Genomic DNA, 144,179 nt, shown 5'->3' on the forward strand with positions numbered 1-144,179 from the left:
GTTACGACTTGTAAATTCATTCTCGACCAAACCGTCGCGCATTAAACACGTCTACTTTTGTTTAGTTAAAAACGCGTGATTCGATATAAATCGTCTTGGAACGTTCCGAAAAAGACCACAGTATTTTCAGAAGTGGGATTGGATCGGATTTGCTATGATCGGCGCGTTATCGTACACGGTAAAAAATATACACGTCCATGTGAACTGTTCTGCATTTGAATATGCACTACTTTGGAATCAAATCAATATCAATAGCTGAGCTCATCGCATTCAAAGACCACCACTTCCATTTGACGTGCACAATATTTTGAATATAAAGCAACAAAATAAAAAATAGAATTGCCTCAACTCAGATTTGAATAACATACCTTTTGATTGAAAGTCCTTCGTCTTACCATGACTCCATCTCACACTTCGAAAAACCTCTTGCAATAAGCAGAACAGATGAAAGAACTGTCATCTATTTTTAGAACAACACCAATATCGCTCCACTCTTAAATCAATAGCCTTGAACCTGTGAATTCAATAGCATAGCACTTTCAATTCTAGTGGAGACATCATTGGTGCTGATCGAAGTGCTAATCATTTCAACATCCAGTGAGTAGCACTTTGATCAATCGTGTTGTTGTTATGGAATTGTCTGCATTCAACACACTTGTGAAAGGTGTGACACCACTTCAAAATCAAAGGAATATCATTTTCAATAATAGTGATTGTAAAGTTGATCATTCAATAGATGGAACAGTTAAATTGAGCGTGTTGATTTTTTACCGTGATCTCCTGACAGTGGCGCGAGTGAGAACGGTCGAGATCCGAAAGGAAAATTGCGGATTCCAACACGTTTACCGGGATCCAACAGCGGGAAGTTCCGTCAAGCGAAATCGGCGAGAACTCCAGCGAAAACGGGTGGCGTAGGGCTAACCCCAGCGTCCGAAAGCAGCAGCAGTTTGAGCAGCGGAAACATGCCGAAAGGAAAACGTCGATCGCATGTTCCGAGCGAGGAGAATCAGAAGAAAAATGGCGATGACGAGCACGTGGAGGACGACGAAAATGAAGACGAAAACGGAGCTCAAGATGGCGGTCGAATTAGCGGTGAAAGGTTTTTCCATCCGGAGGAGCTGAAACAGTTGATTCCTGTTTTTCGAGAAGGTTGTGGCGTTATGGACTGGATTAATTCCATCGATCATTATCAGCAACTGTATGCCTGGAGTGATAAATCGACGCTGCTGTATGCAACATGCCGTCTAACAGGTGCTGCTAACCAGTGGTTTTTGGGTGTGCGTCAGCATATTTTAAGCTGGAAGGATTTCAAGGCGACGATTCTGTTGGCTTTCCCAGATCGTGAAGATGAAGCGGATGTGCATCGGAAGCTATCTCGATGTTTGAAGGACACGAAAGAAACGTACGACAACTATGTGTTCCGGATGAATGCGTTAGGACAGAAGGGTAAACTCAGCAGTGCGGCTATTATCAAGTATGCGATTAGTGGCCTTTCGTACGATGCGCTCTACCCTAGCATCGCGTCTCGTCAGTACGGTAGCATCTACGAGTTACTGGATCATATCCGGTACTGTGAAGCCAATCAGGAGCTGTGTAAACGTCGAAGTTTTCCGTCTAGGAGCATCAGCCAGAAGCAGCAAATGAATAATCCGATACCGAAAAAGTCACACGAGGAAAGTAAGTCGTCCGGAAGCTCAGCGACTTCGAACAAGCGGAGCGACGAGTGTTTTAATTGCCATGGAACGGGACACATCTCGATAAATTGCCCCAGCCACAACGACGACCAAGGTGCCAAATATGTCGCAAAGTGGGACACGACGAGCAGCATTGTTTCAAGCGAACCTGAAACGACCGTCAAGCGGCAATCGACGAATCGGAAATGAACCAAGCAGTCGAAGCTAGGAACGAAAGCACGGCGTATCCAATCAGCAAGCAGAACGACCTGATACCGACGACTGAAGGGAAGTTTCTCGAAGTTAATTCCAACTCGATGGTGGCGTGCAACGTCATCATAGGCGGACAAGTGAAGGCGATGCAGGCGTTGGCAGACTCAGGTTGCCCGGTGAGTCTGATTAAGCAATCTTGTATTTCTGAAAGCATTAAGCTTAGTAGGGCCAGCGATAGGGATCTAGTTGGCGTGAATGATTCGAAGATACAGATAGTAGGGACGTACTCGACAACCATTTTGATTGATATGTCTGTATATGTAGCTAACTTGACTGTAGTTATTGCGCATAAGCCCCAAAATTTTATTCCCACCTTTGGGTTTCCGCGCCGAGCACTCAGCGCCAGACTCGGCGACAAGGAGATAGTCGTCAAGTTGGTACTCCTGATTTTTTGACAACTGATGTCGATTGGTTGTGTGAGTGCACCGGTGTCAAAAAATAGAGCTTTTAGCTAAAAATTTAATTGTCAAATGCACATTTTGACAGTAATATAGATGTATGAGTGAATAAAATGTGTAAATGCTCTATCGCGGAAGCAGTCGCTGAAGACAAGTGTCAATGATTTCAGTGACGAAACGAAAAGTTTCAATGCAAAAAGCAATACTGATAACACCATGAAAGTTGACTTAATCGTGGGACGAAGATTTCTACAAGACAATTGTTTTCGCGGATTAGCTTTTCTTTCCGATGATTGTTCGTATGATGTCGATGCGATGAGGAATGTTTTTGATGGCGACGTAGCAGATGCAAGCATTTTTTTTGTCGATGCAAATGTTGAGCTCGACATCGGTGATACAGTCGAGACCAGATCGTTGGAAGATGACGTTTACGAACTTTTCAATCGTGATTATTTAAACCGCGCGAAACCCCTTGAGCCTTTGATAAAGCATTGCGTGGAGATAAAGTTAAAAGAAGATCGTTACTACAATGCAACTCCTCTGCGTCTCAGTGATTACGAACGTAAGCAACAAAATAAAATCGTACAAGACATGTTGTCGAACGGTATTATCCGCGAAAGTGAATCTCCATATTCCAGTCGTGTCGTTCTTACTCGTAAGAAAAGCGGCGAGTATCGCCTATGCGTGAACTTTAAACCGTTGAATAAGTTGGTGGAGCGGAATCATTTCCCATTACCGATTATCGAAGATCAGATTTCGAAATTGCAGGGCCGTAAATATTTTACGTCGCTCGATATGAAGAACGGTTTTTACCACGTTGACATCGCGGAAAATTCCACTTGTCCTTTGTCACGGAAGAGGGCCAGTTTGAGTTCAATAAGTTACCGTTCGGTTATATAAACTCCCCGTCGATATTCGCGCGATACGTAATGAAGGTATTGAAGGAGTTCATTGACTCCAATGAGATTGTTGTTTTTATTGACGACATACTGTTAAGTACTGTGACCGTTAGCGAACACTTTGATCTGTTGTCGAGAGTTTTCCGTACCCTATCCGATAATCACATTAATCTGAACGTAAAAAAAGTGTTGTTTTTCGAAAACCGGAGTGGAGTTCCTGGGTTATTTCGTTATGTTTAACCAGATTCGTCCGAGTGATAGGCACATAGAAAATGTGAGTAGTTTTCCTATACCAACAAACGAAAAAGCGCTTCAACGGTTCTTGGGATTGATGAGTTATTTCCGTAAATTCATTTATCGGTACAATTACATCGCGAGTCCATTATACGAGTTACAAAATCGGCGCGGCTCGGATTTTAGATTCGAAGCGAAGCATTTCGAATCGTTCGAAAAGCTCAAGGAGGCGTTAACCTCGAAACCGGTTCTGAGCATTTGCAGCCCGAAGCTTGAAACGCAGCTTCACACGGACGCGTCGTCAAACGGTTTCGGCGGTATTCTTGTACAGCGTCAAACGTATGACAATCAGTTTCATCCAACTATGTATTTCTCGCGTAAAACTACAGCAGCGGAATCGGTACTTCATTCTTTCGAACTTGAAACGTTGGCTATCGTTTACAGCCTACAACGGTTCCGCGTTTATTTGTTCGGTATCCGTTTTACAATTGTGACCGATTGTAATTCACTAAAAGCGACCTTGGATAGAAAAGACGTAAATCCAAAAATCGCGCGTTGGGCACTTTTCTAGAACAATTTGATTACGCAATCGAGCATCGTTCCGGATCTAAAATGCAGCACGTGGATGCACTGTCCCGTATGTACTGCCTAATGATTGACCAAGCGGGAGAATCAAGCAACGTATTCGAAAACGCGTTGTACGTGAATCAAATAAAAGATCCAAAATCATAAAAATAAAGTCAGAGTTAGAGCTGTCGGAAAGTAAAGAATACGAAATACGCGATAATTTGCTTTTCCGTAAATACAAGAACCGACTCCTCTTGTATGTTCCGGAGAACATGGAAGATTCGGTGATTTTAAATACCACGATAATCTTGGACATTTCGGAATAGATAAGGTTAGCGAGCTTATCAAACGGTCGTATTGGTTCCCGGTTTGAGTGTAAAGTTGAAGGAGCATATCGCGAGATGTGTGACGTGCATTTCGTTCAACCCGAAACAGAAAAGACTAGATGGTCCGTTACATATTGTTGACAAGCCAAACGATCCATTCGTGACGATCCATGTAGATCACTTGGGTCCATTGGACAAGACGAAAGGGAAGAATGAGCACATTCTGGCAGTGATCGACGCGTTTACGAAGTTTTTGAAACTGTATCCGGTAAAGACGACAAATACACGCGAAACTTTGAAGCATCTTAAATCGCATTTTATCAATTACTCGACTCCATTTGTCCTCGTGTCGGATCGAGGCTCCGCGTTCACATCGGAACTATTCAAATCGTTCGCTAGCGACCATGGATTTTGGCCCCAGCTTGTGGCTACGGCGTGTCCGCAGGCGAATGGCCAAATCGAACGCTATAATCGCACTCTTATTCCTTTGCTTAGTAAACTCGCCGAGACTCGGAAGCAACAATGGGATACTGTTCTCGTTGAGGCAGAATTCCTGCTGAACAATACGTTGAATCGTTCTATTGGTGATATACCATCGCGTTTGCTATTCGGTGTGCTTCAGAAGCGCCATGTTTCTGATGAATTGACTGAATACGTGGAAGAGTTGAATGCAAAGTGCGATCGGAATTTGACCGAAATCCGAGGAAACGCATCGCGATCAATTAGTAAGCTGCAGAATTACAACAAACAGCAGTACGATAAACGTTGTAAGGTTCGAACTCGTTACTCCGAAGGCGATCTTGTGTCGATTCGTAACGTGAAACAAGTAGGTGTTAGAGGAAAATTGCAGCCGAAGTTTAAAGGCCCTTACGTTATCAGGAAGGTTCTTGATCGCAATCGTTATTTGATTTCCGATTTAGACGGATACCAAGTATCCAACCGACGTTTTGAAGGCATATTCGATCCCATGAATATGAGACTTTACCAAAAGGCCGACAATGATGAGGTTAACGATTTTACAGACTCAGAGTTCGAGTATGAAGAAGTCGAATTCTTAGACAAAGAATTCCAATGACCAAATTATTCTACGATAGATCTAAACACAAGCTGTATTAGTATTGGTGAAGAAATAGCTGTAAGAAAAAATGTAAACAATGTATTTGAGCATAAGCTTTTCTCTAAACTGTCGCGGCCGACAGCAGTGTCAGGATGGACGTGCTGTAGCAACCTGATGTATACAATCCTCATCCTCAGTAGAGTACTACCCCTCAAAAAATTTGTTTGCGTTAAGCTGTCATTTTGACACTCTGCGTTTATGTGTATCCGTTAGGACTTCTGCAAGCGGGAGAAGAACTTCCGTTACGACTTGTAAATTCATTCTCGACCAAACCGTCGCGCATTAAACACGTCTACTTTTGTTTAGTTAAAAACGTGATTCGATATAAATCGTCTTGGAACGTTCCGAAAAAGACCACAAAATTTACAAATAAATTTTATGTATGCGTTTATAACCACTCGCTGTCGATACATCTCTCGTCTAGGGTCTCCTTCAAAATTGGTCTGAACTACACTGCTAAAAATAACTATATATAAGGCTTGCTGACGTTAATCATCTTTCTCTTGCACGCGCACGGAGGAGATAGGATTTGTTTTCATCGGGAAACACTTCCGAAGCATTTCCCGATGAAAACAAATCCTATCCAGTATGTGCGCGTACAAAAGAAAGATGATCAAACGTCAGCAAGCTCGTGTCGCGATTATATTTATTTTGCTATTGCGCCACCCTAATATAATCGATATGGATCCACACATAAATCAAATTAGGCCCGATGCCCACGTAGCGTATTTTCAACGCTGCGTGGACACGGCGTTAAAAGGACGCATGTGTGCATCGGGAAAAAGCGGTAACGCAGCGTCACCGCACCGATGCACACCTGCGTTTTTTCAACGCCACGTGCACGCAGCGTTGAAAAAACGCTACGTGGGCATCGGCACTTATTGCTTATTCTTGACCACACATAAAGTTTATTTCTATATATTTTTTATAAGTGATTTTGGTGAAAAATGGTTATGTCTGCGCTTATATACATCATAACTTAAATCTATGGATTTTTGTCAAAAAATGTATGGATTTTTGGTACTATAGTCTGAACAAAAGATTTAGCTGCAAGATAAACATTGTCGCTGTCGTTGCTGTTCGGAACATCTTTTGCTGGCGAGGATATGGGATCTAAATGTCAATGAAGGAAAAATACATACGATTTGACAGTTAGGTACCACACATGTTTCGGACAGCAGAACAAAGGGAACCGATAAGCGACAATCTTTATCTTGTAACCAAAATGTCTTTTGTCTGAACATAGTACAAAATATAAAAGTTGACCTAATGAATAATTGCATTAATTGTTTTGTATTATCGGCTTGTGCCTCTATTCGCGGTCAGAAATCTCGTACAACATACGGGACTAACCTATAAGTATTTATATATTCGGTGTTTCAGGTTTCTTCAAATAGAAATGAATCTTGATCTATTTCGGTTTAATAGCATAAATTTAACATACCTGATACAGTGCTTTTATTAATAACATAATTCTAATTGTAAATATAAATCTATACATCTTTTAAGCACAAATATAAGCAATATAAGCCGTGGGTCAGTATTATTCAAATATACTCTTTCGAAATATCACCCTAGATTTGCATCAGAAAAAAAGATAAACAAAAAGTGACATTCGTTTTTTATTAATGTTCGAAGCGACAGTCGTGATTCGTGAAAAAAGAAGTCACGGAATGTTTTAGGAATATTTTTCGTCAGTCACGGGCGTCTCAAAAATACTCAAGTTTAGTTCGTGATCCACGTAATTGTTGGTTCTTTTTATCGTTTTCACGTCGTCGCGGGTTTGTTTCGTAGCGCAAAAGAATGAGTGTAGTTGGTAAAAAATTATCCGCAATTACGACAGCTCCCTCAGCTGCAGGAGCAGCATCTGGTGAAAGTTCTACGAGCGGAGCTACACCCACTGGCAATCCGCCACCACCGAAAGTGATCACCCCGGAGTATGTGCTGAAGCTGAACAAAATTACCGATGATTACCTGTGCTCTCCGGACGCGAACGTTTACGACATCGATTTTACCCGCTTCAAAATCCGCGATATGGAAAGTGGAGCAGTGCTTTTCGAAATTGCCAAACCGTCCGCGAGTGAATCGGTCCAAAACAGTGAAAACAGCAGTGGCTCAACAGCGCCACTGGACGCGGGTGGTAGTGCTGGGAGTAGTGCCGTCGGTAATGAGGACCATGCTAATGAGGAAGAGGAGGCCCTGGAAACAAATGCGGGACGATACGTTCGCTACCAGTTCACCCCGCAGTTTCTGAAGCTGAAAACCGTCGGAGCCACGTATGTCATTCTCGGTGTTGATAATGTTGTGTCTGGGCAGGGTGCTAATTTGCTATGTTCATTGTATTGCAGAGTGGAATTCACTGTGGGCAGCAAATGTGTAAAAAATTTCCGGATGATCGAGCGTCATTTTTTCCAGGATCAGCTCCTGAAAACGTTCGATTTTGAGTTTGGATATTGTATTCCGTACTCGAAGAACACCTGTGAACATATTTACGAATTTCCCACCATCCCACCGGACCTAGGTAAGTAAAACTTATGTCTTATTTACTTAACATTAGAAATAAATAGATATGATGTGGTGCGCTAATGCATCTTTTAACATAACAGAAGTAAATATGTTAAATTTCCAGTTTTTTTTCAAATTTATTTACATCAAAATTGATAACGTTTATTACTCGATTACTCATGTCAATGTCAATTAATATCGTGACATTTTTTAATAGTCTTTGAAAATATTTTCAAGCAAATCCGATGATGGCCGAGTTTGATGCAAAACATATTTGGCGTGGAAGCGGTTATATAGCTTTTCATTTTTCTCGCACTTTACATTTATTAGTATGTAATTAGGGAGAAGGACCACTTGGGTTGGAGCCCACTATTCCTGTCCGCAACGTTAGTGACTCGTGTAAAATGTTTATTTTGTGGTTACTAGTCTACCTTATTAAAAACAAGTTAATTCGGTTGCAATGCGCTCGAGTAATAAACGTTATCAATTTTGATGTAAATAAATTTGAAAAAAAAAACTGAGAATTAAACATATTTACTTCTGTTATGTTGAAAGATGCACAGTAACGCACCACATCATATCTTAAGGTTGTTATCTTTCAAGAGTGATTTTCGAGAAAGACCTTAATGTCGAGATCAGCAATCATCACTACTATCCCTACCCCAATGTTAAGGCAAGCACAAACTAATAAGTAGCGTTTGAATTATGTTTCCATCAAACAAAAGAAGCTCAAAAAGTTCGTTCAATATTTAATTAGTTTATCATCATACGCGAGAGTCAATCTTATTGTAGTTATGATCCCATACCTTGGTAATGATGCTGGGTCATTAGGCCGAATGGTCATTAGGCCGAATGGTCATTAGGCCGAATGGTCATTAGGCCGAATGGCCATTAGGCCGAATGAGAACTGGGGAGTGAGAAGTGAGTAGTGCGCAATGAGGAAGAAGTAGAAAGGAAGAAGTAAGAAGGCGGAAGAAGTAAGAAGGAGGAAGAAGTAAGAAGGAGGAAGAAGTAAGAAGCTTCAATCTTCTCGCGGTTTTCAGCATAACATTCTGTATTTAATTCTACAAGAACTGAATGAGTATCATTGTTCTTGATCGTAAATTGTGCCGTCCAACTGCAAATCACTGTTTTTGGATGTTTCTGCATACAACTTCCAACGAGTTTAGCACCGCCCAAACGTTGACCGATTTGGCTGAAATTTTGTCCAGAGCATCAGGGCATCAAATAGAACCGAATAAAAGGGCGGAAGTCGATTTGAAAGCGAGCGGAGGGCAATATTTGTGATGGCACATATCGCACGACCTTCCTTCTGCCAAGCTCCCGTATGAAGGGGGAGGGAAGAATGTCAGTGTGGAAGCTGATATATCTCCACTGGCACAAGGAAGGTGGTTTGACTTGCTCATATGCCATCGCGTGCGGAAGGATTTTCTATCGACGAGTACTGTCTCCAAATTTCTAATATGACATCAGCATTTAGTCGAATAGGATTTTTATTGCACAGTTCTGTTTTCTCATTGCGTCCGTCTCGTCGCAACCAACTTGGCTGCCTCGGAGAGAACAAAGCAGAGAAAGGCACTGCTGCTGTACCGTCGACCAATAACATTAAAAAAGTGTTTTTTGAGCCACCCTAAGCCACATACATACGTTCATGAATCAGCAGCTCGACTGTTTTTGCCAGACAACTAAGAATCGAGATTGGACGATTGTTCTCAGCATTATGGGAGCTACCCGCTATATGAATTGGAGTAACTGCTGATATTTTCCACTCATCTGGAAACACTCCTAGCGCAAGCGACATGTTGAACAAAATGCAAACTGGCAATCCTAATACGTCAGCACATCGTTGAATGAAAACAGGAGGTAGTCTATCTGGACCTGGACCTTTCGATGGATCGACAGCTCCTAATGTTTTTGAAATTTCAGCTACGGAGAATGTGGGGCGTGGAAAGTTCATGTTGAATGATGGAAGAGAGTTAAGAAGGTCTGTCGAATCTGGAGGAGGATTCGTATTGTACACCGACTTGAAAAAAAACTTGCGAATAGTTCAACAGATTCAGCGATATCGTTTGATGTAACATCAGAAAAACTCACAGTGGATAACATCGCATGCGATTTTTTCCTGGTTGTGATGAAGCGCCAGAAAGCTGACGGGTTCTATTTAACTTCATGTTGTACACGGTGAACATAGAGTAGAGTGGGGCAAGAGTGCGCGTGGGGTAAGAGTACGTTTTCGATTCTAGCAGCACTGCATCAGTTTGACAGGTATTCTGGGCATCTATTATCATGTGTAATTGTAAACGATTTGAATAAACAACAAGGGAGATATGGAGTTAGATAACTTTTTGGCCATTTTGCTAAAAATAATTGGGTTTCCGCAACTAGTATTTCTGTTACGGTATCTCGCGCCGATCCCTCACTACCACTTCAGCGGTCGTGAGTCTTAATGTGAAACGACGTTGTCAACGAGAGAATAGGAGAAGACGTTTGACAAGCAATGATAGCGAAAACGTGTCTAGCATATCAACAAGCTATAGTGAACATTTTCAATTAACTTTGTCTGTTTAAAGTAAATCAATTTACACCAATAATTACCGTGAGTAATTAGGCAAAATCAATGAATTCGAAATAGTAAATCTAACATTATATTATTGATAGGTGGATCTATATCCCACAAAAGTAGTCGAGGATTGTATGAGTAGCCTTTAGACAGTTTGAGGTTATTCGATTCGTGAGTAAATAATGAAATTATAAAACCTTAAGTTTGGTTCAACTTATTAATTTATAGCTGTATCGGCGATTATCGACTACTCTTATGTATTTAATACTTGTTGGGGACCAGACGAAACTAGGGTAACCGATGTAAGAAACTATAAATAACGTAAAAACACATTGGAAAACTAATAAACTTAACTAGCTTTCAGCGTGAATTAACACCCCAAAACCTGAGGCGTCACAGCTCGAAGGACCCCGAAAGTTTCCCCAACAATTTCATTACCATATATACGTTCAATCAGGTAAACATTATACCATTTCGATAACCTATTGTATAGAGTACTTTATGGTACAGAACACCAATCCGGTTGGTTTTCCAAGAAGTCAAAATCATTACTTGGATAATTTTTGGGACTGTAGGGTAAAAGTACGCAGGAACTGGTGGGGCAAGAGTACGCATATAAATCTTCAAGTTCTGATGTCAAATCCGTATCTCCGGCCGAAATAAGACTTCTTCCAAAGCGTAAAGATCCACAACTAAGAAAAAGGGACAGAATTGAAATTATCACAAGTTTTAGGATAAATTGAAGTAATTCGGTGTTAGAAAGGACTTAGTGAACAAAGCACAGATGCGAAATAATGAAATTGTATTAGGACTTGTTGTACACCTAAACATAGTACGAAAACACAATTTCTTCTAAATAATAATTTCATTTAATCAAAAGAAACATTCATAAATTACGCAACGTTTAGCTGGGAGGGGTTGCGAGATGTGTGACGATCCATATAATTTTTAGAGGATTCATACAAATAGTGTAAGATAGGGGGGAGGGGTGATGAAATAGCCAAAATTTACGTTACGTGATTGGTGGACTTTCGCGAAACCTGATATATATTTTTACCTCTGTAGTTTTTTGTATACATAAAAAACAATGGTTTTTCGTATGAAAGTGCACATTTTTGGGACCCCCTTTAAGAGTTACGTAATCTCTAAACATTCCTAATATATGCTCATTAAACATCAATTAAATGTTATTAACTCTTATTTGTGTTAATATATACTTAAAGCACATGATTGGATAAATGCGTACTCTTACCCCACTCGATGCGCACTTTTACCCCACCGGTGGGGTAAGAGTGCGTTTTCACTGTCTTGCAATAAGGGTTCTACTAAAACGAATCTAAATAATTTAAATATTTTTTCCACTGGGTAACATAAAGGAAGAGTATATTAATCATCGACACTGATTTGATATGCAGAAGCTTGCTTCATAAGGGCCACATGATCGATTGAAAACTAAGTGCGTACTCTTGCCCCTCTACTCTACTCACGAAAGGTAGACGACATGAGGTTTGCAGAAGAACTCTGTTTGCCGCAGTCCTGTTACGGATAAACCTGCGACGCGTTTTACGAAGTATGTTACGTCGATGCTGTAGTTCACCGTTCCACCAGAGTTGCTTGCAAGGATGTTATCGATCATTTAGTAATTTTCGTTCGATCATTTGGTAGTTTGTCAATAACTCATTTCAGAAGCTGAATTTCAAAACGTGTTGTATGGTGAACTTCTAGTGCGAAGGTTTTTCTACAACTCTGCCTAATGGTTCGTTGTAGGATTTCAACTAATAACGGAGTTAAGGCGCTAGTTGTAGTAACTCAAACTAAATGATTGGAATTTTGTTATCATTTAGTTTGAGTTACTGAAACTATAGCTATAACTCTGTTACTAGTGGAATTCAAACAACAAATCATAAAGCAGAGTTGTAGAAAACCTTCGCACTAAAAGTTCACCATTTAACACATTTTGTAATTCAGCTTTAATGTTGAGTTATTGACAAACTATTAAATGATCGAACGCAAATTACTAAATGATCGATAACATCCTTGGTTGCTTGTACGTCCTCCGAGGTAAAGATCTACAAAGTGGAACATACCTGCTAATCGTGTCGAAGATCGCGTTGTAGAATGATGTAATCGAGGTGTTAATATCGTCTCCACTGAGTATCTGGAACCAATCTAGTGAATTAAGCTCGTTCTTCACAGCCTCGTAGTCACAGCGAGAGAAGTCAAAATCTAAGTAAATTTCTTCTACTGCAGATTGGAGATAATGAACCGAGTTACGACGAGTCCAGACGTAGAACGAACGGTTTGTGGTGGCGGTCAGGGCTTACAATTGAATATGGTGCTTCAATAAGCTCAGCTTCGTTACTGTCGCAATCAAAGTTTCAGTTAACTCCTGCTCGGAAGAAGCGTTGGTGGGCAAGTATCCTTCCACTTCGTCATCATATAACCATTCGAGCCGAGAAAGGTTGTAATCCCCAACTACGATTACGGTGTCACAGGGGGTAGCTATATTGACAATTTGATTTACACAGTTGGAATGCGCAACAAATTTATCGGGATCACTGCTCGGCCTCAAGTAAATGTCTCAGATGTAAACGGATTTATTGGTGAGCATAACCTTCACTACAACCTGCTCAAGTGTTTCACTCTCCGATAGGTGAACCGACAAACTTGGCAGAGAGCATTTAACTGCGATGAGAGTTCCTCCACCTCGAGACTACTAGTTATCAGCAAGTTCGGTGTTTTTCACATCACTTCTGATCCAAGTTTCAGTAATAACTATATAATGTCGTAATCGCTGGATGCAGCGGCAAGGAAGAATTCGTTGGTTTTCGTGCGCATTCCACCTACGTTCTGATAATAAACTGTTAGTGGTATGGATCCTGCACCCGGTATCGGCGACGTTGATATTGGTAGCAGTATTGGCGAAGTGGTCGATGATTGCGCTCCAGTCAAATTAGAGATACAGTGACTGAGATGAGTAGGAGCCGACGATATGTTTTGTTCATTGGGAGCAGAAATTAATGCTGGTGAACAGTTTTCGGGGTCTCGTTGTTGACAGCGTCGTTGGCCTCCAAAAAACCTGTCTCGTGCACCTAGGTCTTCAAATTCTCAAAACCTAATTTCACGGGGCAATGTATCAGCAGCGAGAGCAATCAATTTAAAATCGGAAGGATTCCGATTTTGTACAACCTGAAACTTAAAGGAACTTACGTCTTTTCATCGAGCAAAAATTTCACAGCGCGTAAGTCCGTAGTCCCTAGCTTCGACTGCAGTAATTGAACAACTTTCTCCTCCGGAACATCAGATATGATACCGGATAGGTTAAGCCAAAATCTTTCAGGATCGGGGTCTGATTTTTCAGCAGCAACCAGATTTGCGTCCGCTGTTCCAGTTCCAATACAGCACACAGTTTTAACGGGTCGACGGGTTTCAGTATCGACGTCACCGTCGTTCTCGCGCCGGCGTTTATTGCGGTTCGACATCGGAGGACGTGTGCGCGTTAATCCAGGCGTAGATGGAACGGAGTTAATTAGAGCTTTGAAACTGTGGCGTATTTCTGATTTAACGTCCAACAAAATGCTGTCCCTTATTTCAGTCTTAATCAATTATTTATTCACAAGCTTTGTCGAGTGACACAAGTGAATTGGAAAAACGAGCTTTGGCCAGCAGATTTTTGCAACAGGTACACATCCACACGAGATGTGAATTAGCTGCAATGGAGGCGTACATATCCTTACCTACGACTGAGCAGCGCAAGCATACGATTCAAGACCTGTGGCGCAGCGGTAGTGACTGGGATCAGAGGATCAATGATGAAAGCTGCGAAAAGTGGTATCGATGGATCAGGCGGCTCCCAGAAACAGAAAACGTGAATACTTCCGTTATTACTTTCAACAATCAAGCTTTGTTCAATACAATACAAGCTAGCAAAGATGCGTATGATGCAGCGGCATATTTTGGGGTCTCGACGGACAATGGCCCTATTTGCTCATTGGTGATGATAAGGTTGAAAGTCGCTCCATTGAATATGATATCAATTCCAAGATTGAAATTGCAGGTAGCGGTGATAGGATCGCAATTACTGCAAACAGTAGTCAATGCACATTCTCTAGAAATAACAAATAGGTTCATCGGGTCAGATCCAAAACAGTTATTTCGTGGATCCAGTCGGAGAAGCGAAAATATAAACCATCCGTGGCTTTCCGAATCGGAGAGATTTTAAGCCTCACGAAGGACGACTTCCGGCTCCGCATCTCCAAGAAATCCAGAAGGAGATCGTCCGGCTGAAAAACAACGAAGCCCTGGAGTTGACCAACTACCAGGAGAGCTGTTTAAATACTGTGGTGAGGTACTGACTAGAGCGCTGCATTGGGTAATTACCAAGGGTGTCAGGCCATTAGGCCGAATGGACATTACGCCGAATGGACATTAGGCCGAATTAGAAAAAAGAAGCAAGAAGTGAAAAATGAGAAGTTCTTTCTTCCCCTCACCCCTTCTTCTTTCACCCTTTCCTTGTTTCTTCTTCCTTCTTCCTCCTTCCATCATCCTTCTTTCTTCCTTCCTCCTTCTTCCTTCTTTCTTCTTCCTTCTTCCCTCTTCCTTTTTCCTTCTCCCTTCTTCCTTCTTCCCTCTTCCTTCTCCCTTCTTCCTTCTTCTTTCTTCTTTCTTCCTTCTTTCTTCTTCCGTCTTCCTTCTTTCTTCTTTCTTCTTTTTTTTCTTCTTCCTTCTCTTTTTTCTTCTTTCTTCCTTCTTCCTTCTTCCGTTTTCCTTCTTTCTTCTTCCTTCTTCCTTTTTCCTTCTTCCCTCTTCCTTCTTTCTTCTTTCTTCTTTCTTCTTTCTTTTTCCTTCTTTCTTCTTCCTTTTTTCTTTTTCCTTCTTTCTTCTTCCTTTTTTCTTCTTCCATCTTTCTTCTTCCTTTTTCCTTCTTCCTCCTTCCTTCTTCCTTCTCCCTTCTTCCTTCTTCTTTCCTCCTTCTTTCTTTTTCCTTCTTCCTTCTTCTTTCTTCTTTCTTCCTTTTTTCTTCTTCCTTCTTTCTTCTTCCTTCTTTCTTCTTCCTTCTTTCTTCTTCCTTCTTTCTTCTTCCTTCTTCCGTTTTCCTTCTTCCTTCTTCCTTTTTCCTTCTTCCCTATTCCTTCTTCCTTCTTGCTTCTTTCTTCTTCCTTCTTCCTTTTTTCTTCTTCCTTCTTTCGTCTTGCTTCTTCCGTTTTCCTTCTTCCTTTTTCCTTCTTCCGTTTTCCTTCTTCCTTCTTCCTTTTTCCTTCTTCCTTCTTCCTTCTCATTTCTTCCTTCTTCCTTCTCATTTCTTACTTCTTCATCCTTCTTACTTCTTCCTCCTTCTTACTTCTTCCTCCTTCTTACTTCTTCCTCCTTCTTACTTCTTCCTCCTTCTTACTTCTTCCTCCTTCTTACTTCTTCCTCCTTCTTACTTCTTCCTCCTTCTTACTTCTTCCTCATTGCGCACTACTCACTTCTCACTCCCCAGTTCTCATTCGGCCTAATGACCCAGCATCATTACCAAGGTATGGGATCATAACTACAATAAGATTGACTCTCGCGTATGATGATAAACTAATTAAATATTGAACGAGCTTTTTGAGCTTCTTTTGTTTGATGGAAACATAATTCACACGCTACTTATTAGTTTGTGCTTGCGTTAACATTGGGCTAGGGATAGTAGTGATGATTGCTGATCTCGACATTAAGGTCTTTCTCGAAAATCACTCTTGAAAGATAACAACCTTAAGATATGATGTGGTGCGTTACTGTGCATCTTTTAACATAACAGAAGTAAATATGTTAAATTTCCAGTTTTTTCAAATTTATTTACATCAAAATTGATAACGTTTATTACTCGAGCGCATTGCAACCGAATTAACTTGTTTTTAATAAGGTAGACTAGTAACCACAAAATAAACATTTTACACGAGTCACTAACGTTGCGGATAGGAATAGTGGGCTCCAACCCAAGTGGTCCTTCTCCCTAATTACATACTAATAAATGTAAAGTGCAAGAAAAATGAAAAGCTATATAACCGCTTCCACGCCAAATATGTTTTGCATCAAACTCGTCCATCATCGATTTGCTTGAAAATATTTTCAGAAGACTATTAAAAAATGTCACGATATTAATTGACATTGACATGGCATTTTTAATAGTCTTTGAAAAAACAACGTGAAAAATGAGAAAATTAAAGAATGGTCATTGGGCCGAATGGTCATTGGGCCAGATGGTCATTGGGCCGAGATGGGAATGAGTGGTGAGGTGAATGCTGAAAGAAAATGAAAAGGAAAAATGAAGGAAGGAAAGGAGGAAAATGAAGGAGGAAGAATGAAAGGAGGAAAATGAAGAGAGGAGAAATGAAGGAAGAAGAAATGAGGAAGGAAGAGAAGAGAAGGAAAGGAAGAAGGAAGAAGGAAAGGAAGAAGGAAAACGGAAGAAGCAAGACGAAAGAAGGAAGAAGAAAAGGAAGAAGGAAGAAGAAAGAAGCAAGAAGGAAGAAGGAATAGGGAAGAAGGAAAGGAAGAAGGAAGGAAGAAGAAAAAAAGAAGAAAGGAAAAAGAAGAAAGAAGAAGGAAATAAGAAGAAGAAAGAAGGAAGAAGAAGAAGGGGGGAAAAGAAGGAAAAAGGATGAAGAAAGAAGGAAGAAGAAGAAGGGGGGAAAAGAAGGAAAAAGGATGAAGAAAGAAGGAAGAAGAAGGAAGAGGAATGCAGAAAGATGGAAGAAGTAAAGAAAGATGAAAGAAGGAAAGAAAAAGGGCGAAGAAAGATGGAAAAGAAAGAAGAATGAAAAAAGAAGAAAGAAGGAAGAGGGAAGAAGGAAGAAGGAAGAAGGAAGAAGAAAGAAGGAAAACGGAAGAAGGAAGAAGAAAGAAGGAAGAAAAAAGAAGGAAGAAGAAAGAAGAAACAAGGAAGAAGGAAGACGGAAGAAGAAAGAAGGAAGAAAGAAGAAGGAAGAAGGAAGAAGGGAGAAGGAAGAGGGAAGAAGGAAGAAGGAAGAAGGGAGAAGGAAAAAGGAAGAGGGAAGAAGGAAGAAGAAAGAAGGAAGAAGGAAGAAAGAAGGATGATGGAAGGAGGAAGAAGGAAGAAGAAACAAGGAAAGGGTGAAGGAAGAAGGGGTGAGGGGAAGAAAGAACTTCTCATTTTTCACTTCTTGCTTCTTTTTTCTAATTCGGCCTAATGGCCATTCGGCCTAATGTCCATTCGGCCTAATGGCCTGACACCCTTGGTAATTACTCAATGCAGCGCTCTAGTCAGTACCTCACCACAGTATTTAAACAGCTCTCCTGGTAGTTGGTCAACTCCAGGGCTTCGTTATTTTTCAGCCGGCCGATCTCCTTCTGGATTTCTTGGAGATGCGGAGCCGGAAGTCGTATGTCCTTCGTGAGGCTTAAAATCTCTCCGATTCGGAAAGCCACGGATGGTTTATATTTTCGCTTCTCCGACTGGATCCACGAAATAACTGTTTTGGATCTGACCCGATGAACCTATTTGTTATTTCTAGAGAATGTGCATTGACTACTGTTTGCAGTAATTGCGATCCTATCACCGCTACCTGCAATTTCAATCTTGGAATTGATATCATTTTCAATGGAGCGACTTTCAACCTTATCATCACCAATGAGCAAATAGGGCCATTGTCCGTCGAGACCCCAAAATATGCCGCTGCATCATACGCATCTTTGCTAGCTTGTATTGTATTGAACAAAGCTTGATTGTTGAAAGTAATAACGGGAAGTATTCACGTTTTCTATTTCTGGGAGCCGCCCGATCCATCGATACCACTTTTCGCAGCTTTCATAATTGATCCTCTGATCCCAGTCACTACCGCTGCGCCACAGGTCTTGAATCGTATGCTTGCGCTGCTCAGTCGTAGGTAAGGATATGTACGCCTCCATTGCAGCTAATTCACATCTCGTGTGGATGTGTACCTGTTGCAAAAATCTGCTGGCCAAAGCTCGTTTTTCCAATTCACTTGTGTCACTCGACAAAGCTTGTGAATAAATAATTGATTCTATTAAGACTGAAATAAGGGACAGCATTTTGTTGGACGTTAAATCAGAAATACGCCACAGTTTCAAAGCTCTAATTAACTCCGTTCCATCTACGCCTGGATTAACGCGCACACGTCCTCCGATGTCGAACCGCAATAAACGCCGGCGCGAGAACGACGGTGACGTCGATACTGAAACCCGTCGACCCGTTAAAACTATGTGCTGTATTGGAACTGGAACAGCGGACGCAAATCTGGTTGCTGCTGAAAAATCAGACCACGACCCTGAAAGATTTTGGCTTAACCTATCCGGTATCGTACCTGATGTTCCGGAGGAGAAAGTTGTTCAATTACTGCAGTCGAAGCTAGGGACTACGGACTTACGCGCTGTGAAATTTTTTGCTCGATGAAAAGACGTAAGTTCCTTAAGTTTCGTGTTGTACAAAATCGGAATCCTTCCGATTTTAAATCGATTGCTCTCGCTGCTGATACATGGCCCCGTGGAATTAGGTTTCGAGAATTTGAAGACCTAGGTGCCAGGAGACAGATTTTTTTGGCGGCCAACAACGCTGTCAACAACAGCGATTCTGGACGAGACCCCGAAAACTGTTCACCAGCATTAATTTCTGCTTCCAATGAACAAAACATATCGCCGGCTCCTACTCATCTCAGTCACTGTATCTCTAATTTGACTGGAGCACAATCATCGACCACTTCGCCAATACTGATACCAATATCAACGTTGCCGATACCGGGTGCAGGATCCATACCACTAACAGTTTATTATCAGAACGTAGGTGGAATGCGCACGAAAACCAACGAATTCTTCCTTGCCGCTGCATCCAGCGATTACGACATTATATAGTTATTACTGAAACTTGGATCAGAAGTGATGTGAAAAACACCGAACTTTCTGATAATTACATCTATCGATGTGATCGCAGCAGCTCGACTAGTAGTCTCGAGGTGGAGGAACTCTCATCGCAGTTAAATGCTCTCTGCCAAGTTTGTCGGTTCACCTATCGGAGAGTGAAACACTTGAGCAGGTTGTTGTGAAGGTTATGCTCACCAACAAATCCGTTTACATCTGTGACATTTGCTTGAGGCCGAACAGTGACCCCGATAACTTTGTTGCGCATTCCAACTGTGTAAATCAAATTGTCAACATAGCTACCCCCTGTGACACCGTCATCGTAGTTGGGGATTACAACCTTTCTCGGCTCGAATGGTTATATGATGACGAAGTGGAAGGATACTTGCCCACCAACGCTTCTTCCGAGCAGGAGTTAACTGAAACTTTGATTGCGACAGTAACGAAGCTGAGCTTATTGAAGCACCATATTCAATTTTAAGCCCTGAGCGCCACCACAAACCGTTCGTTCTACGTCTGGACTTTCGTAACTTGGTTCATCATCTCCAATCTGCAGTAGAAGAAATTTACTTAGATTTTGACTTCTCTCGCTGTGACTACGAGGTTGTGAAGAACGAGCTTAATTCACTAGATTGGTTCCAGATACTCAGTGGAGACGATATTAACACCTCGATTACATCATTCTACAACGCGATCTTGGAGACGATTAGCAGGTATGTTCCACTTCGTAGATCTTTACCTCGGAGGACGTACAAGCAACCAAGGATGTTATCGATCATTTAGTAATTTGCGTTCGATCATTTAATAGTTTGTCAATAACTCATTAAAAAGCTGAATTTCAAAATGTGTTGTATGGTGAACTTATAGTGCGAAGGTTTTTCTACAACTCTGCTTTATGATTTGTTGTTTGAATTCCACTAGTAACAGAGTTATAGCTATAGTTTCAGTAACTCAAACTAAATGATAACAAAATTCCAATCATTTAGTTTGAGTTACTACAACTAGCGCCTTAACTCCGTTATTAGTTGAAATCCTACAACGAACCATTAGGCAGAGTTGTAGAAAACCTTCGCACTAGAAGTTCACCATACAACACGTTTTGAAATTCAGCTTGAAATGAGTTATTGACAAACTACCAAATGATCGAACCAAAATTACTAAATGATCGATAATATCCTTGCAAGCAACTCTGGTGGAACGGTGAACTACAGCATCGACGTAACATACTTCGTAAAACGCGTCGCAGGTTTATCCGTAACAGGACTGCGGCAAACAGAGTTCTTCTGCAAACCTCATGTCGTCTACCTTTCGTGAGTAGAGTAGAGTGGGGCAAGAGTACGCACTTAGTTTTCAATCGATCATGTGGCCCTTATGAAGCAAGCTTCTGCATATCAAATCAGTGTCGATGATTCATATACTCTTCCTTTATGTTACCCAGTGGAAAAAATATTTAAATTATTTAGATTCGTTTTAGTAGAACCCTTATTGCAAGACAAGTGAAAACGCACTCTTACCCCACCGGTGGGGTAAAAGTGCGCATCGAGTGGGGTAAGAGTACGCATTTATCCAATCATGTGCTTTAAGTATATATTAACACAAATAAGAGTTAATAACATTTAATTGATGTTTAATGAGCATATATTAGGGAATGTTTAGAGATTACGTAACTCTTAAAGGGGGGGGGGTCCCAAAAATGTGCACTTTCATACGAAAAACCATTGTTTTTTATATATACAAAAAACTACAGAGGTAAAAATATATATCAGGTTTCGCGAAAGTCCATCAATCACGTAACGTAAAATTTGGCTATTTCATCAACCCTCCCCTGCCATTTTACACTATTTGTATGAATCCTCTAAAAATTATATGGATCGTCACACATCTCGCAACCCCTCCCAGCTAAACGTTGCGTAATTTATGAATGTTTCTTTTGATTAAATGAAATTATTATTTAGAAGAAATTGTGTTTTCGTACTATGTTTAGGTGTACAACAAATCCTAATACAATTTCATTATTTCGCATCTGTGCTTTGTTCACTAAGTCCTTTCTAACACCGAATTACTTCAATTTATCCTAAAAACTTGTGATAATTTCGAATTCTGTCCCTTTTTTCTTAGTTGTGGATCTTTACGCTTTGGAAGAAGTCTTATTTCGGCCGGAGATACGGATTTGACATCAGAACTTGAAGATTTATATGCGTACTCTTGCCCCACCAGTTCCTGCGTACTTTTACCCTACAGTCCCAAAAATTATCCAAGTAATGATTTTGACTTCTTGGAAAACCAACCGGATTGGTGTTCTGTACCATAAAGTACTCTATACAATAGGTTATCGAAATGGTATAATGTTTACCTGATTGAACGTATATATGGTAATGAAATTGTTGGGAAACTTTCAGGGTCCTTCGAGCTGTGACGCCTCAGGTTTTGGGGTGTTAATTCACGCTGAAAGCTAGTTAAGTTTATTAGTTTTCCAATGTGTTTTTACGTTATTTATAGTTTCTTACATCGGTTACCCTAGTTTCGTCTGGTCCCCAACAAGTATTAAATACATAAGAGTAGTCGATAATCGCCGATACAGCTATAAATTAATAAGTTGAACCAAACTTAAGGTTTTATAATTTCATTATTTACTCACGAATCGAATAACCTCAAACTGTCTAAAGGCTACTCATATAATCCTCGAGTACTTTTGTGGGATATAGATCCACCTATCAATAATATAATGTTAGATTTACTATTTCGAATTCATTGATTTTGCCTAATTACTCACGGTAATTATTGGTGTAAATTGATTTACTTTAAACAGACAAAGTTAATTGAAAATGTTCACTATAGCTTATTGATATGCTAGACACGTTTTCGCTATCATTGCTTTTGACGTCTTCTCCTATTCTCTCGTTGACAACGTCGTTTCACATTAAGACTCACGACCGCTGAAGTGGTAGTGAGGGATCGGCGCGAGATACCGTAACAGAAATACTAGTTGCGGAAACCCAATTATTTTTAGCAAAATGGCCAAAAAGTTATCTAACTCCATATCTCCCTTGTTGTTTATTCAAATCGTTTACAATTACACATGATAATAGATGCCCAGAATACCTGTCAAACTGATGCAGTGCTGCTAGAATCGAAAACGTACTCTTACCCCACGCGCACTCTTGCCCCACTCTACTCTATGTTCACCGTGTACAAAATGAAGTTAAATCGAACCCGTCAGCTTTCTGGCGCTTCATCAAAACCAGGAAAAAATCGCATGTGATGTTATCCACTGTGAGTTTTGCTGATGTTACATCAAACGATATCGCTGAATCTGCTGAACTATTCGCAAGTTTTTTTCAAGTCGGTGTACAATACGAATCCTCCTCCAGATTCGACAGACCTTCTTAACTCTCTTCCATCATACAACATGAACTTTCCGCGCCCCACATTCTCCGTAGCTGAAATTTCAAAAACATTAGGAGCTGTCGATCCATCGAAAGGTCCAGGTCCAGATAGACTACCTCCTGTTTTCATTCAACGATGTGCTGACGTATTAGGATTGCCAGTTTGCATTTTGTTCAACATGTCGCTTGAGCCAGGAGTCTTCCCAGATGAGTGGAAAATATCAGCAGTTACTCCAATTCATAAGGCGGGTAGCTCCCATAATGCTGAGAACAATCGTCCAATCTCGATTCTTAGTTGTCTGGCAAAAACAGATCACAACATTATTTTCATGGTTACTATACGGTCGTTAAACTCTAAATTTGATCTATAAGAGTACAGGAGGGATGAGATGTAGTGACTATTAGGATACATGAAAATTGTAATAAATATTACTTTATATGGATTGAGAAAATAAGGCTTATCAAATATATGATTACAAATAAAAAAAACCCTGATTAATCCACCTAGCGGTGATGGTGCCTTTCTCGTTCATTATAAAAATAGTATTTTGGCCATATCTCTTGAGCCCATAGTCCGATCTGGCCAGTTTTCAATAGGAAACAATGGTAGAGTATCCTGTGTCGAATGCAACTTATTGCGAGTAAATAGGTTAAGGATAAGTGCCTGAAAAATGAGTGACATTTTTTTTACCCAATTTTTTAATAAAAAGGTGGTCTTTTGGCCATAACTTTCGAGCCCATAGTCCGATCTGACCGATTTTCAATAGGAAACAATGGTAGAGTATCCTGCGTCGAATACAACTTGTTGGGAGTAAATCGGATAAGGATAAGTACCTGAAAAATGAGTGACATTTTTTTGGGTGAGTGCGCACAGACACACACACACACACACACACACACACACACACACACACACACACACACACACACACACACACACACACACACACACACACACACATACACACAGACATCACCTCAATTCGTCGAGCTGAGTCGATCGGTATATAACACTATGGGTCTCCGGGCCTTCTATAAAAAGTTTGTTTTTGGAGCGATTATATAGCCTTTACCGTATACTTAGTATACGAGAAAGGCAAAAAAGTATTTTGGCCATAACTTCCGATCCCATAGTCCGATCTGACCAATTTTCAATAGGAAACAATGAGACACTTTTCTGCGTCGAATGCAACTTGTTGCGAGTAAATCTGTTAAGGATAAGTGCCCGAAAAATGAGTGACACTTTTTCACGCGATTATTCCGTAAAAAAAGTATTTTGGCCATAACTTTCGATCCCATAGTCCGGTCTGGCCAATTTTCAATAGGAAACAATGAGAAACTTTTCTGCGTCGAATGCAACTTGTTGCGAGTAAATCAGTTGAGGATAAGTGCCCGAAAATGAGTGACACTTTTCTACGTGATTATTCAGTAAAAAAGTATTTTGGCCTTAACTTCCGATCCCATAGTCCGATCTGACCAATTTTCAATAGGAAACAATGGGACATCATTCTGCGTCGAATGCAACTTGTAGCGAGTAAATCTGTTAAGGATAAGTGCTCGAAAAATGAGTGACACTTTTTCACGCGATTATTCCGTAAAAAAAGTATTTTGGCCTTAACTTCCGATCCCATAGTCCGATCTCGCCAATTTTCAATAGGAAACAATGGGACAGGATTCTGCGTCGAATACAACTTATTGCGAGCAAATCGGTTAAGGATAAATGCCTGAAAAATGAGTGACATTTTTTAATCAAGTTTTCTATAAAAGAGGAGTATTTTGGCCATAACTTCCGATCCCATAGTCCGATCTGACCAATTTTCAATAGGAAACAATGGTAGAGTATCCTGCGTCGAATGCAACTTGTTGCGAGTAAATCGGTTAAGGACAAGTACCTAAAAAATGAGTGACATTTTTTTTTGGGTTGGTGCGCACAGACACACACACATACACACACACACACACACACATACACACAGACATCACCTCAATTCGTCGAGCTGAGTCGATTGGTATATAACACTATGGGTCTCCGGGCCTTCTATAAAAAGTTTGTTTTTGGAGCGATCATATAGCCTTTACGTATACTTAGTATACGAGAAAGGCAAAAATAAATAAAAAAAAAAGAAACAAAAAAATAATAAATAGATTGAAAAGAAAAAATAAATAAATATTGATTGCGCTTAAAAATTATTAGTAGTGTACTTGAGCTTGCGATGTTATTCTCCAAGATATAAATCCAGCCATAAAAGTAGCTAGAACACAAACCACAGTAATAATTTATAGCTCTTATAGCAAATCAGAATTTGGTGATTTGAATTGAAATCCAAGTAGTCCAGGTTTTTGGGATAAAGTACCACGTTGAGATCGAGAAAAATGACTGGTCATTCTTGAGACTATGTTTGCAACGGTAACACGCTGAAGTAGTTCCCGGAGTAAATTTAGAAATTGTAAATCTATTACATTAATTTAATCAAAATGGAAAATCTTGATCACCACACTGCTGATTCATGAACATATGTATGTGGCCGCTAAACCTGTTATCTCTGAGTACCAACATGGCTTTGTACGAAATCGCTCAACTGTAAAAAACCTGCTGACCTACACTAGCATGCTGAGTTCTAACCTGGAGAAGAGATGTCAAGTTGACAGCATTTACATCGACTTTTCGAAGGCTTTCGATAAAGTTCCTCACGGATTAACTTTAAAGAAATTAGAACGTTTGGGATTTCCTGACTGGATTGTCACTTGGCTGTTCAATCCTTCGTTAAATTAGGCACTGTCTCATCCAATACATATCCTACGCCATCCAAAGTGCCACAAGGCTGTCACCTAGGGCCACTGATTTTTCGATCATTGACCGATTGTCTTGCGATGCAACAAGATCTAGATGTCATAGCCAATTGGTGTTGTTTAAATGGTATGGATTACGGCGGAACTACCACCGAGTGAACTGGCAGCGTTTCCAGCAGTGCGTCGATAACACTGTCGACTACGAGGTGCGTCCGGAGACGCCAGAAAGTATCGACCGTCAGCTGTGCGCTATCGAGGAGGCGATCACGGCGGCCCGAGAGCAACACGTACCGACGGCTCGGCAGGTAAGCAACTCCTTAAACATCGATACACTCACCAAAGATTTGATTCGATTGCGGAATGTCACTCGCAGGCAATTTCAGCGTACTGGACTGCCTGAGCTTAAGGCACGCTGCAATCGAATCACAAAAATTATCAAGGCCAGAATGGTGGACCTAAAAAATAACGACTTCTCGAATAAGATCCGCACTCTCCCAGATTATGCTAAGCCGTCCTGGAAAATAACAAAATTTCTAAAATCCAAGCCTTAGCTCATTCTCGCTTTGATCCCATTAGGCAATAGTGGCTCTAAGGATAGCTTGATAACTCCTGCAGAGAAGATCGATGAAATAGGTCGTCACTTCGTCAGCTCACACAATCTTGGGCAGAACATCGTCAGTCCACACGAAGCAGCCGTCAACAAGCATGCTAACAACATCCATTTGATTCCCAACGACTTCTCGGAGGAGTTGGAGATCTCAGGTGGCGAATTGACGGCCTATATCAAATCGTCGAAGAACATGAAGGCCCCAGGCTTCGACAGCATCCTGAATCTCGAGCTCAAACACATGAGTGCTCCGTTCTTTGAGCACCTCTCGCTGATCTTTAATCAGTGTCTCCGGCTCAGCTACTTCCCATCGTCCTGGAAGTCAGCGAAAGTCATCCCCATCCGGAAGCCTGGGAAGGATCCTTCCTCACCCAAAAGCTATCGTCCCATCAGCCTTCTCTCAGGATTATCCAAGCTATTCGAAAAAGCTATTCATCACCGGTTACTTGAGTCTGCCGAAAATCTCAACATCTTGCTCGAGGAACAGTTTGGTTTCCGACGCGGTCGGTCAACTGTACACCAACTGACCCGAGTTACCGACGTCCTCAGACGGAACAAGTTTGTCTCGAAAACATCCGCCATGGCCTTACTCGATGTCGAGAAGGCATTTGACAATGTATGGCATGATGGCCTGGTGTACAAACTACAACGCTACAATCTTCCCAGCTACCTGGTGAAAATCATCAACAATTACCTATCGGCAAGGACATTCCGGGTCTCAATCAGCGGAGCGAGTTCCAATGCGCACAACATCGTCGCAGGCGTCCCCCAGGGCAGTATCCTCGGGCCCCTGCTTTTCAATCTGTTCACCTCCGACATGCCAGAACCTCCAGAAGGCGGCATTCTGTCTCTGTTCGCAGATGACACATCCATCGTCTACAACGGTAGAGTGATCAGAGCGCTAGTGGCAAAACTCCAACGAGGCCTGGATGCCCTGACAGAGTACCTCACCAGCTGGAAGATCTGTATCAACGCGGCGAAGACCCAGGTCATCATTTTCCCCACTCCAAATCCCTAAACTTGTTCCGCCTGGGGACTGTAAAATCATCCTCAATGGCACGACTGTGGAATGGGCCAATTAGGCCGACTACCTTGGCTTGACCACCGACAGCAAGCTTATTTTCAGGCAACAGGTTGACAAAACGGTGACAAAGTGTAACGTCTTGTTGAAACTACTATACCCTTTGATCAACCGCCGGTCGTCATTGTCCCTGAAAAATAAGCTTGCTGTCTACAAGCAAATCATCCTCCCTGTGATCGAATATGGCATGCCGGTCTGGGAGAGCTGCGCTAAAACCCACCACCTCAAACTTCAACGGGTCCAAAACAAATTCCTGAGGATGATCCTCAACACCCCTCCCAGGACAAGAACATCCGAGGTCCACCGTCTGGCCGGAATAAAAACCTTACATGAACGCTTTGGTGAGTGTAAAGAAAAGTTTAGGGTCCGTTGCTTGCACTCGGACCAACAAGCGCTTAGGGCGCTAGTTCCAATCTAGGTTATCAAATTTTTATTTTAAATATTAGTGTACATAGTAGTTAGGTTATCAAATTTTAAAAAACACTAGCGCCTATAATCATAATAATAACAATAATTGAAATTGAAGTTGGAGGGCCAACCGGCCGATCACTGTACATGTTAAAATTAATTGTAGAACAAAAAATGTTTTAAATAAAGAAGAATTTTACTACTACTTACTACTACTTAAATGGTATGGAGATAAATGCGTCGAAATGCAGCTCAATAAGTTTTACCAGATGCAGAACGCAGATAAACTTTCGTTAAGAGCTGAGTAGAATGGATACGTTTGCGTACGTTTTGACGGTTTTCCCTTGGTAAAACTGCTAAAACGCACGCAAACGTATCCATTGCACAATGGATAGCTCTTTACTCGGCATGCGGAAACGAACTGAATAGTGTGGGATCCATAAAAGACCTCGGAGTTACGTTTGACCGCAAGCTGAATTTTATTGCGCATATTGCAACGACTACTGCCAAGGCTTTCGCCGTACTAGGCTTCATGCGCCGGAACGCTGCAGATTTTGATGACGTTTACTCTCTGAAAAGACTGTATTACTGCCTCGTGCGAAGTATACTCGAATATGCTGTGCGGGTGTGGGCGCCCTATCACGAAATCCAGATGACGCGAATCGAAAGAGTCCAACGCAGTTTCGTTCGTTTTGCCCTCAGGCGATTGCCGTGGAATAATACTTCAACGACAACGCGGAGATTTGCAGAGGGTTTTTGCATTTGACATAATAAACAACCACGTGGACTGCCCTGAGCTCTTGCAGCAAGTTAACTTTCACGCTCCCGCCAACGTAAGCTCTTCCAGTCTGTCCGACACCCCACAATGTTTGGGAAAAATCAGCCGCTTGAACGTTGCTTCAACCTCCTCAACGACATTGATTGGTTCAATTTTAATTGTAGCAGAACGATATTCAAAACTAGATTAAGGCAAATTTTTAGTACTGAAAATGAAGATGAAAATAAATAAAAATAGCATTTTACCATAGATTAAGAAGGGTGCCAGGTGGTGCCAGCATTCCCAGTGGACCGAAGAGACTTATAACGCTACCCATCAATACTCTTTTTGTCGGACACCGTTGGCATCTAAATACGGTATCAAATCGATCCGATGTTGTGTCAACGTGAATTTGTCGCTCACTGGGTTCCACACTATTCCAAGAACTGGTCGCAGTGATAAGTGTATTTAACACCGAAAAAAATCCAAGAACTCGCTCAAAGTTTGACTCCTTATCCTGCAGTATTTGGATACTCGGATCGGCTGTTTTCTCACCAATACCTTGGAAGAATTCTTCGGATTTAGAAATCCAGTTACGGATTTCGAAGCCGTCCTCAGCGTTTCTTGAGTTCACATAGTGGTTGTTTACTATTGCTTTGGCCGCATCTGGAAACTGCACTGCATATTCTTCCGCGTTACGGTTCTTCACGAATTGAGAGCAGTGCAGGGGGCGCAAATCGATCCGAACATCTATAACGTAAATCTTTGTCGATCTTGTTGGACTTCCTCAGAAGATAAATCTCGCTCGCTTATCAGCATTGCACACCCGTACTTGCAGACACATCTCCTTTATATCGCCACCGAAACCTACCACTCGCTCTCAGAATTTCGCTAGCACATTTGGAAGTGGAGTCAACATGTCTGGTCCCTTCAAAAGTTTCGAGTTCAGCGATACTCCATTTACCGCCGCCGCCGCATCGCATATTAGACGAACCTTTCCCGGTTTATTCGGATGCACTACCACGCTAAGTGGCAAGTAGCATATTTCCTGAGGTTCGAACTTTGCTAACCTCTGCTGCGTTGCTACATGAATACAGCCCTTCGATATATAGTATCTCATTAAATCTCTTACCTTCTGGTACAGTTCACCGTTTTAGCAAGCCGTCATTCTAGTCCTTGGAACCGTTTCATCGCCATCGGATAGCTGTCGGGAAATCGCATATCATCCTCCTTCCACAACATTCCCGTCCAAAAAAAAACGCGTACAGTCGTTTTGTTGAGGATCTCCTTCACACGTTTGTTTGATTCCGGCAGCAGCGCTGCAGATATCACCGACTCTTCTAGCTTGTAGTGACATCTCAGTAGATAATGCATTTGAAACGGTTTCGCTGTTATGGTATCCTATTCCTCCAGTGTCCGATCCGCTTGCATAGGAAGGACCGTAAGCTGTCGGAGCTCAGCTAAGCAAGATGGGCCTGAAAGTTGTGTGAAGATTTCGAGAGAACACTACAGTTCGTTCGATATCCGCCGGAAATACGCCGAAATATTATTGCCCAAGATGGTGCCATGCGCGGAGAGCCGGGGTACGATTTTCAACAGATCCAACCATTCAGTTTCACGGATATCAATAGGGCAAGAGCCGGACAGCAACCCTGCAAAGATGGTGTTCGCATCCGATCCGGTAGATGCAATAAAACGGGAAGCATATCGTGCTACATGCGATCTGGTGAACGTGGAGCCCAACCTCGAACCGTATATTGTGGCGTCAATCTTCTTCATAGACATCCGAAATTACTTCTGAACTTTTTCAAATCTTCCTTTATATGCTACTAGAAATGTTCACACTTTTAGGAACTTATGAATTGGAATCGAATTCTAAAAACGGGATTGGTGGTCATATAGCTATCGCTTCTGCTTCATACGCAGGAGGTCGTAAGTTCTAGAACTAGAACTAAAGATGGACTTCATACCGTTTCCATCTGCTATCCTACACCTACAGCTACAACTTCACAAGTTATAGCAGAAAACTGTTTGAATTCGGAATGATCGAAATGCCCATTTCATGAATGTAATGTTTCCCTGCTTTTACTAATCCTGCAAAACTTCTTTTTTTTTCAGTTAATGAAATGATCACGAATCCATTCGAGACACGCTCGGATAGTTTCTACTTTGTCGATAACTGCCTGGTAATGCATAATAAGGCAGACTACGCGTACAACGGAGGTCTCTGAGCTTAATCATCCGGAAATTTGGTGTAAGTCGAATTTATTTATTTATTTATTCATGAAACACTATTTCTAGCGAAAGAAAGAAGGGAAAGAAACAATTACAGATGCTAAGCAAAACGATGTTCAAAACGATTTTAGAATGGTATTAATCTAATGTGTTAAGGCGGAACTGACTGGATCAAATATTCGCAGTTTTTAGTCTTCAATCATCTTACGATTCAAGGATTGGAAATGATTTAACAGAACTCATATAATTGATGTAGAAGAAATTATGTTCGTGGTGTACCGTGATGTATTCGGTCAGGATTCGCCTCAAGCGAGAACAAATGAAAAAAGATCATTGAGAGGAAAACAGGATCGTCTAATATTAAGATAGATCACATAAAATTTTGTTGTCTACTGGAATATTAACAAAATGAAAACTAATCAAATCACCTTTCTTGCCTTAATGATTTGTTGTCACTAATTAGGAGTAACGTTCTCATTGCACACAAAATATGAGTAGTTTTAAAGAAAGCAAACGAGATAGTGCTTAATGAGCTGTTTAATTTCCTTTTAGTTTTCGATCGCTCGTTGATAGTGGCATAAAGTAGAAGAGGAAACAGAATAATGAAACTAGGCTAAAAGGCAAACATCCTCATGGCATTATTTTTCATCAAGGACCTTTCCCCCCAATAATGTGACGACGATGGTAGGAATGAGTAGGAGGGTTTGAATGTGCATCTGCATTCTGCACTGCACAAAAGTGGACCAAGAGAGGCACATCGGACGGAGACACAACTAAACGGAGCATACCGCGCTGCGACTTCAGGTGATTGCTTTTTTTGCGCTGTTGTTTTACAATTTCCCTGAAGTTCTTATTCTTTGTTTGTTTTTTCATTGGAAGAGGGAAAAAAGTGCTTGCGATAGGTTAGGAGTAAAACCAACTTAACCCCCTTACGTTGAATTTGTACAATCTAAAGCTGGTCCTGAACGTCGGGGAATCAATGCAGCAAATTGTGCACCTGAGCAATCGTACGCTCTTTCCCGTTTATGGGCAATATATATGGGGTTTATTTTTGTTTGCATTGCCTTTATGGGAACACGAGGATTTCCTATGCTGTTGAATATTAATTGCTAAAATGTTTATTGGATCAAGAAGTCATGTACTAATTACGTTAAATTATGTTCGTGGAATGTGAAAGATTTTGACAAAATATGAGAATGAAAAAAAAAACAAATCTGCAGTGAACTTCAGAAAACTCGATTCTCATTGGTCGTAGATTTATTTTGTTTCGTAAATATATATTTTCCGCGGTGTGAATGATGGATGGTCCTCACCACAGCTCGCCTTCTCCATGTACTGTCTTTCATCTGCACTCTACCATAGGTACTACGCACTACTTTTCTTTTGAAGACTCCAAGTGCACGTTGGTCATCCACCAGCATTGCCCAGATTTCGTGTACTGTAAGACTACCCGTTTTAGCGTTTTGTAATAGTCAGTTTGGTACGACGGCGAACTCTGTTCGATCGAAGTGTATATTTTCGATGTAGTCGATGGAACCAAGTATTTGAATGAGTCTCGTAAAAATCACACTGTTCTCTGTTCTGCGTATTACCCCTTTAAAGTAAGGATATGACAAATTTCAATGTCAAAAATGCAAAAAAAACTCAAACCCTCAGAAAAAAAATAATAAAAATAATAAAAACTAAACTTATTATGGAAGATCCATTAGTTACGTAACGCAAAAATTGCCATTCACAACTTTCCTCTTCTTATTTCACATTTTTTTATGAAGCATCTGAAAATTTCGTATGAATCATCACACTTCAGACTACTCCCTCTCTCTCAGGGCGATACGTAACTTATGGAAGTTCCCTTAGGAAAATAGTAAATTTTTCATTGAAATCGAATAGAGATGGAATTATTTATCTAAAACGGTTAAGTTCTTTTGCTTTTGACGGATACTATGTCTGAAGGGAAGGCTCAGGTAAGGATGTAAAACGGAAATTTCCAAATCCGAGACCGCCACGAAAGTGTGAGAGATTCGGAAACTCTACTATTGAATATCAACGTTAAACTATTAAACATTTCATTTATTTCCAAACACGGTAAAAAATTCAGAATTATTTAATCCCGTTCATGCATCCCCAACTTCGACATCAGATTGATGTAAGGTACGGGTCGTGTTTAGCGTGCGTGCGGAATTTTCATTAGAGATTTATAAAGGGCGGATCAAGGCGTCCGGTTGTCGGCGGGTAGTTGCAAGAATTTATTCACTAAAGTGACGATTTGGATGTCCTCAGCACAAAGTGAAATTTTCCTCGCAAGACTCTAACTTTGGTTTTATTTCTGTTAGTGATTAAAAATGAAATGGGTTCCGAGATAAACCTTATTCAAATCGCAAAACTTAATCGCTTCGCAATGGCACAAAGTTGCCGTCGGTATTAAAATTCCATCGTTGTCGAGAACCATATTCACCGGGTCACCGGGTTACTATCCGACATTCTGGCTACTTGCCCAGCCCACCGCAGTTTTCCGATTATCGCGTTGTGAACTATGGATGGTTCTCCCAGCAGCTCATGCAACTCGTGGTTCATTCGCCTCCTCCACGTACTGTCAGCCATATGCACCCCACCATAGATGGTACGCAGCACTTTCCTTTCGAAAACTCCCAGTGCGCGTTGGTCCTCCACGAGCATCGTCCAGGTCTCGTGTCCGTAGAGAACTACCGGTCTAATAAGCGTTTTGTAGATTATCAGTTTGGTACGGTGGTGAACTCTATTCGATCGGAGCGTTTTGCGGAGTCCAAAGTACTCCGAATTTCTCTGCTGGTATCGTTATCGGCGGTCACCAGTGAGCCCAAGTACACAAATTCTTCAACCACCGCGATTTCGTCACAACCGATAGAAACTCGTTGACCTCTCTTGAGCCTCTTCCTATCATGTACTTCGTCTTCGACGTGTTGATGATTAGTCCAATCCGTTTAGCTTCGCTTTTCACTCTGATGTAGGCTTTCTCCATCCTCTTAAAGTTAAGTCATGATATCAATGTCGTCGGCGAAACCAAATAACTGGACGGACTTCGTGAAAATCGTACCTCTCAAATCAATCCCTGCCTTCCGTATTACTCCCTCTAAAGCGATGTTGAATAGCAGACACGAAAGACCATCACCTTGCCGTAGCCCTCCGCGCATTTCGAAGGAACTCGAGAATGCCCCTGAAACTCGAACTACGCACATCACCCGATCCATCATCGCCTTGATCAACCGTATCAGTTTATCCATAAATCCGTTTTCGTGCATTAGCTGCAATAGCTGGTCCCGATCGATTGTATCATATGCGGCTTTGAAGTCGATAAATAGATGATGTGTGGGTACGTTGTATTCGCGGCATTTCTGCAATACCTGACGTACGGCGAACACCTGGTCTGTGGTAGAGCGTTCACCCATAAATCCCGCCTGGTACTGCCCCACGAACTCTCTTGCAATTGGTGTTAGTCGGCGGCATAAACTTTGGGATAGTATCTTGTAGGCGGCGTTCAGCAATGTGATTGCGCGGTAGTTGCTACAATCCAGCTTATCGCCCTTTTTGTAGATGGGACACACGACACCTTCCATCCACTCCTGCGGCAGAACCTCATCCTCCCAAATCTTAGTAATCACCCAGTACAGCGCTCTAGCCAGTGCCCCGTGTTTAAACAGCTCTCCTGGTAGTTGGTCAACTCCAGGGGCTTTGTTGTTTTTCAGCCGGCCGATCTCCTCCTGGATGTCCTGGAGATTCGGAGCCGTGCTTCATCACCATACCGCCACCGTTGTCTGCCACATCGCAATTCAGGTGCTCTTCGTAGTGCTGCCGTACCTTTGGATCACTTCACGCTCGTTTGTAAGAAGGTTCCCGTTTATGTCCTTACACATATCGGGCTGTGGCACGTGGCCCTTACGTGAACGTTTATGTCCTTACACATATCGGGCTGTGGCACGTGGCCCTTACGTGAACGGTTTAACTTCTCATAGAACTTTCGTGCGTTATTAGCGCGGTACAGTTGCTCCGTCTCTTCACGGTCTCGATCTTCCTGCTGGCGCTTTTTCCTCCGAAAAATCGAGTTTTGTCTGTTCCGCGCCCGTTTTGTATCGTGCCTCGTTTGCCCTCGTGCGATGTTGCAGCAATCTCGCCCATGCTGCATTCTTCTCCTCAACTAACTGCTCACATTCGCCGTTATATCAGTCGTTTCTCTGATCCGGGGCCACCGTGCCTAATGCAGCGGTTGCGGTGCTTCCAATGGCGGATCGAATATCTCTCCAGCCATCTTCAAGAGATGCTACGCCTAGCTGCTCTTCAGTTGGGAGTCCCACTTCGAGCTGCTGCGCGTAGTCTTGGGCTAGTTTACCGTCTTGTAGCCGCCCAATGTTTAGCCGCGGCGGACGACTCCGACGCGTGTTGTACACCATCGAGAGTTTTGAGCGCAGCCATACTGCAACGAGGTAGTGGTCGGATTAAATATTCGCACTGCGGTAATTGCGTACGTTCGTGATGTCGGAGAAGAATTTACCGTCGATTAGAACGTGGTCAATTTGGTTTTCCGTTTCTTGATTAGGTGATTTCCATGTGGCCTTGTGGATAATCTTGCGGGGGAAGAAAGTGCTGCAAAGTTTATGCACCGTTGTCCGTTGTCGTTCAATACGGTATGTAGACTATCCGGTCCAATGACCGGTCTATACATTACGATTATACGATTTTGACGTTCCGCAGTGGGCATCCATCGTATGTCTGCTCCAGCTGTTCATAGAACGCTTCTTTCTCGTCGTCGGGTCTCCCTTCGTGTGGACTGTGCACGTTGATGATGCTATAGTTGAAGAATCGGACTTTTATGATTTGATGATGATTTGATCCTGGAACGGTTATTCCGGAAACAGGGCCTAAATTGGCCACAATCTCATTCTGAAGAAGCCCTGGCAATATGAGTATCAAAATTCATGAAATTGTTTCGGAAGTATGATCTTATGTGTAATTAGGTCATTCGATGGTTTGACAACGGACCGGTCAATGGAAATCATTGTTGTTTGCGGAATAATTTACAAGAATAAAAAGAACGACTGGGGGTGACAAAATGGGTTAAAAACGTGACAAAAGCGGGACGTGATAAAATCGGGTCGAAAATGTGATAAAATCGGAGGTAGACAAAATCGGGGAGTGACAAATGAACTATCTACTACAAGGCTTGTTGTCACCGTGATTTAAAGAATAATTAAAAAGTACGTTTGATCTTCGTGAGGACTCAATCTAAACTGAGCTATCAGCTTTATTCATTTCATATCATCAATTCTCTTCTCTTAACGTTATTCGAAAACATCGCAGATGGTATTCGTTAAACATCGACATCAGAATGCGTTATGTCGATACACGCAGAATTCAAACACATCAGCTCTTCCCTTTTCAAGAATGGAAAGACTGTCAATTCATAAAGATTATTTTCACTTACGATTAAGAACTATACATACATAATAATAACAACTCGATTGAATTCATAATTCAAAGAAAAACAATATTACAATTCAGAACGTGGTCAATTAACACTTTAACGATGACGGTATACAAAGTCACCATCGTTTACTTGTCGACGTATTCTTTTCGAACGCCTCGGAGCGTCTTCGGTTGACTTTTCAACCTCTTGCATCGCTTCATCAAACTTCATCTTTCGCTTTCTACTTTGCCTGATTTCCTCCTCCGGAAAGCCTTGAAATTCCTCGTCGACGGCATCTGGTTCCGGCTGTTGCCGGCGGCAAACAACATTTGGTCTTTCATAGGATTCCCCATGTTTACAGATGCGTAGCTGCCCTCGATGAGCTGTGGTTACCACGTTTCCAATTTATTCAAATAATCCATAACTTTGTCCCGTAAGCGGTAAGGCACACCATAAGCTTTCTTGAATATAGGTGCTTCAGATTTTAGGATGAGATCAGCTTCAAATCCTTTAATAGGTTTGGAGAAATCTTTAATAAACACCTCATTATATTTAGCCTTGATTTCGCTTACTGATACCTGGTTCAACTCATTATCATTAGAGATTGCGTTCACAAAAAAATGTCTCCATTTCGGGAAAAATATGTCCAGCCATGGTCTACCAAGCAAAGGAGTAAAATTATTATCACAATTTAGTACCAGTAGCTTCAATTTTCTTGAAATTCCTTTGAAGGTAACAATCACATCTGCTTCACCTTCAATGACTAAAGCTGTCCCATTTACTACGACTAAGTTTCTATTGCTCTTCACTAAAGTTTTGTCAAAATGTTCAAAGAATTGCTTTTTTCCCATTACAGATACCGACGATCCACAATCCACCTCCATATCCAACACAACGTCATCAATTTTTACACTTACAAGACAAGGATCACTAATTTTACTAACTGACGATACGTGCATACACTCAAGAATATTTGTCTCACCATTATCCTCATTTTCACTGTCCGAGTCTGCTCGCATCCTGTTGACTAAATCGCTTAAATATTCGTCCGTATTTGATCCTGGAGTGTTCTGATTCACCATATTTACAGCATCCCTATGCATGTTTTTCAATTTGAAACATTTCCGTTTGATATGACCTTGTACCCCACAAAAGTCACAAACGATTTGGGAATAATCTGGCCGTGTCGATCGGCGATTTCTCTCATTTTGATCCTGCCCCCGATTTGGCCATTGCCGGTTCTGCCACTGTTTATTTCTCCAATGCTCTCGGTTATAAGGCGTATACCCTAACCTGCTTCTTACTGGTCCTCTCTTTTGCTCATTGTTCCCATTACTAAAACTTGGCCTAGCTGCCAACTCTAGGGTTGCGGCTAATTTATTCAACCTAGCACCATTAAAACCTGAAGCTTTCAATGCGGCTATCTGTTCCGCATTGCTGCTGTAATCCATATTCTTTGCATTATTCCTGGCAATTTCCCAGGTTGCTATGAGTTTTTCTGCTGTCTCCAGAGACAACTTTTCTTCATTCAATAGCCTTTGTTGAAGAGCTTTGTCCCGGACTCCAGCAACAATACGGTCCCGGATAGCCATTTGTTTAAAATTTTCAAAATTGCAGAATTCTGCTTGAAGCTTTACAGACAACACGAAATCCTCCAAAGATTCATCCGGTTGCTGTACTCTTACGTTGAACTTTAACCGTTGCACTAAATCCGACTCAGTCTTGTCTAGTCGGGCTTTTAGCTTGTCTATCATTTCAGTGTAAGGAACATCTGCAAGACTACTGTTAGGGTACAGTAGCTTCAGTTCCCTGAAAATTATGGGACCACTAAGCGTGATAAAATGGTCTCGTTTTTCGGCTTCAGCGACTTTGTTCATGTTAAAAAAGAACCCCAGTCGCTCAACCCAATCTCCAAAAGAACTACCTTTTCTAAATGGTTCCAAGGTACTATTAATGTTAGACTGCGCCATTTTGGCACAGATCAGTAATATAAGGTAAAACTATGAGCAAAAAGCTAAAACGAACGATGTAAACTTACTGCTGGTTGCACTTTATAGTCTCCTTACGATAGAAATCAAGGTAAAAACTCACCAGAAACTCCGTCAGCCTTTGCCGATGCTTTGAGGGGTCTACTCGGGGTCAATCAACCACACACGAGCCGTCAGTTGACGTATCGGGCCGCTGATACCTGCTTGGAATCGCTCTCTCGGAAACTCGAAATCCCTCGGATCGAAATTTAGTATCAGGGGAATAGCCAATCAGTCGTGACTCACACCATTAAACCAATTTCAGCGATGGCGAACAATAGCTGTCAGGACACAATCACTTTTGAATCACAGGACTGGAGCTGAACAGAAGAAACTGGATACCGGTTTCTTATCCTTCAATTGAGCAACAACTTGTCGATCGTCTTCCGAAACTTCAGTAGATTGTCGCATGCAGGAGATGGCGTCGCGCCGGATTGAAGCCAAAGGTCTTTGTTCGTTTATAATGCCGCTTCAAGATGATTCAACTTTTCCTCGTCGCCAAACTGAACTATCTACCACAATGCTTGTTGTCACCGTGATTTAAAGAATAATTAAAAAGTACGTTTGATCTTCGTGAGGACTCAATCTAAACTGAGCTATCAGCTTTATTCATTTCATATCATCAATTCTCTTCTCTTAACGTTATTCGAAAACATCGCAGATGGTATTCGTTAAACATCGACATCAGAATGCGTTATGTCGATACACGCAGAATTCAAACACATCAATAAAAAAAATTTCTCTTTCCAGTTTTTACTTTTAACTTCTCACTACTCACTTTTCACTAATCACTCCTCACTTGTCAGTCGACCTAATGACTATTCGGCCTAATAGTCATTCGGACAATTCCAAAAATTTTGATGCCAGAGTCTCTTATAAATGAGTTTGTGGCCAATTTAGGCCTCACGGAAACCTGTTCCAAGATGTCCGTTCTGGTTGTCATTGTTCCAGGATGACCGTTCCGGTTGATATCCATCCTATGGTCTAAACTACATGGAAAACATGTTTGCGAAACAACTCAAAGGATGTTGATACCCATATTGCCAGTTTATTCTAAATGAGTTTGTAGTTTTTATGGGCCCTCCGGTAACTTGTTCCAGAATGACCGTTCCGGTTGATATCCATATCCATCCTATGGTCTCAACTATATGGAAAACATGTTTCCGAAACAATTCCAAGAATTTTGATACCCATATTGCCAGGGTTTATTCTATATGAGTTTGTGGCAGCTATGAGACCTCCGGGAACCTGTTCCAGGATGACCGTTCCGAGACCAAATGATCAGGTGCTCCTAATACGTTGTGAAGTCATAATCCTCGAATTTTCTACGAAACTGGTAACCCAGTTGAAAACTGACGAAGTTATTGTCATACCAAGAACGTTTACGTCGGACGGTCGTGTCTTGTACACAACCTTGCTGATTTTTATTTATATTAATCTTTTGCTTTTTTATAAATCATACGAATTTAAGATACTGCGTGCACTATGTTTAAAAAGAAGTGTTCAGAATAGAAGTCCTGTTCGAAATTGAAATCAAAACGTAATTTTATTGTTGTTATCGTATAGACGCTTATGCAGAGACGGAAACCTCTATCGATGGGGATCCTCAAAGCAAGAATGACAAAAGTAAAATTTAGGCAAAACGGACATCCATTGCCCCAAGAACACTATTCCCAGAAAACCATATACCAGAACGGTATAAAGCACATTTAGTACCTATATGAACATTTCTCATATGCTCGGCTCGGTTAGTGCAGCTTTCATTTGGTATTAAACTGATTTATAGGAAACTGTTTTCGGTACGAGTGTTATAGAACCACATCGCAATAAAAATGATCCTTTTTCTTTCGTGACAATCCAGTATTCATCATTCGCTTGTTTGCGTCTATTTTCTGTATCCAATGTCCATTCCGTCATGTCGGTACATGCGCTTCCTATGAATGTATGTACGTACAGTACACGGGCTGTATATCCACCCATCCCCGTGTGCCATCTGACTGGAGTGATAGATTGCTTTTCAATGCACGAAATGACGAGACTAATTGAATAACAACTACAATCTGGTCCTGTTGTTAGTCGCTGATGGCGTGGCCACTGGTCGCTGTCACAAAAATATCGACTATTTGATCAATCTCTGCCAAGTAAAAAAACACGATGAATCCGCTAAAGGTGCTTCTGAAAACGAGTTTAGTGCATAGTAAAAGCAATAACAAATTTTCTCTCGTAAGGTTACAATGCTCCGTTTAGTGTGTCTAATTGAAATAATAGTTAAAACCCTCTTATATTTGTTATTTTTGACACTATTTTATGTAAGAATAAATTGTATTAGGGAATTTTTGTTCAAGTAGATTTTTTATTTACGTAACATTTTTTTTAAAGTTTTCCCCCGGTTTTGTTTGCATTATAAAGTATCTCGTCATTTATTAAAACCACTATCAAAAGTTTAAATAGTTTTAAAATAATTTGGTTTACAAACCACCAAATGCGTTTTCAACTAAGTGTGAGGAGACTTCTTGTTTATAAGTGTATCTAAATGTAGTAATTTATCAGAAAAATCCCACCATCCTAACTACTTATTTATGTGCATTCCATCCAAAAGTAGCATTTGATCTCATATGCCAGATCTCAGTTCTAGCCGTATTCATTTCAGTTCAAAATAGCATAGAAAAACTACTAAACAAAACCGGTATTTGTCACACTACCGTAGATGTAAGACGGTGTTAGAATAAAAATGTAGACAATTGTTTAGATGTGCAGCACTTAGTGAACACAAACATGTAAGCAAATTCATTACAGAAGACAGAATTGCACGATTGCAAATTTCAATATCAATAATAGAATAACCCAGAAGATAAACACAGACAACTGATTAAGCAAATGATATGCACCGTTTGATGCAAATTATTACAAAGGCAACCTTAACTAACGAAGAATCGACCGCCCACGAGGAGAAACAATAACATTACCAAAGCTAAAATTAGGCAGTTTGTTATAATAAAAACACAACAAGGATGCAGTTTCTGCATTGATGTATTTATTATGAAAAAAATCTAAAAAAAAAACAATTTTCGAACCAAAAAATACAGGAAAATCAAATTTTTCGGTAAATACGAGCAAAAATGTTCCTAGTCAGAGGCGAAAACTTAAATTTGAAAAAAAAAACAACCAAAAACAAATGAATCACACTCTCACTTGTTTCATTCACGTTGGTACATTTTATTTTATTTGAAATATTTTTGTCTCGCAAACCGTTATATTTTTGAAATAGGAATATCACTTGTTCGGTGTAAAATAAAAAGCGCTGTATTTTACTTTTACCTATATCCGAACATCCTTGACAGCATTGGGATTCTTCTTCCACCAAAGATGATATACCCCTATTGTGGCTTTCGGAATAGAAAATGTAAATTCACCAGGGTTCCATTCATGATTCAGTGATAATATATTAATGTATCAGTCATACACCAAATAACAACAATAATTTATTGCTAAACAACAAGATCAACTTTGACTATGTTTATTACAATCACATGCAATGTTTTGTCACCACAAATATAATTTCCGTAACCTCCCCAAAATCTAGCACTCCCATGCGCTGAAGCGGTCCTTCCACCTTAAAAATTTCATTCCTTTCGTGTTTTACTTTTGCAAGTTTACTCTTGAGGATCGAACGTCTGTCATAATGTTTTATTGCTTAATATGGAATCTGGTTTTGGTAATACTGGATCATATCATAGGTTCTAGTACGGAAGTTCTGATACGAATTTCTTATAACGCCCAGCATGTGAGCGGCCGCTTCCTTATTATTTTTCGTTGGCACGAATCGCTGCTTCAGCAGGGTTATGGTTTGCCCCCGGAAGCAAGGTAATCCCGTGTCCAGCATGAGCGAAACTAACGTTACGATTGCATCCTGATAGGGGCGAATGGCCAGGAACGATTGCACGCACAGATCACAGAACCATTTGAATGGAGCTGCTTCCATTTTGCCACCCATCACCATCACCATCTCGTCGGTCAGTTTGAGATCCGGCTCGAAACCGATGTTGCCGCCGGGTGAGGATTCGAACATGAAGCCAAAATCTGGAAGTGTAGGTTAGGAGAAGCAATTAGATTCCTGGTTGCACGTTTTGAACAGAAAGCTACACACCAATGTGAATAATGTGTCCATCCTTGTCGATCATTATGTTTCCGTTGTGACGATCTTTGATCTGCAGGAGATAACCAATCACCGAATAGGCGGCCATCGATTTTACAAAGTTGCTACGCGCCACTTGGAATTCCTTCGATGTTTCGTCCCCGTATTGATGCAAGAAGTACTCGTACAAGCCGGAATCCGTCTGTCGTCCTAGCTGATCGCGTGATTTCGCATTGGGAACGCACTCGATGACACCACACTGTATGGAATATGAAAGAATTTATTACTGTTGATAACGGGAGGTTCCATTTTTCCTACTTAATAATTTGGTATTTTTTTCCTATAATTCTTATGTTGTAGCAATCGATACAACTGGAATGGACTTCATTCCGCTATCATCTTTCATCCTAGCAGTAACTTTTAGAATAAATCATCCTTTCATTACTATCACATTGGCAACCCGAAGAAAGAAAAATGAATAAAGAAAAAATAAAAACAGAAAAAAAGGAAGAAAGAAGAAATCAGGAAAAAATGAAGAAAGATGAAGGAAAAAGAAAGGAGAAGAAGGGAAATGGAAGAAGTAAGAAGGATTAAAGAAAAAGAAAGGATAATGATGGTAGAAGGAAGAAGCATAAAAGAATAAAGAATAAAAAAAGAAGAACCGAAGCCGAAGATCTGGTATCTATTTAAGGTCTACATCAACAGACTACTTATGTCCTAATGGTGGTAGTAAAAAAATAAAAGTATACATATCGTCAAAAACTTTAAAAAAATGGACACAAACACTAAAACAGCTATCTATTGCGATGTGAAAAATTCTTTGAAACTTCGACGCAGCGTCTGACGAGGCAGGTTGAAGTCGAAAAATGTAGAAACACTGTAGAATATACGCTGTAAACCTTCAATACTACCGTTCATACTGTACATTAATATTAATCTGTTCCAAAATGTCACTACAATCTATTCGGCCTTGCAAAACGTCTGCAACAAGTACAGGTCGAGCTTTGACACGGCGTTCTCTTAGCGGCTCCAGATCGATAAGCCAACAGCGGCCTTTATAACTTGGTAGGCATAATGGATCTCTCCACGGTAGTCTACGCAGTGCAAATCGTAGGAAGCATCGTTGGATTACAAACGTGGGATTCCAAACCGCAGAGCGATACTCCAATACAAAGACTTTAGACAGTAAATGTCAGAAAATTCTTTAGCCATCCGAAAGATAAAGCCCAGGGTTTTGGAAGCCATACCCACAACGTTTGAAATATGCATTTTGTACGTCAGCTGGGAATCCAAAGTTACGCCCAAGTCTTTGACATGGCTCAGACGTTCTATGCTGGTATTCGAAAGCGTGTAGTCGAATCTAACGGGATTTTTAATCCGAGAAAAAGTGATCATCGAGCATTTTACCGGATTGACTATTATACGGTTGACGTTGCACCAATTGGCAAAGGATTCTAACTGACGTTGAAGGAAATAGCAACCGTCGATGGATTGGATTTGCAAGAACATTTTCAGGTCATCAGCATACGATAGGCGGTGAAATTCGAGTACAAAATTCACGTCATTGAAATAAAGTAGGAAGACTAACGGACCCAAATGACTTCCTTGGGGTATTCCCGATGTAGCGACGAAGGAATCAGATCTGCAGTCGCCAATAGCAACCGTTAGTTGGCGGCCGGATAGATATGATCGGAACCATTCCAATAGAGTGCCATTTACTCCTAACTTTTCTAATTTGGCAATAGCGATGCAGTGGTTTAACTTATAAAAAGCAGCTGACAGATCTGTTTGAGCTCTTTTCGTCATGCTGTTCGTGATGAAAGATGTAAGGCACAATAAATTAGTACTAGTGGAGCGACCGGCTCAGCATGGAGTTTCAGACAGATTCTGCTTGCTGTGGGAAAGCAGAGGTTCCATCACAACGAGTTCGAACAGTTTTGATATTGCACTCAGCGAAGTTATTCCTCGATAATTGTCCACGTCACGTTTGTTCCCTTTCTTGTGCACAGGAAACATTTGTGCAATCTTCCAACATGAAGGAAAGTTGCCACTGGATAAGGAAAGCCGAAATAGGAAGAGCAACGGATACTGCAAACTGGAAATGTGTCTTTTCAGGAAATTGGACGGAATGCCATCGGGACCAGGTTTGATCGATGACTTTAGTTTTGATGCAGCAGAGAAGATCATCTTTTCGCTGATGTCGATAACACCTAGTACATGGCCATATAGAGAAACATTGTCTGCTGCGTGATGTACTTCGTTGTCGGTAAGCTGCTCATCGGTGAAAACGTCAGCGAAAACAGTCTACAGATCTCCTGCAGTTTCGACCTGAAATGTCATAGAGGAAGGGAGCCCAGATTTCCCGCGTTGCTTGTTGACATGATTCCAAAACAGTTTAGGGTGCGTTTTGTGATTTGTTTGGATCTTATATTGATATCGGGAATAGTATATACGACAGACCCGTTTATAGGCGTTGTTGAGTCTGACGTAGTGATCCTTTAAGGAAAACGTGCGGTATTTAGTGTATTTCCTTAAGGCGGCTCGCTTGACAGTTTCAAGTTTTCTTAATTCCCGAGTGTACCAGGACGGATGAGAACCATTCTTGTGTACTTTTTTGGGAACATGTCGGTCAATAACGTATGCCAATATATGCGAGAAATTCAACGCAGCATTTTCGACATTATCGGCAAGTATAGCGTCCCAACGCATACCAGATAGTACGTCGACAATGCTTTGATGATTGGCTTTCTGATGAAACGGAAGCGGGAAATACATTGAACTCGTTGGCCAGGCTCACCGGAATTCGGACAACTAAAGAAGGGTGATGGGGGACGAGCTTAACCATAGGAGCTAGAGCTCCAACGATGAACGGGCGACATTTTGCTTGCTCACAAAACATCCAAGCAACGTTGATTCTCATTCGCTACATGATTGATTTGAGATAGCATCGCCGTGCTGTAGTCATCGAGAATATGCAAAGCACCCGAGTGAAATACTGATCGATGTCCATCGGGATAGAGGAAACCATTGTGAGACGGTCTCCACGAAACACCGGAAAGATTAAAGTCGCCGATGACAAGAAGCTCATCCGCCGCTGCCATACCCTAGACTACAGTGAAGACGGAACGGCAGTGGGCATCTAAATAGTCAACGTCACGTGTTCTATCTGGAGGTATGTACACGGCACAAAGGAAAATGGCGCTCTTCTTCAATTGGATGGATATCCAGACTTGCTCCAAACATTGCCACATTGCCATGTTACCCCGTTTGGTTGCGGAAAAGTCGAATGGGGACGCCGATTGTCTCGATCCAAGTACCCTTGGTGGAAGCCAATAAAGTGCTAGATAGGGGAGACTGGGTAGACTTGGTCTGATTTTCTGATACCCTTTTCTGATTTCCGATGTATCACAGCCAAAAATAAATAAACATACGCGGTTTCCACACAGACTCTCTAAGAAATATAGTATTTAACTATACTGATGTAATACAGTCCTTAAATTATTGTTGTTATTGATACGCAATCGATTTTTTGGAGTGCTGTCAAAAATCTACTTTTTAAATTTTCGGGGGAAATTGATCCCTCTACAAGAACTTGCTTTGATAAAATTAAAAAGATGCCCTCAGATTATTAAAATATTTTTTTTTCAAAATACGCAGCATTTTCGAATTTCTGTGCGTATACATGAACGATTTTTGTTATTGAATTCGACAGCACATGCAATTTTGAAATTTGGGGAGACTTGATCCCCTTTCTATGATATCTACGCAACCAATATTTTTTCCTGCCAAAACTTCATCAAATCTGTCAAATCTACAAAAAATTAGAAGCTTGTATACAGATTTATATTTTTTTTTGAATTTTTTCGCCAAATTTTTGTATGGTTGACTAATGGGGGATCAAGTGTCCCCATATTGAGGCAATAACTTCAAATCCAATTATCCTAAAACTTTGATGAAATGTTGACATTTTTAACAGTACAGATCATTAAGCATATTTTTGCCTTGTGCTGTGAAAAAACGAAAGCATATGTTCATTGTTATGAAAAGTTGTTCAAATTTTGCTTGGCCAATAAAAAAATCTTTAGGAAGGTCAAAACATACAAACCGCCCTGCAGAATAAATAAGGTTGTCAATCCAAAAAATAACTCACCACATAAGTGTCATTTGTTTAGAGGATCTATACTAAAAAATACGCTAGAACAAAACTACTTTAGTTCTCGATAAAACAGGGGGTGATCAAGTCTCCCCGGGGATCAAGTCTACCCACCTTCCCCTAAGGTCAGACTGAAGGTATGTTGGGCGGCATACCCGGTGAGCACAAAACAACTACCTCAGGCCTGTTTCAAGTGCTTCGGCTACGGTGATTGATCTTATGACTGTAAAGAACCTGGTCAGTGGCGTCGCGCAACCACTGACACAAAAAAATAAAAATTTTGATATGAAAAGCAGTGGCGTCGCGTAACCTCATTTTTTACCTGTGCACTGAACCAAAAAAAGAAAATTTTGATATTTTGGCAGCCCAAATGGAAAAGAAAATTATCAGAATCGTTTATACTAATCAAAATCTAGTTATTCTAGGCATTTCCGCACACAAATTCCTTAAATTTAAACTCAGTGCACAGGTAGATTGAGGTTAGGGAAACGCCACTGATGAAAAGTAAAATTAAGAGAGTCAAATGTCAAATGCATTCCGCACCAATTTCTTAAATGGGCTTTTTCCCGCTCCAAATAAAAAAAAAAATAAATCCAGTGCGCAGGTACAATGAGGTGAGGGAAATGCTACTGGGCCTGATCGAAGCAGCTTATGCCGGATGTGGAGCTTAGGGTCATCAAGCTCGCGCCTACCAGATCGCACCTAGGTGCTTGATCGCGCTACCAGCGTAGACAACTAGCACCTTTCTAGTGGCGAGGGAAGTTGAACCTAAACAACTGTGGAACAGCGCAGGTGCTGCTAAAGAATCGGTCAAGGAAAACAGAACTGATTTTGCTTTGCTATGCGGCCCGTACCGCATTCCTACTAGAAACGATAGCTGGATTGCGGATGAGTCCAGAACTGTGACAATCTGGACGTGCGGGAAATACCCCATATCGGAGACAATATCATCTCCCGACGATGAGGGTTTTGTTATATTAAAAGTAAACGGAATCTACTTTTGCAGCTATTATTTGCTACCAAGAAGGTGGAGGAAGTAGCAGTTTAGTAGGGTATTAGATGTCAATTGTAGTACAGTATGGAGCAAAGACCCCGGGGTGGAGAGTTCACGAGGGTTATACGTCGAGCGATCACCAAGAAGTTTGCTTTAGTATAGACTACAGCTCCCACGGACTTACAAGGCGGATCAGTACGGCTTATCCAGAATAGACAGTTTCACAGTTCGATCCAGATCTACACATTACATTTGCCTTGGCTGATACAATTGTGGCATACACGGTTAAGCAATTCCGTAAGGAACATTCAGTTTCGGTTGAAGCGTTTGTGGTTCAAATATTACTAATGATCAGGTTGGAATTGTTTTACCTTAAATTGACGCCTTCGTTTCGCCTTCGCTTAAACCGGTTTCCGGATATAGCGAAAAGTGGTCTCAAGTTGTAAACGGCATCGATTTCGCACAGTGTTTTTATTATTTTTCCAAAATTTAAGGTCTCATTCCCTGCCACTCGTACGTGTCAAGGTATCTTTCCAGGCGTCTCCCCCAGACCACCGAACTCAAGCGAGTCTGACGGAATGAAGTGTAACCTAATATCCTTCATGTGGAAAAACTGTACGATTTTATCTTCGTCGGACTGATTTCGGAGAATCTATGACAAAAGATCGAAAGTCAAAACACCAAAAGAACAAAAAGTCGAAAGGACAAAAGATCGAAAAGACAAAATATCGAATGAGGCAGACGGTCGAAAAGGACAAAAGGTACAAGATGGAAGAAGGAGGAAAAGATAGAGAAGAAAGAAGAAGAAAGAATAGGGAAGAAAGATCGAGAAAAGAGGAAGAAGAAAGAATAGGGAAGAAGTATCAAGGAAAGAGGAAGAAGGAAAGGGGAAGAAATAATAACGAAGGAGAGAGAAGAAAGAAGGAACAAAGTCAAAAGGGACAGAAGATCGAAAGGATAAAAGGAAGAAAGTTGATAGGGATAGAAGGTCGAAAAGGCAAAATGTCGAAAGAGAAAAAAGGACCTTTTCGACCATTTGTCCTTTCGAGAGTTCATGTTTTCTCTTGTTTCGGATTTCACGCGATCTGCCAAATCCCCCGTAACGCTGGGAAGACACCTTTGCTTGGTGTAAGATCTACCACGGTCACATTGTCAGCTACAGACAAATCCTGACCCAACGAATACCTTCCCCAATATCCAACTCCGTGGTACTTATGAGGGTGTCACTGAGTCGGGGGCCTCTCGTTAAGTAAGTACTACATCAACACTTCCTCTCCCAAATTACGGTGAAGATGGGCGTGGCCAGAAGTAGTAATCCTCATGCTTTTGTGATTTTTATCCTAGATTGAAATCAAGGGCCACAACCACCTTGATTTCTGATAACAATCTGAATAAAGATTTCAAAAGAAAACATGAGTATCACTAGTGTCCAATCTACGAAGTACACCGTAACTATGCTATGGTATTTGTCCCTTCGAAAGTTCGTGTTTCTCTTGTTTCGGACAGCAGAACGATCGCGCGATCTGCCAAATTATTGTGTTCTGCATTGTGCAGCCGGTAATAAAGTTAATCAGTTCAGTGCGTGTTTTTTTCGGAGTAGCTATCAAGCAAGCGTTGTGCAGTGCGTGTTTTAGTCGTCGCAAAGAAGTTAAGATATCGAATCGGTCTCCGGGAAAATACGTAAGACACGCGTTGCTTTTCCGTTTTCCGTCGTTCAAAAGAAATAATTAGTCGCTTACCAAGGCGATTGCCAATATATTTCCTTCCCAACTAACATACTATTCCTTCCCAGTGCGCTCATGGAGATGCAGAGGATTCCTCGGTCTCTTGTAGCAATGAGAGTCGAACTAATTTTCCTCCCTTATCCTAATTGACTGTAAGGACGTGGCCGGCATCGTTATTGGAATTAAAGAAACTCCGAAGCATGTACAGTGAGAATAGCTTTCTAGTCCCGAGAAACTATTCAATTGGTGAGCTGTGCATTATTTGTTTTTTCTCTGCCAATCACGACTATCAACTAACTACGATGGGTACAATCAATCAAGCTAAGCAAAGCTCCAATGTGTTGTCCCTATTAGAGGCCTGAATAAGAGAAATGCGGATAGAAACTATGACTCAACCAACACTGCATTCAATCTTCTTCATCAAAGAACAACACATGAAAAGGAAGAAATAGTTTATGTAGATAAAGTCTCACAGTCCTCTATTTTATGTGTGCACATCACATAACAATAGAATCCAATGAACAATGGAATTTCATTTCATAATCTATAAATGAGTTGCATATATTATTGCAAACTAATGTAAAATACATTCAATTTTGTTCATTTAGAAATGGCATAAAATCGAATTTAACCGTTTTCAGTATTTGAGCCAACATTTTGGCTGCTTGACAGGTCTCCTGCTCGATTGGCTGCTGTTTTTTGACGGTTCGATTGGCGGCACATACCTATCCGTGTTTCTTTTATTCAGGCCTCTAGTCCCTATTGACTTTTTGTCATCCTCGACCATTTGTCTCTATGACCTTTTGTTCCTAACTCGATTTCGGAACATCTCGAATAAACGGTGAGGCTCATTATTAGAACCATAAAAATTTGAGGCATTATCAGAAACAACGGACCATAAAGCGTTGCAAGGTGGCAAGAAATGCGTCGGTGATTAGATTGAATACCAACTCCAAGTGTACGGCCTTCGTTTCCATACAAACGAACACCGCATTGTAAGTTTTGACGACCTTTGGACGATGACTTCCTTGATTAACAAGTATCGGTCTAACATAGTGCACACCAGTAATGCTGAAGACGGGGGATAGTGTCACTCGTTGTTTTGGAAAATGGGAACTTGAAGATATAAATGATGCATGAATCGCTTACAAACACCAAGTCAGGAAGTTCACCATTCACGATCAAATAATTATTAATCTGATGCAATCCGGAAGATCAAAGGACTTCTAATTTAATTATGGATGTGGATGCAATTCTAGACTGTTCGATGCACCGAGTATGACCAGATTGGGTTCCAAAACGTCTGATACTAAAGTTAGTTCTAATATGCTCAAGAAATTAATTTTCGAAGGTCAATTCAAAAGATCCAGAGCTTTTGATTTCTATTCTTAACAAACCCAACCCAACGTTCTTAATCAGTCATTCTCAGTGGCCTCTAATGATTTTTTTGTTGAATAGCAAAATTTGGTTGCCGATGGATGGCGCAACGAAAAACATTCGGGGATCAATCTGAGAAGACAAAGCAACCTCATCCCGCTCAAGAAAGCTCTTCAAAGCCGGTCTGTTGTTAAATTAGGAACCGGTGACAAGAATATAGTCCTAATACTTTGAATAAACGTAAAGCACACATCACAATGAACACACTTACCCCTGGCGCCGTTGCTACGACACGATACGGAAACAGGAACAGCTCCAGTCCGACTTGTTGGAAAATATTTTTGAAAATTGAAATCACTTGCAATGCCAACATGTCCTGGCGGACGTCATCACCGACTTTGAAGATCGCTGCCTGCCACGTTTCGGGTCCCATTGAAGTCAACTTCGGCCCATCGAGCTGGCTGTGGGGATTGTTTGACACCTCCATTGCCATTGTTTCCAGCTCGTTTATACCGCACCGGTGCACCCGGAATCGTGCCAAATATGGAGCCTTCGCTGCACTCTGCATCGGTGTTCCGCTGTTGTAGTCGATGTCGAGAACCATCGCTTCCGGATTGGAAGGCAGGTAGCACCCGGCCTGAACCTTGATCCGACTGAGCGCATCCAAGCAAGCTTTCTTTCGCGCTTGGCCCTTGGGGAAGGAACGAATCTCTCCGCTGACGGCTGTTTTATATAAAAAATAGCAGAAGTGACATTTTAGTTATTGTGAGATTATGAATCAGCCAAAAAGGCAAGTGTAACCAAATAGTTGAACACTATGACAAATACCTGTGATTTTGCCGAAGAAGTCAAATTCACGCTCGTAGAATCGTTTTGCCGGTCCAGACAAGGATGCGATGATGTTCTGCGACAGGGCTTCCAAACCATCGTACAAAACAGCTAATTAACAAAAGAACGTTGCATATGAGAATATTACATAGAAACGAGGACTTGAGTACTTGATCACTTACGATCTCTGTGGTGCATTTCCTCGTCGATATACATGTTGGTTTGCATGTTCCAAATCAGCTGATGAGCAACAATCTGCGACCGTTTGGAGATATGTTTGATAAACTCGACGACGTAGCCCATCTGCGAATAATCAAGTTTTAATAAAAAATACAGCCTTGAAAAGATTCTCATCAAGTTTACATACCGTATCATGCCGCAAGGCCTGAACTAACTGGGGAATATAAGGAAGAACGGCTTCCGCTGGGTACGAGTTCAAAGTGGTGACGGCGTACTGTGCGGTCAATGGATGTGTAGGGAACTGCCGCGAGAAATAGGATAGCGCTTGTATGGGATTCACGCGAGCCCACGTCAACATGTAGACCAGTTCCGGGGCCTCGTTTAGTAGGGTTCTTGTGGTGACAAGATATTTCAATGCTTCCGGAATGTTGATAACTGCAAGTGGGTCAGAGCAAACCAGGCGTGTAACTTCGTCTTCGATTGTTTCAGCGTTTCGTATTCGTTGCGGTAGGAATATGGCCAAAGCAGGATTGTACGACCACGCAAGCCTTGTGTAGTCTCGCCAGACATTCAACTTCATTGGACGAGCTCTCCACTCTGCTACGGCTTCTTCGCCCGCTATCTGGAATTCTGGAGTTGATAAAGGATTTGCCCAGATGATCATAAATTCTATTTCGACGGCCAGCAATTCCAGAATCAAGTTCCGTTTCTTCATGTAGTCTTTATCGTATGCATCCTTCTGATAGGGTGGGCGCTTGATACGTGTCGATCGTTTGGACAGGGTTGATGTTGAGTGAGGAATGGTGTTATACCAACCTGCGTTTCCACTACTAGTAGACCGCGCGACTTCACTTCCCGCTAACGAGACTGTATCCAAAGACTTGTTCACCGACAGATTTTGCGAAGTGGGATGTAAATCGTAATCACTAACTTCTGAAGCAACCAAATGTTTCTTCTCGCTTCGCATCGTTTGCCAAAACTTGAGTAGAATTGATATATCTTCCAGTAGGGCCTCTCTCGGTTGACTTGGACATAGTTGTGGGCCGCAGAAGTAATCCAACGCATTAGCGTAGATACGTTCGCGCAAAATATTCCTAGCGAGTGATTTTGGAATGGTATTTCCCTGCAGCAAAGATAGTCCACACTGAAGAAGCTTAAATCGACAGCCAACTGTTGAGATATGCCTCGTCATATTAAAATCTCGACTAAATGGTAAACAACGGTGCAATAGCATGCAGAACATCTCAACTTTATCACGATTACAATACTTGGCGGTATCCACCATTTCGGAGAGAAGTTGCAACCAGATCAAATGTGGAGCAACAACGATTGGCTTCGGGACTAATTTGCAACTCTCGTACGCCGCCAAAGGACTGGTAATATCCACTTCTTCGGTAAACAACCCAATTCTCTTATCAAAGGTCGTCTGCCAAGCCGTTACCATCTCCTGAATAAAACAAAGCTCGAGATCTTGTCGTGCAGTCAGAATCCACTGCCAACATTCCACGGCTGTTTCCATAGCAGATTCCGTAAATAGTTGAACCTGCGATGAAGATATTGCATGCAGCAGCTTTCGATTTGCGCTTGAACATAGAATCAGATAAGCCGTAGCCCTCCAAAGAGCTCCCCTATGTTTGGCATCGCTCTTTTCGCCACATGCATCCCAGATGTCCTTCACCAAGCGGTCAGCCAAACCCTTCTTCTCCTGGTCCTCCAAAACCGACAACAAACCGGAAATTTCTCCTGCGTATTTGCTACGCAAGCACAATACCGACACAAACTTTGATGTGTCACTGTTGACGCAATGTGGCCGTTTAGATGCACACTGAATACTGGCGTTGGTAACCCATGTGTGGAGTATAGAATCCACCGCTAGTGCCAATCCACTGTGATTTGACAAACTGGTCGTTGGAACCTGATTCGGATATTCCTGTAGATGACTGCGGGTCGACTTTGGAGCCCACTTCATTGCTTCACTTACGATACCTTGACAACGATCAGCAAAATCCTTGACACGGCTTTCCCTAGCAGGCAAGCTATCCATCAACTGCAGAGTGTATGGCGTAGAAGCAACCCTTAACGTCGGAGTTTCTTCGTTTGGATCGAGAGTCAACGAGAATGCAAGCAATTGTAAGACATCCAACATACACCAAAGTACTTTGCGATTCCACAACAAATGAGGAAACTTATCAACCAACTGCGATAAGTACTGATCTGCAACAAGCTGTATTTGCTTGTGAATGTGGTTGAAATATACCAACAGCAACATTGCTTGCGACTCAAGAACCTTTTCGCGCACCGAGTCCTGTGCAAGAAGCACGCTCCTAAATTTCTCGAAAACCTGATCGCCAATACATCGGATACACTGCCACATGCCGTATTTATCCTTCAGTAACGCATTATCGCACAGATAATTGAGTATTGGTTCCAAGCTAGGTTCCGATGCGTTCTCCACCCGCAGAATTTCCAACCAATATACGCTCAACAGATACGTACACTGCGCGAATGTCAACTTGTTTATGCACTGCGTAATCTCCGCCGGAGGATGATCCAGCAATACCAAAATTTGGCTGCGCAGCTCGTTCAAGCTGACACTGTCCGAACGGATCGCCGATGTGTAGTTCAACTCACGCATCTCCGACCGGTGAGCTATCTGAGATATCAACAGCGGCGATTTGGCTGCAATTTGTTGCACTCCTTGATACCAATCCGATGGCCACAGCCGGGCATTGGTGAAACCCATCACCACACAATACAGCCAAAAGTCTTTGAACAATTTATGAAGTCGCTGCTTTGGATTTTTAATCGGGGGTAGACGTCTTACTAGAACCTGCGAAATTGATTAACAATTCGTAATTCAATACACAAGCCGTTCCATTACTAAAACTCACCGCAATCACGGGGATCAGCATTCCCAAATTACCGGCACTGGAACTAGCTTTCTGCGCACCGGATGTGCTATCGTACGATCGTTCACCTTCCAGTCCAATCTGGACGAACAGCTCCAGCAGCTTTCCCAGCAAATCCAACATCTCCAGCTCCCCTTGAATGTTGGCGGCTATATTGGCCAACGCGTTGACTACGGCATCCGACACGTGATGGTACGATTTCCTGTAAACACTTTTGAATTTAAGCCAACCAAAGAGGGGGAAAGGAGATTCCGGAAGTCGTGTTTTTTGTTGTTGTGGGGGCATGTAACGAATTTGTGTGTGCAACAGTGGATATCATTTGGTTGGGGCGCGAAGACAGAGAAAACTTCAATTAGAAATATCCTCAGACGAATTAATACTTTTAACACTCGGGTACAAACTATGAAGATGGGAAAGATTTCAGGAATAGAGTAGAGGACACCGCGATCTGCGCATTATGTACAATGTCTCGGTGGTTGTGAACACATGAGTTGTGGGTAAGGTAGATCACATCGGGAGCTGCGCTGGGAAATACTATAAAAATGTTGCTGAATAGATGGGGCATGCGTTCTAAAAAGGTAGAGATTTGACGGGTCATGGCATCACTATAGTGCTTGAATTAGTTAGTTCCACATACATATTTCGGAGGAAGTGTAACTTTGATGTGATAGTGCAGCGTAGATTGGGACGTATAGTGTGAACCAAAATGGAATTCAGTTTATCAAATGCAATGCGAATCTTAGTTAGTATTCCATGATATGAGCAAACACGGAGGTTTAAACATTCTTGGTATGACAAATAACAGTAAAGGGATGAAAATCCGTAAAACAATCAAATCATATACATGGTTGGAGCTATTTACAAAAATCTAGTGATGTGCCACCGTTGCAGCCTAGAAAAATTCACGGAGAAATATTAGGATCATTTTGCCAGTTCAAGATCAAACAGGAGTAAAAGAACCATATCCAAAGCAGTGAAAATAAGTCTTAGCGATAAAAACAAAGATCAATCGATTTATAAGGGAAAGTGAGAAAAGAAACGTTCGTCTTACCTCTGCTCTGGGTTGGTTGAATAAGCCAATGATGCTGCCTGCACAGTCACTCTAGAGAACATTTTCATGATTTCTTCGAAAACCTGCGGTTCACACTTGGAGATGATCATGCAGCCCAGTTGGTCTACAATCAGTACGTTTTGCTCGGATGGTACCTTGCAGAAGCGTTGGATAAAAAACTGTAGAATGTTGTTTGTGGTCTTCGGCGTATCCTTCAAGGCAACCGCTACGTGTCCCAACATCACAATGATATTCAACGATACCAAACTGGATTCGCTTTCTTGCTTTTCCACGGTGAACAATCGATTCGAAACGTTGGCCACCAATGCTGGGACGCAGTACGGGTCGAGGACGTGGGCGGCCTTTAGTGCTATGGAAAGGTTTTCAATAGCGGCATCTCGTAGTGCTTCGAATGCTTCATGTGCAGATTTGGTGAGACCCTTCCGTTGATTCGGTTGCTGGTCGAACGCTTTGAAATCCGATCCTTGAACTGCAATGTTGGAAAGTTGAGAAGAAAGCATTGTATGGGTTACACTGTTGAAAATTTTTCGCATGATTTTTTTCTAAGATCAGCTAATGAACGAAATTGTTTTAGCCTTTTTCGGGTTTCATTAGACTTTTATGCATTGCGAATAAGCATCATAAATTACCAACCATCCTTCCATATAGCAACGTCAATAGCCATATCAGCTTTTGGATTTTATTGAATTAATCGGTGAATCATAAGATCGCTTAAGAATATTATTTATTATTCATTGTAAAAAAACCCAAATCGGGTCAGTTAAAAAGAATATGTCGACTCGTAATTTACCGCCAGCTGATTAAAATTTTCAGATGTTTTAATAATGGTAACACTGTGCATCGCTGACTCCCCTGCTACAAAACTTCATTATTTGGATAAAGCGCTAGTGGGAAAGGCTCAAGGTGCAATCGATCAACAAACTATTAATGATAGTAACTACGCAGGAGCCTGGAAGAACGTTTCGAAAATCTTCCGATGGTGCTACATGGTCATGTGATGAAGCTTTTGAATCTTAAGCAAATGACCAAAGAGTCGTCGCACGAGTTGAGGACATTGGTCGATGACTGTGAGAAGCGGGTCAGCTCGTTGGAGTTTCACAAGCTCAAAATGGATGGAATGGCTGAGGTAATTGTTATTACATTACTAACCACGAAGCTAGATTCTGAAACCAGAAAGTGCTGGGAGTCGACTATTGAACACGGTAAAATGCCTACTTATAAAGATACGGTCGCCTTTCTACGGAAACGGAGCTATGTACTTGAGCGCTGTGAGCAGATGTCGGGGACATTGAAGAATAGAACAGGAAACGAGAAACTGAAGAGCACTGTAATGTCCAGTAAGGTGCATTCAGTGGTGGTGCAGAAATCTGACGAAAGTTGTCCAGTTCGTGAACTAAGTCATACTGTTGAAAGGTGTGACACATTCAAGAAATTGAAAGTCGACGAACGCTATAACAAAGCAAAGCAAGTAGGATTATGCTTCTCTTGTTTAAAGAAGGGACATCGAACGGCGAATTGTAAAATAATTATTTATTTATTTAATCAGACTAAGGCCGAAGTGGCCTGTGCGGTATATAAGAGTCTTCTCCATTCGGCTCGGTCCATGGCTACACGTCGCCAACCACGCAGTCTACGGAGGGTCCGCAAGTCATCTTCCACCTGATCGATCCACCTTGCCCGCTGCGCACCTCGCCTTCTTGTGCCCGTCGGATCGTTGTCGAGAACCATTTTCACCGGGTTACTGTCCGACATTCTGGCTACGTGCCCGGCCCATCGCAGTCGTCCGATTTTCGCGGTGTGAACGATGGATGGTTCTCCCAACAGCTGATGCAACTCGTGGTTCATTCGCCTCCTCCACGTACCGTCCGCCATCTGCACCCCACCATAGATGGTACTGATGAGAGTCAGTAAAAGACGTCTGCTTCGATTAAACGTTAGACAAAGAATGATTTTATTATACTCCATTAATAACTACTAATTAATATCATGGCATGCTACTTCCGTTGCTACTTCATCACTCCTCCTCAACGTGAAGTCCGAGCTTACTCCGAAAATACTCAAATTTTACACGACCAAGTGGTTTGGTAAGGATGTCAGCAACCATTTTGTTCGTTGGAATATATACAACATCGATAGTTCCATTTTGGTATAGATCCTTTATGAAGTGATATTTAGTATCCACATGTTTAGACCGTTGCCTAATAGAATCTTGTGTGAACTGTTTGATGCAACTTTGATTGTCTTCTCCTATTACCACCGGATATTTCACTTCTTGATAAATTAATTTAAAAGTTTCAAAATCCAGAGTAGCTCCTGTCCACTTTCCGCAAGAGAAATGTATTCCGCTTCTGTACTTGAAAGTGCTACACATGACTGCTTTCTCGCTGCCCAAGTAATTGGTGCTCCACCAAACAGGAAAATAAAGCCGGTATTAGACTTTCTGTCGTTCGCATTGCCTGCCCAATCTGCATCGGCGAAACCAGTCAGTTTGTCATTGGTACTTTCAAGTCGTAGCTTCAGCTTGCATGTCGTATTTAAATAGCGCAACGTACGCTTAGCTTCATTCCAATCCGCAATAGTTGGACTACTTACTTTTCTTCCAAGAATCGATGCAGAAATAGCTATATCTGGTCGAGTATTGACTGCGATGTACAGCAGACCACCAATCAAACTTTGGTATTTGTCTTTGGATGGTAATTGTTCGCTCTCCTCCTTCTGCTGAATAAAGCCAGGTTCCATCGGCACTTTCGAAGGTTTTGCATCATTTAAGCCGAAACGATTCGCTATTTTCTTTATATAGTTCTCCTGGCTCAACGAAAAACCTCTTGCAGTGCGCTCGATTTGTATCCCAAGAAAAAGTTTCACATCTCCAAGCACCGTCAGAGCGAATTGTTGTTCGAGGTATGATAGTAGCTCGTCGTATTCTTCTTGACTAGGGGTAATTAACAGCATATCGTCCACATACAATAGAATGTAACTGGTTTTTCCAACCTCCTGGCGCACATACAAACATGGGTCAGCAATTGATGGTTTGAATCCTATTCGACGAAAAATAGAATCAATCTTCCTATTCCACATTCTCGCAGATTGCTTGAGACCGTATATGCTTTTCTTGAGGCAGCAAACTTGTCCAGTGTTAGTTTCAAAACCTGGAGGCTCCTGCATGAAAATCGTCTCATCTAATTCACCATAGAGATACGCTGTCTTGACATCTACGTGCTTCACCAATAAGTTCTGCCTTCCAGCAACTGTTAATAGTAGCCTGAGAGTAACTTGCTTTGCAACAGGTGCAAACACTTCATCATAATCACAGCCGTATTTCTGAGTATATCCTTGTGCCACTAAGCGCGCCTTATAACGTACAACTTCACCTAGATCATTTTCCTTTGTTTTGAAAATCCATTTGCACCCTACGACTCGTTTTCCAGCTGGCAAGTTCATCATACTCCAAGTCTTGTTACTTCTTAGAGAATTCATTTCATCCTCCATTGCAGCTCTCCACTCCCTCCAATGTGGACTGTTCTTAGCTTCCGCGATGGTACGTGGATCTTTTAAATGTGCTGCTAATGCCGCGTCACGGTATCGAGATGGCAGAATACCTTTGTTGCTTCTCAACGAACGCCTCAAACTGCTTTCCGGATTTTCTATTACATCCTCCTGCTCCTCCTGAATATCTCTCTGGACAGCAGTATCTTCTTCATCTGTTGTATCCTCCATTGTTATTGTATTGTTCCCACTGGAAAGATCGAAATACTCTTCTTCTAGATCTGATATAACGCTCTGAGATTCTTCTTCAGTATTATCCACATAATTATAATCATTTTGCTCAGGATTTGGTGATTCTTGAAACTGGTATTCGACAATGACCTCATCTTCATCTATACATATCGTTTCATCCGGAACAAATCTTACATCACGACTTACTACCAATTTATGAGACTTTGCATCAATTAAACGGTATCCCTTGTGACAGTCCGAGTATCCAACAAAAATCATCTTTACTGCTTTGGGCTGCAACTTCGTCCTTTTTTCTTTGTGAACAAGAACAAAAGCTGGAGTTCCGAATATTTCCAAATGCGCCAAATCGGGTTTCCTGTTGTTCCAGAGTTCATATGGTGTTTGACTTATAACAGCTATAGGAAGCAGATTTTGCAAATAGTTGGCCGTATTCACTGCTTCCGCCCAGAACGTATATGATAGCTTAGCATCCAGGATCATACATCTTGCCATTTCAACCAACGATCGATTTTTCCGTTCCGCGACTCCGTTCTGTTGAGGAGTGTATGCAGTCGTAAACTGTTGTTGTATGCCTTCAGATTTGCAAAACGATTCCATTTCAAAGCTCTTGAATTCTCCCCCTTGATCGGATCGCAGAATTTTCGGTTTCCTTCCTAAACGATTCTCCACAGCGCGGACGAATTGCTTGAAATAATCAATAACCTCTGATTTCTGCTTCAAAAAATATACCGTCGTGTATCTACTGAAATCATCTATCAGCGTTAAGAAATACCGGCATCCTCCAGGAGTTTGAGTATTCATTGGGCCACATACATCGCTGTGTATTAAGTCCAAAATAGCCTTCGATTTACGCTTTGCTTTCACTGGAAACGGCAATCTCGTCATCTTTCCTTCAATACAACATTCGCACGTACTTCTGCTTGAATTACAATCACGGATTCTGATACCAGATGCAAGTTCGTACTTTTCCAGTTTCAGTATGGCCTTGTTGTCTCGATGTCCTAACTTCCTATGCCAACTATGCAGGCAGTCAGACTGATGACAAACCTTCATGGCCTTCGCCGCAGTGTGAATGTTATTCACGTAATATAAACCGCCTCTCGTGGTAGCTGTTGCCGCAATCAAACCCCCCTTCTCGATGACACATCCGTCGGTTTCAAAGATAACCTTGCCCCCTTTGCTTGTGAGCTTCAGAACTGACATCAAGTTGACTTCTAGGTCCGGCATAAACAAAGTTTCGCTTAACTTGAGTGAGTTTGTGTTTCCTTTTTCATCCATCGATTCCATCAAGCATGTCCCAATACCTTTCGATTTGATTTGCTTTCCATCAGCTAAAGTCACTTCTACGACAACACTTGAATCAATATCTAGAAACTTGGATTCTTCGTTACACATGTGGCAGGATGCACCAGAATCAATTATCCATTGTGGCTTTCTGTATTTGCTATCTCCAGGTCTAGATAAAATGCAAACTCTTTGCTACCTTTCTCCGCTACTTTTGCTTTTTGCAGATTTCTCGATTTCTGGACAAATTTTTCATTTACTTCCACCGCTTTTTGCTGTTCCATCCACTGACGACAATCTTTGCGCTTGTGTCCAGGTTTCTGACAGAAATGGCATAATATTGGTTTTCTCTTAAACTCCGTTTTCAATGCTGATTCTGCTCCACTTGAGCTTCTTCGTCGAGTAGCTTCATCTACTAGCTTACCACGCACGAATTCCATCGTTAAATCAGCATCTGGACGACCCTCCAAAGCAGTGATCAGAGTAGCGAACGAATCCGGTAGACTACTGAGCACAATGTTCACCTTCAGATCCTTACCAAGCTCTTGACCAGCGATCGCGAGTTTCTCGAAATGATCTTCCATCTGGCTAACATAGGTCCCAATATCTTCACCTTCGACGTACTGCATTCGCATTATTTTTCTGAGTATCGTAGTTTTGCTTGTACGTCCCTGCTTCTCATGAGCGCCACGGATTGATTCCCAAGCTTCCTTTGCGGTCTTCGTCTTCTTAATGAGGATGTACTGTGTAGACTCAACTAGTAAACCGATCGTGGCTCTTGCTCGTTTGTCTCCGTCATCCCATTCGGCGATATCCGCTTCATTGCCTTGAGCCATCGCTGTCGTAGGTCGCTCAACAGGTCGCATACCAGGTTCAACAAACTTCCATAGCTTCTCGCGGACAAGTAGAAGTTCTACTTCAAACTTCCAGTCAGAATAATTGGTGTCATTTAATTTTCGTACTCCAATTTTCTCCATATTCTTTTTGCCTGTCAATTTCTTTCAATGCAGACTTGAGGCTTCCAGGCCCATAACCTGATGAGAGTCAGTAAAAGACGTCTGCTTCGATTAAACGTTAGACAAAGAATGATTTTATTATACTCCATTAATAACTACTAATTAATATCATGGCATGCTACTTCCGTTGCTACTTCATCAGGTACGCAGCACTTTCCTTTCGAAAACTCCAAGTGCGCGTTGGTCCTCCACGAGCATCGTCCAGGTCTCGTGTCCGTAGAGGACTACCGGTCTAATTAGCGTTTTGTAGATTGTCAGTTTGGTACGGCGGCGAACTCTGTTCGATCGGAGCGTCTTGCGGGGTCCAAAGTACGTACGATTTCCAGCCACTATGCGTCTCCGAATTTCTCTGCTGGTGTCATTTTCGGCAGTCACCAGTGAGCCCAAGTACACAAATTCTTCTACCACCTCGATTTCGTCACCACCGATGCAAACTCGCGGTGGGTGGCTCACATTGTCTTCTCTTGAACCTCTTCCTATCATGTACTTCGTCTTCGACGTGTTGATGACTAGTCCGATCCGCTTAGCTTCCCTCTTCAGTCTGATGTAGGCTTCCTCCATCTTCTCAAAGTTACGTGCCATAATATCTATGTCGTCGGCGAAACCAAATAGCTGGACGGACTTATTGAAAATTGTACCACTCGTGTTAATCCCTGCTCTTCGTATTACCCTTCCAAAGCGATGTTGAATAGCAAACACGAAAGACCATCACCTTGCCGTAACCCTCTGCGGGTTTCGAAGGGACTCGAGAATGCCCCTGAAACTCGAACTACGCACATCACCCGATCCATCGTCGCTTTGATCAACCGTGTCAGTTTATCCGGAAGTCCGTGTTCGTGCATTAGCTGCCATAGCTGGTCCCGATCGATTGTATCATATGCGGCTTTGAAGTCGATGAATAGATGATGTGTTGGCACGTTGTATTCGAGGCATTTCTGCTGTATCTGGCGAATGGCGAACACCTGCTCCGTGGTGGAGCATTCGTCCATAAAACCCGCTTGGTACTGCCCCACGAACTCCATTGTAATTGGTGCTAGTCGACGGCATACAATTTGGGAGAGTACCTTGTATGCGGCGTTCAGCAATGTAATTGCGCGGTAGTTGCTACAATTCAGCTTATCGGCCTTTTTGTAGATGGGACACGACACCTTCCATCCACTCCTGCGGCAAAACTTCCTCCTCCCAAATCTTGGTAATGACCCAGTGCAGCGCTCTAGCCAGTGCCTCACCACCGTGTTTAAATAGCTCTCCTGGTAGTTGGTCAACCCCAGGGGCTTTGTTGTTCTTCAGCCGGCCAATCTCCTCCTGGATTTCCTGGAGATCCGGAGCCGGTAGAATTATGTCCTGCGCGCGTTCTCCCAGGTCCATCACCATACCGCCATCTTCGTCTGCCACATCGCCATTCAGGTGTTCTTCGTAGTGCTGCCGCCACCTTTGGATCACCTCACGCTCGTTCGTAAGAAGGTTCCCGTTTATGTCCTTACACATATCAGGCTGTGGCACGTGGCCCTTACGTGAACGGTTTAACTTCTCATAGAACTTTCGTGTGTTATTAGCGCGGTACAGTTGCTCCGTTTCTTCACGGTCTCGATCTTCCTGCTGGCGCTTTTTCCTCCGGAAAATCGAGTTTTGTCTGTTCCGCGCCTGTTTATATCGTGCCTCGTTCGCCCTCGTGCGGTGTTGCAGCAATCTCGCCCATGCTGCATTCTTCTCTTCCACTAACTGCTCACATTCGCCGTCATACCAGTCGTTTCTCTGATCCGGGGCACCGTGCCAAGTGCAGCGGTTGCGGTGCTACCAATGGCGGATCGAATATCTCTCCAGCCATCTTCAAGAGACGCTGCGCCTAGCTGCTCTTCCGTTGGAAGTGCCACTTCCAGCTGCTGCGCGTATTCTTGGGCTAGTCTACCATCTTGTAGCCGCCCAATGTTAAGCCGCGGCGTCCGACTTCGACGCGTGTTGTACACCGTCGAGAGTTTTGAGCGCAGGCATACTGCAACGAGGTAGTGGTCGGATTCAATATTCGCACTGCGGTAAGTGCGGATGTTCGTGATGTCGGAGAAGAATTTACCGTCGATTAGAACGTGGTCGATTTGGTTTTCCGTTTCTTGGTTAGGTGATCTCCATGTGGCCTTGTGGATATTTTTGCGGGGGAAGAAGGTGCTTCGGACTACCATTCCGCGGGAGGCTGCGAAGTTTATGCATCGTTGGCCGTTGTCATTCGATACGGTGTGCAGACTATCCGGTCCGATGACCGGTCTATACATTGTAAAATAAATCAAGCCTATGTTTCGTGTTCGAAAAGGCATCACAGTTTGATGCACCCAGAGGAAAGGAAACTGGTACCGTCAAACCCTTCACAAGCTACAGCCAATATGAACGGACGTTCCAATGAAGGGTCGCTAACTGCGGCAAAGTTGTTGAAGATCAAGTAGGCGACCTATTAGAAAATAATCAAGCAAGCGATGAATTATCACAGTAGCTGTCAATACAGGAGGAGCAAATAAATTCTTTCATTTTTTGTTCAGACGTTAAACAGATAACATGTCTTTTAATGCGATCTACGACAACTCTAATGTCCAAGAGGTTATGGGCCTATGAACATTTTTTTTTTCAAGAATCACTAAAGCTAACCGGTCGAAACTTTGGGTGAGCTCAAGATGGACGCCAACAAGGTCATTTTGGAGCGCCTGAACAACGCCAACTATAAGAGCTGGAGATTCAGAGCTGAAATGTTGCTGATTAGAGAATCGTTATGGAAGTTTATTTCGGAACAAGCGCCTGAACCAATAACCACCGACTGGAAGTCTGAGGACGATCGGGCAAGGGCCACTATCGCGTTATTTGTTGAAGATAGTCAACATTCAATCATTTTCAATTGCAAGAGCGCAAAAGAAACCTGGGAAGCTTTGAGAAAGCACCATCAAAACGCGTCGTTAACATCGAAGGTCACTATACTCAAACGAATTTGTCAAATGGAATACCGAAATGGCGACAGTATGGAACAACATATTCAAGCTATGGAATTACTGTTCTCTCGTTTATCAAATGCTGGTCAAAAACTAGATGCGCCACCTATGGTAGCCATGGTTTTGAGGAGTTTGCCTGACACGTATGATACTTTGACGACGGCGTTAGAAAGTCGCTCGGACAATGAGCTCACGATGGAACTTGTGAAAGTAAAACTTATCGACGAATCTTTAAAGCGCTCCAGATGTATTAGCATTGGGGAGTCCATTTTGAAGATTGAAACCGGCAAGAAAAGAATTCTGTGCGTCTACAGCAGTGGTCCCCAGCATGCTTACTATCAAGGGCCGCGCAGAAATTTCGAGCTGTTGAAGCGGGCCGCAGTATATTTTCAACATTTATTTTCAGTTTAAATAGCATATTACAAAATATTGTACATTTGTACTAACTATTTTATTTTTATGAATCTTTTTCAAATAAAATATGTACTTGTAAGGACATTTCATTCTACAGGTTTTAACGCCGAGGCTAACTTTTAGTCTTTAGTACCCTTTTTGCAGTAGCGCACTTCACACGAAACTTCACCAAAGCTTCTTTTTGGCTCAGTTGGCAGAACATATTTTCAGTGGTTTTCCCATATGACCATATTACGATCGATTCTGTAGTTTCGATCTTATGTTTTCTATGGTTGACGTTTATTGTGCATTATAACTTGTCGTAACAAATAACGGAGGGTTCTGGAAAAAATCCCATATGGGATTTTTGGGGCAGCCCTTACTTTGCACCGTTCAATGTGGAAAAACGATCCATAAAAAATGAAAAACGATCCATAAATAACATCTGAATGTTCCATAAAACGCTACCATAAATCCATGCAATAGTTCGAGAGATTCCATAAAGAATATTTGTATGATCCATAAAACTTTGAAAAATGATCCATAAAAACTATATATTGATCCATAAAATTTCAAATTTGCGCAATTTACATCCTGATGATGATCCATAATTTAAGCCATATGATCCATAATTTTGGTCATTTGATCCATAATTTTGATAATGTGATCCATAATGAAGGCCAATCCATAGAAGGCCAATAAAACTATATTAATTGATCCACACATTTTATAAAATCTATGGATCATTTATCAAAATTTATGAATTATATCACCAAAACTATGGATCATTTGAACAAAGTTGTGGATCAAATGGCCAGAATAATGGATCATATGATCAAAATTATGGATGTAATATGAAATTATGGATCATCATTACGATAAAAAAATGCGTAAATTTGAAGTTTTATTGATCAAAATATAGTTTTTATGGATCATTTTCCAAAGATTTATGGATCATTTGTCATATTTCCATGGGAAAATAGCAAGACTTATATTGTTTTTCTTGACCATGTTAATGCAACATATTTCCCAATTAATTGCTAAATTTTAGCTTAGTTATGGATCAAAAAATTATTCTTTATGGAATCTCATTAACTATTTTATGGATTTATGGTAGCATTTTAAGGAACATTCAGATGTTATTTATGGATCTTTGTCCAGTTTTTTAAGGATCCGTCTTTATCGTTTATATGCAAAAGTATGTTTTGCCGATTTTTGGCAGCATCCTCTCGAGATTCTAAGAAGCATTCACTCAACATTCTGAGCAAAATTCGTTCGAGATTCTGAACAGAATTCGTTTGTTATTCTAAACAGAATTCGTTCGAGACTCTGTACAGAATCTGTTCTGAATTTCAAACAGAATCCGTTTGGAATTCTAAAGAGTGTCCGTTCGTGATTCTGAACAGATTCAGAACGAGTTTCGAAGCAGTATCCTTTCGGGATTCGTTTGAAACTTTGAATAGAGTCCGATTAGGATTCTGTATGAGATTTTGAACATAATCCGTTTGGAATTCTGAACAGAAGCTGTTTCTGATTCAGAAAAGAATTCTAATGGTATTTTGAACAGAATCCACATTCAACGTAGGAATTTGCAGGAAGTAAAAATTCAGCAAAATTTCAGTTCGGTTTTGCTAAAACCTAACCTATTTTGAAAAATAAAAGCATTTTTATTACGGAGCAGTGTGTTACACAATTTTTACCTGTAGTTCAACATTTAGTTCCTTTAAATCTGCGATAAAATACCTATTTGCTACTATCATAACCCGGTGTGATAACATCGAAATACATTTGCATAACCTAAATCAAACTTCAACATCATAATGATAAAAACTTGACAGGCTCCCATGTACAACTACAAATTGGGAATGATAAAAACCTTTTCCTGTCGTATAATGCTTATCAATGGGCCACATGTAGTGTATTCTCAGAAATCCTTCGCGGGCCGCAAGAAAAGGCTTAAAGAGCCGCATGCGGCCCGCGGGCCGCACTTTGGGGATCACTGGTCTACAGCGTTCTACAGCATCAAGTTCCAAGTCAAGTTCATAATCGAAATCCTGATATTCGTCAAACTAATCATATCAAGAAACCAAAGCCAAAAGCTCGTGTAGTCCATGAAGAATACGATGGTCAACCGTTCTGTTTTGCAATTGTTAATCAAGAAACTGCTAAGAATTTTTGGGTCGTTGATTCCGGAGCTAGTTGCCATATGTGTAGTGAATTGGATTTTTTCAAAGACTATCAAAAAAATACTGGAATGACCGTTACATTGGCAGATGGTAATGGAGCTGCAGTAGCTGGAAGAGGCAGTGGTACTCTGGTTTGTATGGATGATGCACAAAATCAAAATGAGGTGAAGCTTACAGAAGTATTACATGTACCAAAGCTGGATGCACATCTGGTTTCTGTTGGAAGACTTACCGAAAAAGGTGCAGATGTGCTGTTCACTGAAAATACTTGCAAAATTATGAAAAATGGAAGAATCGCTGCTGTTGCAAGTAAGAAAGATGGATTATATCGTTTACATATCCTGGAGAGAAAGGCACTAAGGGCTAATATGGAACACCCTGATAACTGCATTCATGAATGGCACAAGAAATTAGGACATCGGGACTCGGAAGCCATAAAGAAGCTAGTACGAGACAACCTTGCAACTGGAATTCAAATAAGAAAATGTAGTATTGACGAGATATGTGAATGAAGCTTAGAGGGGAAGCTATCTAGGTTACCATTTCCAAAAACCGTTGGTGAACAATCAAAGAAAATGCTTGATGCAGTACACACGGATGTTTGTGGTCCCATGAAGACTATTTCGCCTGGCGGAGTTCGATATTTTATGACGATGATAGATGACCACACGAGATTTACGAAAGTATATTTTCTGAAACGAAAAGATGAAGTACCAGAGAAGATCCAGGAGTACGTGCAGATGACGGAAACACGTTTTGGGAGAATTCCGACCATTATTCGTTCAGATTCAGGAGGAGAGTACAAATCGAAACATCTTGGTCGGTACTATCGTAGCAAAGGGATAACCCCACAGTATACAACAGCATACAGTCCTCAGCAGAATGGAACTGCAGAAAGGAAAAATAGAACTCTCGTCGAAATGGCACGTTGCATGTTAATTCAAGCTAGAGTGAATGTACGTTTCTGGGCTGAAGCTGTCAATACGGCTGCTTATCTACAAAATCTACTACCAACAAGAGCAACCAAGTTAACTCCATACGAAGCATGGTTTAAGAGAAAACCGGATCTGAAGCATGTTCGTATTTTCGGAAGTCAAGCTTATGTGCATATACCTGACCAGAAAAGGACCAAGCTGGACTCCAAAGCTGTGAAATTTACTTTTATGGGTTATGCGGATTTCCAGAAAGCATATTGTTTTGTGGATTTATCAACAAACAAACTCACATTCAGCAGAGATGTACGTTTTATTGATGATGAAAAATTACTACAAAAACAAACAGAGAAAATTTCAGAAAATTCAGAAAAGATAGAATTTGAGCTGCTCAAATCTGAAGTGCATGAAGAGCAAAATCCTGAAAACGTATCGTTGAATTCTGAACAAAATATCGATGAGGATGATTGTTTCCTAGATGCTAGTGAGGGAGAGTCAAGCTCTAGCAGTGAAAGCGAAGAGGATGCTCCTGCAATCAATATTTTAAGAAGATCTGAACGAAGTACACAAGGAAAAATTCCTAACCGTTATATGATTGGTATGGCGAAAAGTCAATTCCCAGAGCCTCGTTCCTACAAGGAAGCTGTTGAAGGTCCAGAAGCTGAATTATGGAAATGCGCTATAAATGAAGAGTTACAGTCACTGCAAAAGAATAAAACATGGGAACTAGTATCAATTCCACCTGATCGTAAAACTATAGGTTGTAAGTGGATTTTCAAACGCAAGTTAGATGAAAACGGAAATGTAGCCGCTACAAAGCACGATTAGTGGCACAAGGGTTTACGCAGAAGTTCGGAACCGATTATGACGAAGTTTTTGCTCCTGTCGTGAAGATGATAACATTTCGAATGCTCCTATCAATAGCTGTGCAACGAAATTTGCTAATCAAACATGCAGATGTAAAAACTGCTTATCTCAATGGTCAACTTGAGGAGTCAGTCTACATGCGTCAGCCACCCGGCTGTGTAATTGGTGATAAGAACTATGTATGCCGTCTACAGAAGGGTCTTTACGGATTGAAACAGTCTGCAAGAATTTGGAACAAAACGCTAGACAAAGTACTCTCAAAAATGAATTTTAAGCCTTCTGTGAATGATTCTTGTTTGTACGTTAGACATCGAAAAGGAAAAACTGAATGTTTAGTCGTATACGTAGACGAATACAAAGAAATAATAGAAACCCTGAATCAAAGTTTTGAAGTGACATCACTTGGAGACATGAAATATTTTCTGGGACTACAAGTTACACGTGAAAACGAACATATTACCTTGCATCAAAAATCATATATTCTGAAGTTGCTGTCACGTTTCGGCATGGACGATGCTAAACAATCAAAGATTCCTTTGGATCCAAGCCACCTACAACCAAAGGAGGAGGAAGAGGAACTGCCGAATAATAATCAATATGCAAGCCTAATTGGAGGATTGTTGTATGTGGCTATCAATACTCGTCCTGATATAGCAGTAGCAGTTTCAATCTTAGGAAGAAAAACCAGTCGACCAACGCAGTCCGATTGGGTGGAGGTAAAAAGGATTCTAAGATATTTGAAAGGTACAATTGATTACGAATTGCATCTTGGCGGCAATACATCTCCATTAGAAGTTTTTGTGGATGCCGACTGGGCTGGAGATGCCAGAGACAGGAAATCAACGTCCGGATACTTATTGAGATACGCTGGAGGAATGATCGCCTGGTGCTCCAGAAAGCAGGACAACGTTACACTAAGCAGCACGGAAGCAGAATATGTGGCTTTGGCAGAAAGTTGTAAGGAGTTAAATTGGATATTACGTCTTTTTGATGATCTTGGAATCACTACCAAACTACCAATAAGAATATATGAAGACAATCAAAGTTGCATCAAGCAAATTGGCGCAGCAAGTATTAATCGTAAATCTAAACACGTCGAAACTAAACACCACTTTGTACGTCAATTAAAGCAAGAAGGAATAATCGATCCAGTGTATCTTTCAACTGATGAAATGATTGCAGATATGCTGACGAAACCTTTGCAGTATATCAAGCTATCACGTTTTAGACAAGCTGCTGGAATACATCCATCGAGGAGGAGTGTTGAAGATCAAGTAGGCGACCTATTAGAAAATAATCAAGCAAGCGATGAATTATCACAGTACCGCCGTAATCTGGAAAAGCGACGTAACAGCCATTTTACAACATGCATGTTTTCCATTTTCTGTTAAAGAGCTCGATGAGTAGTACTCGTTAACACCATTTTTGGAAAATGGCGTATACGTCACTTTTTCAGATTACGGCAAAGTAGCTGTCAATACAGGAGGAGCAAATAAATTCTTTCATTCTTTGTTCAGACGTTAAACAGATAACATGTCTTTTAATGCGATCTACGACAACTCTAATGTCCAAGAAAAGTGCATGATCCCGAATCAGCCATTTGAAACTACGAAACAAGTTCTTTTGGCGACTGCTGTAGTTGGAGTTGAAGATGTGACTGGTGTGATACATCAGTGCCGTGCCCTGCTAGATTCTGGTGCTATGGCGAATTTTCTCTCGGAGCGGGTAGCGGATGTGCTCCGTCTACCAAAGAGCAGCGTAAATATTCCAGTCATCGGTGTGAATGGAATGAAGTCGGGAGCAAAGTTCAAAGTCCAGGCTGCAGTGCGATCCATGGCAACAGACATTGGTTTCAATTTGGATTACTTGATAGTGCCTAAGATAACGGGCGCTCTACCAGCGAAAAGGATCGATGTTTCAAGTTGGCCGATACCGAAAAATCTTGTGTTGGCTGACCGATTTTTCAACGAACCAAGCCGTATCGACATGCTCATAGGTGCGGAAGTGTTTTTTGAGTTACTCCAAGCAGGTAAAATACGAATGTCTAGTGATCTTCCTCTGCTTCATGAAAGTGTTTTGGGTTGGCTTGTGGCCGGTCCTGTCGCCGAGGTGGTACCCGTCAATACCACGCGGATTTGTCAAATAACATCCAGTCTTGAATCGGGAGAGAACCTGCATGAACTGTTGAAACGGTTTTTTATTATCGAGGAACATCTTCTTCCTTAATCGATTGTGAAAAACATTTTATGCAGACGCATACGCGTACAGAGAACGGAAGATACGTTGTAATGTTGCCATTTCGAGACAACGTATGCGACCTGGGAGAATCACGAAGGCAAGCTGAGAGACGTTTCTATTCACTGGAAAAAAGGTTAGCCAAGAATCCAGAGTTGAAACAAATGTACGACGATTTCATCGACGAATATTTGGCGTTGGAGCATTGCGTGGAAATTGATTACACTGGTTCAGAGGTCCTATTTTCTTCCTCATCATTGTGTGGTGAAGCCGGACAGCTCTTCGACAAAACTTAGAGTTGTATTTGAACCGGTGTCAGCGAAAGTGGTACATAAACCATTTTTGTCAATTTTGAGTTTTTTTACACCAACGGCTTCTATTTGCAAAGATCTAGCAAGGAAATGACGAAAAAGTGATTTTTCCAACTAAATCTGGAGATATGCACATTTTATTTTCTGGTATATATCACAATGGCCATTTCGTTGCCAGAAAAAGTGGTACATGTACAGTTCCACCCACTAAAATCAGCTTATTTAAAAGAAAATTCAGCAACATGACTGTTTTCACAATAGATTTTAATCCTATTTTGAATTTCAAGATAGTTTACTGCCGTTTAGAATGATTTTAAAAATGTACATGTACCACTTTTACTGTCAACGTTTTTCGGTTTCTGTTTCCTTTTGTTCCCATTAATAGTGGTACATGTGCAATTTGTTCCAATAAACTTTAAATTTGTCATAAACTTCGATTATTTTTCACTACTATCTTTAGGCACATTAGTCATAACCTGTTAGTACAGTTTAGTTGAAAAAAATTACTAATATGAATTTATTATTCGATGTTTTTGGGAAAATGCGTCTCCTGAAAAATTTACTCAATGTAACATGTACCACTTTCGCTGGCACCGGTTCATTTGATGCTTCTGCTAAGAGTGAGTCTGGACTTTCTCTGAATGATGTTATGAATGTTGGGCCCACAGTGCAGAGCAGTCTCTTCGACATAACGTTACGGTTTAGAACATTCAAATACACGTTTTCAGCAGATGTGCCAAAAATGTACCGGAAAGTGTTGGTACACGAACAACACAGGAAATTCCAAAGAATCCTTTTCCGAAAAAGTGGTTCTGAACCTCTGAAAGAGATTGAACTCAAGACGGTGACGTATGGAACATCAGCTGCACCTTTTTTGGCTACTCGATCATTGAATCAGCTTGCTGACGATGAGAGTAATGCATTTCCAAAAGCCAGTGCAGCAGTAAAGAAATCTTTCTATATTGATGATATTCTCACTGGAGCAAATACGTTGGATGAAGCTGTTTCCCTCCAGAAAGATTTGATTGCATTGCTCCTTAGTGGCGGCTTTGGCCTACATAAATGGTGTGCCAATCATCCAAGGCTATTAGAAGGTATTCCAACGGAGGCCCAGGAGAAGCAGATGCACTTTGAAGATAGTGCCATCAACGGTGTGATCAAAACGCTTGGCTTGTATTGGGTTCCAACCGAAGATCAATTCATGTTTCGTGTCCTGCCGATGGACGAAGGCTTGAGGAAACCAACGAAGCGGCAAGTGCTCTCGGAGACAGCGAAGATTTTCGATCCACTTGGGTTACTCGCGCCAACCGTGGTGATTCCTAAATTGCTAATGCAGCATCTGTGGAAAGACAAACAAGAATGGGATGAGCAAATTCCGGACGAACTTCAGCATATCTGGAATCGTTTCAGATCTGAACTTCCACAAATTGGAACTGAAAAAATTGATCGACGTGTAACTACCGATGACGCTGTCAAATTGCAATTACATGGGTTTGCTGACGCATCCGGTGTAGCATATGGTTGCTGCGTTTACATGAGGAATGTGAAGGAAGATGGATCCGCGGATATTAAGTTGAAGACAAAATTTTCAAAACGACTTATCTGCTTTTGTAAACAAAGATTGAAACGACGATTTGACGAATCTGATAGCTCTCCCACGCAAACCAACACCATCAATAGGTAGGTGAAGGATTCCGCTACCTGTTGAGGGTGTTGGTTTGCGTGGGAGAGCTATCAGATTCGTCAAATCTTCGTTTAAATCTTTGTTTACAAAAGCAGATAAGTCGTTTTGAAAATTTTGTCTTGAGTTAATCTGTGGAAAATCGAGAGTTGCACCGATGAAGGAACTTCAACGAAACGTCAAACCGGAAGCGAAGCCAGCTGAGATGACTACCTATTCCTCGTCTTGAATTATGTGCTGCTTTATTGTTAGCACGGCAGATGAAGGCAGTATGTGATGCGTTGGACATGAAGTCAGAACAAGTAGTGCTATGGTCTGACTCCAAAATCGTGCTTTGTTGGCTGCAACGACTGAAGGCAGAATCGTCAGTATTTGTTCGGAACCATGTGATGAAGATACACCAACTTCAACCAGACGCAAATTGGAGACATGTGTCGTCAAGATTCAACCCTGCAGACGTAGTGTCCAGGGGGTTGTTCCTGACCCAAGCAATCCTAACCGAACCAATAAGTTCACTCTTGGTTCACATCGAGTTCCAAGCAGAACAGAACTTCAAAGTTCACTTTTGCGCTCCAGCCATACAAAAAATTACTTAAAATGCAAGCTGATTAAGCCAAAACATCCCATCTTATCCGTACTTTTGGTTGCTTGGGGAAGGAATTGATGGCTAGTGATTTGTGGTGGAATGGACCACCCTTCCTACGGATTAATGAAGGCTATGAAAATGAAGAAGATACAGTGATTAGTGTAGCAGAAGAAAAGGAAGAATATAGTGATCCAGTTATGACAGTGATTGTGCAAGAGAATCACCCATACAAGATGGTAATGGCTAGTAGTAACTTTCGCCGACTTCAACGTGTATTTGGCTACGTTGCACGTTTCATCTTTAACTGCAAATCAAAAACAAAAAGTGATAAAAGTGCTGATAAAAAATTAACTCTTGCTGATCTAGACAATGGGCTGAAACTGATTGTGAAATGTGTGCAACACGAAGTGTATGCTGAAGAAATTAAGTGCCTAATGAAAGCCAAACCGGTTAAGGGAAAATTGCGAAACTTGAATCCAGTGTTAGATGAGCGTATTTTGCGAGTTGGAGGTCGAATTCGGCACTCGGATCTCCCTAAAGATCAGAAACATCCGATTATATTGCCCGAGAAGAATCATTTCACAGAAGTATTAATCGAAACGATTCACCGTGAACACATGCATCTAGGATTAAACGGATTGCTTGCTGCGGTGCGTGTTAAATTTTGGCCAGTTAATGCCAAAAGAACCATTCACTGTGTATTGCGAAAGTGCGTTACTTGCTTTAGGATGAAACCGAAGATGATGGAGCAATATATGGGTGATCTACCAAGTGTTCGAGTAACTGCTGCACAGCCGTTCTCACGAAGTGGAGTTGACTACGCAGGCCCTTTTTTCCTTAAACAAGGTCGTGGCCGAAGTCCAATCAAGGCGTACATTAGTTTGTTCGTGTGTATGAGTACGAAGGCTATACACTTAGAACTGGTGACATCGCTGACGACAGATGGTTTCATGAGCGCTCTCCATAGATTTGTTGGACGTCGTGGTAATGTATCGGATCTGTACTCAGACAACGGTACAAATTGTGTAGGAGCACCTAAGGAACTAATCGAGTTACGAAACCTTTTGAAGTCACAGTCCCTGGAACAGAAGGTGAGCGAATTTTGTCAAGAACGAGGAACTACTTGGCATTTCATTGCTCCGAGGGCGCCAAATCATGGTGGCCTTTGGGAATCGAACGTGAAATGCATGAAGAATCATCTCTACAAATCTTTGTCGGAAAGCTACCTAACATACAAAGAAATGAACACTTTGTTGATTCAAATCGAAGCAATACTGAACTCAAGACCTTTGATTCCCATGAATGATGATCCCTTCGATTATCAAGCTCTTAGCCCTGGTCACTTTCTGATCGGTCGGGAGCTAACGTCTGTGGCTGAACCAACGTACGATCATCTGAAGGACGGATCGTTGTCAAGATACCAACTAATTCAGAAACGAAAACAATCGTTTTGGAATCGATGGTCTAACGAGTATATTACCAGTCTTCAGAAGCGAAGCAAATGGCTCAAGGAACCCTCCCTGTTACGAGAGGGACTGCTTGTAATCCTGCAAGAAAACAATATGCCGCCGCAGAAATGGAGATTGGGCAGAATCATCGACACACACCCTGGAAAGGACGGTATTATACGAGTGGTGACCGTACGTACAAGCAACGGCACCTTTCGTAGAGCGACCACTAAGATTGCAGTACTACCAATTGATGATAATATGTAACCAACAACACAGAAGGATGCTCGAGGTACCCTCACCCGGGGGAGAATGTTAATCGAAAATTTTGTGCAAACATTTTGAATCAGTGTAAACTTTTCAACCCCACCCCTAAACTAGGGATCCTACATTCAGAGATATGCGAAAGCGGCCATCTTGAGCCAATCGAGCATTGAGAGCTGTCAGAATCTGAGCCAAATGAACATCGTTATTGTTGCGGATTGAAAGGTATTGCGATTGTAATGAAAAAGATTTTATGAAAAGTTTTGTCGAATAAACAATTTGTTTTACATTGGCAAGTTGAAGTAGTCTAGTTCATGCATGGTACTTTGTTCATTTGTATTGCACTTTTATTTTAGTGATAATACACTGTTGGACGTTAGATAACGAAGTCTGAAAATGCTATTATGCGCAAAGTCATGTTCGAGCTCCAACATTTTGCGCCATGGCAAGTGCTGGCAGCGTTTGTTGACGAAAGTAACAGCGTTGCTAAATCGTCTGGAAAAGTATTCGCACATCTCTTAATATAGGATCCCTACCCTAAACGACTATCTTGAAATCAAAACCAATGTATCACCGGAAATAAAGGAAGTTTTTGAGTTTAAATAAATTTATCGCGCAAGACACACGCGTTTTTTAAATATAATCGTATACAGTCCACACTCAGAAATATTTATATACCAAATAGTTTAATAGTCATTCTAAATGGCTATTCGCCTGGTTGACCCCAAACTCGTATTCGAAGCAACAATACTGGGATAGTATAACTTGAAGATAATCGTTCGCTAGTATAACTAAGCTTTATGACTGTTTAGCTTACTTTCGATTTGTTTATATTTTTTTGGGTTATGTTCATTTGCTTTTCTGTTTTTCTTATTGGAAAAGTGAAAATAAAAATGAGAGTTAAGATTTCGCACAGTGAAAGTTTAAAACCATGCGATCAGATACATTAATAAGATGTGAATGCTCGGGAGCTCTGGAGCTTCGAAGCCGCAACCTGTCATTTATTCGATGAACTGGAAAATGATGCGTCAACCGCACTGTGCTAAGTTGTCTTTCAACAAAACCTCAGGTCGCAGGGATTAACAGAAGTAATACAAACGCAGGTTCAAACGTTTATAGACGATGGGTGATCTTGCCATCGCCGCACAATCATCAAATACTACAAAGCCTTACGCTTCACCAGGGAAATAATCGGATTCGTTTTCGGATGTCGGCCGTGTCCATGAATAGAAGTGACGGTCCAGAAAAACCATTACATTGGCCGATTTGAATACCTTGGATCGAGCCTTTCGGTGTTGGTCCATTTCACCAGGCATGAGAACTCGATGAACACCATCCTGGTGTTAGCCGGAAAGTTAAATTTTGATTTTGCGCGCTAACCTGAAAATATTTTTTTCCAATTTAATTCAAGTTTGTATTGCATTATATGAATATGATTTCAACAAAATGGTTTCACTAACCAAACCAAATTTTGTATATTACTTACAATTCCGCCGGTACTGTACGTCCTCTGAATTATGGAACCGATTAGCGTTGTAACCGTAATCAAATTTGGCCGCTGCTCCATGCCATACCCTGTTGGTATGAAGCCGTAAATGGCAGCTCCTGCTTGTTCCAGTGACATCTTCTAGTTCAGAGGCCTTCTTATCTCCCAATGCAAGCTAGTTGTCCGCCACCGCACTAGTTGTCCGCACTTCGCCTTTCTGGCAAAAAAATCGCGGCAACATTTAACGAAATATAAATTTTCACGGAAGACAAAATACTAACAAACATTTTTTCGCGTTATTTCGGCTTAGTATAAATAATGATGTTGAATAGTATGCTTTTTATACTATGCAATGTTTAGCAGTAAAAAATAACTGAACAGATTAATTTCAAAGCCTTTACGGGTTTATTTAATTACTGAGTGTATCCGAATGACCAACACCACGGTCACTGCTACTAATACGAAAAAAGGCACGCTTAACCGGACCTGTATAAAATAAATTACATTGGATCCAACCTGCGAACAATACCGTGACTTCACGCAATAAACATCGGTGAAGCCTTTGGCTGCGTATGTAGAATAACACCAAGATCTTCCATATAATTCACACGTTGCATCACAGAACCGCGATGCTTGTAGTTGTAAACTACAGCCTGGAGAACACGAGTGAAACAAAAGATATTTTAGTTACAAGATAAAGATTGTCGCTGTCGTCGCTGTCTGAAACATCTTTTGCTGGCGAGGATGGAGTGCTAAATGTCAATGAAGGAAATAATACATACGATTTGACAGTTCGGTAAACCCAACATGTTTCGGACAGCAGAACAAATGGAAACGAAGCGATAATTTTTATCTTGTGACTAAAATATCTTTTAGTAAAACAGATAGCTGAACAACAATTTAAGGAAATACATTCCAAATGGCCGTTAACACTTGAACACATGCTTTGGAGTTGCGGTGTTATTTTCTCAACAATGAATGAACCAGAAACCAGACATATACAGGGCTGGTAGCTCGAAGTAACAACATAACATAACAAACAAACATAACAAATTTTACGCTGTCTTTTACTACCGTTCAAAAAATATTGTCTCGTCAAAATATATTCCCAAAAGTTTCACCATATATAAATTATTCAGCTGCAAGACAGTGTGAAAGAGTGCTAGAACGAAGCCCAATCCAAAAGGATTTCGTTCATTTTTATGTAGTTAGACGTGTGAACATTCGTTTTGGCACGTTGAAAAATTAGCACGATTCGTCGGTAAAAAAGCAATACAATGATCTAATCAATTACTAGACAGAGAATTATTTGGAATCACAAAGCTTATGAATCTTTATTAGGATGAATAAATTGTTTAAAAAAAACTTAAAGAATTAAAAATTATGATGACATTTTTAAAATAGGATTTTTAATTTTTAATAATTTTTAATCGTAACAAATTCAAATACATACATAGTCCATTTGCCATTTGTTTTTCCGAACCCTGATCTCGGTTATATTAAAAACATTAACCAGAACTCATATATAACATGAATTTTACCACACCTAAGTTTCCTAAATTTCAAGTTTCGTAAAATGTGATCCAAAATCTTGAATTTGATGCAAAAATTGCTTTGGAAAACTCTGATTTTTTTTTCAGAAATTTCAGCGGAAGTTGTTTTTTTGTGGAAAGCCTTGTGGAAATTTCTAGGATTTTTTTCAGAAATTGTGCGGAAAATGTAAAGATTTTTTTTTAGAAATTGTGCGAAAAAATCTTGTGAAATCTTTCTCCAGGAGTTTAAACGGAAATTCCAACAGAAATCCGAAGGGGAATTTCAGCACAAAAACTTCCGGAAATTCTTTCATGCCAGAAATTCAAGGCAGAATATTTTGTAGACATTCCTGCTGTCTTTCAGGAATTTCCGCGGGAACTGCACGTAAAATATTGTAAAAACTTTTCCGCGAATCCTTGAAAAAAAAAACTTCTTCAAATACAAGCGGATTTTTTCATGAATTCCGGTAGAAATCTTTTTAGAAATTCCTGTAGATATTGTTTGGTGAATTCCTAAGTAAAACCTTCCAAAAATTATTTACCAAATTTAAGGCGGAGTTTTACACAAAGATTTTGCGGTCGTAGAGTCATGCTGTTTAGTTCGTCGTTGGGTAAGCATAGACATCAAATGTGGTGTCCCTTCTCAACAACATTTTGCTATCGAAAACAAAAGCCTTCGCTCCCTATTTATTAAATTTCCACCCAAAACTAAATCCGCGCGAAGCCTCAAAACCGTTATGTAAATCCGCATCAAATCCGCGAAAACGGCAAAAACAGTGAAAATCGCGAAATCCACGTAGTCGTAACAATCCTGCGCTTTATACTCGGAGTTGCCTAAACGTAAGCCCAAGCTTTGCTGTGTGGTCTGCATACAGGCCTCTTGATCCCGAAGCCCATGGTTCGAACCCACTCTGCTTTCATAAGACGGCCTTGGAGCAATTTCTCAAACTTTATATTTTTTGCTAACAGATTTACATTTGATTTGGTTGATGATAATGGTAGGTACAAAAGATTTTTATTTTGAACTTTTTTTTGCAAACGGTTGTGCGAAAATAGTGACTTTAGTGACCATTTTTCGAAAAATAGTGACTTTTGGATGCAAATAGTGACTTTTTAGTGACTAGGCTCAAAATAGTGACCAAGTCACTAAAAAGTGACTTGCTACCAGCCCTGGACATATAGGGTGCGTAATGTGACGGGCCCTCCTTAGCCGGCTACAAAGCAAGACCATGCTGAGGGTGGCTGGGTTCGATTCCCGGTGCCGGTCTAGACAATTTTCGGATTGGAAATTGTCTCGACTTCCCTAGGCATAAAAGCATCATCGTGCTAGCCTCATGATATACGAATGCAAAAATAGTAACCTGGCTTAGAAACCTCGCAGTTAATAACTGTGGAAGTGCTTAATGAACACTAAGCTGCGAGGCGGCTCTGTCCCAGTGTGGGGATGTAATGCCAGTAAAAAGAAGATAGAAAAGAAATGTGACGATTACTTTGTAAATTTGCACCTCATTTGCATTTTAAAATCAGCAATATGTATTATAAAAATTACTTGCAGGGAGAAGGTTTTAAAAGTAAAGGAAAACGAATGGACGACAATATATTGTTGTTTAAAAATTAGTTTTGGGTGGTGCGGATTTGAAACACAATGAACTTCATTTCGCAAAATTTTTTCAGGTTATCCGTAACAACCCTGTAAATGGATCACAGAATAAGATCTTATAATGACAACTATTCCATTTCCATGTGTTGAAAGTAAGTACACTTGTTGTAGATCACCCAAAGATAAACCCATGTTGATCTTTGGTCCTACTGTCACTATCTCCAACAGTTTGGATATGTCGCACAAGGATGAGATGACGCGATAATTATTGATATCATTTCGGTTCTCCTTCTTTTATACGGGATATCTATTTTTTCAAATTCGTTTATTTAAAGGCTCACTCGCCGTACCCAGCTTTACAGAGCCAAAATCCATATTAAACTAGCTGTATGTACCCGGCCTTGCTCGGAGTTGCCAGTTTAATTCGCAGTTTTTTTCACCATCGGAATTGGAATAGGTCAAAAGGATAATTGTGTTTTCTTATTGATATTTCATCATTTGATTAAAAGAAGGTAGATTACATTTGAAAACATTGACTGATTTTGAAAATGGGATCAAACCCAAAATCGCTTTATTCCGGGCAAACGTCTATTTCTAAAGAAGGAAAAACATACACCGATGCCTTATTCCGGAAAAACGTCTATTTTTAAAGAAATGATCACATTTACCGTCCAGAAGGAAACACTTTAATCATTGCTTTTCTCTGGGCAAACCATGATTTCGATGAAGTGTTGAGTTGATCGATCCCTGTCATCTTCGCCTTCTTAAGAAAAAGAATGTTTGTTCCAAATTTGGTTGAAATCGGGCAAGGGTACAGAAGTTATGCTGGAACATTGGATCATTGCATACCTTGCTTTTATTTATTAATCTTGAATCATTATCATATAATTATCATACCTTTTAAAATTTGGAATAAAGGTTACTCGATTATGGATCACTATGCAATTTGATCATTCATAATCATCAATCATTAATCATATCGATCGTTAATCATTAACCATACACATAGTGTGTCAACATTTAATCACGATCGGTAATCGTTAATCATAATCCAACGGTTTTTTTCATTATTCATAATCGTTAATTATTGTCAAAAATGAATTTAATCATTAATCATTATCAAAAATGAATAAATCAATAATCATAATCTTTAATCATAGAGTTGAATGATTTAATCATTTAATCTGCTTAGAATTGGTCCTGGGGTCAGGAGTTACACTGAATTGCCCGTTTTCTAAAGACAACCGCTTTCCCTTTACCCTTCCTCTTTTCTCAACGGCCATTTCACCCCTTTGTTATCTTCTCCTAGGGATAGAAAATGTGTGTACCAAATTTGGTTGAAATCGGTACAGGGGTTCAGAAGTTACACTAAATTGCCCGTTTTCTGAACAATACCCTCCCTTCAGACCCCTACCCCCTTATCCAAATTTCCCTCCCGTACGATCGGCTCCTCATAGTGAATATGTGTACAAAATTTGATTGAAATCGGTCCTGGGGGTTGGGAGTTACACTGAGTTGCTCGTTTTCCAAAGACAACACCTCCCCTATACCCTCCCCTTTTTCCAATGACCATCCCATCCCTTTGTTATCTTTTCCTTATGATGTAGAATGTATGTACCAAATTTGGTTGAAATCGGTACAGGGGTTCATAATTTGCTTTGAATTGCCGGCTTTCTAAACAAAGCCCCTCCCTCCAGACCCCTCCCCTTTTCCCAAATCTCCTCCCATATGATCGCCTCCTCGTAGTTAATATGTGTACAAAATTTGGTTGAAATCGGTCCTGGGAGTTGAAAGTTACACAGAATTGTTCGTTTTCTGAACAAAACCCCTCCCATCACCATTCCCCCTTTTCCAAATGACCATCCCTGCTTTGTTAACTTCCCCTGAGGATAGAGAATGTGTGTACCAAATTTTGTTGAAATTGGCCAAGTGGTTCATAAGTAGTTAGCGAACATACATACATAGATTGGTTTTTATATATATAGATTTACCATTTTCTGGTATGTCCCGTCCCGCTTTTATTTTTCATGAGCGTTATTTTTTCTTTTCGCACAAAATTTAAAATAGTATTACACCCGATTCTGTTTTAACACGGATTTTTTTACACGGTCGTGTAAAAAAAATCCCATACAAAATTTTTGCAAAGTTGCTCCATTTTGCATGGTTCGTCGAGAAATCATAAAACTTTTTTTACACGGATTTTCGAATTTTGAACTGAAAACATTTTTTACACAGAACGCATCCCCCGTGTAAAAAAAGAATCGGGTGTATTGCGAACCGTGTTTGAGGAACACTGGCTACTACAAACTTTTTTGATTTCGCTTTGGCCATCGCCACTTGTGCGTCACCTCATTGTAGTCGGCAGTTGAGCTCGATATTTTGTCGTTCATTCGTTTTCCTACACTTGCCTTTGTTCTTCAGCAGTAGATTCGTTCGTTTCGATTGTTGATGGTATTTTCAGTTCGTTGTTCATCGGATGAAAATCAGCTTGAGTGAACAATTCGTCGCTTGTTTTCGATGTTGATGGTCTGGATGATTGAGTTTTATTCTCGGTCGCGTTGGACCATGATATTTCTTTCCCGATGGGCCGGACGGCCACATTGCCGACATTGCTGGAGCAAATTTAAAACTTTGAAAAAAAAAACTCTGTTAGGTATTCCGGGAAAGTAGTACTTCCACATTTCGTCACTTATTTTATATCGAAGTTTTATCTTCACTTCACTTTGCTAGCATCTGGGCGAATTGAAAGAACATTAAAATCTATAAGAGCACCTCCACGGGAGTCCCCATCTGGGGCCCTATCGCTATTTCCGGGCCCTTTATAGGGACCCACTTCTACACCGGAGGTATCTAAACGGGAATGTAAAATAAGAACGCAACTCAAAATTAGCCGTGAGTTTCCAAATTTAGCGCCCCATACTGCGGGTTGCTAAATTTCCATACAGGGTTGCTATTTTGTGAAACGTCACTTTGTTATTGATCAAAATTGCAGAAAATCTGTTTTTCTGTTTTCAGAACAATTTCGATGGAATTAAATAGTTATTAAATAGCAAGGGAAATATCCATTTTGTTAGCTAGTGCCCCAGTTCAACTCCGCGAAGAAGTAATTAAAGTAATAGAGTTATAATAAGGAGCGACGCGCACCGGCTCCCGCTAGAGCCCGAAATATTCATAGATTTTTCGCGAAAGTAAATTCTACTGTTTTATTTTGCAAGGTCTTCCAGGAATCTCTCTGAATGTTCCTTTAGTAATTATTCAGTATATTCTTCAACTAGTTCCTCCAGAAAATCTTCCGCAAGTTTCTCTTTTCTGTCGTTCATTCAATTATGACTTGTTTTGGAAATTCATATAGGATAGTTCCCCATAGTTCCCCAGCAGTTCTCCCAGAATAGTTTTAGGATTTCTTCCAGAATTTCGGGATATTTTTATTGGAATTGCCCAATAATATCTTTGATAATTTCAATTGAAAACCTAGTTTTTTCAAGGGAATTCTTTACTTTCGGATGTTGTCACAATTTTTTTTCCGGGACATCCTTCAGAGAAAAAAACTGTGGAGGCATTCCTGCAGGATGTTGTCAAGAGATTCCTGTAGGAAAACTGGTATGAATTTCAGGAGGATTTATTTTGACTGCAAGTATAAATCCCCGAAAAAAAAATCCAGCAGAAAGGAAGTCCAGAAGGTATAACGGTTAAAAGATTTACTATACGACGGACAAGACGACGGATCTCCAGCTACCCTTGCGAGCAAAAGCGTAGAATTGCTCTCCGGAGATAGCGAGTTCTATTCCCGATTCGGTCAAGGATGTTTTTGAGTGGGCTCTTTGGGCATAGTCGTCACATAAAATACATACTCTTGCCATGGCGGGCACGGAAAATCTTTCAATTAATAACTGAGGAAATGCTAATAGATCTAAGTTAAGCAGCTAGCCAAATTTCAGTTGGAATGTAGAGAACCATTGAAAAAGATGACTACTTTTAGCAGCGCCCGGTGAGACCTCAATATGTTTACAAAGTCGCTATTCCTAAAACAGAAACCACCGGTGGGAAGATGGGGTGCTATCCTAAAATAGCACTCGGAATGGAGCGCTATAATAAGAATAGCGATGAGGACTCCCGTGGAGGTGCTCTAACAAGCGTGTTTATGCGTACACGAAGAATTTTTGTGCGGGTTGGTCCTCCATGAGCATTGTTCAGGAAGAAGAGTAACTGTCTAATGAGCGTTGTGTTGTGGAGACTAAAGTACGTACGATTTCTTGCTACGATGAGTGTCCGAATTTTTCTGCTGGTTTCGTTTTCGGACGGAGGTCATGTACAAGAGATCTTCACCCACCTTCACTCATGCAAACTTGTGATGGGTGGCTTACGTTGTCCCTTGTCTTGCCTCTTCATATCCTTTGTTATCCTATCTATACAATAATTTGTGTTGAAGACGTTTTTTTAATCCTTACTTGCTTCGAAAAATAACACACACCAAACTACGCTAAAATCCACACACACGTCCGTCATAGCAACATTAAGTAACTCGGACGAATTATGTTACAATAACCTAGAAATAGATCATATTCATAAACTACATACCAACAATCCTGAAAGGAGCATTTTCTTTATCCTTCTTGTTCTGAGCTTGTGATTGCGCATGCAGCTTTGTCAATATGGGACTAGGATCCACAAGGAAGTCTCGTAGATAAGAAATGGAAGTCCCCGCGATGTTGGGGAACTTCTGCGCCAATTTACCCAAACCCTGCAAAGAAACAAAATGAATTATTTTTGCAACGGATACAAATTAGGATAATTCAATTTACCTCTAAACAAACCATCAATAATGGCATATGGTCCATAACCACTTTGTGTCCCAGCACCGAGTTGAGTTTCTGATACAAACGGCTGCACAATTTATCAGCCTCTGTAATGAAAAATAAATTATCACATTAACAAACAAATAATAATAAAACTACTAACAAACAAAACTAAGCAGTTTGCCATCACGATGGAAAAGCAGAGCGGAGAAAAATGCAAACTCGAGGGACAAAATAACAAGAAACAAATCATTCGAATAAAAACAGAGGTATCAAACAAAAGGGAAAAATAAACAACCAATTCGTAATGGGATTGAATCCTCATAGGGGAGAATCAACAAACAGAAAACACTACCACCCAGCTCCAGCAAACAGGACAAACTCTGTTGCAGTGAAGATAGAGTGTACGCATCGTCCACTGTAATTGATATGAGATAGAGAAATGTAAAAGAAGATAAAATAATAACAATAGGAAATATGTCTTGATGTGAATCAGAATAAGGGACGAAGATATAGACGAACTTCAACAAAGGCAATACATCGATGAAAATTACTAATTACAAATATGAGATGAAGTTGAAAAAAGTATCCCCACAATCACCCAACAACAATCCAGTTGATCAGAGAGTCACTGGCATTCTTTCAATAATTGCTATGACCACAGGAGGCACCGCATTCCACTTACCTGTTTCATCGCCAATAGCCCACACCAGCAGATCAACGCAAGCCGCATTGGCCATTACGTTGATCTTGTACTTGTTTACCACTATGTTCGACGGATCGTTCACCTTATCGAGAGTGCTATCATGCTGCTTGTTCTGCAGCTCGGTTTGCCCGATCAAAAACAGGCGTTTCACAAATTCCTGCACGTCCTTGGTGAACGGCGTGGGGAGATCTGAAAAGGAGAAAATTATATAGATTACCGCAACCGCTCATATTTATTAAACATTGTCTACCTGATTGATTCTGCAAAATCTCCCTCAGCAAAGTAACCATCACCAGATTGATGGTCTCCGAAACGCTTTTGTATCCGTATGGTTTGATTTGATGCAGTGAGTAGATATCACCCGCCTGTTCGTCAAGGTGTTCCAATGTCTCTTTGGTGAGAAGCTTCTTAGCGAGGGCAAAAATCGTCTGCAGATGATTGATGGGAAATTGTAGACGATTCTTTTTCTCCGGCGAGTCACAGAAACGCATATTGGGAAACTGGTTGAAGCTTGACCCATATTTCGAGAAGAAATACGTCGTTGGGTCATACGGCACAGAGTAATAGGAGTTCAGCTTCTTAGCGTTGTTTTTGGGTGACTTTTCCTCAGTCAGCTCCGCGGTTAGACTACCGGACATGGACCTCGGAATAATGGATCTGAACTGACTGATGGCATTGTTTGACTTCGATTCCGCCCTCTTTAATGTAGTTTCTTGCGATTTCGGCGTGGGTATTTCGTCACGAGGAAACAATCGGCACAACAGAGGAGGATCGGCCGTCGCATATCTTCCCATAGAACGACCCAATCCCAGCAAAAGTGGAACTGTTGCTTTGCACAGTATGATCGGCGGTAGACTGCTGCTCTCCTTGCTTCCTTTAATCATATTCGTCAGAACGGTAAGCACCTCAACCTGGTTGATGATTATTTCATCGCGGCTTTCCGGACATCCCACAGCGATATCCGATAGGAGGCTGTTCAAGCAAAAGCAAAACTTTTCCGCCACAGGTATTTCTGGAAGAGGAAAATCCCATCAACATTTTATAATTTTTCGGATTTATCATAAATTAAATCGCATATCGTATACCCTTAATGCACATGCAAAAGCAAAACAAAAACTTACTATCGATTTTGTTCTGCTTGACGTCATCGATCCAAACTGCCTTGGGCAAAGCTTTGGACAGCCTCAGCAGATACGGGATTATTTCCTTCTCATATTGGTAGCCGCTTTCCAGGAAATACAATCCCAGGGCGATGACCGCGTCCTGGGCCCTGGAATCGAGGCAAAACACTCCGGCCGCATTCTCCTGCGGGCAGTATCGGAACAGCGTTTGGACCTTGAATTCCGCAGCATTAGTCATGGATCTTTTCGACATTAAACCTAGGCTTACCTTATCCCATGGTGTCGGCGTTATACGCGCCAGTACTCGAGCAAGGCAGTGGACTGTCTTTTGGAATGAAAACCTATCATTTCCAAGCATAATTTCACTTTTTCACTGCAATTTTGAGGATATCAAATTTTCTTCTGCTTGTACATTTTCTGCAATTTTTCACCATTTGACATTTTCTCCGCATACGGTCATCAGGGCTGTGTTAAAAGCTGTTCAGGGTTCCTGTTGTTGTGCCGAAAAAAAACTCGCCGAAGGTGTTTTTGTCCGGCGCTGAAATTTTCACACGTGATTTGAAATAACGTCGTATGACCAAAATAGAGGCTCGTTTTGACAGGGCAAGTGAATTGAACAACTCAGTTGAATTCAATTGACTTGCAAAAGTTGAACATGTTCAACTTCCTTTTCGTTCAAGTGAATTGAATTAAGGTGTTTATACGTTCAATTCGCGTTCGATTCAAATTATATAGGATTCAATTCACTTGCCTTAAGTCTAAACGTAGCATTTGTCTCGGTGCTGCACTAGCAAGCGAAATTTTAGTGCTGTCCAATGAGCAGCTCGAAGTAGGTCGAAGTTGTTCCAGTCCTGCAGTCACTCAATGCAAGCGAGCGTTTGTGTTTGCAAACGCACGGTTCGTGGTTGCAAACAATCCCATTTAATTTTGCCGTGGCAGCTGCTCGTGGTTGCAAACAAACTGAGTAAAAGTGTGAGTGAAATGTGCGTACACGCTTGTAGAAAGCCTTATGCAATTTTTTGACAGATGTCACTTTCTGCGAGCAAAATACTCGTTATATGGGGGGGACACTTGTGGTATTCACCATGGTACAAAAATCCTGAAATGAGTGCCATACCAATTACAGTGAACGTTCGCTAATTGGGTTTTTTCTAGTTGGGGCGCTTTTTAGTTGGGGGTTCGCTAATTGGGGCGAAACCCAATTAAAAAGCAGCTAAACGTCAGAATATGATGTCAAAAACGCGTTGTCGTTTTGTTTCCGTGTTTGGCGGGATCGATATTTTCTGGCGCGTAAAATTTTCCTTTGTTCAATGCAAAAAGTAAACAACATTGACGCTTGTCAAAACGCCCCAATTAGCGAACGGCATTCGCTAGTTGGGGTGAGGTCGTGCCCCAATTAGCGAACGATCACTGTATTGTCTTCTTCAAAGATAGCCTTGAAATTATTTTCTTGTCGCCTTTCTTTGCTCATTCACCTCTGCCTCGCTTAGTTGTGCGCCGCTAAGGTAATTTGTCATATTGTGGTACTTACTTAATTTAAGTGAAGAATATTACATCACAAATTAAACACAATTCTCGCGTAGTTTCATAGGGGCTGTATTGTATTATTGTACTGTATTGATCGATTTCTGTTCGTAGATGTTTTCTTTTTATTGTTGTACCGAATTGCGCTAGTTTGTCGATGATTTGATGGTTTGGTGTGATAAAGGATAATTGTATCTTGCACCAGAATCAATAATCACGGTTGTAGCTTTTGAGTTATTAACAAAATATAAAACCGATTAAGAGATCAATACAGTTACACCCCTATGAAACTAAGCGCGAGAATTGCACTACTAAGATCCATTTAAATGATATACCGAACGTAACGCAGGCGAAAGAAAAGCAAAAAAAAAACTACTAAACCTCGAACAATTTCATTAAAGAATATCTTTTCGTAAAGGGACGACAATACGCTGCATACCTTATGTCGTTTTCGTTTTTGAGGTGTAGCAACACCGTTTAGTGCAGCATTTTGCACCTCAAAACGAACGTTTTGAGTGCAGTTGGGTTTGTTTGTTATGGATACCTGTTGGATACCATAAAAAGAAAACAATAACAACGGGAGAAACTTGACAACAAACTACACTACACGGCACACTCTGATTTTTTCTGGTGCTACACTGCTTGTTTGAGTGCAAGAAAAATGCTACACTGGTGTAGCACGAAAATCAAAAACGAACATTTTTGGTGCAAAAGTGTAGCACGAGTGTAGCTACACCGCAAAAACGAAAACTACATTAGAAGCGAATGTGCAAAAGCTTACCGAAAGCTCACAGCTGTTTGACATTGGTTTATTTACTTTTTGCCTGAGATCTTTTTGCATGGCGCACAACTCGGCGTATGGGACCCGGCGCGTAACTGGTGAGCCTGTATGCTAATTTTAGAAAAGGATCGCAATAATGCGAGTGATTTGCTTGCAACGTCCCTGGGCCCGTTCTGAGATGAGATAAGACAACTCGGAGCTGAATACCTTCTCATAATTTATGCTCGCTCCACGCGACGGGCAGTTCCAGTGTGACCATCTTTTTTTCAACAACTAAAAATTAACATGACGAATTAATCTATATCAATAATTACCTATTGCTGAGCAGTTCAACTGTATTCTTTATTTGCTGCATAGTCAGGATGATGAAAACTACTTTTTAACTCCATTTTGCGTTCAAATTGGCAATGAAAAAGTTCGTTCGTATTGATTTATTACTTTCAAATCTGAAGTTGAAAAATCCCCGACTACTAGCAACACCATGAAATCAATAACAAAGTACCCACCTGCACAATAAAGCAACGCTTCGCTTGCCGGCGTCTGTCAAATCGCCCAATAAAAAGTGGTCTTTTCTGACAGGCAAATGGTTTCAAAAAGGGACAGTGAGATGGCTTATCTCATCTCAGGGCCCGTTCACAAATTACATAACGCTTTAGGGGTGGGAGGGTACCTGCCAGAGCGTTACGGCCCATACAAATTTCAGAACCCTTTCATACAAAAAACGTTACGAGGGGGTGGGCGGGTGTTGAAAATGGTCAAATTTTGCGTTATGTAATTTGTGAATGAACCCGGCTCCATGAGAAATATGCTGATTGTTCACTTTCAAATGTTACGCGATAAAATAATGTCATGTGTACAGCAGCCAGTACACGGTTAGATCAGACAACCCAAAATGAAGTTCAAACAACTCAAAATTAAGTTCATTTCACTTAATTTGGACCGTTGGTGGGGGAAGCCAAATTTTTAGTTGGATGGCCGAACTCGGGTTTGAGTAGTTTCTCTTTGATCCCGTGTGAAAAAGTACCTAAATATTAAGTTGTTTCCACCTAATGTTAAGTTCAAATAGGTTTAAACAACCTAAATTTGAGTTCAACCCCTTTAACCTAGCGTTGGCTTCCCCCATCGAACTGCTATCGTTGGGTGGTTTTCTTTCTCTGTTTTTGACATCAAAGGATGGAATGAACGAGATGCCAGATCGAAAACAACTCAAAATTTGGGTTGTTTGATCTACCCGTGTACTACAGTAAACGTCAAACGAGCAGCGGTCGGTCGGTAGCCATTTTTGATTTGCGGATGAAAATTTTGCACCGTTCAGCCAGCGAAGGAGAAGCACTTTCGGCGTGGTCCGGGAATTTTATCGGATTTTAAGCCGGAAATCGAGTTCTAAACGTCGTTCCCGAATCGTCTTCGGAACACGGGAGAGTCCGTGCGTTTGAAATTATATTAATCGACAGTGGTCTCCGCTCTGCAAAGGTAAGAACCCGCGGCGAAGAAGAGCTCCTAATCTTGTTCTGGGTGGAAATTGTTCCACCATTGTGAAATTTTAACGCCGAATGAAAATAAAAAGGACGGTATGGACTTTTCCCGAAAGTATTTTAGTTGCAGCAAAAAGTTCGTTTAATCAAGTATTTTTACATGACGTAGTGTGAAGTAAAGTTAACGGGTTTGGTGTACAAAAGTAGTTCCCGGTCGGAAGTATGCTCCGAGCGAAAATCAACACCAAGAAGAAGAACATGGACCTCAAAGTTGTGAAGTTTTTTTTTTCGTTTCGTTTATTTTCATGGACTGATTGCCGGAATCAAGATGGTGCCTCGTTGGAAAATTAAAAGTCCAGTTATCTCCCCAAGTGAAGGAGGAGAGTGTTAAATAGAAGACTGATAAACAAGTTTTGTTTGAGTTGGAATAGATAAGGATTGTTTACGTTTTTGTTGATCGCAGTATGAAGTTTGTTGATCATTTTCTTTGAATATCGATTTCGATTCGGCAAGATCGAAGTGTTGTTGCTTCTTGGCCTAGTCAAATAAATTGTAGAAGCGAAATTCGATCCAGCCGGTTATCACAGTCGAATACGAAGGGAGTGAAAAATACAAGTGCCAATGTTGGAACTCTTTTAGGGAAAGTTAGTAAAAGTAGTAGCACAAAATTGGTGATCGATGTTTAATTAGACCAGAGTATTAAAATTCCCCGCAATGGTCAGGGAGAAAGTGTCTCCGCCTGCTCCTCGAGCGTTTTTACTCGATGATGTTTGTACGAAGAAAATGAAGGTAAGAAGTGATTGATTGGAGAAGTGCAAAACAAAGAACAAACTTTCGTATCATCCTCAAATTAATGTGATTCAAATGGATATTTATTGAAGCAGTGGAGGATGGAAAGTGTGAAACTAATCATAACTTAATGTTAGTATGAAAAAGCTGTTGGTAAGTGTGAGAAGAAGACAATATTCAGTCGGGATGAATACGAGCATTCAATGACAAATCTAAAGAACAATTGAACAGCGTTCACTTATTAATGCTGTAAATGGTATCAGTATAAAATATAACAAATAACTAAACGTTTGGTTCAATCAAAGTTAATTGCCTAATTTTTGAGTATTAGTCACGCAGCGCGGGCATTAATTACTACGTTTGAAAACTCGATGTGTGCATATGCAGCATGCGAATGATTTACATAATTCAAAAATAGTATTAAAGGCAACCACTATTTTCTTTAAAAATCGAATAAATAATCCCAGCTCATCCCTAGCGTATTGGGGACGTGTGTTCGATTATCACCGGAGGATAGTGGTTGATTTGAATACCATTTTTGATATCTATAATCGTTTTGTAGAATGCGACTTTCCATTGAGATGTGACGATGTAATTTTTGCAGAAGATTATGACTTGTGTTCCGTGAGTTTGGGAAGAGGTTTGTATTTTTGAAAAGTGATCTTGTTGCCCGACAAGCCGTCTGCATCTTCGGTATAAACTTTTAGCCTGTTAAGAACTACCCTCTGAAAATGTTTCAGAGTTGCTACGGCGACCAGCAAATCAATGAAGGGCCGCGAGGAATTCGTCCGTTGTTAAACACCAGCAATTCATGGTGTATGGCCTTAGAGGCGAATTTTTTTATTAATTTTTATATATATTATTTATTATAACTTGGGCTGATGTATGTATCTAATTGTATTATACAATCCTGTGCACAGTTTTTCACCACGAACTCCGTATGGAATTCATTTAGAATATTCTCTATTACAGGAATATATCCAAGATGTAGCGTTGTTTTTTTTTGAAAATCACTCAGAAACTTGTAATAAAAATTACAAAATTCTCTTGATAATCTTGCAGAAATTGATTCTGGAAATCTACTAGCAGTTTTTTTTTTTCTAAAATTCCTAATCCTTGAAGTGGGTCCGACAAGGAAAAAATAAGAAAGTTTCAACTAAAAATTCAACAGGAGTTCATTTCGAAAATCCTCTACAAATGTCATCTGGAATTTCCCCAGGGGCTCCCAATAAAAGTTACAGAAATTACTCCAAATTTTCCTCAAGAATTCCTAAAAATTTCCCTGAAGCTTCGCCAGGAATTCTTCCAGTTCTTCTTCGAAAATTCTTTCAGAAATTCCTCAACGATATCATCCGGAGATTATTGTAGTAATTCATCTTCCTTTTCTTGAAAAGATTTCATCCGGAAATAGAATACCATAGTAGATCACGGTACAGTAGCGGTTAAGAACACAGAGTGCCTACCAAATAAATATACGAATGAAAAAAAAAATTCCACCACCAGCCGACTTGCTTACTTTTGGTTTGGTACCTACGATGAATGTCCGCAATATCTCATTTAAAACAGCGATAGTCTCGAGCGAAATGGACAAAATATCGACACCATTATCCCTAGGGTAAAACGTCCTATCGTTGTGGTATGTTCTAATGTTGCGGTGGTGTTAAAATAATCGATTCTGGATATAATAGCATTAAAATCAATTGTGGATACACTAAAACTCATCGAATTGACGACTGAAGAGGCTTGTATTTGACCAAATTCCGTTCAAAATTATGAAAAATTAATATTTTTCATTGTAAAATTGGAATCCTTTGAGCCTATTATTGCGGTAGTGTTAAGGTCCTATTGTTGTGGTATCGATTTCTATAAGAATTGCATGCAGTACCGCATCAATAGGACTGATCTTGAAAAAATGTCGCAACGATAGGCAACTGCGTCCTGTTAAATTCCTATAAAAAGCTGCATGTATCCGCAAGCAGGCCCCACCAAAGCGACCGTGTGTCGCTCAAAGCGCACAAGCCCAAGTCCTGGTGTTAGGTGAGATGCTAAACAGCCCTGACACGACGACCCTTCGACGAGACAGGAGGTTTGCGCAGGCCCAATAAGCCGCCTGGAAAACCAATAATTACGAACAATATAAGAGATAATGCGACTCGATATAATCGGCAAAGACCTAAGCGACGGATAAAGGATCACGATTGGAAGCTTGGAACATGGAACTGCAAGTCGCTAGGTTTCGCAGGTTGCGACAGGATGATCTACGATGAATTACATCCCCGTAACTTCGACGTCGTGGCGCTGCAGGAGATTTGCTGGACCGGACAGAAAGTGTGGAAAAGCGGGCATCGGGCGGCTACCTTCTACCAAAGCTGTGGCCCCACCAACGAGCTGGGAACCGGCTTCATAGTGCTGGGTAAGATGCGCCAACGCGTGATTGAGTGGCAGCCAATCAACGCAAGGATGTGCAAGCTGAGGATTAAAGGCCGTTTCTTCAACTATAACATCATCAACGTGCACTGCCCACACGAAGGGAGACCCGACGACGAGAAAGAAGCGTTCTACGCACTGCGGGACGTCAAAATCGTCATCGGTGATATGAACGCGCAGGTAGGAAGGAGGAAATGTATAGACCGGTCATCGGATCGGATAGTCTGCACACCGTATCGAATGACAACGGCCAACGATGCATAAACTTCGCAGCCTCCCGCGGAATGGTAGTCCGAAGCACCTTCTTTCCCCGCAAAAATATCCACAAGGTCACATGGAGATCACCTAACCAAGAAACGTAAAACCAAATCGACCACGTTCTAATCGACGGTAAATTCTTCTCCGACATCACGAACGTGCTCACTTACCGCAGTGCGAATATTGAATCCGACCACTACCTCGTTGCAGTATGTCTGCGCTCAAAACTCTCGACAGTGTACAACACGCGTCGAAGTCGGACGCCGCGGCTTAACATTGGGCGGCTACAAGACGCTAGACTAGCCCAAGAATACGCACAGCAGCTGGAAGTGGCACTCTCAACGGAAGAGCAGCTAGGCCTCTTGAAGATGGCTGGAGAGATATTCGATCTGCCATTGGTAGCACCGCATCCGCTGCTCTTGGCACGGTGCCCCCGGATCAGAGAAACGACTGGTATGACGGCGAATGTGAGCAGTTAGTAGAAGAGAAGAATGCAGCATGGGCGAGATTGCTGCAACACCGCACGAGGGCGAACGAGGCACGATATAAACAGGTGCGGAACAGACAAAACTCGATTTTCCGGAGGAAAAAGCGTCAGCAGGAAGATCGAGACCGTGAAGAGACGGAGCAACTGTACCGCGCTAATAACACACGAAAGTTCTATGAGAAGTTGAACCGTTCACGTAAGGGCCACAGCCTGATATGTGTAAGAATATAAACGGGAACCTTCTTACAAACGAGCGTGAGGTGATCCAAAGGTGGCGGCAGCACTACGAAGAGCACCTGAATGCCGATGTGGCAGATGGAGATGGCGGTATGGTGATGGACCTGGGAGAACGCGCGCAGGACATAATTTTACCGGCTCCGCATCTCCAGGAAATCCAGGAGGAGATTGGCCGGCTGAAAAACAACAAAGCCCCTGGGGTTCACCAACTACCAGGAGAGCTATTTGAACACGGTGGTGAGGCACTGGCTAGAGCGCTGCACTGGGTCATTACCAAGATTTGGGAGGAGGAAGTTTTGCCGCAGGAGTGGATGGAAGGTGTCGTGTGTCCCATCTACAAAAAGGGCGATAAGCTAGATTGTAGCAACTACCGCCCAATCACATTGCTGAACGCCGCCTACAAGGTACTCTCCCAAATTATATGCAGTCGACTAACACCAATTCCAAGGGAGTTCGTGGGGCAGTACCAAGCGGGTTTTATGGGCGAACGCTCCACCACGGACCAAGTGTTCACCATTAGCCAAGTACTGCAGAAATGCCGCGAATACAACGTGCCCACACATCATCTATTCATCGACTTCAAAGCCGCATATGATACAATCGATCGGGACCAGCTATGGCTAATGCAGGAACACGGATTTCCGGAAAAACTGACACGGTTGATCAAAGCGACGATGGATCGGGTGATGTGCGTAGTTCGAGTTTCAGGGGCATTCTCGTGTCCCTTCGAAACCCGCAGAGGATTACGGCAAGGTGATGGTATTTCGTGTCTGCTATTCAACATCGCTTTGGAAGGGGTAATACGAAGAGCAGGGATTAACACGAGTGGTACAATTTTCAATAAGTCCGTCCAGCTATTTGGTTTCGCCGACGACATAGATATTATGGCACGTAACTTTGAGAAGATGGAGGAAGCCTACATCAGACTAAAGAGGGAAGCTAAGCGGATCGGACTAGTCATCAACACGTCGAAGACGAAGTACATGATAGGCAGAGGTTCAAGAGAAGACAATGTGAGCCACCCACCGCGAGTTTGCATCGGTGGTGACGAAATCGAGGTGGTAGAAGAATTTGTGTACTTGGGCTCACTGGTGACTGCCGAAAATGATACCAGCAGAGAAATTCGGAGACGCATAGTGGCTGGAAATCGTACATACTTTGGAATCCGCAAGACGCTCCGATCGAATAGGGTTCGCCGCCGTACCAAACTGGAAAGGAAAGGAAAGTGCTGCGTACCATCTATGATGGGGTGCAGATGGCGGACGGTACGTGGAGACGGCGAATGAACCACGAGTTGCGTCAGCTGTTGGGGGAACCATCCATCGCTCACACCGCGGAAATCGGACGACTGCGGTGGGCCGGGCACGTAGCCAGAATGTCGGACAGTAACCCGGTTAAAATGATTCTCGACAACGATCCCACGGGCACTAGAAGGCGAGTTGCGCAGCGGGCAAGGTGGATCGATCAGGTGGAAGATGACTTGCGGACCCTCCGTAGACTGCGTGGTTGGCGACGTGTAGCCATGGACCGAGTCGAATGGAGAAGGCTCTTATATACCGCACAGGCCACTTCGGCCTTAGTCCGAATAAATAAAATGAATCTCGTTAATTTAAATCAAATAAAAGCTTTTTTGAACGATATTTAGCACGAATAGCTATTTTTTAAGCAGAAGTGAACCCCATTGCAGTATTATACAGCCCACAAAGTTCAGGAAAAGTTGCTTCCTGTCATAAATATCAATTAAATAATGCAGTCGTACGCATGTTAGGCCGGGAATGGGATAAGAAACCCTATATTTTTGTTATAAAACAAATATTAAGGACGTTTCTCAAAATCTTGGTTTACGGGGTTAGAATTAAAAGCACACAAAATAGACATGATATCTCGCTATTTTTTAAGCAAAAGTAAACCCCATTGCAGTATTATACAGCCCACAAAGTTCAGGAAAAGTTGCTCCATGTCATAAATATCAACTAAATAATGCAGTCGTACGCACGTTAGGCCGGGACTGGGGTAAGAAACCCTATATTTTTGTTATAAAACAAAAATTAAGGACGTTTCTCAAAATCTTGGTTCACGGGGTTAGAATTTCAAAAGCACACAAAATAGACATGATATCTCGATTTTTATATTTTTTTCGAATAAGTAGTTAATGCTTAAGATTGTTGAATTTCTAATCCCACAAACTAAAAATTGTTTGACAAAAAAATTTCTATAACGTTCTAGAGACATTTTAATTCTCATTTTCTATATCATGCCATGTCAAATTTCCATGGTTCTACTTTTTCTCAAAACTTTTCCAGGTAGCAGCACTGATGAAGGAACCTTCTCCATATCTCGGTGTACTCGGGAACCTGTCAAGTTCACATCACTATGATGTTGAAGCACGATTTATATATCGTGAATAATTTTACCATTGTGATTCATGAACTTCATAACTTCATACATAGATGATATATGGGCCAAAAGCAAATATACTTTGATGTTATCGCCCCGGGTTAGACCTGTGCGCCGAAGTATTTGTGAACGGCGGCGGCGTAAGGCCATTTTTACACCGGCGGCGGCGGCGTGGGCGGCGTCACGCCGTAAGCAATGTTCGGCGGCGGCGGCGTAAATCGGCGTGAAGAATTTTGAGCTGAGAAAAAAAAAATCACACGGCAAGGCATATTATGCTTGTTATGAATTTTAGGGTTTTTGTGCAATTGCTAGCTACAATCAGACTTATGGGGGGAACATCCTTATAGCTATAGCTTGTATCTCCACAGCAAAAGCGTACATTACATCATCCACTAGGACAATCCCGCATCTCAGCACATGAGTTCATTGGAAAGTACTTCGGATATAAATCCAGAAATTAGTTTGTAAATTCCTTAAGATATTCCTAAGAATTAATTTAGAATTTCCCTAAGGGGTCGTTCAAAAATGATGTCACAGGTTTTAGGGGGGGAGGGGGTCTAAGATTTTGTGACAGTACATGTATTAGGTATACAAAAAAGCGTGACAGAGGGGGAGTCTAGAAATCCCAAAAAGTAGTGGACGTCATAATTGAATCATCCCTAATTAATTCCTTTAGAATTTCCACCAAGAATTCCCTTGAAAATTCTTTCCGAAATTTCTTCAAAAGTTCCTTCATGAATTTCCTTCTACTTTAGGGATTGCTTCGGAAATTCCTTTACGGAGTCTTTTGGGAATTTCTTAAGTAATTCATTCAAAACTATTCTTAAGGATTCCTTTGGAAGTTCCTTTAAGAATTCCTTAGAGAATATCCATAGAAAATCCTTCAAATAGTTCTATAAGAATACCTACGGACACTGTTTTAGGAATACATTCGAAAATCCATTTAGGTGAAAAACTTCGGAATTTGATTTAGTATTTCTTTTTTCTTCAGGAATTTCTAATAGAAAATCTTCCAGTAATTCCTCAATTTTTTTTTCAGAAGCTCTAGGAATATATTTTAAGTATTCTTTCGATATTTCCCTCTGGAATTTATTTAGAACTTTCTTCAGGACTTCTTTCCGAATTTCGTATAGTAATCCCTTCGGACATTCATCCGGATATTCCTTTAGCAACTCTTCCAGAAATTCCTGTCGAAAATTTCCTCTTTAATTACTTTAAGAATTCTTTCGGGAATCTCTTCAGAAATTCTATTGGAAAATCTTCGGATTTTTTTTTGTAAATTCCTTCATTTTTTTAACCATTGTTCAAGTGTTTTTCAATTGAAAATATGTTTAATACTCAAATAGCTTTAGAATTTTTTTTTCGAATCAATTAGAAATTTCTCCAAATTCGAATTCTTTCCGGAACTATTCCTGCAGTAATTATATATGGTTTACTGAAGGAATTTTCTAAAGATTCCCTAGAAAATTTTTTGAAAATGCCTTTCCGGAAGAATTTCTGAAGAAATCCCTGGATGAATGTCCAAATTAATTCCTGGTGGCTTTTCTAAGGAGATTTTCGAAGAAATTCCTGGATGAATTGCCGACTCAATTGTTGAAGGAAGGACCGAAAGAGAACCTGAAAAGATTTTCGAACAGGATTTTTAAATGAGTTTCTGAAGGAATATTCAAAGGAATTACGAAGGAATTTTGAATGGATTTCCCTAACATCTATTGGAATTTACATGAAAATGTTTATTTTCTCCTGGAATTTCTTTTAAAAAATCCGGACAGTAGTAAAACAAACTCAGTTTTGACTCTAGGAGCAAAACTACATGCCAAGAAAACCTCTCAAAGTATCGTGATTGCGGATATTCGAATATTCTCAAGAATTCCTTGGTAACTTACTGCAGGAGTTCCTTCGAAAATTTTTACAGTTCTTTTTTGTAAATACCTTAAATAATTCTTTAGGAAATTCATTCAGAAATTTATTCGGTAAGTCATCAAGAAACTCATCTCGATCAGGAATTTCTCCAGGAATTCCTTTAAAAAACACAAATGAAACCAACTTTTCTGGAGATTCTTCAAAAACTCTCCTAATATTAATTCTGACGATTCCATCACGAATTCCTTCAGAAATTCTTTTTGGAATACCTTTAAAAATTTATACCCATGTAGATGGGTACACTTCCCCACAACTGTAATGGATTTGACGCGCCCTTCCTCAAAAAAGCCATCTCTTCAAAAGCTAAAAAAAGATTGCGAATCTATTTACTAGTCTGTTGGATTACACTGTTGAAAGGAGATTCTCTCTATCCCGCTGGCTTCGCGCAAGTGTCTCTGCTTAAGGGCCCACCACCTCCGTTTTTTGCCCTTAATACCGCAGTGCATTGAAAGCATAATGGTACTTAATTGAATTCGACTGTAATATTGGATGGAGCCGTATGTAGAGCAAGACTCAAGTCAGGATGGTGGATAACTACACAAATGCATACACACCAACTTTTAAAAATTTCTACATAATTATTTCCAACATTATTTTAACAATTCCACTGGATTTTTTCCAGGTAAGACATGCCATTCCCTCGTAAATTCATCTAGTAGTGCTTTCGGAATTTCCTCCGCCATTTCCTTTCAAAATTCTAGGACGAATTTTCAGATATCTCCGTACAAATACCTAGAGAGATTTCCAAAAAAAACTCCTGAAGGAATTACCGATAGCTTAAATTTCTTAAAAAAATTTTTAGGACGTTCCTCCAAGAATTTCTTCGAAATTTTTCTCCAGAGATGACTTCAGAAAATCTTCCAGACGGAAATAAATTCAAAAATTCCTCAAGATTCTAGGAATTTTCTTCAGGTATTCCTTCAGAACTTCCTCCAGGACTTTCTTCGGACATTATTTCAGGAAAACCAAGAAATTTCTTTGGGAGTTCACTTGTCATAACACGACCCGAAGTCGAGTCAAGTACGAGACACTGAAGACGACAGTAAGTTGAGGTCGAAATACGTATCTGTCAAGGTACAATTAAGTGGTGGAACTAAATGGGATTGTACAAACTCGTCTTATGACAAGTGAAGACATTCCACTAAAAGCTCAAAATAATTTTCTTAACTTTGGGAATTGTTCATCAAAATAAATCAAAACCGTTATTTTAAGAACAATTCTGGCAATTTAAGTACAAGGAGAGTGAAGAAAATGTTCAATTTGGTGGGTGACGTACCCCATCGTGCTCCAGCCTCAGAAGCCATGTTACCATTATTGCATCTATAGCCAAGAAAGGGCCCTCCTTAGTCGTGCGGTAAGACGCGCGGCTACAAAGCAAGACCATGCTGAGGGTGGCTGGGTTCGATTCCCGGTGCCGGTCTAGGCAATTTTTGGATTGGTTAATGAACACTAAGCTGCGGGGCGGCTCTGACCCAGTGTGGGAATGTAATGCCTATCAGAAGAAGAAGCCAAGAAGATATTACATGATCTAACAATTAACGCGCCAATGCAGGTTAAAGTGACAGAAATAAAACCAAACAAATCTGCTAAAGGTGTAATAGCTATTTAATTAATGCCTGATAGGTTGCCTTGGTTCGGTACGAAATTCGGCGGCGTGGAGCCAACCGGCGTATGGCGCGCCGCCGACACCTTGACCGGCGTCGGCGTACCTCAATAAGGGTCGGCGGCGGCGGCGTGGCGCGGCGGCGCACAGGTCTACCCCGGGTTATGATAATGGCAAATTTGTATTTAATTGTAGAATTAAAGGAACTCAATGTTGAACTACAGGTAATAATAATGTTGTCGAATACTGCTTCGCAATAAAAATGCTTTTTTTTTAATAACTCAGGTTTTGGCGGAATTGAACTAAAATTTGATGGATTATTACCTCCAGAAAATACGTTGACTATCAACAATGGATACTGGTCAGAAAACCATTCGAACTATTTTCAAAATCGCAAGCAGATTCTGCTTAGAACCTTCAATCGGATTCTGTTCAGAATGTCGAACAGAATCATAAACGGAAATTAAATTCAGAAAGGATTCTGTTCGGAATATCGAATGGATTCTCTTTAGCAGGGTTTCGACTTTTCGTTTCAATGAGACCAAAGCAAGCGTTTTTCGGGCCAAGGGAGGATCTTTTTTCTTTGTTTATGTTGAGGATCATCTTTCACCCATCAATCTTTCTCCAGAATTAGCCTTTGAAGATAAACGAAAATCTTGCCTATTAGATGAAAATCCTTTTTCGTTTCATAACTTCTACCTCTCACCAAGCCTCTCACTCACTTTTCGCGAGAATTGTCGCAGAACAATTATAAAATTGTATGGCCGCGCCGGGATTCGAATCCAGAATAGTAACAATAATAGATGTGGGGATGCGCTTACTCTAGCCACACCACCACGCTAACTGTATGAAAGCGTCAAGTTATTTGGTCCACATAAGCTACTACCATTTGCATTAGTGTTGCCACGAAAAGACCCGAATATGAAAGAAAAAGAACAAACCAACGTTTGGCGGCAATCGAAGTGAGCGAAAAATGGTTATCACTCTCCAGGCTGTTTTTCTTTCCCGAAAAGCGATTTCTTCCCGAAAATTTTGGTGAGGGAGCATCCTGTGCTCCTGAGATTGAGTGAGCATTACGAACCCTGCTCTTTAGAATTTTAGCGGATTTTGTTCTAAATTCTGCTTTCCCTACTAAGCTACAAAGGACCTCCGTCGTCCTCCGCAGTTCAAAAGGCTACTGATGAGATCCAGTTATCAGATACCAGACAACAAAATACTCATTCTACTCGGTTGGCATCGCACAAAATAGGGGAACTGTTCCGTTTTCAATCTCACTGTACATATATTCATCTCATGGCGAAACAAAGAAATACGGCACCAATTTCGTCGCTTCTTTTTGCTAGCATGCATGCTCACTGCTGAAAAAAATCACAAAAATAATAAACAAATCAAATACCTTTTCATTGCTTTGTTTTTCGTAGGACCAATATCGGGCCCTCCTTAGCCGTGCGGTAAGATGCGCGGCTACAAAGCAAGACCATGCTGAGGGTGGCTGGGTTTGATTCCCGGTGCCGGTCTAGGCAATTTTCGGAATGGAAATTGTCTCAACTTCCCTGGGCATAAAAGTATCATCGTGTTAGCCTCATGATATACGAATGCAAAAATGGTAACTTGGCTTAGAAACCTCGCAGTTAATAACTGTGGAAGTGCTTAATGAACACTAAGCTGTGAGGCGGCTCTGTCCCAGTGTGGGGATGTAATGCCAATAAGAAGAAGAAGAATATCGGAGCTATGAGATGAAGTTCAGGAGCAGTAACCCTAATATGTTTTTTTCCTTTATTTAAGTCCACAAAACAATACCTGCCCTAATTCCGCGCATCGCCTAATACCGTGGTTTTCATAAAAAATCAGAACCTGGCTATCATGAACATCGTATCATTTGGTGAAATGTTCAAACATATTATATTTGAACATTTTACCAAATAATGTGATGGCCATGATAGCCAGGTTCTGATTTTTTATTTACAGTATTAGGCGATGCGCGGAATTAGAGCAGGTCACGGTACGTGTGAAAGCAGGGGTCTGCGAAGCGGCCATGTTTTTGATGCCAGCATCAAAATCATCGATTAATTTAACACGAAGACGTAATTATAGTCATCGAAAACCTCCCATTGAAAATATGTTACAAATATCGTGATATTTTGGCGAAGTAGAGCGCTTGGTGCCGATTGAAATATGACAATTTATTAAAGGCATCAATATTCTTGGTCAAACACCTCGCATTCATACTTTCGCAAAAGTTTTCGAAAAATGGTGAAAAATATTTACGCCCATGTGGAAAAAATCAGTTCGGAATAATGGTTTGTTTACAAAATAGAATTGTCAGTGGGAAACCCAATTTCAATAGAACAATGGGAAACTCAAAGATGTTGGCTATTGTCAAACGTAGTGGGTAGGATTGGGGGTGCCTGATACCTGTGTGAAAGAGTTGGTTTAAAAACAAATAGATTGCTAGAATTCGACTATGTGCCTAGTGTTGGAAATCTGATCTCATCAGTAGCCTTCTAAGCTGCGGAGGACGACGGAGGTTCTTCATAGCTTAAAGCTATGTCCATTTAGAATCCGGAATAATAAAATCATCTGTATCTCGGTAACGGATTGACGTACAAATAAGGTTAATACATCAAAACAAGGGTAATTCACTGTACTTTAAGGAAAAAATATTGATACAAATAATTTCTTCTTGTTTCTAGTGAACATTTGCACCTTCTTTATTCCTCTCATCAAAAATTGCACACCTCCGGAGTCAACTTCCTTGGCACATTTTGGTCATCTCAGTCGCGTCCCGAGCTGTTTTTCCACATTTGTCAAGCTTCCGCTTCATTACTGCCCAAAATGTCTCGATGAGCCGGAGCTGTGGGCAGTTGCGTGGATTTATGTTTTTATCGATGAAATCTTCGTTATTATCGCGGTACCACTGGATGACTTGCCGGCTGTAGTGGCAAGTGGCACTAAAATCATCTGTTTTTTTGCAAGTTTGTCCAAAAATCAAACTTAAACTTCGCAGGAACTACTCCTCGTGCCGTCGCCATGTAGAATTTTTGGCTAGGAAGCTGTCCGAAATCATTTTGACGTAGGTTCCATCGTCGATGGGCAGGATTATCAACGTGGCTGTGCAGATTTTTTCCTCTCCTTTCGGCTTCCATCTGGAATATTTTTTTACTCGCTGTACGAAACATCGTGAAATTTATACCACAGCAAGTGGTCGCCTAGGTAGACAAACCGCTGTAAAACAATTCTTGCAGCGGTCACTTTCCGTACCGCTGCAATACAATAAATGATTCCGGATTCCAAATGGACATAGCTTTAGAAGGGAAAGCACCTGTCTAGCGTACTGCTTTCGTGGGATCAAACCCCACCGATAGAAGTGGTTACCCTCCAATACATTTTTCGAACTAAATTTTTCACATGTTAGTTAGTTAAATTCTTCCATAAAAGCAGAAACTACGATAGCATAAAACCGAAATTTGATGTAAAAATAATTCAAAATAACGGAATGAAAAGTTTGCAACAAAATTGTATTCTTTTTTGTTGCTTACAAAATTGTTCGTATCTTTGTCATTATTGTGTCCGATAAAAACAAAGCCGCGGAATGTAACACTCCGGATATTCCGAATGATATTCCGCAATTTGTCATACAATCGTGTCAACTGTGGCAAGCTAGGTCATTTCGCGTCCAAGTGTCCGAACAAGTTGGTCAGCGAGACATTCTACTCTCCAAGTAAGGCCGGGTGACATCGACAAGGCGAGTGGGCTAATGACTAGGCTGTCGTCCGTCCCATCATAAAACCGTGGCGGGCCGTGTAGTAAGCCGTTCGATCCTGGCACCCAGTTTTGCCAACTGGATGGGAGTAGGCTCAGATGATAATTCCTGTCTAGCGCTGATTGAGGTTTGAACACGCAAGTGTCACAATTGGCGCGACGAGCATCAGTTGGCAAGTGTCGATTAGTGGATAGCTAGTTACAAGGCGAGGTTCGAAGATAGTAAGTCGCACAGACCCCTCCTACAAGTAATTCCTAAAGGCGGTAAAGAGGAGATCCGGGTCTGTGTAGCATTACTATATGAGAAGTTGGTTACATTTTATTTTTATCTTTTGGGCACACACACATGGACGGACAGACATTTGCTCATTTCGTCGGAGGATCGGTATATAACACAATAGGTCTCCGGGCCTTTTATAAAGAGTTCTTAAAGTGATATGATAGCTTCTTTGTACAACTTTGTTGCATGAGAAAGGCAAAACATTTAATAAAACAACAACTTAAATAATTCCTCTAATTTGCTGACTGATGCCATTTGAGGCTTCTTTAGAAGATATTGCTATGTAACACACCATCATGTAAAATCGCACTAAAATTCATATCCAGGTCACCCACGCTTTTCTTTCGCTCGTCAGATCGATCTAATAGCTTCCTGTTTCGTTCCAGTACTCCGTACCATGGATAGTGACGATTCCAGACCCGGTTCGTCTGCGTCCAATAGTTCCGGCTCGGAAAGTCCATCCAGTCCGGGCGCACCGGGTGTTGCCCAGGAAACGGCAGAGGCGGACGGTGCTGAACTGCGTCAGTCTCGCTCGCGATCCAGATCTCGGTCACGGTCGGTTTCCCGTTCGCGTTCGCGGTCGCGTTCCATCTCCAGTTCCAGATCGCGATCCAACACTCCGGCATCGAAAAAGATTAGTCCAGCGTCTAGTCCCAAGAACTACGACGATGCACCGTCACGGTCGAATTCGCCTTCGTTCCGGAGCGCGGAGAATTCGCGCAATTCTATGGCGCAGAAATCGCCCAGAAGTCGCAGCGGCTCTCCGGACGCTGGCCGTTATAAACGGTCAAGGTCGGGTTCGAAGGAATCGAATCGATCGGACACTTCTCCGAAACGGCATCGTCACCTGTCGCGGCATTCCAGCGGATCCAACCTTAGCGAAAAGCTGAAGGGAGAAGAGATATCTGACTGTGAGATAGAATCCGATCAGGAGGACAAGGACAAGAGAAGGGACGTTGATAAAATGGACGACGGTGAGGTGCCATCTGGACACGGTGGAGTTAAGGACACATTGGATATGAGTCACGAGGATCTCAGCGATGTGAGTCTTGAGAGCGAAAACGAACAGGAAAATGAGAAGGATAGTGATCGTGAAAGCGATAAGGATGATGCGGAGGAAGACAAAGAAGACGGTGTCCACCAGCGTGGCGAGGAAGATGATGCACCGCCGCCAAGGGATAACGAAAAAATCAAAATAACAGATTTGCGCCAAAAACTGGAGGAAAAGAAGAATCAGCTCCGCAACATGGAGGACAAACAACAGACCAACGGAACGATTAGAGGTAAATAATGAATAATTTGTATTAGTGTGCATCCAAAATAGATTCTTCTGTAACAGTTTATAAAAAAAATGTAATACTTTTTAACCTTAATAAGTAAATATTTTACCTAATGATCATAAAGCAATATCAACATTGTTATTGACACATATTGTGAATTTTAGTTAAATACTTGCAAAACATAAGAATGCCCACTTCCATTTGCTTGAAAATATTAAGAGAGACAGGTAATATTCACGATGCAGCTTAGTTAAAAATTAAGATTTTCTACACCAGAGAACCATCTCAGTTCAAATTTGAAAGAATTTAGGTTTTATTTTTTTAGAATTACCATTTGTTTTATTTTATTTCTTGTACCCGAAGCTCACGAGAGCTTGTTGGACGCCGATATCATCGATACGAAAAACGATGAAGACGCTCTGGACTTTGAAGCCGAGGAGGGCGAATGCAATGATCCGCCGAAGGAGGTGGAGAAAACGGAAACGGGCAAAATTCCGGTCCAGGCTCCCGAATCCGACAAGAAGAAGCACTCCGAGGCAGAGCTGGAGGAAGGAGAAGAACTGGAAGAAGGAGAAGTATCCGATGAGGATGAAAAAAGACCGGAGGAGACGGAACCCAAACCGGTATGTCGGTTCTACACTCGAGGGCAGTGTACTTGGGGAATGAGCTGTCGTTTCCTGCATCCCGGAGTAACGGACAAGGGCAACTACACCATGTTCGATATGGTGCGCCCCGTTCCGATTCCTCATCAACCGCCGCCATACGCCGCTCATCCGGTTGTTTATCAATCGGACTATCGCATCGAGCGTCCTCCAATGCATCATATGGCCCCGCATCATGCCGTTCCGTATGGAGGCGCAAGTGCTTTGCCACCACAAGTGAGAGCCCAGGACCCAGTCGGCGAGAGTGCTTGGGAGCGGGGCCTCCGAACAGCAAAGGAGATGATGCGTAAAGCCACTAAACGCAAGGAACAAGATATAGACTTTGAAGATAAGAAGATGAATCTTTCGCTAACTCAAGATGAGTTGGAGAAAGATAATTATTATACACGAGGATCACCAGAGGTAATACAATTTTAAACACTTGTAACGTTGTCCACTTATCTACTGTCCTATTTTTTTAGTCACCATCATACGGTGGACGTCCCCCTGCAGCGGCTGTGCCGTATGAGTTTAACGCCCCGGTGACAGCCAAATTCACTCGGCCAGCACCCGCATTCGAGGAGGATGCCTTTGGTCGCACTCATCGCTACCGTGAGTTACCTTCCCATCGAATGCCACAGTACGAGGACGAAGATCCATCCAAGCGTCGTAACCGAGCCACCCGAGAAGTGATCGTCCAACGTGCCGACGAATGGAACGATCCGTGGATGCGTTCTAAATCACCTGCACGGGAGAAACGATCTTCTCGACGGGAACGACGCAGCTATAGCAACAGCTCATCGTACAGTAGTTCCAGCAGCAGTTCCCGTTCCGGATCCAGTTCTGATTCAAGCCGTTCGCCCTCACCCACCACAAAACGTCCCCGATATGACAGTCACCGGTCGAAAGAAAGTGATCGCCACGCCACAACACACGTTCGAAAGGTCATTCGTACCCGATCGCCCAGTGCTAGCCCGAGACGAGGCAAGTATTCTCCAGGTAATAATTGGAAACTAAGACGTAAAGTAGAACGACAAACTACAACCGGAATTTTCGGTTCTGTTAAATCTTAGGTAGCATGTTATCAAATTTCAATTATTTTTCTATTGTAGTCCGTAAAGTTTCACCAGTTGTTGCGAAAAAACGCAATGCTTCACCTCTGCCGGATAAGAGAGTTATCGAAAAATCTGTTTCAACGAAGCGGAAAAAGGTAAGCTTAATTTTCAATTTCTAATAATGACTCTGACACTAAAGAATGGTTCTTCCTCTGCTAGACTTCCCCAGCGCGCAAAACGTCCACCGAAAAGCGCAGGCGGCGATCGAGCTCTTCTGGATCGGGCTCGTCCGATTCTAGCGATTCTGGCTCAGGAAGTTCGTACTCGTCCAGTTCATCGACGTCGTCTCGAGAAAAGTCCAAAAAATCCAAGGCTGTCGAGAAGTCTTCAAAGACCACAGTATCGTCAAAGAAACGTAATTATCTTCTTTTAAATACCCAATTGATTATTTTAATTGATCAATTTCTCTTTTATCCCTGCAGCAGAACCGAAGAAGTCATCAAGTGATTCAAAACCGAGCAGCCAGGTCATTCCACCGTCAAGTGCAGCTTTGGAGAAGGCAGCGGCTAGTGCAAGTGCTGCTAAGAAATCCTCCCGGAGGGAGGAGCTACTTAAACAGTTGCGGGCTGTGGAGGAAGCCATCGCTCGGAAGCGAACAAAAATTTCCTAAATATCTCCCGTTTTCCTTTACGTCCATAGTAAGCCCACACATCAAGAATTCCATTTCAATCATTTTGACCACAGCGAGTTAACCTTAGAACGTAATGTCGATGTAATAATCTCATGAGAGATTTGTCGTTTAATTAGTATGACACATTTCCATCCCTCCATAATCGCACAATGAATAGAAAATTACAGGATTGATACAACAAAAGTAGGGTTGTATCCACTCAGATCTGTTATTTTGTGTTCGCCGCAATTAGCTTGATTGTTTGAACAATCGACCGACCTGCACCGTTGTACAACAATTCAGTGACATTAGGTTTGCCATCAAATTAAAATAATCGAACTCAGCTGATCCCATCCCATCAACGTTTTCCGTAGAAGCAAGGCATTACTACTTTATCGAAGTAATGCAACCGACGTACATACGTGTGACATTGGCGTAGAATACTGCTCTGGACTAGAAACAAAAATATAGTGATACTGGTAATAGTAACTAAACAATAAAAGTTAAAACATCATCCAAGAGCCATTGTTTATTTGCAATGAAAGAAACGTCCCGCAGGTGAATTACTTGAAAGCAATGATGACATGGCTTTTTTTCTATTTTTATGAATGAACCGTACTGTCGGTACTTGCATATCAGTCCCGTTTTGATTTTTGTCACAATTGAGTACTCCATGAATAGCCAATATATGGGTCTGATGTGAAAGTACAAGAAGGAAGCATTCTACGCGCAGCTGGGACGTGATTGCGATAGATTCCCAAGCCACGACGTCAAAATCATCATATAGGAGATTTGAACGCTCAGGTTGGCCGATAAGAAGGAAAATGGGTTTTGCCCTCTGACAACCAAGTTGTCCGGCAGTGCTGGCAGAAACATTGATTTCTTGCATATGGTTTGAACAATCAATTTTCGAAGCGTAATCAGAAATCATGCACGCGTACAAAAAAGGATGAGATTGAGCAACGACTGCTACGCGCACATAAAATTTAGCGCACGCGAGTCTCACGAGACTTGTGTACCTCACATTAACATTGGTGATTCGCATTGAGACATCTCAATGCGATCAGCTCATGCGCTGTTTGCCATGACAAACCTTTACAAACAACAGCGAAAGTGCGTAAAGCAGCTTAGGCAGGAAATTTTCATTCAATAATATCGTGGCCTAAGTAACGCCTAACGCATTCTAGCGCATGAGATGAAACTCATGTTGTGTCCGTAATTCGTACGGGCACCGTGGAGGAAAGAGAATTGTCTAGAACGATGTTGTCGACGTTGAAAATCAGCTGGGACAAAGGAGGAAGAAAGTCAATGTTCAGATGCAAAAGGTCTGCTATAAATAACGCACGGGCGGTATCACGGTGGACGCTCATGGAAGATCCATTAATTACGTAACGCAAAAATTGGCCATTTTCAACCCCCCTCCACCCTATGTCACGCATTTTGTATGAATCATTGAGATTTTTTGTATGGATTGTCACACTTCGTTACTGAGTTACAGTTACAGTAACACAAGTGTAGAAGAATCAGAATTGGGAAAAATTGATTAGGAAAAATGCAAATGTTTCTCAAAATTGTCTACGAATTGCCTTTGGAACGCATTGCACGGTACGTTTCTTGAACATGTTAGGCAAAGAGCAGCTGATATGCCATGCCAAGAATGGAATAGAAATTTGAACTAATCTGAACAGTTGAGTTTATTTAATCTTAATCTGAAATTTTATGCAAGTAGCGGGAGAAATCTTTTTGGAGTTACATCAACAAACAGCGCAAAGAATCTGGTCTGCCATCGTCAATGCAGTACAACGATGAAACAGCGTCTACCCCATCGGAGCTCTGTGGGCTATTGCCAGTGTCTTCAGCGGTGAGCGTATTAGGGGAAGTGTACCGGTTCGTGAGGTTGTAGGTCATTTGGCCTAAAGTCGTTTGGCCTAATGACGTTTGGCATAAGGCCGTTTGGCCTAATGGTCATTTGGCCTAAAGTCGTTTGGCCTAATGGTTGTTTGGCCTAATGGTCGTTTGGCATAATTTGAAAAACGTAAATTATTCTTTCTAGTAAAATATGTGAAAATGTTAATATTTTATTCAATGCTACATCTGGAAATCCACATTACTATTATTGGTGTATAAAAACATTATCTGATAGTCATCGTCAGTCACATACGAAAAATATATGCAAAAGTTTTTGGTCGTATTTTCGCCGTCTTACATCCGATTTCGGGTATTGTTAGCTCGATACGAAGAATTTGAGTAGATCTTACACCGTAGGTATTTTAAACTAACAATTTCCATTTTTTATGTACTAAAATATTACATTAGGATACTCATTTGTTTTATTATTATGTTGTAAAAATATGTTGATTTTTTTCTAAGTAAAGCCCACAAAATTTCGAAATGAAAAGTTAAATGGAACCCAATTTTAATCATCTTTGAGGGGCATTGATGATTTTCGGCGGAAAAATTTTGTTTTATTTTAAAAAATCAAAATGTTTACTCAAGTGCATAACTTCATCGGCTAAAAGTTTATTATTAGGGGTAGTAGGGGCAATATGAACATACGGGGCAATATGAGCCACCCTCATTTTAAGCTTATTGACTAGTTTTATCATGCAAAAGTTATATGATCTTTAAGAGGATGCTCCACATATGCATCAACGTGAAAACCGGATTAAAATTCAATTCAAACATGAAAATACACTTGAAAATGTAAATTTTCAATGCATAGGCAAAATTATTATAAGATTTGAAGTTTATAAATAAGGTTTTGACACAAAACTGATTAAAATACAGTCAAAAATACACCACAAACAAAAGATATATTAAAATTAAATATTGTGCATACATGTTTGTATTGATACAAATCTGAATTTATCATAAAACTTTTTTTTCCCAAAACCCGTCTCTATGGGGCAATATGGGCATACCTGCACAGAGCAAGATATCAGGTCTTAAAATGTGAACAAGTTCAAATTTCAGTAGTCAAATACAAGAATATTATCATATATGTAAGATTCATTACGGAAAAATTACAACAGCGCATTACTGCGATTGAAACAGAAAAAAATGACCATTGACCAATTGAAATGTGGCTGTTCAAACGGTAAAGAGTGACAAATCGGTTCAGTCCGCTGTTGTGCGGTTTTTTAATTTTATTTGGTATGGAATACTCACAACTATTGTAGGAATATCATATTCTTACATATTACGATACTTTTTTCGCCTAAATAAAGGTTTTGGATGGGTGGCCCATACTGCCCCAAATGGTGGCTCATATTGCCCCGTACAGTCGGGAGCACACATTGAAATCAATACATTTTCAAAATTGCATTCCAACAATTTCCAAACGCATTTTTCGTCCTTCATCGACGTAATATGAAAGGTAACATTCTCTAGTATAAGTCAACTACATTTAAAGCATGTTTTTTGAGTTTTTCGGCGCTTTTCGGAACGATTTCCTTAGGTGGCCCATATTGCCCCGATCACCCCTATTATTTTCTTAATTAGGGAGACAACTGGCGGCCAAAAGTTTGGGTTCACCCACTATATGGTAAACTGGCCATAAGTTTGGGTTCACTCTGCTGATAAGCCATTTAATTCAATTTTAGCCGAATATTGTGTGAAGTACAGTTTTTGATGTTTTGTTTGGAAACTCACTTTCTTTAAGGTCACTCCTGATGGAATCCAAGATTCAAAGTGCTCGCGTTTTAGGGGGCACACCAAAGACTCGATTCAGAGGTGGCGTACAACTGTCATTTTTGTTGATTTAGCTTTGCTGCGTCGCAGCATGCGTGGAATAAGAAAAATCTCGCTTAACTATTCAAAAGGACCTAAGTAACATTTTTTTCATGAATTAATTTGAATAGCTTAATCAACAGAACAACATGAAGGCTATTGATTGCAGTATTCAAATTAATTCATGAAAAAAATGTTACTTAGGTCCTTTTGAAAAGTTAAGCAAGAAATGACAGTTGTGCGTTGCTTCCGTAACGAGTGGTGTGCCCCCGAAAACGCGAGCACTTTTAATCTTGGATTCCGTCAGGAGTGACCTTAATGTATATTTTGCCTGAAAAAAATATTTTGGATGAACATTTTGAATTTTAAAAATAAAACAAAATGTTTCCGCCGAAAAATCATCAATTTCCCTCAAAGATGATTAAAATTGTGGATAGAAGTATCAGTCAGTAGCCTGCCGTGGTGTAGAGAGGGAACTCTAGTATTGTGTTATTCTTCGTGAGGGGGTTCCCTTGCTCTAATAACAAAATCAACATAGTATTACAACATAAATATAAGAAAAACGAGTATCTTAATGTAAAAAAGGGTTACAGTGTGGCTAGCGTCACAAAAAATGTAGAAATGTTAAAGTATAATAAGAAAACAAAAACCATTCAATTTTGGCAACATAAATGTTCTGAACGTGATGCCAAAATCGAATGGGGTTTGTATTTTGAGTTTTACAGTTTTGACATTGTATAGGAAACATACAATCTTTACTATATGGTTGACACCTTCTTTAAATCATGTGCTGTTCTTTCGAGTTTTACTGCATGTTGCTTTGGTATTGCATATGACAAGCATTTTCCAAAAATGTTGATGCCTTCTTTAAAGCATGATCAGTTCTTTCAAGTTATACTGTTTTCATATGTCGACATTGCCAAAACATATCTGATTCATTGTTTTTTATACCTTCCTTTTTATAAATTCCTGGTTTTATTGTATTGTAAAAGTGATTTGCAATATTTTAACGTTAGTTTGTATTTCGCTTTTTGATCACATGCACATGGCTTTATTTTGCACCTACAAAAATAATTTCATATAACAATATATTTCAATCGTTTACTCCTTTTATGTACCTATTATGCCAAACGACCGTTAGGCCAAACGACCATTAGGCCAAACGACCATTAGGCCAATCGACCATTAGGCCAAACGACCATTAGGCCAAATGACTTTAGGCCAAACGTGGCACAATCGTTCGTGATTCATGCGACGCCGCCAGATACCGTTCTCCTGTTTACCGCCGAGTATTGTTCGCAGCACCTTACGCTCAAACACTCCGAGAGCTCTCCGATCAGCCTCCTTTAACGTCCATGTCTCATGGCCGTATAAAGCCACCGGAAGAATCAGAGTAGTATACAGCGCGAGTTTTGTTTTCGTTTGCAGACTACGGGACTTAAGCTGGTTACGAAGTCCGTAATAAGCCCTATTTGCAGCTGCAATACGCCTTTTCACCTCGCGGATAACATCATTATCGCACGTCACTAATGTTCCAAGATACACAAATTCTTCTACCACTTCAAATTTTTCACCATCCAGCACTATTTCGCTACCACCACCACTAATGAACCCACGTTGATTGCCAGCGACCATGTACTTCGTTTTGCTGGTATTGATCGTGAGTCCAATCCTCGCTGTCTCCCTCTTAAAAGGCGCAAAAGCCTCTTCCACGGTACGGCGATCAATTCCGATAATATCGATATCGTCCGCAAATCCCAGGAGCATATGTAATTTTGTTATAATGGTACCGCTTCTTTGCACACCAGCTCTCCTAATCGCTCCCTCGAGTGCTATATTGAACAGTAGGTTCGAGAGTGCATCACCCTGCTTTAATCCATCTAAGGTAACAAATGACGTCGATATTTCATCCGCAACCCTTACACTTGATTTCGATCCGTCCAACGTTATACGAATCAGCCGTATCAGTTTCGCCGGAAAACCATGTTCAAGCATAATTTGCCATAATTCATTCCGTTTCACTGAATCGTACGCCGCCTTGAAATCAATAAACAGATGATGTGTCTGCAAGTTGTACTCCCGGAATTTACCAAGGATTTGTCTCAGGGTAAACATTTGATCCGTCGTTGATCGGCCCTCACGAAAACCTGCTTGGTATTCGCCGACGAAGGACTCTTCAAGCGGTCTCAATCTGTTGAACAGAATACGGGACATAATTTTGTACGCCGAATTAAGGAGGGTTCCTCGGTAATTGGCGCACTCCAGACTGTGCCCTTTCTTAAAGAGAGGGCAAATGAGGCCGTCCAACCAGCTAGCAGGCATTTCCTCGTCTTCCCATATTTTCGACATAATATGGTGCAGAACTTCATAAAGCTGCTCACTGCCATGTTTGAGAAGTTCAGTTCAGGAGCTGGTCCTTCCCCGCAGCCTTATTGTTTTTCAGCTCTTTGACAGCTTTTTTAACCTCATCTAGTGTAGGTGGCTCCACAGCTTGTCCATCGTCGCTAATATTTATTCTGTTCACCGATGCACCGTCACTTCCTCCATTCAACAAAGTCTCGAAGTGTTGCTTCCACCTGGCAGCCACTTCAGTTTTATCTTTCAGCAAATTCCCTTGTTGGTCGTTGCACATGACGGGAGATGGCGCTGTCTTTCTCCGCACGCCATTGACAGACTCATAAAACCTCCGCATATCGTTCTGCTCCATTTTTTCCTGCGCCTCACTAATAACTTGTTCTTCGTACTCTTTTTTCTTCCTGCGGTGGGTTCGTTTTTCGGCTGCTCTTGCTTCCTTGTACCGATCTCTATTCGATCGGGTACCTGACACCAACATCCGGCTTCTGGCAACGTTCTTCTCGTCTGTCACTCTCTGACACTCCACATCGAACCAACCCGTCCTGTGTCGCTTCTGTGCAGTGCCTACCACTTCTCATGCTGTTGTGCTCACCGCTCCATGGATCGACTCCCATAGATCGTTGATGTTGTCGCTAACGTTGATTGCACTTCGTATTCGTTCTGCACTTCGTTTATCCGTTCGTCGAGCTTCTGGCGGTACTCAGCCGATACTTCTTCCGCCGACAATCGCTGGATATTGTAACCCACCGTTCGCTGCGATCTCTCGTTCGATACAGTTAACAACCGTGATCGAATTTTACTGACAACGAGGTAGTGATCAGAGTCAATGTTCGGACCTCTGAATGAAATCGCAGAACATGGTCTATCTGGTTGCAAGTTTCACCATTTGGGTGTCTCCAGGTGTGCTTTCGGATGTTCTTTCGTGCAAAGTAGGTGCTACTGATGGCCATCCCTCTGGCAGCAGCAAAATTTACTAGCCGTAGGCCGTTGTCATTGGTAGCGGAGTGAAGGCTCTCCCTACCGATTATGGGACGGAAAAAGTCCTCTCTACCGACCTGAGCGTTAGCGTCTCCGATAAAAATTTTCACGTCATGCTTTGGGCACTCTCCATAGGCTTTATCAAGACATTCATAAAACGTGTCCTTCACGTCGTCGGATTTATCGTTTGTCGGTGCGTAAACGTTGATTAGGCTGTAATTGAAGAATTTGCCCCGTATCCTCAACACACAGATTCGTTCGCAAATGGGTTTCCACCGCATCACTCGCTTCATCTGCTTGCCCATCACTACGAAACCAACTCCATGATCTGCTTTTTCACCGCTGCTGTGATAGATGTTATATTTGAATGCAGTATTGGTCGTGGGGTCCACGGCTCGGAATTCACGTTCTCCGGATCTAGGCCATCGGACTTCTTGAATAGCAGCCACGTTCACTCCAACCTTCTGCAGTTCACGAGCCAAAAGGCTCACTCGTCCAGGTTCATTCAGGGTCCTGACATTCCAGGTACCGAGTTTCCAATCATAGTCAATCATGCCAAAAATAACGTTCTCTTTTTCTTCTATCTCCATTTTTCAGTAAGCTTCCTTACCGGAGTTGCGTTTCGTATATCGCGCCGATGGGGCTGCCACCTTAGGTATATCTGATGCGATACAGCGTTTCGTTAATCAGCCGCTGAGTACAGACGCTGTTTCAGCCGCAACTCCTGGTGAACAGACGCTCGAGGCGTACCTTCTCACTCTAGCTGATGTCAGAAGGACAACAGTGCCCAGACTGCACTACCAGCTAAGTACGCAACCCTTAGCTGGCGGTCTTTTGTCATCGGACGACCCGTGGGATCGTGAGATAGGGACTTGTGGGGACCAGAGCTCTGTTGGGCGCTCCTTCCTTGATGTCAACCCACCATTTTGCAGCCCACGTTTTCCAAAAACTAACGATTATTTTCCGCAGCGAAGAATCGTAAGGGATATATCTTCTGTTACAGCTAATAAAGCCCTCGGAAATTGCTTTATTTTCGGAGATATGCGAGAAACTGGCCAAATTAGGAACATGGCCAAAACCGGTACAGTCCCCCTAGTGCTGACCAAGTTAGACTCGCAACATCTCAGAGCTTTACCGCCGGTCGTTCTACCACTAGCAATTTGCTATGCCTTACTTCGTACATCACCAACAGCATGCTCAGAAGGATGCAAACCGATGTTATCTACACCGATCTGTCTGCCGCATTTGACAAGTTGAGCCATGCTATCGCTGTTGCCAAACTCGACAGGTACGGCATCGGTAGTGATTTATTGTGCTGGTCTGGTTCCGCTCATACTTGGCTGGCCGACAACTGATGGTAACTTTAGATGACTGCGAATCGAATAGTTTCCAAGAAACATCTGGAATACCGCAAGGAAGCCATCTAGAGCCACTATTATTCCTGCTCTATTTCAATGACGTCCATCTAGTCATCGAAAGCCCTCGACTATCGTACGCTGACGATTGGAAAATGTTTCTCCAAATTAGTTCAACTACTGACTGTCTTAATTTACAACGGTAGCTCACTAATTTTGCCAGCTGGTGTTCTCTAAACCGTATGGTCGTAAAACCAGTCAAGTTCTCCGTCATAACGTTTACTCGAAAGAAACAACCGATCATTTTCGACTACAGCATACTTGACACGACACTCGAACGCACGAATCACATCAAGGACCTTGGTGTAGTCCTTGACTCAGAGCTAACATTTAAGCAGCACATCTCATACGCTGTCGATAAAGTTTCTAGGACATTGGGACTAATATTTAGGATAGCCAAGTACTGCTCTGCAGTTTGGAGCCCAGCGTACAACAATGGCGCCAAACGTATCGAATCGGTCCAACGTGTCGGTTCCTGCGATTTGCACTTCGGAAGTTGCCATGGAGGGATCCGTTTTGCCTACCAAGCTATGAGAGCCTATGCCAGTTGCTCGATCTGGAACATCTTCGTGCTAGGAGATACCACCCGGGCGATGACGATCGCCGATATACTACAGGGACGAATCGACTGCGAAGGTATTCTGGAGCAGATAGATTTGAATGTTCGACCAAGGACACTCGCAATAGCGGAATGCTTAGACCACCACTGCAAAGGACGAATTACGGACTACATGGGGCAATCGGTGGCTTGCAACGCGTATTCAACAGAGTTGCAACATTGGCCTTGGGGTAATGATTGACAGCAGGCTTTCGCAGCTCTTGGGTTTGTTCGACGCATTACCAGTAGCTTCAATGATATCTACGCAGTTAAAGCGCAGTATTGTTCATATGTACGCAGCATCTTGGAGTATGCAGCATGCGTGTGGTCCCTATATCACAGAACGCAGATTATTCGGATTGAGAGAGTGCAACGTAGCTTTATCCGATACGCGCTTCGTAAACTACCATGGTCGAACCCAGATAATTTGCCCGACTACACGGCCCGCTGCAAACTCATTGCATTGGAGGCGCTATCTGCAAGGCGGACCAATATGCAACGAGTTTTCATTTATGACTTGTTGAGCAGAAATCTCGACTGCATTGTATTTTTGGATAACGTAGCTATTTATGCTCTTTCTCGACAACTGCGAGAGCAAGAGCTATTATTCGTTAGACGTCGCAGAACCGTGTATGATTACAACAACCCATTTGATCAATGTCTTCGTTTGTTCAACAGTGTTAGTGATGTTTTTGATTTTAATATGTCAAAAAATGTGTTTAAAAATAGGATTAAGGCTCTAGGTTAAGGTGCAGTCTGTAGAATAGTTTTTAATACTTTCGAGACGGTGGTAACAAATAAATAAAAATAAATAAATTAGAGATCCGAACTCAAGAATTCAACACCAAATTTTCAAAACGACTTATCTGCTTTTGTAAACAAAGATTCAAACGTAGACATAGTAGCCACGTAGACGTAGATATAGATGAAGACCTCGGCTACTTGTTGGTGGTGTTGGTTTGCGTGGGAGAGCTCTCAGATTCGACAAATCGACGTTTGAATCTTTGTTTACAAAAGCAGATAAGTCGTTTTGAAAATTTGGTATTGAATAGTTTGGAGTACCGTTGATGTTCTGGTAACACTGCTATTTGATAAAAAATAGTTTAATTTAAAGACACTATAAACAAAGACGGGAAAGGTTCAAATGGAATTCCAAATTTACTGTCAGTGCTATTCCAATCGAGCAGAAGACCTGTCATTCCAAAAAATCACGCAGAACATTTGGTAAGGGCTAATTTAACTTCCGCAAATAAACATGTTTAAATTATTGTTGTAATATTTTTGGATCAATGTAGCCTAATACACCCCTAAAAATGGTAGAAAATGACTCTCAACTTGTTTATATTGTATTTGCTATCTGATTTGCGTGGGTATAAGCGTTACTAATCATTTTTTTGAAATTAGGAAAATCACTTACACCAATTTGAAAACTTTATGCAATATGAGCAGTGTTGCGCATTCAGGGTTGCCTGTCGAATTATTTGCTCAGGGATCAGATTTCGCGTCTTTGTATATAGTGTCTTTAGTTTAATTATGTCTCAAGTACCATTGCTAGCTACATATTAGTATTGAGGCCCCGTAAAACGCTTTGTTTTTTATGTAGATCATCAAGATCTGAACTCAAGGAAGGTTTGGAAGCCCTAAGAGATCTAAAAAAAATATTTCCCCCCATATTTCTACTTTTTTATCGTTTGCATCCGTTTTTGAAGCAGTATGTCCAAAATTTATGTTGAAATACGACCAAAAAAAATCCGTATTGAGTCGGTTCAAACAAAGTTCCATATGCTAGCGTATGGATATTGTTTTAAGTTTGGTTTTATTCAAGGATTTTATTCGCGTCCGCGCGGTCAGAGTATGTACAGCTAACTGAAAAACTGGTGAGTGACGCAGTCCTCTCTAGCTTAACAATGTTTGGCCCTATGGCAATGCATGGTATGATTGTGTGTGTTACAGAATGGGTATGATTATGTTAGGGATGTTTAAGTAAACAATTATTATTACACGCTTTCTTCTTCAAAAAATAGTAGTGCCATTGTCCATAACGATTCGGTGGTATAATCGTACGTCCACTACGAGTGGAGCGAGAGCTACTAGCTGGAGGGTCAAGCAAAGCACACTCGGGCTCTGCAGCAAATGATTGAGAGCGATTGTCTTCATCATGATCACCGTGGCCTTCAACTTCTAACTGTTGATCAGTAGGTTCGGATTTGATGCTACTTGGATTTATAGGATGACTGCCAACCCTTGGTGTACTTACACGTGGTACAGGTGGACTGACAATCCTTGGTGGACTAATTTCGGTAGCCGTGGCTTCCGGAGTTGCATTATTAGGCATCAATGCCTGGCGACGGGCATCATCAGGTAGACTAACAACCCTGGGTGGACTTAGATTGGAGAAGTATTTCATAGCATGATCTTCGAGTAGAACTTCACTTGGATCGGCCTCGTTGTTGATGGTACGTGTCATAAATTTCCGGTTCCGTCGATAATGATTACCAAAGGAATCTCGAATGACATAAGAACGCCCATTCACGTCCCGAACTACCAAGCCGTAGTGCCACTGCGTTCTTCCTAAAAAGAACTCTCTCACCAGGTTTAAGTATAGGTAACTGCTTGGCATGACGATCGTAGTAACCTTTCTGGATAGCACGCTAACGCCGTATTCTCTGCTGCACATCACTTTCCTCTAGGGCATTTCTTTTCAATAGAGTTTCCTCAATAGGCAAACGAGTCTTCACAAGTCTTCCGAAAAATAACTGGCTGGGAGATAACTGCATACTTGCAATCGGTGTTGTGTTGTACTCCAAAAGACGATATTGAAACTGATCAAGATCACCCGTTTCGTAACACCGCTTCAAGATGTTTTTGGCGATTTCAACTCCTTTCTCCGCAAGTCCGTTGCTTTCAGGATATCGAGGGCTGGAAAACTCGAACGTAATGTTATTAGAATTGGCGTATCTTTCACACTCATTGGAGTTAAACGGTACATTATCGCTGCGAATCACTGTTGGGTAACCGTAACAATTGAAAAATCGGTCGAAGAGCTTACAAACACTGCGTGTTGTTTTATCTCCCAAACGATCAGAGCAGATGAATCCGGAATACGCATCAATTAGAACTAATCAGTCATGACCGCCATATTCGTAGATGTCTGTCGAAACTCTTTGGAACGGATATTCCGGTGGTAAATCCTGCACAAGTGGCTCCTTTGGATTATTCCTTCGAAACTTCTCACAAACTGTGCAATTGGCGGTTATTTCCTTTATGTCATTAGTCATTCCAGGCCAGAAAAACTGTATCCTTGCTCGAGATAACGTTTTTTCCGCTCCTAAGTGCGGTGCGTGCAACCATTTGCATATGGTTGTTTGAAGTCCAGTCGGCACCACCAATCGATGATCCTTGAAAAGAAGCCCATTTTCAAAGTGGAGCTCTTCGCGATACTTGTAAAACAATTGACTGAAGTCGTCCAGTTTGTGATATGACGGCCATCCATTCTCAACATAGTTGACGATACGCAGAAACCGTTCATCTTGATTCAGCTTCTCTACATACAGATCGAAATTATCCTGCGACATGCAAGCTTTTTTAACGAGGGCATGAACAATGTTATCCAAATCTTCTTGGGCTTCACCAGTGTCCGGCAAAGCAGCTCGCGAAAGGCAATCGGCCACCAGCAAACTTTTTCCAGGAGTATACACTAGAGACAGTCCAGGATACTTCAGCAAAATCAAGAACATACGTTGAAGTCGAGGTGTAACGTCATCAATATTCCTTTTGATTAAAGTTTCAAGCGGCTTGTGATCCGATTGAACTACAAACTCTCGACCGTAAATAAAGTAATGAAATCTTTGACACGCAAATACCACCGCCAGCAGTTCTTTTTCTATTTGGGCCCATCGCTGTTCGCTCTTGGTTAAAGTTCTTGACGCGTAAGCTACGGGACCATGGTCCTGAAGCAAGACACATCCCAAACCGTCCTTGGAACTATCGGTCTGTATAATACAGGATTTTTCTGGATCAAACATTGCCAAACTTGGTGCACACGAAATTGTTTTCAGAAGATCATTCATTTCGCTTTCGTGAACCTCACCCCAATCCCAAACAGCATCATTATGGGTCAACCTTCGGAGATTTGCTGTTCGTTGCGAAAGGTTTGGAATAAATTTAGCCAAATACTTGCATAGACCAAGAAATCGTGTGACATCTGCAACATTTTCCGGCCGTTGCATTTCAGTAATTGCCCTAACATCCTTCTCTAAGGGCTGCACCTCACCATCGTCTATGACATTTCCATAAATTTTACACGGTTGGTACGAAATTGTAGCTTATCCAAGTTAAATTTGACATTATTTTCCCGAGCACGCTGCATAACCTGCGACAAAATGTAATCATGGTCCGCCTCATCCGCCCCAGTAATTGCCAAATCGTCAAAGTATATTTCTACACCCGGAATATCCCCGAAAATCTGAACCATTCGACGCTGAAACATCTCAGGAGCATTGTTTAGCCCAAACGGAACTCGCGTCCAGCGATACCGTCCAAATGGAGTCATGAATGTTGTCAGGTCAGAACTTTCTCTGTCTAATTCCATCTGCCAAAAACCACTAATCAAATCAAGCACCGTAAAAACATGCTTGCCCGAAAGACGACTGAACAAGTCTGGTTGTGTTGGGATCAGATAATGTTCACGTTTAATGCATTGGTTCAACGGTTTTGGATCAAGGCAAATTCGCAACGCACCATCAGATTTTTCAACCACCTGCATATTACTGACCCAATCGGTAGGGTAATCAACACTCGTAATAATACCCTGTTCCTCCATTCGTTTAAGCTCCGCCCTTACTCTGTCATGCAATGCCAATGGAATGCGCTTTCTGTAACACAGTGTGGGGACGGAATTTTCTTTTAGTACTGTTGCACACTTGCCGGGAAACTTTCCAAGCCCCTCAAAGACATCACGGTACGCATCAACAAACTCGGCTTTAGTATTGAGAATCTGAGTAGAGTTCTGCACCACACTCAATCGACTGATTAGCCCAAAGTCAATGCAAGACTGCAATCCCAAAAGTGGTTCAAACCGAGAATCGACTACCAAAAACTCAGCACAATGGAGACTGCCCTTGGCAAGATCGGAGCAAAGCAAATTAACTACTCCATGAATTTTAACTTTATTTGAACTATAATCCAAAACATTGGTATTGCTCACATTTTGCATTGGTATGCCAATCTTCTTCACTACATCAATCGGGATACAATTCACGTCGGCGCCGGTGTCTAGTTTGAATAATACTCCCACACTTCCTACATGGTAAAGCTTTCGCCACGCCCTTGAACTTTTGCTCCCTTCGCAAGTTGAGTTTATTCTATACAAAGCAATATCATCATTATAACATCTCACACATGCATTGCCAACCTGATCTGTTATCAAACACTCACCTGCGTCACTCCAATTTACCGCGAGCACTGATTTTGTTTATTCTGTTGTCTCATCTTCGACGGCTGTTTTGTTGCGTTGTCCTCCTTCTGTTGTTCACCCGATTCCAGTCGACCACGGCAGCACTTTCTGAAATGGCCTGCACCACCACACGTAAAACATTTCACACCAACTGCCGGGCAGCTGCGACGGTGAGCTTGGTTGAACGGCTTTCCACAATTATTGGCCCGTTTATGGCCCGTTTACATATGAGCTAGTTCTAGCGGACAATGCGCTATCCGACAATACTAGCGCGATATTAGCACAATGTAAACAGGAATTGTCATCTGCTAATAGTGTTTACATTATGCTAATTTCACGCTAGTATTGTCGGACAGTGGATTGTCCGCTAGAACTAGCTCATATGTAAACGGGCCATTACATATGAGCTAGTTCTAGCGGACAATGCACTGTCCGACAATACTAGCACGATATTAGCATCATGTAAACAGGAATTGTCCTCGCTAATAAGCGTTTACATTATGCTAATTTCGTGCTAGTATTGTCGGACAGTGCATTGTCCGCTAGAACTAGCTCATATGTAAACGGGCCATATAGCACTGTTTACGATTGACGACAGCTACCTCCCTTCCTCCTTCATCCAACTGCTTCTCGACTGACTTTACCTCTAGCAGTCTCACTTTGCGATCCAGAATCAGCTTATTCTCCGACGCAGCTTCAAACACCTTACAGGTCTCAATGATTTTTGCCAGCGGGTCATCTCGTCCATCGAGGAGTTTTAACTGCAGCTTTTTGTCTTGTACGCCAATAATTATCCGATCTCGCAGCATGCGATCGGAGTAGGATGTTTGACACTGTTGGCACTTGAACTCACAATATTGTATTTGTGTGCGGAGTTCCGTTTCAAACTCGGTGAATGTTTGCCTCTCTTTCTGTGCGATGGTGTTGAATTTGAATGCCTCCATCGCGATGTTTTTCCGTGGAAGGCAATAATCGTCGAATGCAGCGATCACCTTTGCAAGAGTGTGCGAGTGCTCATTCACTGTTACATTTTCAACGGCATCATCAAACGCAGCATCTTCTTCTTCGTTGCCACCAACACCAAACAAACTATCAGCACTTGAGCTGTCGGGGTAGAGCGTGTTGAAAATTTCGACGCCGCGAGGCCCGATCAGCCACAGAAAAATGGCGATTTTGTTCTCCTCACTTCCCGCTATCTTACCGTTGGCACGCAAATAGATTCCGAATGCTTGCTTCCAACGAGGCCATTCTTTGGCTAGGTTGGCACAATCGAGAGGCTGTGGCAGTCGAAGGTCGAATCCGGATGCCATCTTCGGAAATTTTCTCACAAATCCGTTTCTTTAAAATTTCGTTTGCACTAAATCGCGATAAGCTTATCACGTACAAACACACCTGAGTCCGCGAACTTCTGACACCATGTTTTAAGTTTGGTTTTATTCGAGGATTTTATTCGCGTCCGCGCGGTCAGAGTATGTAGAGCTAACTGAAAAACTGGTGAGTGACGCAGTCCTCTCTAGCTTAACAATGTTTGGCCCTATGGCAATGCATGGTATGATTGTGTGTGTTACAGAATGGGTATGATCTGAGACGAGACCTGCAAAGAGGAAAAAATGTAACTTCAGCTGCTGCCAGTCAACTGCTGTCACGAACTGTCAGGTGCAACCAGCAGCTTTTTGAGTGAAAGTATTGGTATCCCAAATAAAATATTCCACATCATTTTTGTTTTACCAAGACTTTTTTACTTTAACGAGTATTCCAAACCTTCCGTTTAACTTGTTAATAATCAGTAATAAACCTGTGTTTTGTTCCCGGTATAAAAATCCTTATGAAAATGAATTTACTATTTCGTGAATTGGATACATTTTTATTGTGCTCAGAAGGGTCCACCTGGGGGCCCTGGGGCTTAGGTGAAACAGTCAAGTAAACAGTTGAAACTCGATGGTCAACTGTGATGAAAAGAAGAACAAGTGTCAAAACAAGAGAAAAGAAGCAGCGTCTTTGCAGGTCTCGTCTCAGGGTATGATTATGTTAGGGATGTTTAAGTAAACAATTATTATTACAGATATATGCTTCCATATACGATGTGGAGGCGATTTCCACATGCCTCTTTTTAACTTCATGCAAAATGTACGTATGGCCTCCACTTTGTGCACTTATTCGCATTGATATATGATCTCTTGTTTGCTGGGTTAGTTACTGGTTCTTATAAAAACTTCATCCAATTCATTCAACAATATTCTTTTCTTAATCATATTTAAAACCAAAAATATCGATCTATTTTTATATGTCCTCCTTTGGAAAAATTCCATATGGTCACCCTATTCGCACATGCAAACAAATAACAATCCTTCATCCGATCGGGATCCAATCGTACTTGAAATAATTAATCAATTCACATGTCATGTTCCATTCCCTCTGGTAGTCTCGAAACCCATTGAAAGCAAAAATCTTTTGTTATGATTTTGCTCTGGATACGTAATGGTGAAAAAAATCGTTCAACCTCAATGTGATTGAATCACATGGCGGGAAGGAACCCCTGCCGGGAATATCTGCCGTCATCTAAATAAAATGTTTTGAATGATTGCTGAAAGGATCCATAGCGTATGTTCTACATAAGTACATAGTGCCAAAACCTTTCTAGTTGATCAATTCATTTTTGTTGAATTTTTGTTTTCTTTCGTTTCACCGCTAAAAAGTTCAAGGACAAGTGTTTGAAAATCCAACTACAATTACCGTATGCATTGAAGCATACCCACATTCAGTACATGCATGTCTTTACCTACATAAATAAATACATTAAATAACCTTAACCATTCATAACATATAAACCGGCTTCTTCACGTGATGAACTGGTAAATAAAAAGAGTTTGCTCTTAACCACACAATAAAGCAGACAAGGCCATGGTGCCGACGTTCCTTGCGGGTCTTGTGGATACACTCGTACATGGGTAATTGCAATTCAATCAGTCAAGGGGCAGTTCGAACCAAATAAATTTTAGTTACTGTGGTGGATAAGGAAAAGTTGAAAGTTTGTTCACGAAGCACCTAAAATCGCATATAGCTAAACATTATAAAACTTACGTTTTAGTTTATTGTATATTTACAATTCTTATGACTATTGGCATTACTTAACGTGCTATTCATGTATGACTGTTTGGATTTCAGTTCCATAAGTCAGAAGTTACAATTTATTGCATTACTATACTGCAGTCACACATGTGCAATGAAACCGTCGCTTAGGAAGCCTAAAACCAGTTCGCAAAAATACAATCTGCCACTGGTATTCAAACACAGAGCACTCCTTTACGCGAGTTCACTATTCGCTAAACCTATCTAAAAGGGCTTCCATTGCACTAAAAAGACACCATCTCACACGCTGTTCACTCATTCATAACCGTGAGCATTGCTTCTCAGAGTTGGTTTGCATTATTTGGCTTGCTTTGATGCGTTCGCCTCAATTGCCGTCGTCGTTGACCTTCGAGCTGAATCCACGTGGTGGTGGTGGCAGCAGGCGGCGAGACTAACGATGCTGTGCCTACCTACCGTGTAGGATCGATGTTATTCAGATGGTATGAGCCGTGGACCGTTTCTTCATCGCCGTCCGCAGTCGATTGCCGGCGCCCTCGTCGCCCGCGAAGCAGAGACGGAATATCGTGTAGAAAAGCTTGCAGCAGAAGCTGGCCGACAGTGATTCTTGGCCGGTGATGAAATTCACGAGGAAATCACAATCTTCGTTGGCTGGTGCCAGGCTCTGTTAAGGGGTAGGGAAAAACTAATTAGTGCTGACGGGGTAGCTGTTAGCCGGAATCTTAAACATTTGATCTTAATATGAAAGAGCACAATTTAAGTGCCGTCTTAAAACTTATCGAAGCACCTAAACTTTATTGCTGGAAAAGTAAAATGACAAACGCAAAATTAGTTCTAGATTTACTTTTTTAAATCAGGTGAGATTTAAAAAAATAGCATTTTTGGTATATGCACAGATTTATTAAAAATTGGTTTCGTGTAGTTCTTTCATGTTGAAATAACAATTTACAACACTTAAAAAAAAGTACTGGAATATCGTGTATTTATTTTTGAACTCTAATGCCATATTGCCAAGTTCTAACATGCTGTAGTGATGGTGATTATAATGCAGGAAATGGTAAAGCAATACTTTGGCTATATAAATGGGGCAAAACGAGTTTTTTGGACCGTCCCCTGTCTGGGCACTCTTTTTGTTATTTATTTTATAATGTCATTCGTTTCAAAATAAAGTTCGTTGACTGGTAGTAGCCCGCGGTCAAACTGCTCTATTAATGTTTCGGAAGTGTTTCTGTCATAATATAACTAGTTCTAAGCCTTTTATTGGAAAGACAGTCGACCATCCGCATCTCGAAATTGAAGGGACCATCAAGATAAGGAGAGATCGAGGAATGGAAAAACATTGCGATGGGTACTCTGGGTACTAGGTCAAAAAACACGTTGCTATGAACAACGATAACAAAACAAATATCATTCTGTGTTTTTGATGTGTTTGTTAGCATTAGCATTAGCATTTAGCAGTTCGCACAAATTCGTAGGTGGTACAAGCCAAGACTATTGTATGAGAGTAGCATTACTTTCATCCGTTACCACAGATATTGATTTGGGACTAATCACTAACTCTTAGATGGAAGCAATGCACTCTCCAATAGTCGAGATCTGTCCTGGCCACGTCCTTGCGAATGCTGAGGAAAGGGAAGGATGGTTTGTTGGACACCTACTTAAGAAAGATGCAGAGAACTCTACGACCTCTCATAGGTGCCACGGGAGGTTTTGGGATTGCGTGGAAGGTTATAACAGTAGAAATCGTTTTGGTATAACGTGAAACACAGAAAGAACTAAGATAGAAATACAAAGTGGGAAATGGAGCCTGGAATTGAACCCACGACCTCTTGCTTATAAGGCAGAAGCGGTAGCCACTAGACCACCGAGCTCGTCTTGTGTTTTTGATGTGTTTGTTATTGCCAAAAGATAGTCTAGTAGCCTAAAAAATTTAATAGGGGTAATGACGGCTTTGGCAGGTTTTGTTCTATTATTGGCAGGGGTTTTTTTTATGACTGATTATGCTCAAATTTGGCCCAAACATTATTTGCATATCAAAGAATATTGTGACCAAATTTCATAAAATTCGGTCGACAAAAACCCCCCTGCCAATAATAGAACAAAACCTGCCAAAGCCGTCTGTTCCCCTATGTAAGGAGAGTGAAGCCTGAAAAAATTTGACCAGAACACATCGAGATAGAGAGATATCAAAATAAGGAGGTTATCGATATTCAAAAAGCAAATATGTATGTGGATTGAAGGATTGATTTTCCGAAAGATTTACTACGTGCCCACCCCATTGTAATAACCCACAGATAATGAATGCGTTTCATCTATATTGCGAGAAACAGTAGGGGAAGAGGTTCGGTTATGAGCACCGTTAATATTGGTTTTAGTTGATATTATGCCGGCATTTGTAAACAAATGGAAAGCTAGGTTGTTCTACCTTACTAAAAGCGAAGAAAACAGGTTGGTTTCGTGTTAAAAACAAATATTGACAATTTTACACATTTGACATTTGTTTTTTAGGGTGGTCCCTATGGAAAAACGATGATTTTTCAATAACTTCAGAAGGCAATGTCTAATCGGTCCAATTTTCAATAGCAAAAAAATAGACCCCGTCAAATGATACTTGTTGCAAATCGGTCAATGTATTGTTCCAAAAAGTGAATATACAATGGCTTAAAAAAGGGATAGAGATGAACTTAAACATATATATATATTTTTTTGTCTTTATTGTCGAGACTTTCAGCCCGAGGCATAAACATATTTGAGAAAATCACTTAAATTAAGTAAATTAAAAAAAATCGAAAATGGGTGAATTAAACTTATTGTTCCAATCAATAATGTCTAAATTATAAAACAAAAACTGCGCAAAAACCTCATTAAAATAAGAATGTTGGCTACTGCAGCGAAGTTGAACGATTTGTCAACTAAAAGGGGGTGCCCATAACCGAACCAATAAAGGTGTTCACAGCCGAATTTAGCAGCATTTTGGAATGTGATAAATTTGACCTGATAGAAAAAAAAAACTGATTGCGCAAATTAGCCACCCATATATACCTAGTTCATTAGTTTTTTTTTTCTTTTATTTGCGTGCAGTTTGACGACATGTTTGTTTGCTTTGATTTATTCTTGAACAAGTACACTTTCTACCAATTAAAACTACATAGTTTAAAGTTAGTTTCATAGTGCAATTCGCAAGATCGTTCTTACTTAACGGAGTGCACCACACAATTTTTATTCAAAACTATTTGGTTTCAGTTGGGAGAATGTACTCTTGCTGGTTAATTCATCTAGATGAACAGTTTAAGCCGTGCTTGGTGCATATTTTAAAACCATTTGAGGAGAATGTAGCATTAATATAGCTTGAACTAGGCGAAAACTATGATAAAACTGTACAGTTTATGCGATGCTTTCATAAAACTGTAATAATACTAGAAAAATCCAAATAGAATTCGACATGTTACTTGGGCTCACCACCTCGTTTTCACCTCTGTGGCGAGTGGCTAACATTACCTTTTTTCGAAGCTATTCCTACCATATGCTTTATAAACTGTTGATGACTATCTCTGGATTCAGATGTCACCCAAGCCTTATGAACTTCTGTCTATAACAGCACCCTTCCAGATACTTCCGGAGGACACACCCCAATTCCCGAAATGATTCCCCCCCCCCTAGAGTAACAAAATCCAACTGGTACACCACGCACGCCCTACCGGAACGGGACAAAACAATCTTCCAGTCACTTTTCCGATTCCCACGCTTCCTCTGGAACTCAAACTCTTCCACCAGTGGAACATTAACGGTTACTGGAACATCCTTCCCTTATTTAGAACTGTTGACCAACGGTAGTTCTCCCTAGATCATCAGTCATAACCGGCTAACCGTATCTCTGCTGACTCCATGGACCGATCTTTTGCAGAAAAATACAAGTGGGATATCAAGCTATGTACCAATAACCATATGCCAGCGAATAAGTGTACAAGATGGAAGGGACATAGGCGCATGTTGCCATATGACTGCTTCAAATTGAACGTTTATTTTCCAAGACGAGTCCAAAAATCACGAGCACATGCTTATTGATGGATCAGTTTCACGCCACAGGAATTGGGATTTCCAGCGCCAATATGTCGATCTCGAATAATCTTCCGGAGCATTTTGTTTTGTAACGTTGAGACTTTACAGCTTTCATCAATTACTATTTCATCAATATGTGCTAGACTGTCCTAAAACACAAAACTGTTTCATGCCTCTAGGTGTACACAGTATGTAAAAAATAGTTTACAGCGCGCAAATGCGTTTTTCTCTTTTTCCGGTTTCGTTCCGGACTCCGAAAACAGACGGCATAAGTGCCACCTCCGAAGAAGACCGTCTGTCAAGATTTGTTTGCATGGCAAAAAACCAGCTCAGGGTGGGTTTAGTGTAAAACTCCAATTATTTAGCGATTAAGTGGACGAAACGGGAATTCAATCAAAAAGCCTAATGGAGATTTCACCAATCTTTGGTTACGCCCTACACAACAAAACTCCTAATAAGCTAGTTTTTGAGCTAAAGAAGACAATTTTTGGTTGTGTAAACACTTCATCCGTCTCCAATATTTGTTGGGTATGTGCTTCACAAAATTGTTGGTGCTAACCGTGCTAAACCTCGTTCTTCCAGTACACAAAGACACCAGTCACGCGTATCATCATTGAAAGAATTTCCCCAATGTAAACAAATCACTACTCAAAATTTGAGTAGTTCCAATTTTAACGAAAAATGAGTAAGATTTCCGTGAGAAAAAAAAGAGACGGCAGTACAATTTCACTCAGTCTCTGATTGATTTGAAACGGGCGTGTGGGTTAAATGACGCAAACCTCCCACCTTCTTCTCTCTAATTTTCTCTACTGTGTGTGCGAATTCTGATTCTAGCGATATCTATCTTCTACTACTATCGATCACCGCCAATCTTCAAGCTCGGGATTAATTTGTATGTGTGGAGTTGAACGACATAGTTGGTCGGTTTGACTTTTGTAGTCACGTAACGTCGTAGTGCTGTATGAAATCTGCTGGACGTGACAGAATGTGTGGAAAAGCGGGCATCTAGCGGCTACCTTTTACCAAAGCTGTGGCACCACCAATGTGCTGGGAACCGGTTCCATAGTGCTGAGCAGGATGCGCCAACGCGGGGTTGGGTGGCAGCCAATCAACGCATGGATGTGCAAGTTGAGGATAAAAGGTGTTACCGACGATTTCGGTTACAATAAATAAGGCTCAACATATTTTGGGAACAGTAATTAAAAATTAAAAAAAACCTAAAGTTGTGAATTAAAATAAATAAAAACATTGAATTGTTAGTAAAATTAAATCTTACCTCTATTGTTAATCTTACGAATACAAAACCTATTTTGTAAAAAAGCAAGGAAAAAACCTATATCTAATGGAGAATGTGAAATTAATTTTGAATCCAAATTTCTCTGAAACATAAATCTGTACCCCTCATGAAACGCAACCTATTATCAAAAGAGATAAAATGAAATGCAACAACACATAATCCGGAGAGAGGCAGCTCGGGAATGGACGAGACAAGGAGAGGAATACGATGAAAGAAGAGAAGAGATGAGAAAAATGAGGAGGAGGAGATTGAGTTCGAGAGGCTCGTTCATTCGAGTCCGGGTTTGGAAGCAATTAAGTCGTTTTTTTAAAAAAGTTCCTTACAATTATTAAACGGTTGAAGTGTGAGAATTACTGACTAGTTGAGTGCGAGATTAAGTTGGGAATACTTCCCTAGTTCCGAGCAAGTTACGCGCTCGATGTGTAAGGTCCGGATTACTATTGCAATAGTGAGTGAATCCGTAAAATCTGCGCGTAAACTCAACGGGACGCTCCGGAACACGCCCCGCCGCTTCCAGGCGTGCCCCCGGATAGTAATACACCCGGACACACTGAATCCCGAACCTACCGTTAACGGTTCGCAGAATTCGTTCAACCGTGCCACCAACCCGTGGCGAAAACAGTCCGATTAGCGGCATTCATTACGGCCGTCTACCGACCGACTCCTCACTGGTGGGTTCACATACAAGAAAGTTCTATGAGAAGTTAAATCGTTCATGTAAGGGACACGTGCCACAGCCCGATATATGTAAGGATATAAACGGGAACTTTCTTACAAACGAGCGTGAGGTGATCCAAAGGTGGCGGCAGCACTACGAAGAGCACCTGAATGGCGATGTGGCAGATATCGGTGGCGGTATGTTGATGAACCTGGGAGCACGCGCGCAGGACATACGACTTCTGATTTCGAATCTCCAGGAAATCCAGGAGGTGATCGGCTGGCTGAAAAACAGCAAAGACCCTGGAATTGACTAACTACCAGGATAGCTGTGAAGCACTGGCTAGAGCGCTGCACTGGGTAATTATCAAGGTTTGGGGGAGGATGAGGTTCTGCCGCAGGAGTGGATGAAAGGTGTCGTATGTCCTTTCTACAAAAAGGGCGATAAGCTGGATTGTAGCAACTACCGCGCAATCACATTGCTGAACACCGCCTACACTCTCCCAAATTTTATGCCGCCGACTAACACCAATTGCAAGAGAGTTCGTGGGGCAGTACCAGGCGGGATTTATGGGTGAACTCTCTAACACAGATCAGGTGTTCGCCGTACGTCAGGTATTGCAGAAATGTCGCGAATACAACGTGCCCACACATCATCTATTTGTCGACTTCAAAGCCGCATATGATACAATCGATCGGTATCAGCTTTGGAAGCTGATGCACGAAAATGGATTTCCGGATAAACTGATACGGTTGATCAAGGCGACGATGGATCGGGTGATGTGCGTAGTTCGAGTTTCAGGGGCATTCTCGAGTCCCTTCGAAACACGTAGAGGGTTACGGCAAGGTGATGGTCTTTCATGTCTGCTATTCAACATCGCTTTGGAGGGAGTAATACGAAGGGTAGGGATTGACACGAGTGGTGCGATTTTCACGAAGTCCGTCCAGTTATTTGGTTTCGCCGACGACATTGATATCATGGCACGTAACTTTGAGAGGATGGAGGAAGCCTACATCAGACTGAAAAGCGAAGCTAAACGGATTGGACTAGTCATCAATACGTCGAAGACGAAGTACATGATAGGAAGAGGCTCAAGAGAGGTCAATGTAAGCCACCCACCACGAGTTTCTATCGGTGGTGACGAAATCGAGGTGGTAGAAGAATTTGAGTACTTGGGCTCACTGGTGAACGCCGATAACGATACCAGCTGAGAAATTCGGAGGCGCATAGTGGCTGGAAATCGTACGTACTTTGGACTCCGTAAGACGCTCCGATCGAATAGAGTTCGCCGCCGTACCAAACTGACTATCTACAAAACGCTTATAAGACCGGTAGTTCTCTACGGACACGAGACCTGGACGATGCTCGTGGAGGACCAACGCGCACTGGGAGTTTTTGAAAGGAAAGTGTTGCGTACCATCTATGGTGGGGTGCAGATGGCGGACGGTACGTGGAGGAGGCGAATGAACCACGAGTTGCATCAGCTGTTGGGAGAACCATCCATCGTTCACACCGCGAAAATCGGAAGACTGCGGTGGGCCGGGCACGTAGCCAGAATGTCGGACAGTAATCCGGTGAAAATGGTTCTCGACAACGATCCGTCGGGAACAAGAAGGCGAGGTGCACAGCGGGCAAGGTGGATCGATCAGGTGGAGGACGATTTGCGGACCCTCCGCCGACTGCGTGGTTGGCGAAGTGCAGCCATGGACCGAGCTGAATGGAGAAGACTTTTATGTGCAGCACAGGCCACTCCGGCCTTAGTCTGATAATAAATAAATAAATAGTGGCAGGAAATCGTACGTACTTTGGACTCCGCAAGACGCTCCGATCGAATAGAGTTCGCCGCCGTACCAAACTGACTATCTACAAAACGCTCATTAGACCGGTAGTCCTCAAGGGACACGAGACCAGGACGATGCTCGTGGAGGACCAACGCGCACTCGGAGTTTTCGAAAGGAAAGTGCTGCGTACCATCTATGGTGGGGTGCAGATGGCGGACGGTACGTGGAGGAAGCGAATGAACCACGAGTTGCATCAGCTGTTGGGAGAACCATCCATCGTTCACAACGCGAAAATTGGACGACTGTGGTGGGCCGGGCACGTAGCCAGAATGTCGGACAATAACCCGGTGAAAATGGTTCTCGACAACGATCCGACGGGCACAAGAAGGCGAGGTGCGCAGCGGGTAAGGTGGATCGATCAGGTGGAAGATGACTTGCGAACCCTCCGTAGACTGCGTGGTTGGCGACGTGTAGCCATGGACCGAGCCGAATGGAGAAGACTCTTATATACCGCACAGGCCACATCGGCCTTAGTCTGAATAAATAAAAATAATAATAGTCACTCATTATCAATGTACACCTTCCGGAAGCTCAAATATTTTAAGTCAATAACGGCGCAGGCCATGTCCTTACGATCATATAGGAAGGGAAGGATTGTTAGTCCTATTCTCGTTGCTACTAGAGACCGAGTATACCTTTGCATCTCCACAGTTGTCTTGGGATAGGATATCCTTCTAGTTACAAAGGATTCGAATATATTACATTATCAAACATCCACTGTCTAAAGTCCAGTTTTCCTACCAGTCAGGTAAGTCAACAGTCACGGCAAAAGAAATAGCGCTTTGTTCTATTGTTCTATTGAAGGAGCTTTCGATAATGCTTCTTATTTCTCAATGGATCGTGCCATGAAGAAAAGAAACTTCGACACAAACATTATCTTATAGATTCACACCATGTTGCAAAAAGAGAAATCTCTTCAGGGCTAAGAAGTTCGTCTATTACCGAAAAGTTGTCCTCAAGGAAGTGTCCTTTCCCCACTCATGTGGGCCATAGTTGTAGACAATCTTTCAAAAAGCTTAGAGGAAAAAGGTTTCGAGGTTGTAAGCTTTGCCAATATCGTTTCAGAGAGAGTGCAATTGGCTTTAAAATCGACTCATTTATGGTGTCTCAGGATGGCCTTAACATTAATCCGCCTTAACATTTGGGAGAAAATGGGGCTTAAGACCAAAAATAATTAATTGGATCTATACTTCCACTATTCGTCCAAAACTGACATATGCTGCACTTGTATGGTGGCCGAAAACAAATTAGGCTACTGCACAAAAAAAAAGCTGACAAAACTACTAAAGCTATGAAGGCTAATGTGGGACCATTTTCACAAATTATCGCTGATCTCTTTAATAGGATGATCATAAACGGATCCTATCCGAATATTCTAAAAATAGCTAAAGTCACTCCGGTATTTAAATCTGGTGACTCGTCTGATCCTTCAAACTACCGTCCAATTTCAACTTTTTCGATTCTCAACAAAGTTTTTGAAAAGCTTTTGACTAGCCGAATTATGAAATTCTTGTGTGATAAAGATGTTCTGTACAAATATCAATACGGTTTTCGTGAAGGCTGTGGAACAGCAACTGCTATCACCGAGCTCTTTGATGCGTTGACTGGTGAAATTGATCGGAAAAAGATTGTGGGTGGATTATTCATTGATTTAAAGAAAGCGTTTGACACTATAGACCAAAACATTTTATTAGATAAACTTGATCGTTATGGAATAAGAGGTGTTGCCAACGATTTGATCAAGAGTTATCTATCAGATAGGAAGCAGTTTGTTGTAATAAATGGTGTTCGCAGTAGTTTACGATCAATTGATATAGGAGTCCCTCAGGGCAGTAATATAGGACCCCTACTTTTCTTGATATTTATCAACGATTTGGGTAGTTTAAAACTTCGTGGAATTCCCCGACTTTTTACTGATGACACGGCATTGTTTTACCCTCATCACAATGTTGAATCAATAGTGGAAGACATTAAATCAGACCTGGGGAGTCTCATAGAGTATTTTAATGGTAATATGCTTTCTTTGAATTTGACAAAGACAAAGTACATGGTTTTCCACTCACCACGGAAAAAAAATATTGCCGCATTCTGATCCATGCATCGGAAATTTGTGTATAGAAAAAGTTTCATCCTTTCAATACTTGGGGCTTCACTTAGACCCTTGCCTTTCATGGGACAAGCACATACAACATGTAGCATGTAAAGTATCTTCGCTATGTGGACTTATGAGAAGAGTCCGCTCTTTTGTGCCTCCTGAAGCCCTGTTGCGATTTTATTATGCGTGCATTCATTCTGTACTGCAATATCTCATTATTGTTTGGGGTCATGCTGCTGAGTCAAAACTTAAAAAGATTACAAACATTACATTACAAACAGATGTGTGAAAGTGATTTTTAACTTGCCTCCATTATCTTCTACCGTTTCGCTTTATACTAGTCTACGGCACAGAATTGTTCCTATCATCGGATTACGTTATTCTCAAACGATCATATTTGTGCATAACGCTTTATACAACTCGAAGTTTCATCACAATATCGTATTTTCGACAAGAGACAGCTTTCAGGGCACTAGAAATGCTAATGGGCTATTGAGAAGCAATGCTTCCACGAACATAGGTCTTGTGCGCATCACACACCACGGTCCATCCAAATATAATGTACTTCCAACAGATTTGAAATCAATAACAAATAACACCATTTTTAAAAATAAGTTGAAGCAGTATGTAATTAGGAATGTAGACGAATTTCTTTTCTAATCGTGTCGACGTTTGCGAATGCGGGTTTTTCTAGCACTTGCTAGTTTTTTCCCTGCATCTTATGTTAATTGTAGTTTAATAGTATAATTAAATAAAGCCACATCGTTATCACTTTGTTGTAACATAATTTTTGATTTTGTTCCGGGAATCCCTTCAAAGGAGCTAAGTTCCACTGGGATTCACCTTAATTCATGATAGTAGTTTCTACCCCGCGTTTTAATTTGTTTGTTAGTAAGTGTCCATTACCAGGGGACTCAAAATGTGAGCTCTTTGGTATGGAGAAGGGTATCAAAAAAAAAAAAAAAAAGCTAGTGTCCATTGGCACTCCTTCAAAATCGTTAGATACAATTTAAAATCTTGGAAAGGTATTGGGTTTCATGAATTCAAATGTGCAGAACTGGGAAAATACGCGTCTTAAGTTGTTTACTTGACAAATGGTGATCAGCTTACAATATGCAATACACAGTACACACAATACACAGTATTGATAGTAAACAAGGTATACCACAAAAGTTCAACTTAAAGGACGCAGTGGCTGTACGCCCCAAAAAATATACACATAAACGTCTAATGTTCTGTCTGGATATGCCGCGGTTTTTCATCAAACGTAGGTGACTTTGAAAACGAATTGGCCTGAACTTCAGGACAATTTGGAGAACTTAGAACATCAGAGTCAAACATATTCGGACCATAAATCATACACATGTTCTCTAAGGTCCTGTCTGGTCTGGACATGGCGTGATGTTATCGGGTTTACACCAAGCGTTGTTGACCTGTAAGACTAATTGGCCTGAACCCAAAGACAATTTGGGGAACTAGGAACATCCGATTCAAACATATCTGGATCATACACAAGGTCCTGTCTGGACATGATCCGCTGTTGTCGGTTTTGCACCAAGCGCAATTGACTAGGTTGAATAATTGATTAGAGCTCCATGACAATTTGGAGAACTTAGAACAACATTTTCCAATCACCTGAACATTATGTGATTTTATCGGTTTTTCATCAAGCGTAGTTTATTAGGTAGACCTATTGGTCCGAACTCCAGGACAATTTGGAACATCCTATTTGAGCATCGTAAATCGTACGCATGGCATCTAAGGTCCTGTCTGCACATCACATGGAATAGCTTAGGTATATTTTTACGAGAAGGATAATCAAAATCGTTGCTGCGCTGTGTTTCTATTCCATTTCTGTTCATATAAAAATGACCAACCTTCGGTCCTTCCAGAATCGACTACAGAACGTAGGTGTGGTCGATCATCAATCTAAAACCAGTTTTGGAAAATTTATGAGCTGACAATTATTTTAGGTACATAAACATGTACATTTGGAAAAGAAATGTCTGAGATATTGTAAGACAAATCCGGGTCCATATGACCCGAACACCTGAAGCGTGATTTTTTCATACTGACCCGTGCAGGAATGTTAACGGAAATTCCTAAATAGTGTTTTCGGTATATTACACACAAGCTGTAGCTGTAACATTCAGTGTTCTGAAAAAGACTGTTGTATACTTTTATACCTTTATGTCAAGCCGGCATCCTAATGATCAGTGGCAAGTCGAAAATTTTCCACTCAGCATCATTTATCGGCCGGTTGAGCATCGGGTAGGATAAGATGAATGAAGGGTTCAAATTTCGCCTCAGGCAGAGTCTCAGGGTGTTTCTCTGTTTAATTTTAGCTGTGGTGTCTAACATAATTTGGTTATGGAAGGTGCCTAGGTAGGACCTGAATTTTCCCTGACAAGTTTGGTCCCTGCTTTACACTACAACAAGTGAAGAAGTGATCTAATATCAAAATTCACAGAAAAAAAGTTAAGACTAAAGTGGCTTAGGGTTACAAACGGTTTACACATTTTTGATGATTCAGCCATGAAGAACGTTTCAGAATTTAAAGTATGTAAAGAATAATTTTGTTATTTCGTAAAATTTTTCTAAGTTATATAAAAAACGTTATATTTGTATTATTCAAATCATCTTCATCTTCATCCAGATTTTTGAATCTTATCATCAATAACTTATTTCCGATTCAAAAAGGGCCTTCAGTGGAATTTATGTCATGGACATTAAGACGATCACATTTTAGAAACTAGTTTCCGAAGCGCTTCTTCACGTATGCTTTTCTAAAGTTTAATGTATTCCGTTTTGGGCACAACACTATCCTACGCACTGAGCTAGAACGCCGCGCCGGTCCGGTCGGTGATTCAGGTCGGTGAAGGACTTTTTGTTGTTTGTTTTCCGATATCTCTTTTTTTGTCGCAGGTGAAACAAACAGGAAATAGTCGAATTTGGTTATATACCGGTTTCTTTTGAGAGCTAATTTCCCTGTTTAATCGAATGACATTTTTTTCATTCCCTATCGGATTAAGACTGTAGTACAAAACTAAATATAGATCACATAGTATTGAATCACATCGATTTGCACCTCCAACGTTCACAAACAACGTGATTCAGCATGATTTTCGAACGAATAGTCCATGCATTTTTCTTGAAGGAGAAATCCTTGAAAATCGTTGTTGGACACGATGAGTAGTTTTCTTCATATTCTTTTAGTTCCCCGCTGCATCTCACCATACACATCATCAATACTCTTCTCTTCAAAAATACACGATCACGACTTCTAGTGGTTCTACTGAACTACACGATGATCTAATGTCGCGTTGGACCGCAAATTTATGCGCAAATATTTAAAGAATGAAATCGCGCTATCACATTAGCAAAATTAAGAACCTTTTCTTCCTGGATATCTTCCACGCCACTCTCGATGCTGATGACAAAACTGGTGTCGGTGATGTTCCTTTTCAGCAGCGGCATGCTGATGCTGGTTCGCGTCACGCTCTCACGAAGTACACTGGATTGGAACCAAGGTGCTAACTGCGACTGAAGCCATCAGCTGGCTTAAGCCGCACCGACGACGACCGGACGTTTTCTTTGACTCTTAGGGGTTGCGCTTGGAAGCTTCGCATAGTGCACTGCGGTTACGGACAGAATATTTCGTTGGCAAAATTTTCTGGTATGAAATACAAATTTGAATAATTTCGAGAATAAAAAAGAGGCACTCTGGAGCATTGTATGCTATAAAGAATATATTTGGTATTATGATAATTTGAAGTATCTATATAGTTTTATTATCATTTCCATACTCAATTTACTCAGTCTGCAAATAGTTTCAGTTGCCTTGGTGTCGATTCCCAATTTCATACACAGTTATACAGTTTAAATGTTATAACTAAATTCTATTTTTGCCCATTTTTCTCATCTCACTGACCAATATTCATCCGCAGCAACCGTAATGGGTTGAAGGTTTAATGTTTGAGCGCGTATTCTTTTTGCTCTCGTCCGAGATCCGCTCTCAGTAACTAAATGTGATCATCAAGATATTAGCCCCATTGGCGAGTAGATTTATTTGCTGGGCCTTCCATGACTGGGTTATAGAAACAGCGTGAGGGGAACGGCAGCGTTGCAGATTGCCGGTATGTCCCCATCACGCCGCCGTAGAGCAATTTGAGCGCTGGCTTTTGCTCGCTTGTTTGGCTTCTATCGCCATGTGGAAGTTGCACAATCTCTGCTGTTGATGCATTTGGACGTGCGCGAGAGACTTCAACGCTGCGGAAACTGCACGCCGAGCCAATTACGTTGCCATTCTAGATAAAGCAGCACAAAGTACGAGGTGAAGTAATCTAGTCCAATCTTATTTTGGACATTGATTGGGGTTTTATGAAATCATTGCAATAATTAAGAACTATAAATTACAATATGAAATTAAAAAGAAATAGCATAATACAATAGCGTAATCGATAGCAGTCTTTGTCAAAGATTGGCGTCTCTTAGATAGTAACGAAACTATAAAAAGGATCATTTAGCTAAACATATTTTTGCATTTAAAACTCCACACAATACCAGAAATTCATTCATGGAACGATAACGTGAAGATGAAAATATCATATTTTCATCTTCACATAAGGTGGAACATCACTTGCTTATTCTCATCTTCCGATTTCGTTTTATTAAGAAACCGCTTCCCCTACCTATAGGCACATGTTGTTTCTTCGTCGTTCTTCAAGGTTGCTCTCTCATAAGGTGCTGCTGGTGCGAACACGCTTTACTTAGCGACTAGCTGGTACGTTTATTCGGTATGGGATGTAAAGTGGTAAGTAAGAACGAAGGCTCTTTGCGCGCTAGGTCATGGTTGGATGGTGGAACAGAATTGGAATCGAACATTCTGTCTGTTCTACTAAAAGCTGTCGACCCACGTGCGTTTTAGTCTTAGTTTTTATGCAAGTTGCTGTATCAACGAATCGATACTTTAAAAATGAAACTCTATGTTTTCTGTTGTTTGCAGATGCTCGAATTCATGACACTGTCGATATAAGTATCAAAAAGTTTTCCCACATCTACACTTATTCTAAAACAAGAAAACTCAATTTTATCGGATAATATGACATCAATTAGTGATTTATAAGGTATCTGCAATGTGTTATATGACCATGCATTACGTAGTTGCTACTCAGTGTGTGACAAGAACAATCGAAGTTGCGCAAGGAACCGAAAGATGGAATATGGGATTGGCTTCTCTACAGCAGTGTGCACAATTTGAGAGATTCTGTTCTATTCTAGATTTTATTAATTTGGTTTATTTCATAATTCTATCGTCACATTTTAACCCAGCAGAAACAAGTTAAACACTGATACTAACAGGTTTTTTTTGTTGGGGCATGTTGGAACCATTGCGTCCATTAAGTTGAGCTTTTGTGGTATACCCCTGATTACTATCAAGTAAACAACCGAACACGCATATTTTCCCAGTCCGACAAAATTGGATACAAGGATTTGCAGTCCAAATTTCTCCTGGTTGCATAAAGCCACCATTTAGAAATTTAATTTAGATCTATACTTTTACAGTGCATCACAATAGCAAAGCAGATGTTCCAAGGTTTCACGTTCCATGTAACAGAAACGACAGATATCATTCTGAACCTGGCCAATATTTTACAAATGATATCTACTGGGGCAATGTCCCGTTATTAGGCCAGTAAAGGAGCAAAGAGCTTCTTATTTACATCCAACAGCTTTTGGTTTACTGAACCATTGGGAATGATAAATCTCTTTGATTGAACACACTTTCTGGCGACCAACCAGTTGATCTTCAACCTTTGTGCTTCCCAGGATTTCAACTCCACTTTTATGGCACATTATGATACACCGCAGAAAGGTTCTGGACCAACAAACTGTGTGTTTGAACCTTGTTTCGCAAGCTAGTGTGCCTTTTCATTACCTTCAATGCCACAATGTCCCGGAACCCAGTACATATTTACGGAGTTCTCTTGGCACACCTTTCGCAATGAAAGAATGTATTCCCATACAAGTTTTGACGTACCGCCATCGGGGGTGACAATGGGTCTGGGGGGTGAGAATGGGTCATCGCTCTCACCGGCAGGCTGAAGGTCGTACAGCAAAATCGTTCAAAAAGGTCTCTTATATTTTAGTCTTCTCGCCCTCAGAAACATTCAATCTATTCTACAAGCATTCTAAGTATTTGAAACAGTGATCCATTGTCACCCCCGACGACGGTACATTTAAAGTTACTCAATACTTGTCTGTCTGTGGAAACATAAATATTTGCATATCTATATTTTCTCTCGACACGGCACATGCTGGGTGAAGCGTACCCTTATGGTTCTTCACGTACCTGAAGAAATAAAATAGAACCCACCTCGCGGTGCTTAGCTTTTTACCCAGCAACTCCTATCCTTACCTCCTAGTGGTGCTGGCCGGGATACGGACAACCTTATGGAAGATCGGGTTACCAACTCTGCTGGGAACTATGGTCGTATGCTAAAGGGGGGGGGGGGTATGCGGAGGTGTAAATCTTACTGAGCGTCTGTTCTCCATGTTACGATCGGCTCACAACTGCGTCTGTTCTCCATGCTAGGGACGGCTGATCATCGTCCGAGTGCCAGCGGGGGACCCTAAATGAAACTGTGCCCCATGGACCACCAGAAATAAGGAGGAATGGTCATCCGGAAATTTAGGGGGTTTGGTGTCAGGCCCTGCAAGCCAGCCTTTAAAAAAAACTTACGCAATGAATAATCAACAAAAGAGTACGGACCGGAACCATCGGCGAAGACCACAGCGACGAAAAGTGACTAGCGATTTGAAACTCGGCTCGTGGAACTGCAAATCTCTCAACTTCATCGGGAGCACACGTATACTTGCCGATGTGCTCAAGGACCGTGGATTCGGCATCGTAGCACTGCAGGAGGTTTGTTGGAAGGGATCAATGGTGAGAACGTTTAGAGGTAACCATATCATCTACCGGAGCTGCAACAACAGCTTTCATAGTGTTGGGCGATATGCGAAGGCACGTGCTCGGGAGGTGGCCGATCAATGAGTGAATGTGCAGGTTGAGTATCAAAGGCTGGTTCTTCAACTTCAGCATAATCAACGTTCATAGCCCACACTCCGGAAAACGGATGATGATAAGGATGCATTCTACGCGAAGCTGGAACGTGAGTACGACAGCTGTCCAAGCTACGACGTCAAAATCATCATAGTAGATTTGAACGCTCATTTTGGCCAAGAAGAGGACTTTAGACCGACTATTGGAAAGTTCACCGACCACCGGCTGACGAACGGCCTACGACTAATTGATTTCGCCGTCTCAAAGAATATGGCCATTTGCAGCATCTACTTCCAACACACGTCTCCGAATTTCTCTGCTGGTATCATTTTCGGCAGTCATCAGTGAGCCCAAGTACACAAATTCTTCTAATCCCTCGATTTCGTCACCAGCGATGCAAACTCGAGGTGGGTGGCTCACATTGTCTTCTCTTGAGCCTCCTATCATGTACTTCGTCTTCGATGTGTTGATGACTACACAGATAGAAAAAGTTGTTGAAATTTACACAAAAGTAATGCACATAAAGGGAATGCCAAAAAGAGCGTAATTTTGTATTGCATTATGGTACTATTTATTCGATTAAGTGGTATAATGATATACAAATTGCATACATTTAGGGTGAAATGGAAATGATGGAAAAGATTCATGTATGCTCAGAATAGTATAATTTTCCGCGTCTGTATTTTTTTACGCGTTGATTAGTTTTCATTTTTTTTTCTGTGTAGTCCGATCCGCTCGGCTTCCTTCTTTAGTCTGATGTAGGCTTTCTCCATCTTTCCAAAGTTACGTACCATAATATCTATGTCGTCGGCGAAGCCAAAAAGCTGGACGGACTTATTGAAAATTGTACCACTCGTGTTAATCCCTGCTCTTCGTATTACCCCTTCCAAAGCGATGTTGAATAGCAGACACGAAAGACCATCACTTTGCCGTAACCCTCTACGGGTTTGGAAGGGATTCGAGAATGCCCCTGAAACTCGAACTACGCACATCACCCGATCTATCATCGCTTTGATCAACCGTGTCAGTTTATCCGGAAATCCGTGTTCGTGCAGTAGCTGCCATAGCTGGTCCCGATCGATTGTATCATATGCGGCTTTGAAGTCGATGAATAGATGATGTGTGGGCACGTTGTATTCGCGGCATTTTTGCAGTACTTGGCGAATGGCGAACACCTGGTGCGTGGTAGAGTGTTCACCCATAAATCCCGCCTGGTACTGCCCCACGAACTCCTTTGTAATTGGTGCTAGTCGAGGGCATAAAATTTGGGAGAGTACCTTGTAGGCGGCGTTCAG

General features: G+C 41.4%; 4 protein-coding genes across 8 annotated transcripts; 2 read left to right on the top strand and 2 right to left on the bottom strand.

Moving 5' to 3' along the window:
* Positions 1-7,075: 7,075 nt before the first annotated feature.
* On the top strand, positions 7,076-33,128 carry LOC134225226 (protein unc-119 homolog). Of its 3 annotated transcripts, XR_009983200.1 has the most exons (5): positions 7,076-7,763; positions 7,836-8,008; positions 30,562-30,697; positions 31,231-31,482; positions 31,558-33,128. XR_009983200.1 is itself a non-coding variant. In XM_062705106.1 (4 exons), exons 1-3 carry the CDS (start codon positions 7,291-7,293, stop codon positions 30,672-30,674), a joined length of 759 nt encoding a protein of 252 aa, XP_062561090.1. In that variant the 5' UTR covers positions 7,076-7,290; the 3' UTR covers positions 30,675-30,697; positions 31,231-33,127. The 3 variants fall into 3 exon arrangements, 2 of the variants coding, with proteins under 2 accessions (XP_062561090.1, XP_062561091.1); XM_062705106.1 differs by having other exon boundaries at positions 31,231-33,127; XM_062705107.1 differs by lacking the exons at positions 31,231-31,482; positions 31,558-33,128 and having other exon boundaries at positions 30,562-31,092.
* An 8,432-nt stretch (positions 33,129-41,560) lies between these two features.
* On the bottom strand, positions 41,561-87,105 carry LOC134219494 (phosphatidylinositol 4-kinase alpha). 3 transcript variants are annotated; one of them, XM_062698240.1, is made up of 15 exons: positions 86,934-87,105; positions 86,666-86,879; positions 85,795-86,556; positions 85,524-85,733; positions 84,845-84,945; positions 84,621-84,783; positions 55,494-55,983; positions 55,305-55,334; positions 54,425-54,653; positions 51,721-54,363; positions 51,536-51,656; positions 51,354-51,464; positions 50,797-51,248; positions 42,290-42,536; positions 41,561-42,222 (listed from the first exon to the last, which is right to left on the bottom strand). In XM_062698240.1, exons 1-15 carry the CDS (start codon positions 87,021-87,023, stop codon positions 41,837-41,839), a joined length of 6,249 nt encoding a protein of 2,082 aa, XP_062554224.1. In that variant the 5' UTR covers positions 87,024-87,105; the 3' UTR covers positions 41,561-41,836. The 3 variants fall into 3 exon arrangements, with proteins under 3 accessions (XP_062554224.1, XP_062554226.1, XP_062554225.1); XM_062698242.1 differs by lacking the exon at positions 55,305-55,334 and having other exon boundaries at positions 54,425-54,644; XM_062698241.1 differs by lacking the exon at positions 55,305-55,334.
* Positions 87,106-90,232: 3,127 nt separating this feature from the next.
* On the top strand, positions 90,233-108,768 carry LOC134219497 (zinc finger CCCH domain-containing protein 18). Its single transcript, XM_062698244.1, is given in 9 exon segments — positions 90,233-90,443; positions 91,085-91,234; positions 104,995-105,891; positions 106,252-106,952; positions 107,012-107,281; positions 107,283-107,513; positions 107,642-107,739; positions 107,804-107,999; positions 108,067-108,768. Coding segments are annotated over 7 exon segments (2,652 nt in total). The 5' UTR covers positions 90,233-90,443; positions 91,085-91,234; positions 104,995-105,005; the 3' UTR covers positions 108,337-108,768.
* Positions 108,769-122,490: 13,722 nt separating this feature from the next.
* LOC134222284 (uncharacterized) lies at positions 122,491-124,094 on the bottom strand. Its single transcript, XM_062701428.1, has 3 exons — positions 123,429-124,094; positions 122,766-122,902; positions 122,491-122,692 (listed from the first exon to the last, which is right to left on the bottom strand). Exons 1-2 carry the CDS (start codon positions 124,092-124,094, stop codon positions 122,816-122,818), a joined length of 753 nt encoding a protein of 250 aa, XP_062557412.1. The 3' UTR covers positions 122,491-122,692; positions 122,766-122,815.
* Between the last annotated feature and the right edge of the window lie 20,085 nt (positions 124,095-144,179).

The sequence above is a fragment of the Armigeres subalbatus genome, chromosome 3 (genome assembly GCF_024139115.2).
Source record: "Armigeres subalbatus isolate Guangzhou_Male chromosome 3, GZ_Asu_2, whole genome shotgun sequence".
In the NCBI taxonomy this organism is placed as follows: domain Eukaryota; kingdom Metazoa; phylum Arthropoda; class Insecta; order Diptera; family Culicidae; genus Armigeres; species Armigeres subalbatus.

What these genes read in the sequence shown, in the direction of transcription:
- LOC134222284 (XM_062701428.1), bottom strand. Translation starts at nt 124,094, where the DNA reads ATGGCATCCGGATTCGACCTTCGACTGCCACAGCCTCTCGATTGTGCC. An exon ending in GCAAAGTGAGACTGCTAGAG is followed by an intron (nt 122,903 to 123,428) that starts GTAAAGTCAGTC and finishes GTGGTGGTGCAG; the next exon opens with GCCATTTCAGAAAGTGCTGC.
- LOC134225226 (XM_062705106.1), top strand. Translation starts at nt 7,291, where the DNA reads ATGAGTGTAGTTGGTAAAAAATTATCCGCAATTACGACAGCTCCCTCA. An exon ending in CTGAAAACCGTCGGAGCCAC is followed by an intron (nt 7,764 to 7,835) that starts GTATGTCATTCT and finishes ATTGTATTGCAG; the next exon opens with AGTGGAATTCACTGTGGGCA. An exon ending in CACCATCCCACCGGACCTAG is followed by an intron (nt 8,009 to 30,561) that starts GTAAGTAAAACT and finishes TTTTTTTTTCAG; the next exon opens with TTAATGAAATGATCACGAAT.
- LOC134219494 (XM_062698240.1), bottom strand. Translation starts at nt 87,023, where the DNA reads ATGCTTGGAAATGATAGGTTTTCATTCCAAAAGACAGTCCACTGCCTT. An exon ending in CAAGCAGAACAAAATCGATA is followed by an intron (nt 86,557 to 86,665) that starts GTAAGTTTTTGT and finishes TTCCTCTTCCAG; the next exon opens with AAATACCTGTGGCGGAAAAG. An exon ending in TGCTGATCCCCGTGATTGCG is followed by an intron (nt 54,364 to 54,424) that starts GTGAGTTTTAGT and finishes TCAATTTCGCAG; the next exon opens with GTTCTAGTAAGACGTCTACC.